The sequence below is a fragment of the Mastigoproctus giganteus genome, chromosome 7, assembly GCF_048544385.1.
Source record: "Mastigoproctus giganteus isolate SK-2022 chromosome 7, ASM4854438v1, whole genome shotgun sequence".
NCBI lineage: Eukaryota > Metazoa > Arthropoda > Arachnida > Uropygi > Thelyphonidae > Mastigoproctus > Mastigoproctus giganteus.
Genome location: NC_143581.1, coordinates 219,456,459 through 219,600,637, shown reverse-complemented (window position 1 = coordinate 219,600,637; position 144,179 = coordinate 219,456,459). Strand labels below are relative to the sequence as shown.

At 37.3% G+C, this 144,179-nt stretch overlaps 1 protein-coding gene across 1 annotated transcript; it reads right to left on the bottom strand.

Moving 5' to 3' along the window:
- Positions 1-39,763: 39,763 nt before the first annotated feature.
- Positions 39,764-133,776, bottom strand: LOC150083697 (suppressor of lurcher protein 1-like). The gene is made up of 15 exons (XM_090377439.1): positions 133,386-133,776; positions 52,887-53,015; positions 51,779-51,848; positions 50,690-50,870; positions 49,505-49,719; positions 48,550-48,766; positions 48,169-48,404; positions 47,976-48,023; positions 44,775-44,976; positions 43,266-43,456; positions 43,076-43,114; positions 42,798-42,966; positions 41,643-41,842; positions 40,631-40,678; positions 39,764-40,121 (listed from the first exon to the last, which is right to left on the bottom strand). Exons 2-15 carry the CDS (start codon positions 52,929-52,931, stop codon positions 40,051-40,053), a joined length of 1,932 nt encoding a protein of 643 aa, XP_090233565.1. The 5' UTR covers positions 52,932-53,015; positions 133,386-133,776; the 3' UTR covers positions 39,764-40,050.
- Positions 133,777-144,179: the final 10,403 nt, after the last annotated feature.

The following is a 144,179-nucleotide window of genomic DNA, read 5'->3' as shown; positions in this document are numbered from 1 at the left end:
AAAATGTAATGTTAAGAAATGATTATTATTAAAGGTAGAGTCAATAATGATCGCATAATCTTAAATGTTTTTTAACCAATTCATCTTTGATAAAAAAAAAAAAAAAAACGCGAAGTAAAAGACATTTAATACTCTTTCAGTTGAAAAACATTTGTTGGTAAGTTGAAAGAATTTGCATAATCTTTAATGATATCTATTGAGGTTTAAATGTACACTGCCCTTCCATTAATATCCGAACACTACATATCTGCAAATAACTTTTATTTACAGGAAAACATATAGCAAGCGCTGAAACCTTTAATCTTTAGGGCAACCCCTATTGTCCTTGGAACCCTCTCCACCAGTTTACTGTAAAGGTTCTCCGATATTTTCAGCCAATCGACTTTCAAAGCAGCAATCGTTTTAGCTCTGTTTTTGTGCATTATCCCCTCACACGCAAACAACAATCCAATTCATTGCAGAGGTTCTTTGTAGGATTGTAGTCAGGGCTTTGGACTCAGTCCTGAGAACCCTAGTGTACCTAGGGTGGTTGTTGTTGTAAATTTTTATGTTCATCAGTAGCTTAGGGCATATTGTTCCGTATTCTGTGGCTACATTTGCTGTTTTATGGACAAAAAACCTGCATTTCCGGGAGAAAATACCACGCTACACTCGTCTGAGACCGACTAGTTCGGCCACGTTGTGAAATTACCCATAAAAATTCCTGGCGTCATTGATAAGATTCGAACTGAGGTCTTTTCCACCGGTGTGGGGAGGACGGTGATTATACCAACTGTTCTACCCACGAAGGCATTTTCGAAATAATATCCAAAGAAATTGGCCAACTACCTGTTCTTTGAAAAGATACCTCAAGTTATTGAGCTCAGGAATTTTACAATCAGTATTTGCAGTTCTCGTTCTTATAGACAGTGATTCCACTAGTTATAAATTCATTTTCCTGAATGAAGAAAACAAAACTTCTAGAAATGAAACCATCCTCAGTATGTGAAACATCTTTTGGTAAAAGTCCAATCTTTGGCAGGCTAACCTTGAACAAACGGAGGACACAAATATAGATTTTTCCCAGATGGAAGGAAGAAACACATTACACTAATGTAAATATTGTATATCTTCCTAAGATCACAGATTTCTTGAGCGAAATTCCAAAGGACAGAACGCAACTCACAGAGGAGGGGGAAGTGAGGAAAAAAGAGTTATATATTTAGTTACCGCTATGGAGAATTTGGAGGAAATTTATTTTCGAAATAAAAACGATGTGCCCAGAATATTTCATCGATTTCTATAACGCTACGCGTAATACAAGGTAGAGGTTGACTTCGAGAGAAAATTGGATTTGAAATTCTCCTCCGAGATCTGCTCAAATAGACCACGCGGAGGATGATTCAATGCATAAATTTACATTGAGAGGAACACAGTTCATGAATCACTACCACGTGTATTGATGTTACAAGTAATTTTTGCGCTTATGGGTCTCAGTAAAGCGCCAAGGCATCTTAGGCTCACGAGGAGTTAGTATTTTATCTTTCAAGAAATTGAATTTCTGGAAAATAAAATATTTTTTAGATATATATTTGATTTTTATTTATTACTGATATCTTTGCCACAGTTAATCAATAGATTGGATTCTTCTTCTTCTTCTTCTTCTCCTTCTTCCAAATTCTTTCATGAGAATGATTTCTAGAATCAAAATATACCTTAGGCTCTGTCATCTATCTCCTTTCTTTCTAATAATAATCCATTCATTTTTGTTTAATTTTTTTCGAAATTTTCTTTTTCTTTCTCTTGAAAAGTATCTAATCTCGTGCTAAGTGACATCTGATAAATGATTTTTGCCTCTTGCGCGCCACATATGTTATTGAGTAATAAATAAAATTCTTGTCAGTCTCACAGCATCCCTTTAAACAATATAAGCATTGCGCATATATTAATCATTAGCTATCTTAGCTAGTGCACAGTTCAGAACTATTTTGGATACCGTATTTCCCGGACTATAGGACGTATCCCGGATTTAGAAGGTTGTTTTAGAGAAAAACTAGTTCATTGTATATGTTATCTGAAACAAAAATTCATCTTCTTTACCGATGTTATGGTCTGAACTTTTCACTTCTTTCAATGCGGGCATTGCTGAAGATGCAGGGTGGATTGGGCAACATTTCCACGAAAAAAGGACGCCTTGTGGTCTGTAAAATACGGTAATTATTTATAATTATTATGCGATGAAGTTGAAGAAGAGGACTTCGTTGCCGAATAGCTCTCTCTAACATATCCCACACATTGTCAATAAGATTGAGATCAGGTAAATTTCTGGGCCAAGGAAGGTGGTTGAATTCCGTGTCGTGTTCTCCGAACCATTCTTGTATGATTCGCTTGTATGATACACAAAATTCAGGTACTCCCTGGATGACATTCGACCTTCCACCAGTATCAACAAACCCAGTCTATACTAGCAAAACATTTCCCATAACATGATACCACCTCTAGATGCTTGAGTGGCCTTAACAAGGTAAGCAGGGTCCATTTCTTCGTGAGGTACTCTCCCCACTCTCTCCTACCATCAGTGTAAAACAAAACTTTCTTTCATTGATCTCCACTGTCCAATCACGACGTTCTTCACACTACTACAAGCGGATTTTTCTATTTATTTCTAAAACAAGTGTCTTCTGAATGGGAGGCGACTGCCAATACCCAATTTCTTCAATTTCCTCTGAGCATGGTACGGGTTGAAATTGGGCAGACCTGGACTTGGTTGAATTCAGGTGTTTTTACTTGCTCAACACTAGATGTCCTATTTTTGTGTACAGTCCTCCTTAGAGTACAACGGCTTCGCTCTTGAAGGATTGTTTTTCTTCTGCACTATGTCCATTGGACGTTTGGAAAAGAGTTTCCTGGTCTGATGAATCAAGGTTCCAGTCCCATCATTGCGATGGATGGTACGTATTCGAAGGTGAGCAGACGAAGAGTCTGCTCACCTTCGAATTTTTTTTTTTGGGAGGGGGGGGGAGAGTGTTTTCATGGACATCAGTGGACTCCTCATCTCCATTGAACATACTTTCACCACCTCGGCATTTTTTTTGGAAAATTTTATATTTTTGTAATAACTATAAAATGAAACTTTTTAAGAATTTTTTTGGGGTGGAAATGTTAACTTACTTTGCAGTTTTTTATGAAGTCCCCCAATATCTTTTAGAAGATATCGGGGGTGTTTTCAAAAGCACTGCTTAATCTGTTTCTCCTTAACTACCCAGTAAGCAAACCTTGTAGAAAAGCTTTAATGGCGATTATAAACTCGATAAAATACAGTGGTGACAGGTTGGGAAATGAAGTCATTCATCATTTTATGTGTCACGAGTGGTGAGATATCCATCATCCTAAGATGGTAGAGATCTAAAAAAAGAAGGAAAAACGAAGACAGATATAAAGCTGAAAAAACGAAGAACAAATTTAAAGATCAGAAAAAACGTCCTAAAAGTGATAAATGGGATTATGACGATCAGATGACAAGAGAGCACTCGCGGGCTTTATTAAGGTGGAATCCCCAAATGGGATTTCGTAAATTTAATTCTGATAGCCTTCGGAGGTGTTGTAAAGAAAAACCCAAGGTTCCAGTGTACATTAGGACATATACACTAAGTTGGTTTCTTGGTTTCTTGTACATTAGGACATATACACTAAGTTGGCTTTGCATGGGTCCCTAATGGGACTACGTTGCTCGCTACCACCACTAGGAAGTAAGCCAGGCAGTCCCATAGTTCCTGTATTGGGGAGTCCACCCAACCCAGGGAAAGAGAAAGAATGCAGGTCTAGAGGCCTGTAAGTGAAGTGAAGTGAAGGGCCGTTTGGCAGTCAGCAGAGGTGCCAAAGTTCTCTCCCCCATTAAGTATTCAGGGGAAATTCTGGAGGATTCTACCCCAAAAGAAGTTTGGAAATAATCCTACCTCTAGTGGATTTTGCATTTAATCCTATCCGAAGAGATTCGCAAATTATCCTACCCCGGACTATTTGCAGTTAATTCTACCCCGCAGGGGGGGAAGCGGGAGACTCTACCCCAAAGGAGTTTCTGTACATTCCACCCTTACAGAAACGCCATGTGTTTCTGTAAGGGGTGGCTCCAAGAACGTTAGTTCAACCTCGCCACGTATTTCTGTGAAAATTGCATCGCTGAAAAATGGCCAGATATGTGATTAGTGTGGGTTGTGTTGTTCAATGGTTCTGACCATTTGGCTACTCAGAAGCATCAATCACCTGGAGAGGTGATTCTGGGTACTCGTCCAAACCACTTCTTTAAATTCCACGGACTTCACCAGTTGGTGAAACACGTGGTATTTAAAAAAGAAAAAAATGTGTGCCAAAGAGCACATTCAACTGAGTAGCACTAATTACCATTCGCATTATTTATAGTATGAGTTATTACATTATGAGTTGCAGAATACAGAGATTTCTGGTGGGCAAACACAGCAGAAGGATGGTCCTGAAGGAAGGAAGGATAGATTTTGTTTGGACTGAAGTAGCTAAAAGCCACTACGCAGAAGAAAGATCCACAGCAGCAGTTTACAGGATAATTTTTAGGATTTTCTCCAGGTGTTCTGTCGCAGTGGCACCAGTGCGACACACAATGTGTCCAGTAAATCTTAGAGGAAGAACGGGCCAGTGACCTTGACACATTATTACTCTCAGACACTCAAAAATGATCGCCACATGTACGAACAACAATCTTACATTAGCTGCTCCAGACTTTGAGCCTTCACCATCGTCACAGACCAATCCATTCCTACACAATGAGATGTTATAAGAGAACCACATAATGGCTTTTCCAAGGGCAGATCATGTATGATTATTCTTTGCTAATTTGAGATTGTTATTAAAAATGGAAGGAGTGACTTTCAAATCATTTATTTAGATTTCAGTAAAGCCTTGATACGGTCCCTCATGGATGACTTGTATGAATTGGACTAATGTTACAAGCGAAGTCCCACAAGGTTCGGTTTTCGGCTCATTCTTCATTAATATTCATAATGATATTGATGCGGGTTTAATATCTTATTTTTGCTGATAATACACATCAACAAACGAGATATACCTGAATTATAGTGGAATTAATACCATCTAATAATGTGTTGAGTCATCTACAATAATCAATAATAGCCGCTATTCGCTTAGGCATTGACTCCACTAAATGTCTGAAGACGTCCATAGGGATCTCCAGCTATGCATTCTGCAAGATTTTCCACAGTGTGGGAATATACACTGCCCTACCATTAATATCCGGACACCCTTCCATGGATGTGAAAACAGGTCCTATGCATGCAACACGTCACAGAACCCGCTATAAATATGCACACTGGGGTTCGAACAGACAATTGCAATAGTGGGCTGCAAGATGACATATTCAACAGAATTACCTCAACAGTTCAACAGAATTGATCACCTCAGCAAATGCTAGACGTTGATTAACATGGTGTAAGGAGCGCGAATCCTGGACTGTAGAGCAGTGGAAAACAGTCCTATGGACAGACGAGTCGAGGTTTTTCACTCTACCAGTCTGGTGGCCGTTCCTGTGTGATGAAAGCCAGGGGAACAGTTCCTTCCTGACTGTATCCTTCCAACAATGGAGTTTAGTGGACGCAGTGTCATGGTATGGGGCTCCTTTCATGGTTTGGTTTGGGCCCATTAGTCATTATCGACAAAATTATGAATACTGTGAAATACTAGGACAACATGGACAATTATGGACTTCCAACATTATGGCAATACTTCGGGGAAGGCCCATACCTGTTTCAGCAAGACAACCCGACCCGAGCAGTACATGCTGTACTGCTCGGGTCGTAACAACGTGGTTTCAGGACATGGGTGTGGAAAAGTCAATTGGCTAGCCCAGAGTACTGATCTGGACCCTATCGAGTATCTAGGAAAATCTCGTTTCTGTCCGGGAAAAAAAAAGCAACATGGCAGGTGCACTTAGTCTCCTGAGAGCTGCCGGTAGACTGCGCCAATGAAACGCTGGTCCATATGCACCAGAGATCCCACTTCTTGCTAGAAAACATTCCCCATATTAAGCAACCACTGCCAACTGCCTGGATAATGGGCACCATGCATAATGGGTTCATAGACTGGTGTTTTTCTTGCCACACACACACACACAGGCGTCCATCGGCGTGGTGCACCGAGTATTTGGAATCATCCGACCAGCACACTCGTTTCTAATACTGCAGTGTCCAGCCAGCGTGTTGTTGACACCACAGCATTCCCCATCGACAATGAACAGCGGTGAGGAGATGGTGTCCCTTGGGATGTCTGCTGTGGAGTCCCATACGTCTGACTGTGCGGACAAAATTTGGGACATTGTTTTTGCATCCCCGATATCGTATTTCGATGTCAGCTGGCAACTTTACTAATATTTAAGGGTTGATTACTCCATTATAGAAAGGAACAGTTAGGCAAAATCTTGTTGCATACAGCCTGGAACTCAATTTAGATTACATGTGGATCCTTTGGAAAGGGTGTAAAGAAGAACACTGAGATTGGTTATGGTGAAATTGGTATTCCTACCAAGAAAGATTTTGGATTAAGAGAAATTCTACACTGCATTTACTAGGATTAATCGATCCACCGTCCTCCTTATACAGGTGGAAAAGGCTAGGATTCCAATGTTTTCAATGAGGCGAGGAACGTTTGGGGATTCTTTTTAACTCTGTGGCTAAGTTTAGTTGGTCTCAGACGAGGTCTTTTGCTGGACAAGATGTCCTTGTTGTTGACAGAAACGAATTGGCTGGCCATAAAAACTCTTTTACTCTGTAGAAATTTTTCTGATTAATTGTAGTTGGAAAAGTTCGATTATTTTTCCAGAAATTCGAAAAATTCGAGGACTGCTCGAGAAATTCGAGGTCTGTTTGAGAAATTTTGAATAATTTGAGGAACTGTTTCGAGTAATTTGAGGATTTTCGAGAAATTCTAATACCTGTTAGATTAACAATTCGAGGATTTTTAGAGAAATTTGAATTGGTGGAGAGAGAGAGAGGAGAAACTTTTCGAATATCTTCTGAGGCGTGTGTAGGTGGCGCTGATAACTTAAACTGTGAGCGAAATAAAATGATAAACTGGCAGATCCATTCGAAGGAACTGTATTCAAATGATTTATGCCACTTCGTCCAGCGTGTCCCACCGTAAATCACAGGGTGAAGGGTTGTCGATTCCGTGGAAGTTCGGCAACAAAAGAACATCGTGAGAAGCAAGCGAGTGAAAGAAGAAATAAACAAAGAAAAGGCGAGCCACGAACTCGTTGCGATGATTGACATCTGGCCAATGAGGACGTTTAGTTCGATAAATGTACAAAAATAAATGGCCGAGCTGTTGGAGGGTGGAGGGTTTGTAATCACCTCCGTGGCCATTAGTGGGGGGAGGGGAAGGACACTTTCGCCAGTGCATCCCGTAACTGCACATTTGGCAGCGTTTAAATGATTAATTATGTCGGCGCGAAAATTTATTACCGTAATATCGTACTGCATTCATCTCTCTATCTGTTTCCTCTTCCGCTTATCTCCTTCTGAACTATTTTTCCATGTACAATCCCATCGTTCTCGTATAATACAAAAACGAATTGTCTCGTTTAATCTCTCTCTCTCTCTCTCTGTCTACCTGGGTATCTGTATATATATCTTTGTCCATCTTTGCTTACAATCTTGCTATCTCTTTCTTTGTTTTTATCACTTTTATCATTCTCTGTCTTCTCTCTCTCTCTCTCTCTCTCTCTCTTTACATACCCCTTTCTCCCTTTCTTTTTCGTTTCTTTCTCTTTATCTTCACCCTCCCCTTTCCCTTTGTTTCTATCTCTCTCTTTATCTCTTTTCCTCTTTCTTTTTACTGCTTCTCTCTTTATTTCTTTCTCTGTATCTCTGTCTGTTTCTCGCTCCTTACCGTTTTCTTTTTCTCTTTATTTTGCTCTTTTCTCTCTCTCTCTGTCTCTCCATACCTCTTTCATTCTTTCTTTCTCTTCCCTTTCTCTTAATTCATTCTCTCTTCCTTTGTCACTTCTTTTCGCTTTATTTAATTCTTTGTCTCTCTCTACTTTTTCTCTCTTTCTTTTTTCTCCTCCCTTTCTCTTTATAGTGTCTTTCTATTTCTTTCCATTTCTCATTCTCCTCTTTTTCTCTTTATTTTAGTCTCACTCTCTCTGTCTGTCTATCCATCTATTTGCGTCTGTATACATATATCTCTCTCTCTTATTTTGTTTTTTGCAACTTTTATCTTTCCATCTCTTTCTCTCTTTACTGCCTCTTTCCCTCTTTCTTTTTCCTCCATATCTCTTTATTTCATTCTCTCTCTCTCTCTCTCTCTCTCTCTCTCTCTCTCTCTCTCTCTCTCTTTCTTTCTCTCTGTCTATCTATTTATTTGCGTTTCTTTGTATATTTATCTTTGTCTACAGTTTTGCTATCGCTCTTTTTGTTTTTTGTCACTTTTATCTTTCTCTCTTTGCTGTATCTCTTTCTCTCTTTTTACTTTCTTTCTCATTATCTCAGCCTTTTTCTATCTTTCCTTCTCCTCCCTTTTCCCTTTATTTCCTTCTCTCTCTATTTACTTTTTCCCCTCTTTTTTCCCCTCTTTTTTCTTTCTTTCTTTCTTTCTTTAAATATAAATATAATATAAATATATTATTATTATTTGATTTAATATGAGTGGTTATAATAATATAACCACTTATATTAATACAAAAATAGAATACACTGATTAAAATTTAAAATAAAATGAAGTTAACAGCGATAAAAATATAAATATTACTGAGTTAAAGGCAAAAAAACAATGCCAAAGATTTCAAAGGTAACTACCTCCTTTGTGGACAGTGCAATGTTTACAGTGATGGTACATCCTTAAATAACACTCCAAGATCACAGCTGGGTACATATTACTGAAGTATCGTGGGGTACTTCAATAATACATCATCATGATCCTTCATGTAACACATCCAACGATGACCCTTCATGTAATGCACCAATAATCCTCATGATCCTTCAGTAACACATCCAAGGATCACAGCCTCGAACACGATGATGAATACGGTCTCCTCGGCCCATCAATGGTGTTGTGTCTGAAGAACAAAATCATAATTCATTATCGCTTTGGAGTTCTTTTAATTATTATTAAGTGGGTCTCCTACTTGAAATACTGACCAGGATGGGTGGGCCTTCAGCTTAAAATTTGAAGCGCCCTCGTGATTTCAATACACCTGTATTCCAGGATGAAAACTGTCTCGTTCACAGAACCAACGCTGTTTCCAACTGTCACGAGGAACGTGAGTGAATGATAGAATATTTAAATTGCCCAGCGAATTCAATAGATTTAAATCCTGCAGCCAGCGTATGGACCTGACATGAACAGAAAGCAAAACACAACAGCATCCACGAAAGCAGAATCTCTACCAACGAGAATTCATCAAGCGATTCGTGGTAAAGGATGGATTATACTTTATTAATGGCAAATTACACAGATGACCAATTTTATGTCCGGTGTCTGTAACTGTTACCAACAAAGAATTGAACTACACGAAAAGACTGATCTTAAATCTCAAATTTCATAGACATATCCCCTTCTATTGTTTTCATCTAACCCGCATCCTAATAAAGAAAGTTGATACACTTATCTTCTGTGTACTGTCTACTCTTTCCTAGCGGAAGTCGAAAAGAATAAGAACTATCGAAGTCACAAAGATCCTCCTCCTCTTCCTCCTCCTAAAATCAATCACCGAAAAGCATTTTAGATATAGCAATAATAGAAGAAAATGGAAAAGCTACCGAATATGGTAGCTATGTTACGTTGATGGAAACATTTATTGATCAAGTGAATAAAAAAAGTATTTATCTGTCTATCTCTATCACATCAACTTTCTCTTTCCTCCTTGCATCTCCCTTAGTCTTTTCGGCAGATCCTCGAGTTGCATTGAAATTCTTAGATTCAATTGTGTGCTTTCGTTTCTTCACAATATCTTTCTTTTAAAGTGAATTGATGCTGTAGTTGTAAGAAAGAAAGAAACGTTAAGAGACGTGCTACTTCAAAGTAGAGAGCAGAAAACAGGAGAAGATCCAAGAAACAAGAGAAAGGAGCCTTTTCTTGACCTTCGCCTATATTGGTGAGTCAACAGAGGATAATCGGATTTTCGAAGAGATGAAAGAAAGCGATCTTACCTTATAAAATCGATGACACCGAAGTGGAGACTTGGATTGATTGGAAACTAATATCGGAGTAATAGCCGACATGGAATTGTATTATACCATCTTCTGTTCTCGATTGAAGAGCTCTCTTGTTAGAAAAGAGGGAACCAGACATTGAAGCAGCCTTAAATATTGATTGATAGAACTAAAGACATCGGCGCTAAAAGCAAATGCGATAATCTTATTTTGATGTATCTTCCATAAATAAATGCTCCTCTAATTGAGCCTTTTTTCTTCTTTCTTGCAGATCCCGCAAAGTATTTTTAAAGACGTACATTGCGTATAAAAGGTTGAAGAGATTTATTAAAAACAATCCCATTATCAAAGCAGAACACGTAGCTTCAAAGTATGCCAGGCATGCTTTGCAGTTCGCCATGGCAGAGTGAATTCTTGAGAAATTCAACAGAGCATTTTTATGCAATTTTCCACTCTGCAAATCTCGAGAGATATAAAGTGTAAAAGTCAATTTTCTTTTAAGTTTTTTTTTGTTTGTTTTTTTTTTTAAACTCCTAGAGTTTATGACAGCTGAAAATCTTAACGTTTCAATTTATAAAATGTGCCTTACAACTATCTTGGGTGTTCATCTATAATTATTCTCTTTCTCGTATGGGAATCAAAGAAAATGTCATTTTAAGTAAATTTTTTTACTCCACTGAGTTGGTATTTACATGCAGCGACTTACACAGCTGCAGATGGATCTCATTTTCTGGCGAATAAATCTCGCTTGAATTATTTATTTTTGGAGAATATTTAAAATAGTTTTCGATTTAAAATTTGAAATTGTTACAATACAATTAAATAAAGAATAAAACCATATAATTTGAAATCATAATTAAATTATGATTATTTTTATGTACATAAATAAAATTCACATTTCAAATTAACGATATTTAGAATATTTTTAGTGTTGAAGAACTTTTTAAAATGCGTGCAGAATTCAAAATTCTTTCTAGGTAATTTTATTGACAAAATTCTGCGTGAGTTTAAAACTATTGTCTGAAAATGTTACTGAAAATGACAAATATATTTTGCGTGGAGTTAAAATCATTGTTGGAACATTTCATTGAAGTTAAAACTATTGTTAGAACATTTTACTGAAATCGACAAATATTTTTCATGAAGTTAAAACTATTGTTAGAACGTTTCACTGAAGTTAAAACTATTGTTACATTTTACTGAAATCGACAAATATTTTGCGTCAAGTTAAACTCATTGTTGGAACATTTCACTGAAGTTAAAACAATAGTTAGAATATTTCACTGAAATTCACAAATATTTTCTATTGTTAGAAAATTTTACTGAAATCTACCAATATCTTGCGTGAAGTTAAAACTATTATTAGAATATTTTACTGAAATTGACAACTATTTTGCATGTAGTTAAAACTATTGTTAGAATATTTTACTGTAATTTATAAATATTTTGCATGAACTTAAAACTAGGGTTGGAACATTTTACTGAAATCGACAAATATTTTGCGTGAAGTTAAAACTATTGTTAGAATTGAGGCCCCCAAATTCTCTTCAGGTCTGAGAGCGATCAGCAGCACGGTCTGATGATGGGTATCGGTAAGATACCCAAAACGTCACACTATTGTATATATTAGTTTAGGCTATGCTTAATAAAAAATATATTAAAAACTCCACGTGGTAAAAGAGTGGTTAATTGTACATATTAAATTCTTATTGTTAGACTGTTTCGCTGAAATTGACAAATATTTTGGTGAAGTTATAACTACAGTATTGTTAGAATATTTTACTGAAATCGACAAAAACTATTGTTAGAATATTTTACTGAAATTGACAAATATGTTGCGTGAAGTTAAAATTGTTGTTGGAATATTTTACTAAAATTGACAAATATATTGGTGAAGTTATATAACTATTGTTGGAATATTTTATTGAAATCGACAAATATTTTGGTCAAGTTAAAACTATTATTAGAATATTTTACTGAAATCGACAAAACTATTGTTAGAATATTTTACTGAAATTGACAAATATTTTGCTTGAACTTAAAACTATTTTTACAATATTTTACTGAAATTGACAAATATATTGGTGAAATTATATAACTATTGTTAGAATATCTTACTGAAATCAACAAATATTTTGGTGAAGTTAAAAACTATTGTTAGAATATGTTACTGAAATCGACAAAACTATTGTTAGAATATTTTACTGAAATTGACAAATATTTTGCTTGAAATTAAAACTATTGTTGGAATATTTTACTGAAATCGACAAATATTTTGGTGAAGTCAAAACTATTGTTAGAATATTTTACTGCAATCGACAAAACTATTGTTAGAATATTTTATTGAAATTGACAAATATTTTGCTTGAAATTAAAACTATTGTTGCAATATTTTACTGAAATTGACAAATATTTTGCATGAAGTTAAAACTATCGTTAGAATATTTTACTAAAATTGAGAAATATTTAGATGAAGTTATATAACTATTGTTAGACTATTTTACTGAAATTAACAATTATTTTGGCGAATTTATAACTATTGTTAGGATATTTAACTGGAAATTACAAACATTTTGCATGAAATTCAAACTGTTTTTAGAATATTTGACTAAAAACGAATAAAAAGACGGTTCCTTTTCAGTTTCAAACTATTTTTAGAATTTTGTATTATCCGGAAGTGACAGATTAAGTTGCTCATTTTTCTACAAAGTCGAATACGGATTTACCAAGGTGCTAATTTTGGTAGGTTTCCTTTTACATACTTGAAGCGTTTTTAAAAGCTCCCATATACTTCTAATCCACAACAAATACCACTCGGGACTCTTCCAAGTTTCATGTCAAGCAACGCTTAAAAGAAGAAAAGAAGCAGAAATTTGTGTTCGAGATATTAATGGCGAGAAAACCACCAGTTGTTCCATTTTCGCCATAGTGGAGGCATGCGCAATAAGACGATTCTTTCATGTGTGGGAAATAGTTACATAATAAAGGCACAATATTTTAAAAGAACCGATTGCCACCGATGTCGACACGTGCATTGCTGTTCACGCACTCCAGTTCCCCCTCTTCAAACGCGCAGGTAGTGAAAGACGTTCCGACCATCCCTTTATCCCGTAGAGATTACGGTGAAAAATTCTCTTTCGAGATCTGAATGCATATTTGATAGGAGAATGGGTTTTCTCGAGACTCTGTGGAATACTTTGGCACCACACTTTCTCTTCTTTAAGTAACATTTAAACTGTCTCCCGCGAAAGACGTTTATTTCGTTGTTTCTTTAAAACCGATAGTAAATTGGAAATCCAGAAAAAATATAAAAAAATAACAGTTCTATTCTTTTTGTTCGCAATTAGAAGTTTAGAAAATTAAACACCGAAAATCGAAAGTAGAATATTTGAAATAAGAACTGAAATTTGAAATTGAAATTACTTTCAGAGGTTGGTTAGTTGGATTTTAGGAACATCGGCGGTTAAGGTCATGTTGCGTCGTGTATATTGTCTGTAAATTGCGTGTGTGTGTTCTGAGGTCGGTTTTCTGTTTGCTGGACAATAAACCCGAGTTTCCGGGAGAAAAAGCCAGAAACGTTGTGAAAAAGGCCCATAAAAATTCCTCACATCAGCAACGGGACTCGAACTCAGGTCTTTCAGGTACCCGTTTTTTGACAACATGGCTACCAAAATGTAAAAATACTCCCTAGCCTCTTTGCCCTACCGCCCGACAAAACTTAGACGGTTCTCTTTTACTTCCAACTTTAAATCTTTATCTTGCCCATTCTGGCATTCGATTGCACTCATGCAACATTCTTAGGTACCTTCCCGCTGCTTTCCATCGCATGGTATGCTGTTACTGATGGAATACCCCACTTCATGAAAGGGGTAGGCGTACCTAATAAATTGTCCACTATTAAGTTTCCAGTAGATTTAGGGTAGAGATAAATTTTCGAGTAGGTCTCGCTATACAAGCTCCACTCATGCTACATGTGATCCTGCTAAGTACAAACTTCATAGAATCCTTAATTAGAGATGTCAGAGATCCCACGGTGAGGTTGTGAGATAAAGTTCGAATTTTGGTGGAATATTTCAATCATTTTTTTAATGCGTCGGTGTATTTTTATTTCTGTGCATCGCGATTGGTCAAAATATGTTTTTAAATCAGCCAGTCGATGGTAATCGCCCATTTTCTGGATTTTGCTTTAGATATTCGCAGCTGGAATTTTACTTCTGAGGACAGATATTTCATCATTCTGGTTGGGGTGCGATTGATAGTAACACAAGCCGGGTGGTTATCAAGCTTACTGGATTATTATCTAATTTGGAATTTCTGCAATTTCTTTTGCCTATAATACAGCAGTGATTCATCTCAGCAGGAATTCCTCACTTCTGTTAACGTTCTATTGGTGTACTCGCCCAATCATGCTGGAAGTCGGATTGGAATTCTAGTAGGGGATATTTATGATGTGTAAATATTCTGTAGCAATCAGACTTTGGTCTACAAATCAAGGGACCATGGAATCCCAGATTATCACCTTTTCATCGTAGGCCTGTAGTGTTGCTGATGACAGATATCAGCCTCTTTTACAACCCAATAGGATTGGAAAAAGAGGCTAGACGACTTGTCCAATCACAATAGCTTATCAGTCCATTTGCACAAGACTGTCGTATGCAATTGGACGCAAGTCCACCTAATAAAGTGGACAATGTGTGTGAGTTCATTTTGGAAGTTGTCATGTGATTCTCTGATATACAATTCCGATATACGTTTTTAATATTTTGGCTGGGTAGTATACATATATACAGAGTTTACCAACATTCTTCTGTTTCCTTTAGCATATAACTTACCATTTTGTACAATTTCGTTAATGGTTTATTTAAATGGAGAGAGAGAATAAACAGACGCATGAATCTACATACTGACAAAGAGAGATGATGGATAGATGGACAATGAAATAGATCGATAAGCTGAGATCTCGACTCGCTGTAGCTTTTCACTTGGAACTTCAGGATACACAATTTAATCTCTTTCCAAAGGTATCCAATTACAACAGCTGAAAGTTAGTATTTGGTCAATGATTTAGCGAAGAATGCAAATTCTTCTCCTTTGTGCCCTCTGTCAAGACACCTTAGATGACACCGAAGGTCCCTCAGTAGTCGTAATGGTAAATTAAATATGTCCAATTATCGATTGCCTTCTCCATGCTGTCTAATGCACATGCCTGTTAGTCACGCAATAAATCATCTGTGTGCAATGACATGTCACTGGAAGGAGAAATTGGATGCACTCCAAGCGTGCTTGGGTTCACTGTCAAGACGTTGGAGTGGATACCATTTGTCATTTCTACCGGGCTTTCAAGATGCATGCATTAGCCCAAATAATGAGACACAGAAAGAAACAGACTCTTCTACCTTTCCACATCGTTCTCTCTTATCAGCGAGGCCATTCGCGAACGTCCAATGCCTAATTCTACAAGCTTTCCCACTTTCGAATGGACCACCAGTACCGCCACCTCGGGACTACAAAGGAAAGAAGTCAATTTCTCGAGCGAATAAAATATATTTATTGATATACACGAATAACAATAGATAACGGATATTATGCGTACACTAACTTGCAAAGTATTAGGAATACGAGTCGAAGATTTGAATAAAAGTATCAGAACTGGACTCGAGTAAATATCTATTGATCAAACGACACGCTACAAAAGCGAAGTTTCTTTCTATGAATCCTTTCTACACACAGGTAGAATGTCTTCTTTCCATCCTTGCCTATCGTTTCCTTATTGTGTGGCTTCTCTACGAACTTCAAGTAGCCCGAATAAAGAACTTCCAATTCTGTAAAGTAGGTCGACACCATTATTTCAGGTTTAGGCACCCATAAGTGTCCCCTCTTCGCAATGCACATACTCCATTTGTTAGCCTTTCCTCTCGTGATAGGATCCAACGGAGACTGTATATGCCTTTCAATGGCTCTTTCCATCAATCTCTATGCAATACGTTTCTTAGGACGTTTGCTAATGCCTCTTTCATTTCTTCCATAAAAAGAGATGTGTCTGTCTCGCTTTCACAAAGGCTCCTCGGATGGAAGTGTCCTACACTACAAGCTGGTCGCTGAGAGGGTCTCAGAAAGTATTCTGTTTGTGCTTCTCCAACACACACACAAAAAGTCATGGTAGCATCGGGGCTCATATCTTTCAATCATTTCAAGGTTACCAAAGTTTACTTTAAAATATTTATTAGGAATTACAAGAATTATCCACCATGTTGGCTTATTGAAATTTTCATTAGCGAAAAGAAAACAGATAATAACTATTTTTTTGGTAATAATTGCGTGATTTTTAATTTTAATATCGATCGGAAACAGATCAATGAAATCAGTTCTTTGTGGTAGTATCCAATCTCTCTTTAAATTTTGACTCTACAAAGCTATATGTACACACCTCTTGATAGTGTCTTCATCTTTCCACAAAATTCGCAGGTAAAACTTTGCAGAGAAACTTCTGTTGTGCAGAAATAACCAGAAGGAATTCTTTTTTCTAGACTAGTGACTCTAGATGAGAACTGGAGTCCCATTTTAGACCATGAAACCAAAGACGTTCAAACATAGAAATAAATGTGAATTCAATTGTACTATTTTGTTTTGTTCTATTTGTTTGTTTTCTTGGCGTGGTCTAGGTCCTCCCATCACCATTAATCAACAGCTCCATGGGAATGTCTAACTTTCTGTTATCGCCGACCAAGTACATCCTTTCACGATTGCAGTGTCTCCTGACAAATGCGGCGTCTATTAACAAGACAACGCGCGCCATGCCAAAAGGCCAGGTTGTTAACTGGTTTCAGGAACATGACAATGAATTCCCCGTCCTCCGATGGCCACCTAACTCATTCTATCTCATCCTAACTGAGCATGGTTGGGATCTACTGGAAAAAGACATTCAATACTACTACAACCATCCACCTGACAGTGTGCGAGCATTACTGGACACATCGTGCAACAAATGGGTAGCACTACCACACGATACCTTTAACACCTTGTGCTTGTTGTTGTAGTAGGGTTTAGGAGCATCAGAGACCAAGGCTCTATTGCTCCATGTGTATTGACTGTAAATTGCGTTTGTTCTGAGATTGATTTTCTGTTTGCTGGACGAAAAACCCGAGTTTCGAGAGAAAATAATCATCCCAGCCTGAGACCGACTAACTAAAACTAAAAAGGCCCAAAAAAATTCCTCTCATCATCGATGGGACTCGAGCTCAGGTCTTTTCCACCAGATGTGGGGAGGACGGCCATTCTATCAATTGTGCTACCCACTCACGAGGGCATAACATTATTTGGAATCCATGCCAAGACGTGTATGGGCTGTATTACGGGCAAAAAGGTGGTTCCTTGTGGAATTAGGGAACAATGATGCTAATTCAAAGACAACTCAATGTACAGAGATATCCGGATATTAAAGGCAGGGCAGCGTAATATTACCTGTATTTTCTTATCAACATTTTGTCACCTTTAGATAAGTTAATTACGTATTAAAATATGTAAGTAGTTTGTTCTATAAATAGAAATTCAATAAAGATATTCATCACTTCATATGGTTCGTGAAGCATATGAAGCATTGACAAGACCACGATGAGGCAAAGGTGTCAGCTCTTTCGTTAATCTATTGTTCCACGCTTGTGTATCCTAATTCAGTTTATTTTATCTTGTCTGACTAATTATTTTAAGTCTTAATTAATAGTTTTTGTTGCCACATGTTACATTGTCTTCCTTGAACTGTTAGTCATCTTTCTATTACTTGCTGGCCAAATAAATAACCTTTATTCAGTTTCGATTGCAGCTACGACAAATTGGAGGAAGAGGACTTAGCTGCTGAATAGCTCTCTCCAACATATCCCACACATTCGCAATAGGATTGAGATCAGGTGAATGTGGGGATCGGGGAAGATGGTAGAAATCCGTGTCGCATTCTCAGAACCATTGTTGTACGATTCTGGCATGATTCACTGTTGCGTTGTCATCCATAAAGTGGTCATCACATTTGACCACTTTATGGATGGAGCTGCTAAACCAGAAGCTCCAGATACTTCCTAAAATGAGGCCTCCAGACCTGTATGCAGTACTTAAGATATGGCCTAACCATGCCTTTTACAAAGGGAGGATCATCTCCTTATCACTGCTAGCAAAATTCCTGTATATCATTGACAAAACCCCATGACCTGCTCTGACAGCCTGTCTGCATTGCCCTGAAAATATCATATCTGAGTGCCCAGCTGACTTTTGGATCATCTACAAACTTGGACATTAAGCCTGACATGCCTTCTTCAATATTTATCGATAAATATAGAAAACAACAATGAGCACAACACCGAGTCCTGGGGAACTCCACTAATAACATTAGTCCATTAAGAGTAATGTCCATTGATTACCATACTCTGTCTTCACCCACTCAACCATCCATAGCAGCAACTTGCCCTTAATGCTACACTGCCCCAATGTGTACAGCAGTCTTCCATGTGCAACAGCATCAAAAGCTTTCCTAAAATCCAAGTACATGATATCAAAATTATGTTTTGCATCCAGTTCCTTTGTGACCACATTAAAGTATCCAATCAAATTTGTCAGACAAGACTTTCCCTTAACAAACCCATGCTGTGTCTGAATTATTGCTGCAGTCTTGTCTAGATGATCCTGCAATGCATCTTTAACCAGAGACTCCATTATTTTACCCGGAACAGAAGTTAAACAAATGGTCTGTAATTACTCGTGTCACCATTTCATCCCCCTTTGTGAATTGGGGATACATCCGCACATATCCAATCCGCAGAGACTTCTCCTGAATCCTAGGATGCTCTCGTAATTATGTTGAAGAGTTTGCTTACTTGCTTCGCTGCCTCACTTAATATAACTGGATAGATCCCATCCACCCTAGGTGCCTTTCTTGTGTTTATCTTCAACAATTTCTCCTTTACTTTCCTCTCAGTGAATGCAGATGCAAAATACTCATTTGGTTTGTCAACTACTTGAGCAGGATCATCGACAGTCGTACCATAAATGGGGGCAAACCTGATTAATCATTTTCCTTCTAGAGTTTACATAAGTAAAGGAGTCTTTGCTGTTTTCTTAGCATCCTTTGCCAAAGATATCTCGTAATCTGCCTTCGCTTTCCCGACCTCCTTTATGTCTTGATCACAGACTAGATTTTATATATCATAGGCTTCTGTGCAGCCCGATAATTTATATGCATCCCATACCCTTTTCTTCTCTGCCAAGAGTTCATCAGTTCATCTGACATCCATTTAGGCCTATGCCTTCAAGACTATTTCTACAGGTCTCCTACTATTAATGTCATTAGTGCCAACGTGTACAACGATATCATCTTTTGTGTCCTTAAAAGAAGTCATCAACTTTTACCCTTGGCAAGCATACCTTGCTCCTATTCCACTTATCCTTTTTGCACAATATATTTCCCATTTCCCTGACAGTAGAGTCACCAACAACAACTGACTCCTGTACGGCCAGCACATTCTGCCTTGGGGTTGTCGCTGTTGCCTGATGATCACGTGAAAGCTCGGGCGTTGATGTGGGCAGCTAGAGCTTGATGGGGTCTCCATTTTAATTCCCTCGAGGTATCCACCCTGTTCTTCAAGCTCTCATAAAGGCCCATAACAATGCTGAATTCCCACCTAATGTCCTCACACTCCTTACATCGAGCACACACAAAGACATTCCGTTTGGCAATATCATATCACATTCCTGAGAGCTCTGCAAACATCAAACAAGCTGTACATTTCAAAAGGCCGTGATTCGGAGGACAATTGCCTTCCCTCAGTTCTCCGCAGAGCCATAGCACCCTGTTAGCTTAGCTTGAGTCCTTTGATTTGCTGCTCTGATCTTAGGCATGATTTTCGCTCAAATTTAATATGATTAAAAAGATTTCACTAAACAAATACATCTAATGCAGTAATAACACTATGCACCGGTTATGCTATGAAGTTTGCCTTATTAGAGAGAGAGAGAGAGAGAGAGAGAGAGAGAGAGAGAGAGAGAGTCTTTTATTGCACCACATTGAGTTACATAAAACATTAAGATGACCTGAAATGGCAATAAACAAATTTAATTAAATAAAAAATGGCGTAACCTAATATTAAAATTAAATAAACAAAATGATACACTTGAAGGTCCCGATTTTTGTCTTCGCAGTTCCTGTGAGAGAACAGTATGAGCAGAGGCAGTTGATGCACATACCCCTGGCTCCTTTCCCGGTGTGCCCGATAAATAACAGAACCATTAAAGTGATGATTGAAAGGCATGCTGGATTCGATGCGATGAAGAGAAGGCTTTTCATTTTGCAGACTCTCTGGACCCTCGTTGACTATTCCTTACTGGAGGGAATCTGGGGTGAATTTCCATTTGACTAGATTATTTCGACGACTCCTTCTGTCTGCACTGAGTGATTGGGGCCATGCAGTGTGTAGATTTTGAATCCCATGTCTATAGCGTCGGTTAAGCACAAAGTTCTTTAGGTCTGCCTCGATGTCCTGGATTCGTCCGAGCCTCTGGTAGTGTAAGAAGCGATTTGATAAATGGAGGAGTGAGTGAAGAGGGCAAATTTGTTGGGGTGGTTCTGAACTGGGTATGTGGAATCCTCCAGCCACAGAGATCCCAGAGTGAAGGAGATGTGATGATACCGGTTAACATCCGTGATCAATTATAGAGAGCAGCCTGCGAATTCCCAGAACCATTTCAGTCGTATGGGCTTGGGGTAATATCCTGTGTTTGTAGGTTGCCCACTTGAGGAGCCAATACTCCGCTGTCCCAGATTAGTTTTGTGTTCGTGGGTGCTGCCGACGCCCAGTTTCTACTGCATAAGGTAGCGGGGGGGATATGATGGTCCTGAGATATTTTGTCGCTGTGACCTTGTCTGAGACGTAATGGAGGCGCTGTTTCGCTCTTCATTTCAGATGCGCTGGCCACCTGCTGAGTTTGCCTATGTGATGGTTAAATCTCCGCTTTGTATCAGAAACAACCCCCAAATCTAAATGGTATGAAACAGGAGGTATGGAAACTCCGTTGATCTTTGGCGAGATAGTTGTGGGCTCTTTCTTCAAGCAGTGAGCATGCGCTCAGACTTTTTTGGGTGGATATTAAGACCAAATTGTTTGAGATAGCCTACTAGTGCGAGAAGTACACTGTTAATTTCCTCTGTGATCATATTGGAGTGTGCATTTGTTTGGATGGAGGTCAATATTTTTAAATCGTCAGCATAAGACAATACACCGATGAGCCAAAACATTATGACCACCTACCTAACATGATGTTGGTCCTCCACGTGCAGCCAAAACAGCTCGTTCTCGGCGAGGCATGGACGCTACAAGATTTCTAAATGTGTCTTGTGGTATCTGGTACCAACACGTAACCAGTAGATCCTTTAACTCCTGTAAGGTCCGTGGTTGAGACGGCCCAGATTGGAGTTGCTGTTCCAACACAAACCACAGATGCTCGATGGGATTGATGTCTGGGAAATTTGGTGGCCAGGTGACCTGGAAGTTTTCCTCATGTTTCGCGAACCAGTCTCGAACAATCCGGGTGGTGTGGAATGGCGCATTATCCTGCTGAAAGACGGCACTGCCAGAGGGGAAGACCGTTGCCATGAAAGGGTGTACCTGGTCGGCAACGATGTTTAGGTAAAAGTGTAAAGTGTGTTTAGGGTCTAACGGCACCAGGGGTTTCCACCATCTCCGTTTAGTCTACATTGTCGTGTGTTGCAGAACACTGTAACGGCCAGAGATTTAAAAGTGTATGGATATTGTTGGATGTAGTGTCGTGTGCCGTTGTTCATCTGGCCGTTGTTCATCTGGAGGTGTGGAGGTGGTGAAGGATCCAGTTAGTCATCTCTTGCATTGTTTCCATTGTAGGATTGGGTGGTATGTAGATGACAACAACTTCAATGGAAATGGATCTCAATTTAAGCAGTGCACAGAACGCTTCGTAATCATCTGATTTGGTGAAGATGCTGTTCTCAAGGGTAAGGATGGCTTCATTTTAGAATAATGACGTTTCCCCTCCTCTCCTTTTATTCATGGATGTGATCATGGCCCCATAGCCACTGAGAGTTGTAGCTGCAATGTAATCTTCAGTGGGTTCAAGCCAGATCTCGGTGAGGCACAGCATATCAAATTCTTTAGATAACAAAATTTTGCCAGTGGTTTCAGATTTATTCCTTAAGCTGCGGACATTCTGGTAAAGTAGTTTGATCAGGGGGTCAAGGGCACTTTCTTAATTGTCCTGGCTCTGGTCGTTTTGTTTTTTCTACACCGGACTGTTGCCCTTGACGTGATTATGGTTGTGATAGGCACCTCAGTTGGGTGGTTTGATTTTGGGACTGTCGTTCATGAGGATCTACAGGAAAGTGATCCGGGTGGCAAGGAAGCAGGTGAACGCATACTAGAGCATCCACTTTGGGGATGAAATGATCGGTACTATGGCTATAGGTGAGTCGATATAAAAGGACGTGTGATGGCTCCAACCGGCCATATGGATGGACTTTTGACGTAGTGATACTGTTCAGAGTCACATTCGAGCTTGAAGGAGGCATAGTTCCAGTGTTTAGCCGGGAGCTGTTCGACTACAACGTCAAGCTGCCACTCATCTCTCAAAGCTGTAGCGATGTCATCAGTTGTGGTCTCCCCCAGACCACAACTGATGACAACTGATGGTTTGGAGAGTCTTGTAACATATAAGCTGCTTTTTGACTTTCCCGTAGTGCTTACTGCTTGGAGCCAAGAGGTGGTGAATGTTTCTATAGAATAGAAGTGGCTTGCTCTTGGTCTGAAAGGGGAAATGTGTCTTGGCTGATTATTTTCCGTAGAATTCATTCCAGTTGTCGAGTGGTTCGCCGCAATCTGGGCCCAGATTATAAGCTGTAACTGTAAGGATGTTCTGTCGATTAGTGTAGTGAGGGCGTTGTCAGAATTCTTAGACTGGGGAACTGCGGGTTGGGCAGGTGGTATCCTCAGTTTGGGATAATCTATGGACGGGTTATGGCCAAGCTGCAATTGTGTGGAATCCTTCTGAGCTGTATGAATAGGCTGCGTGCTAGGAGTTTTTGTTTTTCGAATTTAAATTATATATAATTAATTAAATAATTTATCTACAGTAAAGATAGATCTGGAGAGAGAAAATCTCAACTCAAATGTGTACTGATATACCATCGCGTTTGCTAAGATGCTTACGCCAGTACACTCACTGACCAACATTTTAGAAACCTTGTGCAATTGGCGTCAATAGATAATTAAACGTACAGTATGCAAATGCAAGTTGTCACATGTTATGATCACAAGTTCCTCGATATCAGATAAATACTGTACGCTTTCCTGGTATGCCTTATCGATCCGGTCATAGGAAATTAGATGATTTCTCCATTTTCAGAAAGATGTTATTGTAGGAACACGTCTAGCAGGAGCCAAAATTGAGAAAACAATGGAAATCAGTGGGGTGTTGAAGGGAACTGTCCCAAAAGTATGCAATAAGTGGAAGACGAAGGGAAAATGGAGCTGTAAAAGAAGAAGTGGGACAGAGGGTACTCCCAGAAAGAGACCTTAGGAATATAAAACGAATTGTATGTCACAATAGAAGGTCCAGTGTGCAGAAAATGACCGAAAAATCAAGTTTATGCAATGAACAACCCATTTCCAACCGAACCACACCGATGAGCCAAAACATGATGACCTGAGTCGTTATGCAAATCGAAGCAATTGCAGGTGAACTACAGCGCGTACGCGGGTCGGGACACAGTATTAAAAGACCCCCGATACTGCGCTCAGTTAATCCAAGTATATAGACAGTATACACGGAGCAATATGGCCTTAGTCCCCCGTGTGATCTTCCTAAAGCCCTCCTACAAAAACAACATATTCTAAGAAGTCTTCTGTATTGTAATCGATATATGTGGGAGTTTCTTTTTTTAAAAAAATTAAAAATTAATTTCAAATATGACCACCAGGAGACTAAGCGATTTATTCACTTTAATAAACGAATTAGCTCTTTTGCTCGTTCCAAAAAAAGAATGACTTTGGGACTGGAGAATTCATGGTGATGTGTAACGAAATCCACTTAAGGTCGTTTTAAAAGTTGCCTAAAGTTAGAACACTTTAAATTAAAATTTATTACAAAAATGGCGAGTGTTATTGCAGCCCTCAGAGCTTATCACAGCTTGAAGATATCCCAAGACTTGTTAGTTCAAGAAGAACGGCTTTAAATGTTCTTAAGGTTTAAAGTGGGAAAGGACTTCATAACTACCCTGTATTTTTATCCAATAAGATACAAGCATCACTGACGTCATTGCAATGGATGCAGTAGTTACTCTAGTATGTTGACACTTCCAGTACCGCTAGCACATTTTGAGACGTTTCTCATCGAGTTGAAATTGGTCCTTTTTAAAGAATTGGGGCTTTATCCCTTCGTCATCTTCAAACATTTTGATAATGGACCAGCTATTCTGCCTTTCCCTTGCTCTCAGTTGGTACGATCGTCGTCCTCCCCAAACCGAGTGGAAAACATCTGAGTTCGAGTCCCGTCGATGATGGGAGGAATTTGTATGGGCCTTTTTCACAACGGGTCTTACTTCAGTCGTGGTTGAGTTGAGTCTCAGATGAGGGTAGCATGGTTTTCCCTCCCAGAAACTCGGATTTTTCTTCCAGCAAACAGAAAATCGATCTGAGAATACACGCAATTTTACAACTGAGCAATATGGTTTTAGTCGCTGATGCTCCTAAAACTCTACAACAAAAACAATCTTCCCTTGTAGGAGATGACTTGTCGGATATACCGAATCCTTTTGAACACTAATCAACAAGCTCATAAAACTCCATAGAAGCTTTTCATATTGTCCCAAATATCAACAAAATCATGTTCATTTATCCCAATAAAGAATACAAGGATTTGACGGTGTGTTCAAAGAAAATTTTCTTCGTCATTAAATCCCCTGACAGTTGTCCGAAGTCCTTTTAATAAGCAATTATCGACTTTGCGCAAGGGTCTACCCATAATCCATTATACATTTAATTAACAATAAGAGGCGAATGGTAGAAAACTTGATAACAAAGGTAGCGTGTGCAGTTCACTTTTCAACTGTACAGCTAAAGTGAGAAAATCCTGGATGCAATTGTTCCATTGTGAGGACGAAAATAGAAGGCTTATCGGATGCCTTTTCCAATTACATGACGGAAATGAAGTGATCGCTGCAATTTTCTCTCAAAGTCACTGGCGTTGTTTTTGAAGGTGAACTTATCTCGGTAGACAATGGATTGTTTGCGTACTTTGAAAGTCGAAGTGTGTAAAAGTGATAAGGGCTTGTAGGCAGTAGACAGACAGACAGAGACCTCTTTGTGTTAATTACTAGATCGGTAGATTCTAACCAAGATTGTGTTTTCTTTTCTTTCCTTCCGGTTTTCTTAGATATGGAAACTTTCGTTTTGTTAATTGGATATTAATTCAAGTTCACACAAGCCATTCTCCACAACTGCCTAATATAATTCAGTTCGTGGGTAACGTTAGCCATGTCTCGTTATCTCGAATATCGCGGCAGAGTTACGATCAATAGGGGGAGCTATTGTTACCCTTTTTAATAAAAAGAATCGCTTTTTTAAATGATTAAATTGAATTCTTATGTCCACAGTTATTTGATTTTATTTTCATTTTATCGAGATAAGAAGAATCTCGATAAAAATATCTTAATGTGCATAATTGTGGGCCGTCTCCTCGAGGAAAATTACTCAAAAAAAAGTGTGGGCCAATGACAAATTCAACTGGAATGAATCAATCATTATCTCCTTTCCATTACACAGATAAACCTTGGTTCGTTCCTTGATGCCGATGAACTAGTTCATCCTTCGATGCCATTAAACCCAGACTATTTTAAAGTATGGGTTTAAAGTCTGGGTTTAATGGTTTAATGGTTTAAAGTAGACTCGTCCTTACAAAAATATCCGTATGGGTGTCCCCAGGAAGCTGTACTTTCTGAGTATCTTTTCACTGCTGTTCTAACTCCCTTCCTGATTGCTGTGCCAAATGTCCTCAAAACAGTGATATTACACAACTGGTTCACTATCTCCAGATGCTGTCACTATCAGTCAGCCCTCAAGCGTCCCACTTCATGATGTTTTCCCTGAGAAATAATCCATTTACTATATAACCAATAATTCTCAACACCCAAATAACTGTTATAAACAACCACCAGGATCTTGGAATAATCTTCGATAGTAAACTGCTATTTGGAGACCATCTGCACCCTACCATGTTGCATTTTTTCGGACACATAAAGGGAACTTCCGAGACGATAATGCGCCGTGGCATTGAACCCGCACTGTGCACGATTTTCTCGAGAAACACAGTGAAGACATCACCCGTCTTGATTGGCTTCCAAATTCGCGTGACCTCAATCCAACTGAACACTGTGGGATATTTTATAACGGGAAGTGAAGCGTATGGACACGCAACCGTCATCTGTTCCAACACTGTGGACAGCCTTGCAGGAAGCATGGCTGCAGATCCCTATGACGTCTTCAGACATCTAATGGAGTCGATAGCTAGGCGAATAGCGGCTGTTATCCGTGTGAACGCTGATCCAACTCGGTATTAGTAGGTGATCATAATTCAATGATCACTGAGTGCATATTCTCCATGGCGCGGCCCGCAGAACTGTATGGTGTAGAAATCTGGACCTCAGCTTTACTTCAACTGATATTACATGACGGAAATGAAGCGAGTACTGTCTGTTAAAATGGTTAGTGTTCACATAGGATCTTCAGCCGCTGATCCACACTTCTGATAAGACAAAAGCTCTCTCGTATATAAGCCTTAGTGAGTAGCAGAGTGGATATAACCGTCCTCTCATTCCAGGTAGAAAATACCTAAATTCGAATCCCTTCAATGATGCGAGGAATTTTTATGAGGTATTTTTCACAATAGTTTTCCGCCCACAAGAATTAACAAAGTGTTAACACTTTGTTCATTCCTACCCTGCGTGTCTTTCGGGGACTCTACTATAGGTCCTATGTGACATTTAACTCTTACAATAACGAAGATTTATTTTAACAATTAATAAATCTTGTTAAAAAACATTCAGGTTATATCCTCTTGCGTATTATTCTTCTATTGTCCATCTGGCGATGATTTTTAAAATTTTTCCTTATAGCTTCTTTTGCGCTCTTTGAAACATAAGGATTTCAAATTTGAACGCAATCCATCTCTTCCAGAATCTCACAAATTCAGAGGACACGTGACAAACACGAGGACAAATACATTTGCCAATGCAGTGCAGGGTTAATGTTTATTTCACTGCATAACACGCTGCCTTCTGTTGTGTGTTGCAGAGTGGACAGCTCAAGAGTGCGCGTTGGGTATGGACTTGTAATCCTCGAAGAGTAGTATCTAAATACTTTGCCGCAGTTAGATACTATCGCTCAGACAACTTAAGTCCGACCTCATGTAGTGCATTGGATATCGCGACTATTGTGGGCGCATGCACAGTAAGTATCTGTGTTATTTGGGCCAATATCGAAAAGTTTCGGATTAAGATCTTAGCCAAGATGTGGTTAAAATAAAAAAAGAAACGTTTGTTATTGCTTGAACGAAGAGAATAGCCGATGAAGGTTCTTGCAAACGTTGATCCGTGACTTAATCCAGTGGTTCATAAGGTGTCAGTAAACATGTTCCATTTCTTCTTGATGCGCTGGGGTCCCTGCAGTAGAGAATTCTTTAGGACAAGTTTTCGGCCACTAGAAAACACGCAACAACGCTGTCATATTGCTGCAATCAACTCCCTCCGAAAAAAAAATATCGTAACAGTCCTCATCCACCAGGTCCGAAGGCCGGGATTCGAAGCTATCCGGGTTGGATATAAAGGATTTATTTCCCCGACAGCTGGGGTTTTTCATCCAGGCAACTTGACCAGCGAATACGCGCAATTTATGAGCATGTAGGTTACTTCTTGGGTGGCCCTAATATGACAGGGTTTTTTTTACCTGTAAAGAGGATTGGGGAGGTGGTGGGCGGGATCTCCCAACCTAGAATAGTAAGCATTACGATTAGCCTTTCTTGTCCATTTTCGAAAGCCTTTCTTTAAGTACAATTCATTTGCTAGAACAGTACCGGTGCTCAGCGTTTGTGGTTGCAGTGTAGCGAGAAAGACAGATAGAAAAATTATTTTTACAATTGAGATTCCTGCTAGCAACGTTGGAGAGTTTTCTGCTCAAAATTATCCCTACGGATAGGGGATACGTCGTTATTTTTGCTGGCGCGCATCCAATCTTACATCACAGTTTGAAAAAGAGTAACTGTTTCTTAGAAGTCATCTTTATAGTTTGCTTTCCAGAGATGGACATATCCAATTCCACTGATTGCTTGGTCTCGCTTGCCTCGTTCACTTTTGTCACCAACTGCGTTCGCCTTGTCACAGTTTCTCTTGGATAGCTGTAAACAGAACACAAAAGTGGAGCAGTTTGGGTGAATACCAGCTCCCTGTTATTCGCAGAGACAACAACGCAACTATGACGACAGATAGTAGCGTGTCTCTCTCTCTCAGTGAGTCATTTATATTTGCCCGGTGTAAGTGGCTTCATCCTTTAGAGCTTCCTGAAAATCAAAAGAGAGACAGACGGATGGACATTCAGTGATGACAATGATCATAATGAAGATCAAACCCGAGTGCATTGTTAAGGACTGAGTTACAATTTTGTGCCTTACTCGAAACTGTCTTCATTTCGCGAATTAGAGAAAGAAGAAATTTTCTTGGACGTATTTGATAAGAGATTTCTTATTGAAGAAAAAGATTTTGGTTTAGTTTGTTACTCATCTGAAGAGTTTGAATACCTCTCTAATCTTCAACAAGGACAGAGATGTGAAAAAGTCTTTAACAGGATTCTCTCGAGACATTTTCGTATATAAAAATAAATTTAGATCGCAATTAAAGATCATAACTTGGCTTCGAAAAGAGAATGAAGATGCGGATGTCGTAAAAGAATCCGAACAAGGAGTGTAGGAAGCTCAGAACGAAAACAAGCGACGGAGTTAAAATAAAAGCGCATCGGTGCCCGACGGAAAAACTTCAAACATTAATCGGGCCGACAAAGCGGAAACGTAGATTATTCTGCGCACAAAAGAAAATCATCCGCAGGAAGCATCGCTAAAATGCTAACACACGTCAACAGCAATAGAGAAGTACGCCCAAAACTAATCCCAGAGATTTTGTACGCAAAATAAGAGAAAGAAAAGAATGTAGAAACGAGTCAGCGAATTTCCTGATTTTTGTAAGTTTTCGCGGAGAAATATACATTTGTTTACAAAGCAAAAAACGAGTAAACAACCACGAAAAGAAACGAAATGTATAATAAGACCCAAAAGACTGAAAATTCCATGGAGATAATGAAATATACAATTAGATGTTACCATGGAAATAACGATTATATACAATTAGATATGTTGTCGTGGAGATAACGAAATATATGTCGCCATGGAGATAATGAAATATACAATTAGACATGTCACCATGGAGGTAACGATTATATACAATTAGATATGTTACCATGGAGATAATGGAATATACAATTACATATGTGTTACCATGGCGATAATGAAATATACAATTACGTATGTTACCATGGCGATAACGAAATATACAAATAGATATGTTACCATGGCGATGACGAAATATACAATTAGAGATTTCTAAAGATTTCTATATGTGTTACCATGGCGATAATGAAATGTACAATTATATATGTGTCACCATGGAGATAACGAAATATACAATTAGGTATGTTACCATGGAGATAACGAAATTTACAATTATATATGTGTTACCATGGAGATAACGGTACCTAAATATACAATTAGGTATGTTACCATGGAGATAACGAAATATACAATCATATATGTGTTACCATGGAGACAATGAAACGTACAATTAGGTATGTTACCATGGAGATAATGAAATATACAATTAGAGATTTCTAAAGATTTCTATATATGTGTCACCATGGAGATAACGAAATGTACAATTATATATGTGTCACCATGGAGATAACGAAATATACAATTAGATATGTGTTACCATGGAGATAATGAAATGTACAATTAGGTTAAAGTTATTTGTAAACGTTAAAATCCTTGCGTTACCATGGAGAGCTAAAACATATTACCATGGAGACTTAAAATACGTTACCATGGAGATAACGAAGTATACAATTTGATTAAAGTCGTAAACCTTAAAAATTCTTACGTTGCTATGGAGACTATGGAGGAAATTATCCGTAGTTTATCGCGGATGAACTGCGGATAATTTTGGTGGCTGCGTCGAGAGCACACATTCGTTGTGTTTCTGTCCACGCATCATAAAACGAGAAGCCTCATCACTCAAAATTAAGTTAGAATTAAAGTAAAGGCGCTACAAAAATCAGTCCCACAGCGTTGTGTGGAAAGTTAGCGCGCGAATAGTAGAGATAAGCGTGGACGTGTAAATTACCAGATTTTATCGAACTACGTGGGTTTGTTCGCCTCGAGGAGAGCGGTAATAAGAAAAAAATAAATCCCCCTAAAACAAAGAGAAGTTGGAGATGCTACTTTCTGGAGCTCTGGATGACGAATGGTTAGCGCGAGAACACATTTTCCTATCCGGAAGAATTGTATCGATTTCTGCTCTTTGTCTGCGTAAATGCATTTTTAATGATCTCACTTGGACGTAGACATCTGCTGCTAACGATAAATACAGATTAGACACATCTTTAGAATAGCGAAATCATGCGTTTAAGCTTTTGCGCAAATCAACTTATCTGTTTTTCTTTTTCTTTCTTTCTTTTCACTTATGTCTGTTTTTCTGATGATTTTTTTTTTTAATTTTCTTTTGCGCCTAAAGGAATCAAAGTATTTTGGCAACTCAATCGAAAGATGGAAATCTTGAAAGAACAAAAAGAAATTGGAAGCCTTCGCGTGTCAGTTATTGGAGATCTTAATTATTAGACTGGTAATTATTTAGCGTTCGTGAAATCTTTTTGCTCGGTTGTCCATCGAATTCGAATGAAATCCTGAGAGACAGAGAGAGAGAGAGAGAGAGAGAGAGAGAGAGAGAGAGAGAGAGAGAGAGAGAGAGAGAGAGAGATAATGGCAAAGATAGCGGAGAGCGATATAGAAAGAAGGATAGTGGGAAGAAGAGAACAGAGAGAGAAAGAGGATGAAAGCAGAGATAAGAGAACGTGGGAAAGAAAGATTGAAAAAATTCGGTAAACACAGACAGAAAGAAGTAAAAAAGTAATAAAAAGAAAGATTAAGGAAAACAGAAGTAAAAGAGAGCGAGAACACAGCGATGAAAAGAAAGAGAGAAGTAAGTGATAGAAAGAGAAATATTAAGCAAAACAGAACAACAACAGGGACAGAGGGAGAGAAGCACAAAAAAGCGAGAGAGATATTCAGAGAAAAAATAGAGAGAGAGAGAGAGAGGGAGAGAGAGAGAGAGAGAACAGAAATGACAGAGAGATCGAAAGATCGAAAAAAAATGAATAAAAACACAGTGAGAGAGGAAAAAAAACAAAATTGACAGATTGATAGAGAGAAATATTGAGAAAAAGAGGGAAGAAAACAGAAAAAGAGTGAGAAAAACAGAAGGAAATAATAGAAAAAGAGAGAGAGGAACAGAAATGTCAGCGTGAGAGAAAGAAAGATTGAGAAAAATGGAACAAAAACAGAAAGAGAGATGGAGGGGAGTACTGGTGACAGAATAAAGAGAGAGAGAGAGAGAAAGAAAGACAATAATGGTGGTAAAATTTTTCTGTTTATACTCCGCCACGACAACCAAGTCAGTAGAGTTTACAATAAATCGTCAATACAAATATTTATCGTATTTAATAGTCACTGGTTTGACCTCGGTCCACTCAAGGAACGCGTACCATGCACTGTGGCTCTTGACCACTCGGCTAGATTGGCTAACTTCATCCCTGACGTGGTTTCGAAAAGAAAATCTCTAAGATCTTTTACTCGCAGTTTATCACATAGATAAACCCTATGACAAAAAAGTTGAAGCATCCTCCTCTAGAGAAAAGATCTACCATCACCTTGATTTCTTCTTCCCCGTGGGAGTCGAAACGCAAAACTCCTCAGCAACATCAGAAAACTGTTGCCATGACTTCGCCTGCAGAAAACGTAATATCTATCGAGTGCAGATACGCGTGCCTTCCCACCATGTCTCGTTGTTTGGGTGTTAAATCCTCTTAATAAACCCACATTCTACCCACCCTTGAGTGATAAGGCACTGAAGAAAGTCCCGAGAATTTTAATATTCCTCCTTTCTCTCATACGAAAATATTTTTAAAAGAATTTCTAGCTTTGAACAGCACTCCAGCGAGATTTAATCGAAGTTTCTTTCCTCTTCTACAACAACAAAGCAAGTCAGACGAATGTTAATAACTGCATTCGGTTCGAAATTCCGTTTTACAGTCCATCCTATTAATTATAAACAGCTGAGGAATTTCACCCGATAAATATTTCTGCCCTTTAATTAGGGGATAATAATTCTTCGAAGTTTCTAAATCCTTCCCGTTAAGCGTGGAAGATATACGACCAAAGCCGGAGTTTGGGCATGCGCCTTCTGTTCACTCCACCGAACTGTTGGTACTAATATTCTCCAATAGGAATTTTATGGTTAGACCAGCTCTTGGGGGAATTATAGCGAAACGTTGACAGTTTGAGGAGTGGACAAGGGACTTCCACTTCATCACTGTTAAGCCCCCCTGGATGCCAGAAGATTACTAGCTGCTTCCCGAAACTCATTACCTCACAATTAGAAGAAAGTTTGCCAATACACTCATGAAAACTATTATTGCAATTTCACGATCCAGCTGGTTTTCACAACAACCTTATTTAATAATAATGGCTGTCTTGGAGCTTGGTTCCTTCATCAGTTAATAGCAAATGGGATGTGACTAGAGATCGTAGTGAACTGCACAAATCCAATACAATGTGCACCAACGTACACGTTGTATTGCGTACTCAGTACCCCACTTGGTAAAAAGATCTTTTACAATCATGTATACATTCATATTACATTTTCAACTCAAATCCATCGAATTAACACAGTCAAATTTGGCTGTACTTTTACGAGGAATTCTGTATATTCCATCTGCAGAGTATTTTTATCTGTAATAGTCCATCAGGACCAGTAGATGGCATGTATGATGTCCTGTCTGTTTTAAAACAGCAGAACCGGAGAGGTTCTTTCGTTTCAGGGAAACAAATCGAATTCTCAGAGATTGGTGCAAAGGTGATAAAGGCTGCTCTGCAGATAGAATTAACCAAAGAATTAGGAGGTAATTGTATTGAATTAGGTCATAATAAATTGTCTCCCTTCGTGTATATTTAGATCTATACGTAATACGAGTATCTCCCATCAGGCCCTGCGATAATTGTTAATTACAAAATAAACGTTGGTTGATAATTTCTGATTACAGTTTTCACATTTTGCACTATGTATTGAAACGGAATGGGAACTATTGCCAAGAGTGCTTTACTATTCTCTGGCAAAGAATGGTCTATGGGATTATTTCATAACGTGGCCGAGTTAATCGGTGTCATTGTCGCATGGTATTCTCCTAGAAACTGGAGGGGAGGTTTCTCAGCAAACAATAACTCGAACACAGAATACACGCAACTACAGACACAATGTACTGACACCTCATAGTCTTAGTTACTTTGGCGCTTAACAGACAAGCTTTCCCTAGTGGGCAACACAGTTGTTAGGCTTGCCATCCTCCCGACACCGGATGAAAAAGACCTGAATTAGAATCCCGTCGATGACGAGAGAAATTTTTATGGGTCTTTTTCACAACGTGGCTGAGTTAATCAGTCTCAGGCGAGGGTAGCATGGTTTATTGTCCATCAAACAGAAAATTGATCTAAGAATAAATGCAACTTACAGACAATATACACGGATCAACCTTAGTTACCGATGCTCCTAAAACCCAACAACAACCAACCAACCAGCTTAAACACACTTACGAATCGAACTGTTGCTGCAATGACATCAAGAGGTTAAATGCACACCACGAAAACACTCCCCACACCATTATACGACCGCCACAAGCTTGCATTACTTTTATCATATTCTGATCCTGCTATCAACGTGAAACAGCACCAACCGGAGTTCGTCTAACGAGGCAATGTTTTTCCCAATCATCTACTGTCCAGCATTGGTGTTCCTAAACTCAATGTTGCGTAGCTTTTTGTTTTCTGCTGACAGGAGTTGAACCCGGTTCGGTTGTCGGCTCTGAAAATCAGAGCATCCCTACGTATCCACCCACCTGCTTTATATCGCATGTTACTAACACGTGATGCTACTACTACTGAAGGAACACTCCACTCAGCCTTTGTGGACAGCACAGTTAGAAAATCGCGGTCCTCCTCACGCCGGTTGAAAATGACCTGAGTTCGAGGAATTTTAAGGACCTTTTCCACAACGGGGTTGAATTAGTTAGTCTCAGGCGAGGGCAGCGTGGCTTTTTCTCCCGGAAACTCGGGTTTTTCGTCCAGCAAAGAAAATCGACAAATCCATTTCATGAAAAGGGACACCTATTAAAGTGGCCGCGCAGTATATACATTTTTAATGATTACCAATGCACAATAATTTCCTCTGCCGTAGTGTTAAGTTCGCCCACCTGTTTGAAGTTCAGCGTTCTGTGCTACGTTTCCGGTTGAAACACACGTCTTGCTGTTTTTTTTTAATAAAGCCTTCTGCGAAGTGCAAATCAAAGTTTGTTCCTCTTCTGTATGTCTTCATCCCTGTGATCGTAAGCGAATGACTCGGAAGACAAATGACCGACTTTTGTCGCCAGTAGCTGCACCCCTAAAAGAATCAGATGACAGCCATAAAACATTTCGCCTTTGCACTTATCACACTGCTTCAAATTTTATGGTTCAGAGAATTTCAATAACGGAGCTTGTGAACTACATCTCTTCCGCTGTTTCTATGGTGCAAAAAAAGGAAAGAAGAAAAACCTCTGGAACTTGAAGTGTTTTATTATTTTTTTCTTTTATTTCTGTTTAGTGCGTGGGATAAATTTCTGCTGTCAGCTCCAGTGACGCCATGCAGTCTTTGAACTTCGAATGCCTTCGACACTCCGACTACCAACTATATTGATTGTCTTCTTTTTTTTTTTTTAAATGGTTATAATAAAAAAATCTCAGCTTTTAATAATTATTTTATTTTATTAATTAAAAACAGCTCGCTAAATTGACTTAATCTTATCTTTAGTGATAAGAATAATTTATTAAGAATAATTTTATCGATAAAAATAAAAAAACTTTTTTATTTTTAATAATTTTCGTTATTTTTAAACTTTTAAGTACGAAGCTTTTGCAGAAAACTTCGTATCCAGCTTTGGAAGCTTGCGGATGTGACGTCAGTAAGCATGCGCAATGGCATTTATTAACAATGGGCATTTTATAAGCCATTTATTAAGCTCCATTACATTTATAATGTGGCCTGAATTATAACTTAGAATAATCACGCAGAACTTCTAATATTTAAAAAAGCTTCACTTTTTTTTCCTCTCTTTTATTGATTTTTATTTATTTTTGTAAAAATAATAATAAGAAGCTTTAAAAGGAAAGTTAAAAAAATGATTTTTTGAAACTACGAAAAGCTCATCTTGCTTAGATAAAAATTCATTCTCGAGTAAAAAAGAAACTTCACTCTGTAGTTAACGGACATGCGCACTCACACTTCTTGTTGCTAGGCAACGATTGCTCCATACATTAACCTTACATCCGTGTTGTTACAGCTTCCCAATAGCTTGTAACCATCACGCATTTCTAAGGCCACTTAATCAAATCGAACCCGGGATAGTTAACAGCGTTGCTTTATATTTTTAAAGCTCTTTCTACTTGAGTTGTATTACACATTTCAAGATGATAAATGGAAGAAGAAAAGTTAAACAACGCTTGAAGTTCTTGGAGTTCTTTTATGTTGGCAATTTTTTGTGGGCTGATTTTTTTGTGTATGTGTGTACTTACGTCTAGTTTTTTTTTTTTTTTTTTTTATTGTAAAATATCTCTTTGTTATTCTTTCAGCAACGAACACCCGAACAAAGCTGGTCTGTCATCTGTTCTTGTCAGGTCACCGATGGCAGTAAGATTTCTCAAAAGAGCTCTCTTTCATGGCCCTCAACAAGTTACAAGTCCTCTATGGGATTTCTTTCTTCGCTACTTGCGTATAAGACCTTCTGGAGAAAGCGAGCTGCACTTGAAGGGTAATTAATTAACTTGATCTATTCTGGGGGAACTTTCCCCCACTTTAAGGGGCTTAAAAAACAACCACAGTAGCAACTGCTACACTAAGCAATTATTTGGATTAGATATCGCTTTTAACAACAAAAAGTACATATCGGAACACACAATAAAGAAGTTGAGTTTTATTTTTTTTGTGCAGAGTGTATATTTTGTAGTTATTTAAAAGAGGATAACGTAATAAACACCTTTCTATGTATCAATAAATTTTTTGTTGTTTTTTTTTTCTTCAATTTCTTTTAGCTTTTAAGATTAACGTTCTTTGTAGTCAATTGACATTTAATCCTTTTGGTTTTTGGTTCGACCTTCTTTGGAAGGTGACTTTGCAGTTAGGTCTAATACATCACCCTTACTCCCCCAAAGTTGAATTTTCAGCTCCACAGTTTTGAAAACTCAATGTCCAAAATGATATTGTGTTTTTCCTTCCATTTCTTTTAATCCATTTTTTGGTCGACCTTCTTTGGAAGGTGACTTTGCAGTTAGGTCTAATACATCACCCTTTCTTCCCCAAAGTTGAATTTTCAGCTCCACAGTTTCGAAAACTCAATTTCCAAATTAATATAAAATGAGCCTTGTATTTGTTTTCCTTCTTTCAGAATTTCACATTCCCTAGCTCAAACTTATAAAAATTATATTTTAGTCCCTGAGTTCTACTCTCCCTCTCTATCTATCTTGTTCAATCTTTACAGACTTGCAATATTTATTTCTGTTAGTTACTGGAAACAATAGCTTATTTCAGTTTCATTTGGGCAGCCTACTTCTGAGATATCTTACTTGTCCCAAAGGACGAGTAGATCAAGGACAGGAAACAAATATTTGAACAGTCTTTATTCGTACAAGGGCCTAATAAAATGAAACTTCACAAAGGTAGTCGATAAGTTGTTGAAATTTTTTTCTTTCTTTCGGTTTTTATCTTGGAAAAGGACGAAGTGTCACGTGGCTGGATATCGATAGCATAAAATACAGCGTATCGAACCAAAAAAAACTCTAAACGACGCAAAGAATCTTTTGGCGCAAAACTTTACCCTCAGGACTATTTCTTCTGTAAGAGAGAAAAACTTTGTTTTGACAGTATTGACTACTGCAGAAACACGACATAGGAAACCATGGCAACAGATGAGATCTGCACGCTTCTCAAAGATTGCTAAGATCGTTCAACAATGACAAACTTCCTCGAAGGACAGACAGACAGACCGACCGACACGAAAATAAAAAAAAAAATCGCTTGATAAATGCGTGAACTGTAAAGTATCGGATATATTGATTTCGGATAGAAATGGCTGTTGTGTACATCAGAAACATAATTAATTAAAGTGCACATAATCGTTTTTTACAACCGCTCGACACAAACACAAAAGATTTATGACTTTCAAAGAACATTAACAACCCCAGGAGGGATTTTTCTGCGAGTATTTCTGGCAAATGGGTGAAATTTATTCGTAGTTCGAGGAACAGCCGTTAGAGGGTACTAATGATCAACAGATTTACATTATATCCGTGAAAGATGCTGAAAACCAAAGTGATATTTCATTATAACAGATAGATGGCGTTAGTGGGCAACAGCCCTTCAAACAGTTAAAATTTTCGATAGATGGCGTTGGTGAGGATAAATTCTAACTGTAATGACTAATGTCGTCTGCTAATTAAAGCATCATAAGGATGACGCCCTCTTAGTACGTCTGCTGTATTTTTACAACCGTTCAACTTCGTTTTTTTTTTTTTAAATGCTTTTAAAAAGGCCATTTCCGGGCCACTTAAGAATTTGGCATCCAACCAGACATTCCTTCTCGATCAATGTCTCAAAAACAGAAAGATGTTTTTTTTTTCCTGTCATGTGATTAAAAGTGTTGCAGAGTTAAATACAAAACGACCAGACTTTGGCTATTTACTAAAAAAAAAAAAAAAGTTTCTAGGCGCATGCGTATTCAAAGTAAGTTTAATGAAACAGACGATTGTAGAGTTGAAATATACAAAATCGATTAACATGCGCAATACCGACGTCTTTATTTACTTTCTGCGCATTATAGTCGTTAAGTACGCATTTACTCGAACTATTCAAATCTGGGGTGTCTGTTTACTTCAAAGAAGGTAGAACTCAACCCGGAAATTCTGACATCTTGAACCAAAGTTGCTTGAGACTAATAATCGAAGTCCAAAGAAAAGAAAAATGCGTGTTCATTGAGCGTGCGAAATTTCCTTCATCCGAGATGACATTATAGATTCCGAGCGTTATTTTAATGGACATCCCTCATTATTTTCTTGTCAGGGTATTTAATAGGGGTAGACAGACGGCACGTGACAATGCGCGCTATGTAACCTGAATTGCAATCGATAATTTTTAATTAAGCTTCGTCTTAGTGCGTTGTAGCAATGACAAGATGCTTGATATCGTCTTGCTCACTGAAACAGAGTCAGGGAGACGGGGGGAGGGGGAGAATTAGCAATGCAATAAAGTTTAAAAATGTTCGAAACCATCCCTTTAGTGAGTCGTAGGGGTTAAGTGTCATATCCTAATAAACTCAGCAAATAGACAGAAAAGCGGAAGTGTAAAGAATTAAGATAAATCTTCATTACTTTTTTTTTAACGCGGATTATTAACTGCGCGCACTCATAGTCAGGGTTTATAGATATCCACATTTCTACACAAGTGATTTGTTAATTTTAAATGTTGATGTTAATGAGAAATTGGTAAAAACTACACGAGGGTGGGCCAAATGCCATAGCCTTAAGAAAACAAAAGTATCGAAAAAAATTACTTTTAAAATTTGTCTGGCCAGTTTTTTTAGGTGATTCCTCATTAATTTTGGTTTATTAAAAGGCGCCTTGCCAAAAGGTAATTTTGACTAACAGCAAAAAGTAAAATATTGATCAAAACGAAATATCCACCATGTGTCCTGATCTTGCCCCATTCAACTTTCTTTTTAATTATGTGTTTCCAGAAATGAAAAACTCTTCAAAAGGATCTCGTTTTAAATTATTTGAAGACATTGAGCTGAAAAGCACCTCAACGTATCCACCATGTTCCAGACGTCATTAAATACATAAATTGGGGCAGTTTTTATACCTACCATGTACACTACCTTGCCAAAAGTGTCAGTTCGCATGTTTCGTGGCCTTTTATACCTAATATAGTTACATAACCCACGAGAGGGTACATATTTGGCAGTGTTGTGCATGTGAGCTGTAGTAAAGTGGAGGGGGGTGTTGTGTGGAAGAAAGCAGAAGCCAAAAATCAACAAGGTCCTTTCTCAAAACCACTTTATATACGGTCTGTCGGAGAGAACATTTTACTTAATAAAATACAAACAATGGAACTAAAATTTGCTTCCAGTGCCTCTCTTCTTGCACTAGTATGGTCTTGTTCATCTAATAGCTCTACCCCCTTCGTTTAGGACGGATGATATAATGTTTTTTTTCTTTTCTTTAACAGAGAAGTGAACGCAAGTAAAAAAGCTGTCCACATTCATAGTCTGTTCATAAATCTTTCATCTCCACATTTCTGCACACGTCACTTGTTAATGGGAGACATTTTTGAGCAGTAAAATTTAAAGAACTACAACATGAGCTATAAGCTTCCTTGTAACAATATGAATGACGTCATCACAGCGATTAGCACCAGAGTCCACATGCCATAACCTGCAAAAAACAAAATTAAAAATTACTCTTAAAAATGTCAAATATCTGAATTGATATTAACATCTACGTATAAATAATAGCATGACGTAACAATGTACTCTTCTATGACGTCATAATACAACTGGCAGACGACAAACGAAATGTGACGTCATATTGATATCCATTGTAAGACAATTGTTAAATCATAGTACAGTTACGTCATACTTGCGTCATCCTATTTTTTAAATATTTTAAGGAATTTTTAATAAATTTAATATTTTAGTTATTTAATATTTTATTAATTACTTAAATTTTTTATGTAAAACTTTATGAAATAATTGCTAAAATAATTTCATTTAATCTATATAACTGAGGAATTTCATGTATAAATAGTATAAAAATTTAAATTAAATAATTGTGAAAGAAGTCTTAAAAAGCTTTATAAAAATTAAATTTATTTTATTAAATACCTAAAATTAAAATATTTAATAAAAATTCCGTAATACTGATTTTTAAGAACGTATACTTACAGACCAATAACACTGCATGATTTCGAACCCTTTTAACAGATACAGTTTCTATAAGGGGGGGAAAGAAAAAAACATTCATTACTAAAAATATGGCGAAATGCATATTTGTATTTAAAATGAATTAATTCTAAATAATTTCATCATAATAAATATACGAAGCATTCTTTCAGTAACATGTTTGAACTTGTTCAGAGTTCGTTGTATCTACAGCGGGGTTGGGTCCAGACATCACCCATAGAGGGCTTCATGAGAGGGTGGGGCTTTCTACAATCTCTTGCCCTCTGCACTCAAAAGAATTCGATTTTTCTTCTAGATAGCCAACCGAAGAATACTCGTAAATACAGAAACATTATGCCGACGCCTCATAGCCTTAGTTGCTTTGGCGATTAACACACAATTTATATTCAGTTTCACGAATTTTTTGAACAACTTCTTTGTGGTGGACACATATATCCGAATTATAGGATGTTCCCACAAGTATAACCAGAGGCAGAGTTCCCACATTATAACCAGAAATGCCTCTGGTTATACTTGTGGGAACATCATATAATTCGGATATATCTGCCTCTAGTTATACTTGTATATCTGCTGTTTCAGTATAATAGCAGTGGCATTAGAAGAGCAGCGTAGTATTTATTAGTGCGGTGTGTAATATGGAATTTATTTCGGATCATATATTTTCGAATCGAAATCATATTTTCAATGCCAAGAGGTGTTAATAAATATCCAAAACAGACTTAAGTAAGACTAAAGCCGAACAAACATTTATGAATATATTCTTCAACGCACATTACTCACATGAACCTATTTCACCTGTCAAAAATTCAAATTATTCTCTTTCGTTTAATATTTTTAAAGATATTTCTTGAAAATAATCATGAACAGAATATCCTTACTAGTATACATTTTCGAGAAACTTTCTTTCGATTCGCGCGCACGCACACACACACACACAGAAATTGCATTCTTGTCTGGTTGTTCAAGCTACACGAGGGAAAATATATTGACTTACCTAAATAATTTCTGAACTCGAAGAATGCTTCGAATCCTGTCCCATCAAATCTATCGTTTGATTTGAAAGTGATCCTGAAGTAGTTGCGATCCGACTCCACCATGTGAGGCTTCTTCAACCCGCAGTGTCGGGGGAACTTCTTATCGGTTGTTTCAAAATTGGAAAACTCAACATAATCACTGGCAGTGTCACTTGTGCATCTGCAAGAAATGAGAAGATTACTTCGTCAGGGGCACATGCGTCCTATTACATGTACATGTATGGGCGTGTGTGTTTCTGTGTGGCTCTTTACTTTTATCAAACAACCCCCCACTGCTGCAAACTTCCTTTTTTCTCTACGAAGTTCAAAGTTCCCCTGATTTTAATTTGATTTCGTCAACTCCAAATAGAATTACATTGAAAAGCGATTTTGTTAACACCTGCAACTCCTGCCAGTTGATTGTGTGACTACTCTTACAAGCGCTTGATTTTACTTTACTTATTCAGACAAGCGTGCTGTGTCACGCACTAGTTATTTGTTCAGCTAACAATGCGCCCTCTATTTTTTTGTTTGTTGTTAATTTTCAGACTGAGCGAATCCTTTGAGCAATTGAAAGAGAACATGCATTTGCACGGCGTGTTTTACGTTGTACCATCAACTGCGAATGCATTTGACAACGAAAAAGACAAAAGATTCACCCATCAAAAGGATCAGAGTTAAAAAGAATAAAAATCGGAGTACTCGGATTAAAATCTTACCAACGGAGATGAACCAGTGCATAGAACTGATATAAATTAACGAACTGGGGCATTTATTAAAGTATAAAATTATAGAAATAATTATTTTAATGATTATAAACTTAGAATTAAATTAATTAATACTGATTTATTACAAAAGAAATATTATAATAATTTATAACCCACTCCAGATTGCCAATTTTTTTTAATATTAAAATACTGGCATCCCGGTACTTTTGATAGCATAGAGTATAAAATTGCTTATTTTGGTGATTACATTAAAGTTAGCTTTAATATAGAATATCCAAAGTTCTGTCTGTCTATCCGCCTTTTCGTCACGCTCTTTATTCCCTTTTGCTTTCTATCTTTTGGGTTCGCAACAAATTCAAGTTTTATTAAAATCTAATTGCAAACTGCAAGGGGATGGTTAATACTTACGGTATTACTCCTTCGACGTCGAAGTGCGTAAATGTTAAATAAACCCGTTCGGTACTTCGCCCGTAGAAGAAGTAGTGGCATTCTGTATCACGTGGATAGTAACCCGGCCAGTTGGGTGAAGTTATTGTTCCATTTTGTTCCCTGCTGCTGTTGAAGATAAATCCACATACTGCAAAAAATACGAATGTTGAGTCACAATTCCACCATCCTCATCGCCAATAATAGTTGTATAATTTGCAATTTTAAAATTTATAATTAAATTTTTAACTAATTTTTACCTGATCGGTGATCTGGCCTTCCAACCTCTACACCAAAATCTACAAAAAAGGAAGTCTTCTTTATAAATACACTATTATACAAAAAGTACACGATTAAAATAATCACATCTTTTGGTTGATTAATAGTTATAATTTATTATTAATTAATTTCCTGTTTACTATATGGTGTGACCAACTGGCCATGGCTTACTTGTTAAAAATTTGAATAGGGCCCTAAATCCTTTAGCACCAGCTGAAGAGGTTAAACTAGAAAACTCTACAGATATATGTGGTCCATTGGACATCAATTGGACTGGAAGCTTGTTGAAACAAAACACATCAAGTTTTTCCTTTCTTCCTTTATTCGTAATATATACAGAAATGGAGTCTACGGTGTCGCAACTAAAAAACAAAGAAGAGGGAACAGTTATAGCTTAAAATTAATAACCAATCAAAATTATTTAATTAAATCCTAGAGATATGCTTCCCCTCTTTTTAGTATACTTGATTCAACCCTACTCCTCCCTTACTTGTCCAAAAGGATCTCACTCCATATCTAAAGACGTCATGTAATCTGTTGTCATAGTTACTTCATTGACCATCATTGTTCGATAAATAGTTCCTTTCTTTGTTAAGATGGTTTTATAAAGATCATCTCCTTAACCAAAGTCTTAACAGGAATTCTGCAAGTACACTCATGAGCCAAAACATTATAACCATTAATAGAGTGCCATCGACTCCATGAGGGACCATGTGATGTCCATCAAAACAACCCTCAAACCATGAAACCAACCCGCTGGCCTTTTGTTGTCCTGGATAGCATGTGCTATATTTACGAGCCCCAGAATTTGGATCTTTTCAAGAACCTCAACGTCTTTACTTTAGGTGTGGCTTCATACCTGGACAAGATTTTCTCTTGACAAAGCCGAACCAAATTGTTACCTTAAGGAAACCATTCCTGTATAGAAACTCCAATGTTGCACTACTAATAACTGTCTCTATGATTTTTCCAACCGCTGAAATTGGGCTGACCGGTCTGTAGTGACCAACTTCGTTCTTGGAGCTTCCTATATGGATTAGAGACATGTTGGTACTTCTCCAGTCCATAGGAATGGCTTCTTAATCCAAGACAACCTCTATGATTAGCCTTAATGGTCTGATGAATTCTCTCTCCTTTTCCTTTAAAAGAAATGAGTATATGGAACGTACCCTATTGTCCTTACTCGCCTGCTGACACCCATTCAGTTCCATGTATATCAGTTGGGTCATCAGCGACTTTCCTGAATCCATTTACTCACACTTTTACGTTGACTTCGTTAGAAATGAATTTGTTGGGTTGTGACAAACTGAATTGTGGACTGGACCCTCACCTCCTTGCAGTACACCTTTGTTTAAGGGTTGAGTTTCGATAGTGGAGTTGAGTTTCGATCTCTCTTTTGTGCAGAATCTTTAGCTCATTGAGCGTAGAGAAATGAGTCAAATTGCCTTCCAGAATTCTACACTCCCAGTGAAAACCAGGCTGAACTGGAACATTGAGTAAACTTGCGAACCTCCACAAACTGACTGAGCGCACATCCAGAACCATAACACGAATCCAAAAATTATAAACACATAAAAAAGTTAACAAATCTTTTTGAAATATTTTAAATAATCATTATATACAAATAAATAATTTTAACAATTTAAAATTTAACTGCGTTTGTATTGGAACAATATTTACTCTCTTGTGGAATCATCCTGTTGGTGTAAATGAAATTCGGTGAAAATCAGTTGAATTCTTTCTTTTCCTCTCCCCATCAGCTGATAAACGCAGTGGCTTCCAGGAGCATAAGGATCAGGATAATTTGGACTAGTGAACGCTCCACTTTTAGAAGTATCGCTGGTGATTATTTCCTTGCAGTTATCACTCGCTGGTTCGGTTACTAAAAAATTTAAAAAAGGATAAAAAAAAATTAAAATATATACAGATAAATAATTAAAATTTTTAAATAAAAATAAATAATATTTAAACATTTAATTTACCTTAAAATTATCTTAATTTAATTAATTTTACAAATCTAATTTATTTAATTTTAATCTTTGGATTTATTTTAATTTTTAAAAAAAATTTATTTGATTTTTTTTAAATCTGTAATTTAATTTTTTAAGGTTTTATTAATTAAGCTTTTTATATCGTTTTTGTTCAGTCATTTAAAATCATTTAAAAAATTTAATTTATTAAATTCTTTTAGTAAATTTATTAAAAGAATTATTAAAAATTAACTTAATTTATTGTTTTAATAAAATTAATTTAATATAATTCTATTTTAATTATTGAATATTATAAAACAGATAGTAGCCCTCTTTCTACAGAAAATATAAATAAATAAATGATAATACAGGAAAGGATGCTTTCCAGTATGGCAACATTTCTGATCTACATCAAATGCAATTCGATGATATATAATGAGATAATGTTTGCCATGAGCTTCAACCATGCACACAGACTCCAGTAAGACATTAGGAACAATACGCATTTAGGTCAAAAAGAAACCAAACTTTTGCTAGTCCAAATCGTTAACCGGTTTTGCTTAACGTATTTGAAACTCCCCACCGATAAACAACATAAGGCTATTTGGAGATCATTCCATTTCAAAGCTCTGTGTACTCATCACTTTATACCTTGGTCGATTAAGTTCAGTTCCTTCGTAATTAAGTTTTTTCCGATGGCGTATCCTGGTCTCCATGTTTGATTAAGATTTTTTCCTCTTCAGACGTCTTACTAAGCATCCAGTATCTTTATCGTGTTTCTGTTCTTTCGTCAGAGAGTTTCTGCTCTCCTTCGCTTCTTTTTTTTTTGGCCATCGTTTTCTCCATTGGGCTTTCAGTTTCAAATTATCATTTGAATGGCTTCGGAGTTGTCATTTTTCAATCAGAACTTATAGATTTCTTGCAAAGATTCCAGTAACCATCCCAGAAAGGTTAAAATTTACGAGACCCTGAGAGTTTTGTATTTTTGAATTCCTTTTAAATTCCTTAATCTTTAATATTAATTAAATAAAGAGAATCCTCGATGTTTGGGTTTACAACGATAAACTTTTGCACGATTCAGGAACCAATCCCAGATATTAAGCAAATATAGTAATTTGTATAATGCGCATCTTAATTAGATTATTTACACTGATAACAAAAATCTGGACATTGACTCCAAAATGGTGCAAAAGATCAAGGACCTCATAGCTTATAACCGATTTGGATGTTCTTTACAAGATTAGGCAGGAAAATAGGATTTTTAGCTTGAGCATGGATTTTTCTCCCGGAAACTCGGATTTTTCGACCAGCAAACAGAAAATCGAAGAAACGAATTTCTTCTACAACAGAAAGATATTCTGTTGTAGAAGAAATCCGTTTCTGTAGAAGAAAGATAGTAGAGGTTACTCGAATTAATGATATGAACGAACCCAACCAGTTCCAACAGAACATAATCAATGAAGTACAAAGTTTGGGAAACAAGAAAAATTTTGGCGACGTTCGAAGGGAAGAGTACAGAAATTTAGAAAAAAGAAAACCATATATTTTTTATCCATTTATTTTGCATAAAAGGATTCGCACCCATCCTTCTCTTGGGTAAGTTGGAAAGTAAGACTCGGACTCCAATTCAGACTCGTACGCAATCTTAAGGGAAGCTTATCCGCCCATCCCTAACCCATCCACCATACTAGTAGCTTCTACTAACTTCATTTAATAAAAACTACAGCATGGGTTGCAAACCGAACTTCAGAAGATACGCATTACCCAACCAAAATAGTCTTTATTTTGTCTGTGGAACAAATGGATCTCCCGAAATGAGTAGAACGTGATCTATTAGGAAGCCTCAGGAAAGAGTACAGTATTTATGTGATGCCATGACTTATCATACCACGTGACAACTTAGATTTGCATACCACACGTTTAGTTATCTGTTGATGCCAAATTGCTTATGGGCTTTAAGTTTTTGGCCATTGAGTGTATTTTTCTTTGTATTTAAAAAAATCTGTAGAAAGAGTAGCTATTTTTAGACTGTGGCCGAATTAATCGTTAGAGATTGCATTATTACTCCAATTAGTCGCTGGAGACTCGTGTTTTTCATCCAGTAAAATACTGGACTAAAAATACTCGATTAAAAGAGAATACAAAGGTAATACATCATGGAGCTTTGCTGTATATTTTGTTTAAATGTCTAAGATTAATTATTCTCACAATTATTTTATATATTTTTTATTTCCAAAACATCCATCGCTTAAGTTCATTCGATAAAAATTTACTTAGACCAGATATTGAACTTTCTTTTTTCTTCCTGACACTTGCAAACAAAATTACTTTCTTACTTCTCCTCCTCCTCCTCTCTCGCGATCAAACTTCCTTTCTGTTTCCAGCATACACCAAAAACCATTTTTCACTCAGCAACCTTTGCACACCAGTGGCCATATGTAGTTTGTACGATTTTTCGGTTTTCTTGGTGTTTTTTTCCTCTGTCCTTTCTTCTGCATGTCATTCTGGGATTTAAACACTGCCTTCGTCCATCGATCCGAGTCTTCTGTTTAAAGAATTCCTCTTCCCTCTCACACACATACACCAGAAAGGAATCCAATCTTTTTCGGTGTGATTCACCACCCAGCGCAATCTGTTCTGTGTCAAACAGCGGAGAAAATGTCAAAGGTATGTCAGCTGCTCTCGAGAAATTTAGGGGATGTCTGGTCTGGTGTCACTCACTTGGGTAACGCTAAATAGATAATAGTTTTGGAAACTCCAACTTGAGATTCTTCTCTTCTCTTCTTTTTCACTAAGTTTCAATTAACTCCACCAATTATAATTTTAGATTATTAGAATCATGGAATAGCTTAAATTAATTAAATTAGATTTAAGATTCTGATGCTTGAAAATATGTTTCTTTAAAACTTACCTGGTTCGAATGTGACAGGATGTGGATTGGGGATCTTTTTCTCTGGTTCTAAAGATAAATAATTGACAATCATTATCCCAGATACCTCATCATTTTGGTTTAGGGTGGATATCGATTAAAATGAAATTTCAATGGTAAGCTTTAAATTTTTAAAATACATTGAGTTGCGAATACGAATGAACTCGCTACTCACCTGTAGAAAATATTTTAATTCCAGAATTTTTATTTTTGTCCTGAATTTCTTCAAAGAAGAAATTTGCTTTAAAACCTTGAGCAGGAATTCTAGAAGAAGTTGAAAGTTCAATATATACATCGGGTCCCGATGACAGGATCTCAGCATAGGGATTACTGCTACAGATTTGTCCAACTATTGGGCTCTTTTCGTCCTTACCATCATGCACCAGTATGACCTCTGGACTGTTACGACAACTGTCATATGAAAGTCCAAAAAAGATCTCATTATTAATGAATCCACGTTCCTCTCCAGATTTCAAGAAATTGATTCTGGAAGTTTCAGGAAAACAAAGCGGTATAGACAAAGAAAACAGAGAAATGCCATTGTAGTTGCACTTACCTCATGTCATTGGGTGGGAATCGTACATGTTCAAAGACAATTTTTACCCTTTCATTGTATTTGCCCATGAAGTGATAAGCGCACTTGATATTTGGTGGGTATGTACTAGGGTACCGAGGAGAGTAGAATTTGCCATGGCTCTTACTGGAATGCCCGCTAATGAACTGATAATCGCAATAGGAACCATGTAAAACTTCACCATCTATCCTGTACAGTTCTACAAAAAACATAAACGACTTTTTAAGAGATTATACAGTCCTAATTGATTATCATCTTATTAAGTGTATGTTAATAGATTACAAAATTAATTTGACTATTTTATGTTTATTTTTTGAATTGATTACATTGAGATTAAGATTTTTTTAGCATGTGAAGGTATTGCTGAAATTGTACATAGCAGTGATTCTTTTAAAAGTACTCTAGTTGTAGTTTCATCAATATGTTCAATAGTAAATAATGTTTAATCTTAATTCACTTATTCTAATAATACCATATATGTCTTTGATTTTAGGTTTATTTTAATTAAATTTAAATTTCATTCAAACGTATATATTTTAAATTTTCAATAATTTTATTATTAACTTTAAATTACAATAATTAATTCTAAATTAATAATTATAATTTTAATGTAAGTGTAATTTAAATTATGATTATAAAAATAATTTCTTAAAATTAATTTTAATTTATGATTTAAATTGTACATTTTAACGTTTTATTAAAATTAATAAATTTTATCAAAATTTAATTCATTTCTTTTTGTTTGATTAATATTTTATATAAATTATTCATTCATTATGTGTTAAACTTTTATTATCTGCAATTTTTTCTAATTTATTATTTGAATTTTTCATGTAATATTAATAAAAAGTTTAATTAATTAAATTCATAATTTTCAGTTAACATATTATCTGATTATTAACATATTATCTGAAAATGGATACAACTATTACCTTACCTTTATTCAAAAACCGATATGTTCCTCTGAATCCAGTGTTGTTCCCTCTTTGTACATCCGAATGGAACTCAAACACCAAAGAATATCCTGAGGAATAATGGACTTGATCAATATCTGAGACCTTACCACAGAAAATTTTACTCCATGGAGTGTGCTCATTAACCTCACTTGAAGGAAGATGGAGGAAAATTTTGACAAAATCACCCTCAGCACACCTGAAAATTTTTCAGTTATTTTTAAAAATATAATTCATTTTAATATAATTTACTTAATTTTATTAATAATGATATTGTAATGCAAAAATCTTATATTATAAACTCTTTTTGATAATTAAATTCTATTTATTTAAGTTCATTTCATTTTAATTATATTATTCTTTATTCTTTTAAATTTTGCTTTTTAATTTTAGTGCTTTTAATTTCCTTTATCTCATTTTGGAATTATTATAATGATCAGTTAATTTAGAGATTCGCTCGATGACTTCACCATCATAATATTCTGCCTTATTTAAAGTTTATTTAGACATACACATACTAAAGTTTACTGAAACATTTTGAAATTTAATTTAAAATATTTAAATTCTAAAATTAATAATATTTAAAATTTATTTTAATGTAAAATATTTAAATTTTAAAATTAATAATATTTAAAATTTATTTTAATATAAAATATTTACATTTCTAAATTAATAATGTTTAAAAGTATTTTAATTTAAAATATTTAAAATGTAAAATTAATAATGTTTAAAATTTTATTTTAATATAAAATATTTAAATTGCGAAATTAAAATGTTTAACATTTATTTTAATTTAAAATATTTAAATTTTAAAATCAATAATATTTAAAATATTTGAATTTTACAATTACTAATATTTAAAATGTATTTTAATTTAAAATATTTAAAATTGTTTTCAATTATGAATATGTTGATCGTTATACGTATATTAAACACCACCTACTCATATGTTCATAACTAAATTAATAAAATTTTAGTTCAATTTATAATTTTGGTGAATGAAAAAGCAATAAAAATCAACTTAAATTTCTGTCAAAATGTAACGTCATTATATAATTAAACAATACCTTTGATGCAGTATTTTCAAACAAATTCTAAGTTTAATAAATACCAGTATTGATGATAATTTCAACTGGATGGTTACACAAATTCATTTAAATAGCACTCACTCGATTTGGCCTTTTTGAATATCAAATTCATCAAATGTAACTTCCACAATTTCTCCAGGGCTTGCAGTGAAGATATAGAGAAGGCAGTTGATGTTTTCTTCATAGGGAACAGGCCAATTAGGTGAAGTGAACACTCCATAGTCTTTACCAAATGTACTATCAAAGAACACACATTCACAGCCTGGAAGATATTTCAGCTCAAATTAGAAACCAGTTCAAATATATCCTTTTCCAAAGCTATTGAAAGCATATTTTTATTATTAAATTCAGTTTTTTTATATATTCTATTCCATTTTATACTAAAATTTGACACTAAAAATAATTTTAGTAATTTAAATAATTTAAATAATTTTATACTAAAATTATTTTACATTTCATGCATATTTAGTATATTTTAACTTGTTCTATTGATATATAAATTGATTTAAATGCTAAACATATGAAAAAATTTAACCAAGGAGACTGTAATTTTAAAATTTAAAATATACGTTTAAAAATATGTAATATACATAATACTTATTTTTAAACATATACATATTTACATATACTTAAATATTTATTTAAATCTATACTGAAATATATACTTAAATATTTATATAAATCTTTTTATAAATTTATATAAAAATTTAATATTTTATATATTTATATAAAATATTAAATATATTAATATATACTTAAACCATTAAATATATTTAATGGTTGTAAATTTTTAAAATTTATTTGAAAATTTTTATTACAGTTAAATGTCATTTTTATTAAAGTTAAATTATTTTATTTTAATTTAATTAATTTTAATTAAATTTCAATATTCTTAATTTGCATTATTAAAAACTTAAGGGGGGAAAATTGTTTAAATTAACAAATAATTGGAAAAAAAAGGAAAAAAATTGATAAATATGAATTATTTTAAAATTTTTTTCATAAATCACGCTAACCATAAAAAGTAAGGGGACATTGCATCCAAATAATACAATAAGATGCATTTCTAAACGAATAGAAAGTTTTTCGAACAGGAAATTTTGCTTATCGGTTTATCTAATTTTAAAGGTAAGGAAGTAAAAGATTAAAACACAGTTTACAAGAAATTACCTGCATTGACAGCTTTTACAGACATGATTAGTGAGAGCTGAAGGCACATAATATAAACTGCTACTGTCGTCTGAAAAAAAAGCAGTTATTGTAAGACATTGGTTTTAAATTCTTTAAGTCATAAAAGTAAACATCTAAAATTACATCAATATTCGGAACCATTAAGTAAATCGAGAAAAATTTCACAATTCTGTCGAGAGAAAGGAGTTATACTAGAGATCGAACTCAACTGGCAATAAACATTCTTTCCATCATTGAATGTTGCTCACCCAGATGGAATTTTTATTGTTTCTTAGTCTGAAGGCCAACAAAATCACCATCGCGACAGATATCCATGGCTAATTTCATGAGGGATGAGGTGGGATTTGGACATGATAATTCCCTCGAGATCACGCAGATTAAAACTAAATTTCCAGGCTACGACTTACCTGTGGTACTTAGTAACTACACGCGAATACCATCGCTCCTCTGGATAATTGTTCAAAGGGAGTTCGTGTGAAAACAACATAAACCTCAGGAGCAGGCACAAAAGGAATTGGTATGACCTCGACAGAATCAGCTTATACCTTCCCATTCAGTTCTATAAACACAACTCATCCTGTTACCAAGTTGCTGCATCAGTACCTTACACGCCTCTGCCTGCATCCTTAAAGCTTAACACGCTGACTATGTCGGCTGAGAATTTCCTTCACCATCCTGATGTGCTTCTACTCACTGAAACCTGGCTTCGTGAGGTGATCTATAACAGTCGAATTAACAATATACTCGTGCATCCTGGAATATTTACTAAAATTAAGGGAATCCAAAAATCATCCTTGTACACCTTCCTTCTGCAGTTAACTGTGAATCTCATAACAAGGTGGAAGCAGTTATCTCGATGTTCTATCACAATAAAAATTCAGTGTCAGAGAGAAATAGTCGTCAGGTGTACATAACATCATGGAACGTGTGCCACAAAGTACTCATTTGCTTAGTAAGCCATACACACACACACATACACTTCACCATCTTAAACACCCCACTGCTCAAACCCCTGTAACAATCATTAATACCACTCAAAAGAAATAATCGGAAAAACCCAATTTTCTGAAATGAGAACACTCCTTACCTTCCGCATAAACTCATATTCTTGAGCCAGTCTTGCTATCCACATAGCTCATCAGCCAAAGAGTGATGATATCAGCAGAGGTTGAGCCGAAATCTTATCGCTCATCATTACCACAGTGTGTTTTTCACCCTGAAAAGAAATATTGGACATCAGGAAAGTTGACAGACGTCATTGGTCAGAACTGAAAACACATGCAAAGATACAGAAGGCAAATTAGTTTAGACAGAACTAAGTCTACGCAATACCATATCGAATCTGGATTCGATTTGGAAATTTAGCTTTGTTTCAATTGTCGATTTCTTTGTTTCATAGGCTTTGTGGTGGCATGAACTCAACCAGGTGTCAAAAGTTTGTTATAGCAACGTTTATCATTGATTCAATTACTGCCCACAGTTATTGCAAATTGGATTGGAGAAGCTCTACTCCGAAGAAATTCTCCACCTCATCCCGCAAGTGCACAATTGGATTGAAATCTGTCGACTGGAGAGACTACTGAGTAAAACGAATTCACTTTTTTGTTTCTGGAACATGTTCTGTACAATTTTGACACCTGCAACGTGGTGCATTATTCTTTGGCAGAACCCATTCGCAGATGGACACTACAGTCAAGAAAGGATGCACCTGATCAGAAACAGTTTCTACATAACTTGGGGAAATAAAACGTTGCCTCCCTAGTATCAAAGGGACAATGTGCACCATGAAAAGCTTCCCCACCATCCATAACCAGCCTACATTGTTGACATCTGACAAGGTGCGTCCATGGATTCATGTTGCTTTCGTTGTATTCTGGTGCTATCGGTGAAACTGCAAAAACTGGGGGATTTGGGGTATTCATCAACCCAAGCAAGGTTTTTCAATCCTTCACTGTCCAGTGCTGGTGTTCCTGAATGCACTGTGATGGAAGGAGTGGCGAGGATAACCAAAGATGCAATTCAGAACGGATACTATATGGTTATTGGACCAATCTCGATGCACCTGTGACACATCCATACGTGTATGCCCAGTAGAGTTGATATTTATGCCGGTACGTCTGGCTCATGATTAACTTTATGAAGTCTGGGCCACGCGTCTTCTATATACATGTTCAGATTTGGAGCCCCCATTTTGCGAAGGATATGGAGAAAATTCTCTTTTGAGATACTGCAATCTATTTGCGTTTATTAATACTTCTGCTAATAATGAAACGACTGACAATAGGATATACGCAAATATGCTGCCATACTGACGTCTCGTAACCTTGGCTGCCTTGGCGAAAATTCTAAACAACCCAACCCAACACTGAGCTGAGATTTCCTACTTACAAACACCTAAAATGAAGTCACTGTCTTAAGGAGATAAACAGTACGGACACATCCAACAAGAATGAAAATGCGAGATAAAATTACTCTGTCTTAAGGAGATAAACAGTACGGACACATCCAACAAGAATGAAAATGCGAGATAAAATTACTCTGTCTCCATGGCAACTCCTAAGCCAGTGATGCTAACAGAGAAAAAGTAAGAATTGGATAAATTTTTAAATTTAAGAAAAAGACATTGGAAGAGATACGTTGGTGTTGGGAAATTACTTGTTTTTACTGCAAAAGAGTGGGATGTGTTTAATACAAAGTGTTACTTTGGAAGGGATACCCAGGCCTTACTCAAGGATAAAGTTGCTGATCCTCAGAGACTGGTACTGAAGAGTATTCTTAATGAGAGTGTTCTACAGTAAATGCGTCGAACGTTAGCAGCAATAACGATCATTTTACATAAGATAAAACTTTTTTTTACCCCAGAAGAAATCTTCAGGAAGCTTAAAGTGGTGATCTAAGACAGTTCCCCAAACAACTAATGGAAAGCTAAAAGAAAAATTCTTTATTCAATCCTGCAACACTGAAAGGGAAAATTGAACATTCTTCAAGTTGTTATCTCAATATTAACTCGCTAAATTGAAGATTTTGATGATCACATTTTATTAGATACGTGTGTGTGTGTATATATGTTCAAATTGAGTACATGAAGTATGTTGTTGTTGTAATACACTGGTGTGCGAAATTTAAGGACCAGTCAGGTTTTCATGTAGCTTCTCATAGGAGTGGCCTGGATGTGGGAAAAGCATACCAAAGGAACCTCGTGAGGTACAGAAATGATGAAGGAAACAACAACAGAAACAAAACGATACAGAAGGACTTTATCCAAAAATGGCAACATAGCACTGGCTGCCATGATACAGATGCATCACTGCCAAAGATGGAACAAAGGGAAGAGGTGGTCCTCAATAGGAGATATGGCCACCTCTAATGTCAGGGCAGGTTTTTCACTGTCTGTCCATACTTAGAACAATATTGTTGATAAGTTCTTGGGGTAACATCGTCCATTCCTCTGTCAGTGCCATCTTCAGCTGGTGAACATTTTCTGGTAGGTGTGGACGTGCCGTTAGGCGTCTTCTCAGAGCGTCCCATATGTGTTCGATGGGATTTAGATCTGCGGAAACGGGCAGGCCAATCCATACGAACAATGTCCTCACTTTCCAAAAGCATATCAACAGCTGCAGTGCGATGGGGTGTGGTGTTATCATCCATAAACACGAACTCTGGGCCAATGGCACCTGGAAACAGATGCACATGGGGAAAGATTACCTCAGTACAGTAGCGTGCACCGGTTACAGTACCGCCTTCCAGTATCTGGAGTTGTGTACGTCCATCCAAGATAACGCCTCCCCAGACGAGAACACCTCGACCGCCATATCGATCCCTTTCAGCGATGTATTCGGAGTGTTTCTGGAAGAAAAATCCTGAGTTTCCGGGAGAAAAAACTATGCTGCCCTCGCCTTAGACCGACTAACTTGGCCACGTTGTGAAAACGGCCCATAAAAATTCCTCACATCATCGATGGAACTCGAAATGAGGTCTTTTCTACCCGGTGTGGGGAGGACAGCGATTCTACCAACTATGCTACCCACGAGGGCAAAAGTATGTAAAACAAGTGCTTTAATGAATTTGTTTCTACATATTCGCACACTACCATTCTTCAGAAAGAGAGTCCATTGATTTATCTAATAAAAGTAAATTAGCATACAGCAGGAGAAGTGAAATGTCCCAGAAGCGATACATATCGTTGAAAGTTTAGATACATACATACTGAAATGCGATACATACTGAAAGTTTTCATTCCACCATGACCAACAAGCTCAATAGGAGATAACTGAGAGGACCTAATAGACCAGCGAATCATGTGGACATTGAGGACAAACCGCTTGACAACTTTAACGATATGAGACGGAGGTGAGCCTTACATTTGACATTTATTACTTAAAGCTGTCCCAGCCAACCAATGGCAACCCCGCTGTCAGTTACACATAATTTAGCAGTACTGTTATATACTCCCTCTCTTGTTTGTCCAATTACAGGGAGGGAAGAAACCTGCCATGGCCAAAAAAATATTGATATGAACAAATTGAAAAATAATCAAATTACATAAAAAATAAAATATACATATAATTAAATTTCAGACAAAGTCCAAACTTCGTTGGAAAGATCTGCATCTGTTCACAGCCTGTTGGAAAGCCAGCAGCGCCAGGAGCTGCCGAGAGCAGAAATTCCAGCACAAGGAGCTGAAGTTGCAGTTGATACAGCAGACTCAAGCCTCCACGATTTCACAGAACTTTAGGTAATTGAGCACAAGGAGCTGGAGTTTCAGTGGATATAGCAGACTCAAGCCTCCACGATTTCACAGAATTCTAGGTAATTCGGCATACACCATCGGCATTACAAATCCCAGGCTTCCAGATGCAGAAGAGTCTTCCGCCTAAGAAATATTGCAGTTGCAAAGGCTTGGAAAGCCAAGAAGTTCTCCTGTTTATCAACTAGAATTGTCTCGCAGCCTTCTGCCATAAGATTGAGATTACTAACTCAAGATACCAATTCAATTCGTAGATCGTTGTACTCCTCACAGTTGTACATAATATGTTCCCATGATTCTCTTTCGCCACAATAGCAACTAGATCTTTCATTAATTCCTAAATCATGCAACTTTGCATTAATCGAACCATAACCAGTCAATAAGAACGTAGATTGTAAGTTTGGAGCAAACCATTTGAATTTTATCGAGGCTGCATTTCTTAAATCTGGGAAAACATTTTGTGTAATCTGCCCTTTATCACAAACACTCCAACGCTCTTGCCAGACTTTTACCAAAGCATTCCAGATTCTTGTCCTTTCCTTCCTGGGATCTGCCAAAATGTCCACCTGTATATTCAGAAAAGAACAGGGAATGCCACGGTGGCTGAAGTAAACCAATGCACAATACAATAAATGCAGATCAATAGGAAAATTTCCAGTCCAAATCTGCAAAGCTGGGGTCGACACAGTTCTGCATGCCATGCACATCCTAAGGAGCATTACTCTTTGAATGGAACTGAGCTTTCTAGTAAATACTTTTCCACTTACACGTTCAAACCAAATTGGTGCACCATGGGGATAAATGCACATTCATATAGCAAGTTGAGCGCCTTACCTTTTGTTCCCCAGCCAACTCTAGTGATTCGTGTAATCATCCCAATAAATTTCCTCACCTCTTCTGATAGATAAGTAACATGTGAGTTGAAAGTCAAAGATCCGTCAAACATAATGTCTAGATATTTTAATTGCCTTGCCGATTTTAGGCTCGACCCATTCATTCTAACAACCGGGGGTCTTCTACTCAAATTGATCCTTAAAGACCATTGTCCCTGTTTTGGTTCCTGATACAGTCAGTTTATGTAACCTACACCAGTTATTAAGTTCAAACAAAGCCTGATGTGACCTGGTTTCTAGTTGCATCCGTGTATTTCCTTCAATAAGCAACACAAGATCATCGGCATCGTGAAGTGGACTTCTGCGATTGATTACCTTTGATGTTTCTCTGGATGCAACTGAAATTGAATGATAACTGTAGGAACGTTACCAAGGCTAAGTTTATACAAGAAAAAAAACAAAAACAGTAGGGGAAGACGTAATGGTAAGAAAATATCATCTCTATGTTTGGCAACAAAGAACCACTATTACCCAGTGAACAGAAGCGTTGCAGAATATTGCCCAAGTTCTCCTTCCAGGATTCCAATACAACTGTTATGTAAAGTCATGGTCCTTTCATCAGCGTTTTTGGCCCGATTTCTTCCCCTCTATTTATTTTTCCGCCTTCCTTCCCACCGTGCCGTTAATCTACATATTTTATGAAACTACTCTCCACCCCTAGTCGACGCGACCCTTTCATTTTCTCCCCTAACTACACATTGAGTTGTTCGAAGTTGCGTTCAAAGTAACTTTCCTGTTTCCAAGATGTGAGAGCATTGATTTTTTCCCCTTCGACTCACTCTACAGCATTTCTCAATTATTCACCCCAACCCCCCGTGACCAAGACACGTCTAAAGAATAAAACCAGAGGATTGTGAAAGGGAAGAAGCAAAGATGCAGTTTTAAAATCCAGTTGTTTTTTTTTTACTCCCTTACATAAGAAAAGTGGGTCACTGAATTTTAACCTGTTCTTGGAGACTCACTCCTTCTGTCTTTACAAAGATTTTTTATGTATCTTTAATGTTTCTTTTATATACACCAGACTACTCGGCAATAGTTTTATGAAGCAAAGCTCTCTGACTACAAATGGGGTATTCATATTCACACCGGCTGCGTGTATAATTCCAAGGTCTAGACGTTAGGAGGTGTAAGTTATTAACTGGGTGTTGGTGGAATACATTTTACAGCTTTTTTACTGCTTAACGCTTCAGTGGAAGAAAGATGAGTAGTCAGACAGCTTTGGAGAAACTTGGTGACTTAAACACCAAGAAACTGTACAGGACAATTAAGATTCTTTTGAAAACAGACTTTGAGAGGGGGATTTGTCTCTCCTGGACTGGGAAAGTACAGGCAATTTTCGCAGTCCTTTGGCGAGAAGTTTAGAGAGAAAGAGAGGGACTTATAGAATCGATTTGATGCTTGTAATCCTCGATTTTTTCTCCAGATATTAACAACTCCATTATTGGCATCTTCATCAATATATTTTAGCTCTTCACGTAAACCTTTGTTTTCCTTGGGCATAGGACCTTAAAATCGATATTAGTTTCAGTCTGGGTGTAATAAAGAAAGCTGTTTGGTTGTCAGTACATGCCGATAAAGAAATTTTTCGTTTTGTTTAGAGTTGTTGGATGTTTTACCACAGGAAAAGCGATTTTATTTTATTATCTTGTATGATTATTGTTTGGATGGAAAAAAGTTGATGGCTTTTTGATACTACCGTATCAATTAATGCAACGTGGAAGAGAGAGAGACAACAGAGGTCTTGAATCTCACCATTCTGAAAGAGTTGTGTCGATAGGTTGGGTTTTGTAGCCATTTTTGTGAAGCAAATAATTTAAATATTGTGGAATATAAAATAAACAGTTGTATAACTGAAGAAAAATGAAAAATGCAAATGTCAGAAAAATATTTGGGTATGTAAGAAATAAATAACTGGATAAGAAATGCATGTAAGAAATGGAACGAACATATAGACGGAGAACAGATGAAGCATTAAGGGTTGAAGCAGAGAAAGAGAGAGAGAGAGAGAGACCGCGGGTACTAGCACAAAAGATCAATTGAAATTCCTGGAATTCCAATTGATCTTACACGGACGGTATTTCAATAAATCTTGTTAGAGAATGCAACAAAGAAAATATATTCAAAGAAGAAGAATCAGACACTCAAAAACTGCAATATTTATGTCAAAGGTCAGATAAATGAAAAAATATTCTTAAGTGGATAAAATTCCTTCCATTTTTATTCCATTTAAACCAGAGTTGGAATGAAGAAACGAAGCCCACCTACAGGATCCAATAGTCTAAGGGCCCTAACTCCTGTTTGGATTGTTATCCGTAATATTTATTGAAATCGGGATCCAATCTGCAATGCTTTTAACAATGTTAATCTGCTTAATCTTAATCCTTTAAGCATTGAAAATAAAGATGGCTTTATTTAATTATCTTTACAGAGATTGCAGTTATATGTGCAATTGGCTTAGGAGCATTCTATGGTTATACTGGAATGTCCCTGGAACCATCCACGTACAACTTTTTGACCATCGAGTGTACGTTATCTGTAATTACTATAAACGTTGCGCTATTTTAAGATGGGAATATAAATGGGTTTAAGGCGTATGGGCCCTCGTGGGTAGTACAGTTGGTAGAATCGAAGTCCTACCCGGGCGGGACTGCCTAAGGTTCCTAGGTACATGTAGGTACCCTACCTTTTACAAACCTTTCGCGGCACTAAGTTAAAAATAAAATACAATAACAATAATACATCAAATTAAAATAATAAAATAAATTAAAACAACACGGGACAGTTTTCTTGAATTCAAGTTTCCCTGAAATTCTTGCCGAGCCGGAGCGATCTCATATCGGTTGATGGTTGTGGAACGCACGTGCAGATCCAGGATACGCCTTCTGTACTTTTTTGTCATCGACGATTTTGCACAGGTCGGCGTCCAAGGACTGAGCTAGATGGAGCTTCTGATAAGGGAGGAACCGATCTTTAAAATGTAACCTCGACGGAAGAGCAAGAAGCTTGGGAGTGGAGCGGAGTGCTGGTTGAAGGATTCTTCAGTACACGGTGTCCCAAATGTTGGGCGCCGAGATTCTTCCAGCGATCATTTTGATGGTGAAGATCAGTCTTCTTTCGTTCATTAAGGCTGCGAATCTGGTTAAATTCAGTGCTTTGGCCATCGGTGTTGTGTGAAGTTGTGGTGGGAGATGAGACTTCCAGGTAGCCCACTTCGGGAGCTATTCTGCGGCGTTCAATGGCTTGATTGTTGTGTCTGCGGCCGAGCCCCACTCTACACCATACAGTACACCTCCAAAGATCATCGTCCTGATATACGTTCTTGTCAGATCTGTGTTATGAATATGTAGTACGTGCTTCTTGGAAACCCAACATTTCTTGTTGAATTTAGCACAGAGTTCTTCTAAGTGATGACGGAATCTTAATTTTCGATCAAAGGTCACACCCAGGTCTTTCTATTTTTCGACGCAGGGGATCAAGACTCCGTCTATCGCCGGCTGAATTATGGTTGGTGTGGGTTTAAGTGAGAAGACCATGATGGCGGATTTTGCAGGGTTAACTTTCAGGTCAAATCTCATGAGGTACTGCTGTATTTCTGATGAAGTCTTGTTGATGGTTACTGTAGCGTCTATTGCTTCATCGGCCGATTTTATTTTTGTTAAGAGCTTCAAGTCATCCGCATATGATAACATATCTGGTCTGTTGTGTACTAGCGGGTTAATTATGGCTGTGAAAAGAATTCCAGACAGGCCCCCCCCCCCTTGTGACACGCCTGCTTGTATTTGCCTAGTATACGTCTGCTTTCCTATGGACATATGTACAAATTATTTCAAAACTATTTCTCTGGCCGCTCAATAATTGTCAAGTCAAAATTCCTCCAAGTCTCTAGGAAGGTTTTTCGACGATGCCCCCAAGGTTCAGTCCTGGGGCCCCTTATCTGGAACATTGTGTTTCAAGACTGGCTGGGCCACTCTCTCCAGAATTGCAAAATTTTTGCTTTCGCCGAGGACCTGACAATTGTGGTCTCAGGAAGTTCTCGTGCAGTGTTGGAGGTGAATGCAAACCAGATTTTAACTGACCTTTCCACCTGGTCATTGGCTAACAAACTTAAAATTAATCCAGCGAAAACAAAAATGATGCTTTTTAAATCCAAATTAGATCTCAGGCGGCCTCCCCAAGTCAAAGCTTTTGGCAAGCGGCTTCCTATAGTCACTGAGGCAAAACTCCTTGGGGTCATTATTGACCATAAGCTTTCCTTCTATCCTCATCTGATTCACATAAGTACCAAAACAAAAAAGTTCACAGGGTCAATTATTCGAATTTCCAGAGGGGAGTGGAGTCTCTCTCTCTAGGAAATCATTCTTTCTCTATTATAATGCTGGTTTCCTGCCCATAGTCACCTATGCAGCAGGAGCTTGGTTTCATCGGGCCACCAATTCCAAAACGAGGTTAGAACTAAATTCCATTCAGCGGAGCATGCTCCTCTCTATTCTCAGAGTCTGTAGAACAGTTTCCACAGCTGCAGTGCAAGTTATTGCGGGGTCCCTCCCATTGGATCTATTTGTCATCTATCGTGGCATCTGCTTTCGACACAAAAAACAAATACCTTCAGAATTACTTGGTATCCAGCTAAATTTAAATGAAGATCCTAAAAAAAGAAATCCAGATGCTTTAATGAGCTAGTTAGCATCTGGCAGACCAGATGGGACACCACCGCACTTGGAGCGACGACAAGAAAATTCCTGCCTGATGTGACCTTCTTACTCTCTAAATCGGTTAAAACCTGGTGCTCTCTAACTATGGAAACTTCCTTTCTGGTAACTGGACACATATCTGGCCCATTTGTAGTGATACTGTTCTTCACAGAGACACGAGGCGGAGTTGAACAGACGTTCTAGGTGCCGCCCATTACATATACATTTCCTATGGACATTTTGATGGTTCTATTCTGAAGAAGAGATGTCAGAAACTTCAATACTTGGCCTGTGATATGATAGTAATTTTGAAGGAGCTTAAGCAAGGCAAGGATGTTGACACTATCGAACGCTGCTTGTAGATCCAGGTATGTGATAGCAATTTCTTCTTTCTCCTCAAACGATCCAAGGATGGCATTGGTGGTCATATGCAGATTGCTAATTGTTGATCTGTCCTGCAAATTCATTAATTTGATGTGGCCTGTGAAGGAGGATGTGTGTGGTAAGCGTTTTCTGTACTGTTTTCTCAAGCAGCTTCAGTAAACACGAGGAGCGAGAGATGGGTCTAAAGTGCTTGGCTTCAGTTGACTGGGAGACCTTTGGGAGTGGCCTGGCGGAATACACATTCCACATTGGAGGGAAAAATCCTCCTTTTAATATGTTATTAAAAATTGTTAAGAGGGGATCAATTAGATATGGACTCAAACATTTTATGATAAACTGTGGAACTTCGTTAATCCCTGCAGTACCAGTTGCAGGCAATTGATTGATTGCATATATAAGGTGGTGTCTTGTGATTAAGATGGTTGCAAGTGCATCTCTGGGAGAGGAATATCACTGGACTCATGGTTACCTCGCTGAAATCGTGCATCCAGACATCAGGATCGAGCTGTGAGGAGAGATCACAATGTTTCTGTGGATATGATGAGGCACCCTTACATAGTGTGACTTCATATCAAAGAAAATGATGAACTTCGCTTGAATTTTAATTTTCTCATCCCTGTTGGTTTAATTCTTGGAGAACTTAGTCTCCAGACCTTCTCATTTCAGTCGTTGGTCATGAGCTATAGCACCAGCTTCGCATGGACGTTCATCTCAAGATTGATGGCATAGTCGCATAGTATGACCTTTCGAGGGTTATGGGGGTCACTGAGCTTTTAAGCTTGGGAAATGGAAAAGAAAGGCACGGTGAGCTAATTTCAGTGAATATGTGGATCCCAAGAAATTCTTCAATACAAAATACCGAGTATTATGGGTCATTCTTGTGATGCAGGCGTCAATTCTTCGAAGCCTAATTTTTTCTTCCACCCGGTGTGGGGAGGACGGTGGCTATACCAACTGTGGTACCCACGAGGGCGAAAACTGTAAACTAATTTAAATTATAGGTACATCACAATTGCAAGTAGTCCAAAATCTTGGCTGTCTAATATAATTGATAGCCTGGACATTAACCCGTTCGCTTTCTCCAGAAACCGGTTCTGTACTGGAGAATAAATGCTGCAAATTTAATTTTCAATAACGCGAGCGTCATTAAAAAAGCACAAATTGCGTGATGGTCCCTCCCACTTCCAAAGAAATCCGGGTAGCGATGGCATGTGAGGAAAAAAAGCCCGAACACGCTAATTTAAGCCGCAACTTCCCTCAGGAATCCGCCTTATGAGTGGTTAAAAAATTAAAGATAATTCGTGTCCAAGAAAAAAAAGCGAAATCCTAAAATGCTTTTATGAAAAATACGTTTGAAAATCGCCACTTAAACAAATTGGAGCAGCCAGTGAGTGGTGTGGCTACAACGAGGGGTGTCACAAAAACATGCAAGATTAATGCGCGATACGTTGCAATATTTCACCATTCTTCTATTTTATCTTCCTAAGAAGTGCACCGTTGCGATATATTCATACAATTGTTCGAGTGAAAAATTCGGCTTTATTTATCTGACAACGAAATAAAGCCAGAAGGGAAAGAAAGAAGGCCTAAATTGAATACAAAACAGAGCAATCCATCGTGGTGGTTGGAACGTATTTCCTTAGTAAAATTGCAGCCATTACTTATTTGGAACGACAGTCTTGAATGTAAACATTCTTCGTCATCTGCGTATCAATGTACTGTTAGCATCCTCTCTCGAGAATCATAAATTTAATCCATTTTAATAAGGTGTCTCTTCCATTCATATTCGCTACCTTTCTTTTATAAAGAAATTGCGAAACGTAGAAGTTGAACCTGAATTTCGACAAAAAAAACGACTTTCCAATCTCCATTTCTCTCATACTGCCCGAAGGAATATTTACAAACAAATATTTTATCTGAAAATGAAAATATGAGGATCATAACATAAATCCTTTTTCTCTCGCGATGGTTGGACAGTTGAGTAATCTAAAATGTCGGCTTCAAGATGGCATCAATTTTTGCTGAAAAGCAACTCAAAGAGTGAACAGGAGATATTCAAATTCATAAAAATATTAAAAGAAAATCAGCCGGTGGTTTTGCTTTCAAATAACAGTTCGTGTCTTATTAGCATATCTCGTGAGATGGCGTGTGTAGAGTAGGAATGAAGTAGCCGGCGCATGCGCCTTACAATCAGACTACGTCTGTGTCTTCTGCACGCAGTTGAATAGAAGCGCCATCTCCAATTAAGTAATTATTCATAATTTTCTACCGCTTTCTCAAAATCAATCAATGGAACTCCATAATTTAAATATGCACTGAGTTGGCTTAGAATTAGCAACACCCATCTAATATCTCATGGGGCCACCTTTTGCCCATAATACACCCCGTACACGTCTTGGCATCGACCCCAAAAGGTGTTGCGGAGTGTCTTGTAGTTGGGCTACCCATGCGTTGCACGATATGACCACTAATACATCCTGTCAAGTAGATGGTAGTAGTATCCATTGTCCTTTTAGTATGTCTCAAACATGCTCAATTGTGTAGATGTTCTTTGAAGAGATCCCGGGATATAATGATGTCAGCTTGTTCTTAATAACTGTCCCATGTTCCTTAAAGTCCAAAGGTAGGGAGTCCTTAATGATCGAAGGCATTGACTTTTTGGCCAGGATGGAATGAATTCGACTAATAGTCCACTGCAACCAAGCGCTGTACAGGTGCATTAATTTATGACCTCCCAGAGGTCACACAGCTGATCACCTCTTCCCAATGACGGTTGTTTCCCCAAGGTTAATTGTCTAAAAATAGCCCTATTATTCTGCAATCTTCTTGAGTCAGTAACCTTAGAAAAACGAGTAATGTGGCAAAGGAAGTGAGGGCAGTGGTAGTATACAAGGCTTTTACTCCTAACTTGGATATTTATTTATACAAATCTTCTCTTGATTATGCAACCCAAACATGGCTGTGATGTGAATGGAAAGAAAGTGTTCGGCTATTTATAAGTGCTAGAACCATTCGCCAGCTACAATTGTCTAGCTTCTAGCATTATCTAGAATCATAATATAGATTACACATTCTCATCCTACCACTTTTTAATTCCCTTTTTTTTCTTTGCCCCCTTTATTACCCTTACATCATTTCATGCTCATTAACTTTATGTATAATCTAAACCAACTTAATAACTTAATTGTGCATTATAAAAGGAAAACACTACCAAAGACCTTTGAAAGACACTATGAAACAAATTTCTCACAGAGTTTAGCTCATGAGTCCATCAGTTCGGGGTTCAATGAAAACTGGAACCTAATTACGTTCCGAAATGGCCGCTACTTTCCATTCCTTTGCACTCTGGGCTTCCTCCATGGCAGACAGGCTTCTCAGATCCGCTTCCAATCTTTCTGGCTGTTTATCTCTTTTGGGGCTTTGGACAGGACACTCCATCCACGTAATTCTCGACTCAAGTACCTGCATACCTAGCTCATTCTCGACGGGACCGGACCCAGACGCACTTGTAGCTTCTTGTAGCTTTTTTTTCTTTTCTCTCATATCTTCATTTTACTTCCACGATTTCCAGACTCATTCTCCAAACTCCAACTTCAACTTCCACCCACATCCCACTACTCTCACTCAAAAAGTCCCAAGTTTGTAACTGATCCCACAGGACTTTCAACTAATCCAATACATTACTTAAATTTTCCACACTTTCCTATTTGCTGAAAAATAGGAACAGTAGACAGTCTGGATGGATGGTTTCAAGAGGTTTACACCACAATTTCGCTCTATCATGGGTGTATATAGGTGTCAATCGAGACCCGCCAGACCACAGTCTTTTTCCTCTGTTCCACGGTTCAGTGATTGCGTTGGCAGCTGCATCATTCCAGTTTAATCTTCCGAATCGATTTTTTTAGAAAAAAGTGGTTTTCTTATAGGCAGACAATCACCAAATCCAAGTTGGAAATGTTTCTTTCTTTCTTTCTTTCTTTCTTTGCCTAAATTCCTTCTTCTTATTTAGAGCTTCATTCTCCTACCATACTCAACTCATTGTATACTTTTGCGATGGTTGTTTTCAACTCGACACGCCAGGGATTTCCTTTGTGTTTTCAATTGTGGTCCTTGCGAAATATACTCCAAGAATAACACCTATACGAAAATTGTAAGAATCATCTGTTCTGTCCATGACCAGATCGACTAAGAAGTCCCAGGAAAAGGTTCAATATTTAACTGATACCAAGGAGTTTGCTATATTACCACGTGACATCTTACATTTAATTATCTGTTGACCAATTGCAAAAGATTTCTAATTTTTCCCAGTGAGTATTTGTAGTTTTATTTGCAACGGCATCTTTCTCTCTATCCATTTTGTTTATGGAAATCACCATCTACAAAAATTCAAATCCAATGAAAACAAGATTTTTTTTCCGGGTTACCAATCTTCCCATCCACTTTCTGAGAGAGCAATATTCATTTCAAAATCCTTTCTTTCGATTAGCATAAAAATTTCTGTCTCTCTCGATCAAATAATAGAAAACAAAGATTTCTTTTTGGAATCAACAGCCAGCTTCAATGAATTATTTCATGCGCTCATTCTTTCATATTAAAAATGAAAACGAAACAGTTCTCCATCGACAGAGACAAATAGCCTGTTTAATAATCATGGGATGGGATGATATTTCTGAAGGATTATAAGCAAAAAAAGCTGCCCATGTATCAAATAAAGGATGTAAACAAACATTCCCCCCTTCCCCGAATGTAAATCTAATAATAAGATTGGAGAACGAATCCATCTATACGAATACAATAAAACAGCTGCTTTCTCAACCTATTTCGACCAGAATTGTTAAAGTAATTATCTTTGGAATTTTTTATGACAGTTTATTTCCCTTGTTGGTTTGAACACTGATTGAAAGAAAATGCAAATTTTTCTTTATTATAATAGGTTACATATCTTGTAATGTAACCTTAGGAGAATTTGCATGATATATAACCGTATTTGGACTTTTTTCTGGTAATGACTTCTCTAGGATTAAGAATCTTATGGAAAATGAGGTTTAAAGGACAAGCAATGTGTTCTGGCAAAAGTATAGTACGATATCGAAGATTGTTAATACTATACTATCCTGATTTATAATCGAGTCACCTTAGACACGCAAGGGCATATTTTTTAATAAGTAAAGATAAATTTTACCATTCATACCTGTAGTGGCATTGACATGTCCTAATCGTCTCGTCTGTTTGTGTGCTGCGACAACGTCGAGCTGTGTTCCAAGCTGACGATTCTTTGCAGGGCTCACCTGCCAGGTTCTGTCACATTCAGAGATTTTGAGGATTGTTTTGTGAAGGTTTCCGATTACATCACCAATCATCGACAAAGAGATCTTCAGCCGGATTGCTTAGGTGGAATCCTGTTACCATTCTGTGCTGGGAGTCTATTAACTCCATTGATCCTTGCATCTTGCATTTATAGTCTTACTATTGTCTCCTCGAAGGCTTACAAGCGTACTTATCTGATCAAGGGACGGATGCATTGACATGTCCTAATCGTCTCGTCTGTTTGTGTGCTGCGACAACGTCGAGCTGTGTTCCAAGCTGACGATTCTTTGCAGGGCTCACCTGCCAGGTTCTGTCACATTCAGAGATTTTGAGGATTGTTTTGTGAAGGTTTCCGATTACATCACCAATCATCGACAAAGAGATCTTCAGCCGGATTGCTTAGGTGGAATCCTGTTACCATTCTGTGCTGGGAGTCTATTAACTCCATTGATCCTTGCATCTTGCATTTATAGTCTTACTATTGTCTCCTCGAAGGCTTACAAGCGTACTTATCTGATCAAGGGACGGATGCAATGACTTGCAATCTCCAGGTCATACACGTGTTCTTGTTTGAAAAGTATGGAAAAGGAAAGAAAGCCTTTCTTTCTTTTTTTTTTCATATTTTTCAGGACAAAAGTAAATGGAAAAGGCTGAGTGACATTTACAGTAGATCTTTGGCATATGTTTAGAGTCAACCAGACTGATGATAAACATCAAAAACATCTTTCACTTCGTATTAAAAAGTGATTATTGGAAGCATTATTTATTCTCATAGGATCAAAAGACTTTCTCTAAGAAACCTCACTCCATCTCCCCTTTCTTAATACACGTATTAAGAAACGTATCTTGAGGCTATGTTTATTATTTATTTGTATAACCTTTGATGTTTACTCGTGGAAAGCAGCGCCTTCACTACGCGCCTGATGATTTTAAAAATTGCTCATTTTATTTCCTTACGTGGACGGCTTCTGTCGATTCCTTCATCTTAAAAAAAACCCAAGAAGCGTTTCTTTTCGAAAATATCTCTTTTATTATTTTTTTTTTTCAGATAGTTGTAAGCGTGCCTTTCGTCGTACGTACTCTTAACATTATTACGCTGTTGTAGATACAAAACTCGAGGGACAGATGGTGGATAAACATACACTATATTGCCAAAAGTAACGGAACATTCGCATCTTTAAAAGTATCAATAAAAAGTACGAAATGTACTTTTATAAAATTTCTTAGAGTAATTTTGATAACGGGAAAACGCTATATTGTTTCTCCCCCCTACCTCTTCTTTCGACACAAAGTCAGTAACTGATTGTGGCGTGTTGACCTAACGCGAAGGAGACGTTCTACCCAACCTCAATATGCTCAGGGGGTTAAGATCGGTTTTATGTGCAGGCCAATCCATGTCTTCAAATCAAGTCATTATTAGGCAGATTCAGGTTAAACGGGCCTGACAGCGGTGAACCATGCTCGATATAAGGGTGTCTATAAGATTCTTTAAGCAACAAATCCCATTTTTCCACTTGCGCAGACCTTAGCTCACCAAGTGACAGAGGAGTTTATATTCGACGTGCAATGAGATAATTGAATTTAAATGTGTGATCATGATGGCCACGGTAGTCGTTGGATAGCTTCAGTTTCAAGATATTTCTCCACCACTTGAGCTCTATGTCTCTATGTGCAGTGGCGTTTTCGTGCACGAAAAGCAAATCTGGACCATCCGCACCTCTAAAAAGTCGCACATAGGGTTCGAGGATCTGTTCTCGGTACCCCTATCAAAAACATGAAGAGGGACGCTGCCGTTGATCATTATTCCGTCCCACAGTACAACACAGCTTCCATCGTAAAAGGTAAAATGGTAAACTGCAGCCATCATCAGCGATGAAGCCTCCTCAACGATTCGCGTTGAGGAAATGGACCATAATCTGCCATGCTAGTCCAGTGCAGTTTGGCAGATCGACCGTATTTAGTAGTCACGGGGTTAAACCCCGGTGTACTCAAAGAGCGTGTGCAACCGCGCTCGAGCTCCTGACCACCCTGCTACGGAGGCCGCCGTAAGTGTCCCTTTTTCTAATGGGATTGCACGCATTGGAGGGATTGCACGCATTCCTCTTTGTCCCCAGATGAAATAACGTCTAGAATCTGTAGGCTAAAATGAAGCTCATCAAAGAACAGAACTGTACCCCATTGTTTAGGACTCCAAGTCACATGTTCATGGCACCAGTTTCGACGAGCTCAGACACCATGTTGGGAGACACTCAAACACCATGACCAGACACTCAAAGAGCACTACTAATTTTTCACCATGTGACTTTCATTTCAAAATACTCTAGAGGACGTCAATACTTTTTAGACCACTGGTACTCAAAACTTACCGTCTGAACCACAATAAACCCAGTCTTTTTGCACACTGCGTGGATGGACTATCATCATAGCCACTGCGCTAGCCGTAAGGGACTGATAATAAGACGATGAAAGGGAATTTCCATTCTGGCATAAAGGCATGACTCAGTGAGGTTTCCGGGAAAGAGCTTGCTATTGTCAACCCTTCTGTCTAGAGGCATGCTCTGCTGGACTGATCGATTTGTCTTTCTTGAAAATTTTGTTTAGCTTCGCATCTGCTTCTAGTACATATCCATCTCATCAACACTGAAAAGAAACTGTAGACAGCGCTCGAAAAATTTAGATGTGAAGGTTGTAACATTGATGTATTTGATCAGACAAACCCTAAGGCACTCTGAAGACTCCTGCAATTCCAGACTCTTCTGGTCCCAACGATACGCCTTGATTCTACGTAAATCAAAGGTTTACAGGGAAAGACATCCTTTGCCTAACGGGGATGGAAGATTCAACAGAATCCCTAAACATTTCAAATGCAACAGACTATGAAGTGTCTTTCACATCAACGAAGAATCTCAGGGGAGGTGTTGCTGCAATGGTATAAAAGGCAGATAACGTTTCTTTTGTTAAGCAGTCTTCCAACGAAACAGAAACATTTGAAGCGATCTGCACGTCCTTGACAGTTAATAAACAATTATTTGATGTGGTCACTATTTGTATTCTTTCTGCAACGGATGCAACCACCATTATAGAAGCCACTAATTGGTTCAGTGACCAAATGCGTCTGATTGCGACCAGTATCATATGAGCAGAATTTAACGTATCACCAAATTTTCATCATCTTGAAAATTTCTTACACAATCACGCTCAACAGCTGGCCTCAATATTACTAATGACCGTCTGACCAGAGAGCTGAACCAACTCGATCTGGTGTTCACATCTATACCAAGCATACGCTTGTATGCCCAGAGACATTCCTTCCTTCTGATCATCTTCCTATTGTATTTATCCTTCCCCATCACCCCATCACTATTTAATCTGCCTCTCAATCCTGAATCTAAAGTGGTCATTGCACCAGCGCATTTCAATATTCAAAAAGGGATTTTCACTGCCTCGACTCTTCCATGGGGTGCCTTCAATGACTGTAGCCTTGACCTTTCCAGTGATCTGCTTTCTCGATGGTCGAATTTAGATGCTAGGACTTGTGCGTCCAAGAAAATAAACGCCACCACAAGAACAAATGCTTAGGAGACTCCACATTTATCTAATTTATTCAAGCTAATCAGCACCTTCACTCACTATGAAAGGCCTCTGATAATCCACAGGATGGATCTGTTTACTCCAAAGCAAAAGCGGTCTTCAATAGAGAAAAAGCAAGAGCCATTGAACCTACCAGAACGCTGCACAAAGGAAAACCACAAGAGAATTTCCATCCAACTTAACCCTACAGCCTGGCTTGAGCATAACACTAGATTCGACGAAAGTAATAATTCTTATAATTCTCATTTGGAGAATGATAAGGACATACTGTTCCCTCTGATAAACATTCATATCTCAAGAGAATAACTCATAAATGTCATCAACTCTGTACCAATGACAGCAACTTCTAAGGTGCCCCAGTTTCCTCTAAATTATCTGAACCCTTTGATTATAGATGGCCTTCTTAACATATATAATGTCATTCTAAAATAAAACTACTTTCCTGCTCAGTAGAGTGTATACCGAGTCACTCCAGTTCCAAAAGTCAATGCACCAAACCATTTTAGGCCAATTTCTCAAGTCTTGGCACTACTCAAATTCATGGAGAAAGTTTTACTCCCTATCTTAACCATCAAATTGCTATCACAAAGCTCTCCTCAGGTACGTTACGTACTGAAACGACGATCAACTGTAACGAACCTTCTTTTTCTAACGAACTCAGTGCTCAATATGTTCCAAGAAAATTCCGAGCTCGCACTTATCTGTCTGGATGTTCAAGTAACTTTTAACACAGTCAATATCTCTAGCCTCCTCCACCTCTGTGAGAAATACTATCTTATTAAAGACAAAGGTACATCTTTTCTTAAGATGTCTTCTACCCAATAGAATCCTTAACCTTAAAGTCGGTAAGTCCACATTCCCTCGCAGAGCAACTACCGGAGTCCCAAAAGATAGCATAATTTCTGGCTTACCCTTCGCAGCCATCCTCATCCTCATCCTCATCCCATTCATCTCCAACAGATCGGATATCCTATGCTATGCAGATAACAAAATTTCAACAGAAGTCCACTAAAACCACAAACAAATCACAGAAGGAATCAATTTAAAGTCCTGCATCTCTCTCAATATTTGTTAAACTTTGATATGCAAATAAATCCTTCAAAATCTGCAGGATGATCTCACTGAAACCAAACCAACCACATCTTCCAGTGATGCTAAATGATTATTTAATCCCGAAGTTCTATCACCACGCAGATCTGGAAATTATGTTTGAACCACAACTGCTGTCCTCTAGAGACATCTTGAAGCCCTTCATATCAAAATGAGTACATCGAGATGGATAGCAAAGCAGCATTTACTTTATGTTCGAGATATTTGCTATTGAAGGATCCCGCATCAGTCCACCAGAGCCTTTCCCTCTCCGCAGCAACTGTGACAGGCTTCACCTAGCTGGCCACTTCATTCCCACCAGCATGCTTCAGATTGTCCAGAACCTGGCTGCAGATCTCCATCGATTTATATGAACAAAAAGTAGAGAAAGGATATCACTGCAAGCATAACATTGCAGGACAGAAGGTTTGCGCCACTGTGGTGATATCACCAAAGTCCAGTTGGAAAGTGTCATCTGCTGACACACTTTTATAAATTTCCTATAATTTTATCTCGCTTTATTCTTTAATAATCTAATTCATCTCTGTAATTTTTATAATATTTTGACAAAGTACACCTAAATTACGCCTAGAGACTCATGATTTCGATGTGAGTCCTCTAGCCTTAATTCAGATTTCGATGTAAAACCCCTGGCATCTTGAAAAAAGCTCTCCGGAGGTGCAGACAGACAAGCGCAGCAATTATTTATACTAGATATGCACTGCCCAATCAAAATCAAATCTCGAATAATATCGACAGAGGGAATTGTCCTGCTGGAACACACCTGTGCCATCCAGGAAGACAATCACCATGAAGTGGTGTACCTAATCAGTCACATGGATAGGTAATTTGTAGATTCACAGTGCGGTCTATAGGTATGAGGGCTCCAATAGACTCCCAGGAAAACATCCCCATGCCAAAACAGCGCCATCTGCTGCTGTTGGACCAGGACATCGAAGTGAGCCTTCATCCACACAACATGGTAGGAAACGTGATTCGTCGAGAAAAGCAACTTTTTCCTATTCGTCGATGCTCCAATGATGCTGCTCAGGTGCAAACTTTAAGCACGGGTACTTTGACCTGGTCCCTACTCCAGAGATCCATATGGAGGAGGGTTCATTGGATCGTGGTGTTGGTAATACCGCTGGTTGTTCCCTGGTTAAAGTAGGAGACTCCACATACAATGGTCATAATATTTTGACTGGACAGTGTATTTGCTCGTACCTAGAGATGCAGGTGTTGAGAAAAGTAGGGGTTTTATTCAATTACTCTTCCGTTCATGCTCAAAGAGATAAGGGAAATCTTTTATAATCATACGTCAGTTATAACGAGTTGGTAATTTGATTTTTCCTGCAAGATGAAAAGGAGAAATCGCGTAGATCCATGATAAGAAACCATTAAGGGGCTTAACGCTGCTTATCACACAGTTATGCACCCAACTGCGTGCAAAATAGAAGCGAGAACTCCTTCCAAACTCCTCTTTCCAATTGAAATGCAACCGAGAAAAAAATTATACGAGTACAAAAAATAAAATGGTTTTTATAAAAATCTCTGTACGCTCAAAGAAGTCATCTCTAAGCGTCTGCTTTACATTTAAAATTCAATCCCGGCATCCTCTGGGCGAGATAATAATCTGAGAATAGCTGCTTGTAGCAGGATTCCCAACAACTCTATTGCCGGTCAAACCTCTTCCTCATAAATATGAAGTAGTCACCAAGCGATAATATACTGTGGGCAGAATTTTTATTTTTCTGTTTTTCCTCTCGCCAGTTTCGCTGTGACTAGTGGCATGTGACAGGCTATTAAGGAAGGAGGTCAACAAAGAAAGGCCCCCGCCACGTTCTCAATAAAGCATATATTTCTGAACCCCATTTTCACATCTACTGCGTAATTTGACCGCTATGGCTCAGATTTCTGCATCCCAGATAATGGTCTTCGCATCTCCCTCGTATATCTTCGCAGCTGCGTTCTACTTTAAGACTCTTTCGCGCGCGCACAGATTCTAACAAATGAGATTCACGGGCCAAAGATCCGACACCAAAGTTTTATAGATGCAAGGGAGAATGAACGCAAGGATGCTTCTTCCTCATCAAAAGATAATACAAAGAGAACCAGACACCTGCTTGACTCTTTGCCTCACTGTTCATTATCTATTACTCTGGCGCATTAATATGCAATTTTTAATCCAAAAATTGATCAGTGCATCTTAAGGATGAAATCTTTATCGAGATGATCAATGCACATCTCCAATTCTTAGTTAATAATGTTGGAAAATATTCTTATCAACGAAAAATTCTTCAGAAAAATAAGAACTGTAATTTTAATAGAATCTAAACGTTATACGTTTCGTGGATTTTTTCTTTAACCCTCCTTCAGTGACTGTGAATATAAAATCAAGATGATTTACGATTTAGTAAATACTGTATAAGTTCATTAATCGCTGATCACACTCACTGGCCAAAAAATTAGAAACCTTTTGCATTTCGTGTCTAGTTAAAGGTTGGCAGTGTAGATGTGAACAGTCATGTAGCCCAAAAAAGTCATGTAGCCCATAAAAACCTCTGATCCCTGAAAAAAGTGGAAACCAAACCGAGCGACGTCCTTGTAAAACATTATAGAAGCTCCAAATGTCCAGAGGAGTGTCCGTAATATGCTTCCACTCTTCTTAATAAGATGCGCGACATGGATTGAGTAGAAGAATTGCTACTAGATAAGCCTACATCACACCAAAGACCTGTGGACGTTTGTCATCATCATCATCATTAGCCATTTTAAATCCACTGCAGGATGAAGGCCTCTCCAGTAACTTTCCAATTCCTTCTGTTTTGTGCAATGGCCATCCATTTACTACCCATGAACTCTTGAATTTCATCTATCCATCTCCCTTGTTGTGTTCCAGGTTTTCTTTTAGCTCCTCTTGGGTACCATTCTGTTATTTTCTTAGACCATCTGTCGTCATACCTTCGAGTTATGTGTCCTGCCCAAGTCCATTTTAATTTCAATTTGTATCTGTGCCTAACCCACTGTGATTGGATCACAGAACAGTGGACAACGAGCTGCATTTACACCACTTCAGATCAAATGGTCGAGTGTGAATGTGAAGAAACCGATGAAGCTTTAACCACCCTATTGTATTGTTTTCTTAATGAAGTTCGGAGAAGACAGAATCAGACTTTTGTGCTACATCTGTTGTTTTGGATTCAGACCGTTAGTTGTAGTGCCAAAATCATCAATCATCGAAGGTTGACATCTTGGACAATTATGTAACTACCACACTCTGGCAAGTCTATGGAAATGCACTTTCAATGTTCTAACACGATAATGCCCCAAATGTAATGAATACGAAGTTGAGTTCAATCATTCCTTTCTCCGACCCAGAGTTCAAACCTTAATCAGATCGAACAACTTTGGGAAGAAATTCAACGGTGGTCTGGGTGGAGTCAGAACTCCTCTCTTCTGCAGCTGAACTGGTGATTGCACTGAAGGAAAATAGACGCAGATTTCTGCTGCATGTTACAAGAAAATTGTCCGAAATGTTTCACAACGGATTGATGCTGTGATTGACGACCAAAGGTATGCCTACCCCTTATTAATTTGCTTATTGGAACTCCTTTTCTCCAAAATGCGGTGTCCGAATACCTTTGATCGAGGAATGCATGTCTGACAGGCGAGTTGGAGGGAACCCCCAGAGCCGCATTAATCCAGCAGCAATTATTTGTTTTCTGGAATTTTCCCCACATGACATCCAATTGATAGATCGTTCCGTGTGTGTTCAACTTCAGCTACCATACTTCAAATTAATTACAGAAACAGCCCACCTCTGCCTATCCGCCCATTTGATTTCTATGGCTTGGTAAGAACACTACAATGCTTCTGATGGATCGGTTCACTTTACAGAAAAGACAAGTGTACCTAATAAAGCGACCACTCGATGTATGTACTTTACATCTATTTCTCTTTAATTCTGCAACTCTCATCTGTAAGTTGGTATTTATTTGCTCTTGCTGGGTCTGTTCAACCTTCAAGACCAACAACGATATTTGCCTATCAAAATCTTCGCGTTTACCAGTACCTCTTCAATAACAAGTGTTCAAAGGACACCGCGTCTTCTTTGATGTTTCTCATAACAACTTTTATTTACCCACAACGAATAGCTTTTCTTAATTCTGTGACACAATTATTGGTACATTGTCCAACAGTAGAATTCCTTCCTCAATACAACTTTATGTTTCAAAATTTCTCCACAGATGTCTTTTACAAAAACCGGTCAACTTCTGTAAACTCCCAAGATGTTTTGAATTGGAGTTGAATTTATTTTTAGGGATGGCACATCCAGACGACAGAGAAATTTCCTTACCAAATGTCGCTGTTTGTATTGTTAATGAACCTTATCTTATGAAGGAACGAAGAAAAGAATCAACGCACATGGTGCATACAAGCAATGTCACTCTTCGAGATTATAAACCTCGAAGGAAGACAACTGTTATTATAGCGAGTACAAAATAAAAACTTCAAAGCGAGCAACCCGCACAAAGAGGGACTTAAAAAAAACCCACCGACAATTAAGTTTCTACAATCAAGTAAGTGCATGCTTGCTCAGTGCAATATTTTTCTTGATTTCTGCGCTATTATGTGGAATGATTAAATATTTAGTGGATTCCAAGCAGCAAACTCAAATTAAAAATGGAAGCGAAGAATATTTTCATCCAAACTGTTGGAAGAATGTTACTTTTAATGTAGAAAAGGTCTGCTGCAGTGGTCAACAGACCTTATCTACACTCACTGGCGAAAAAAATAAAAACATGTATTCATTATCTAGTACAGCCACCACCTTTTTCCCGAATTAGAACAAGTATGCGTCGAGGCATGGATTCTTTTAGTTGTGTGAAGGAGTCTATCTCCATATTTGCCTATTCTTCTATCAGGACATCTACCATCTGCTGTATTGTGGTCGGCAGAGAGCTGCTCTTTCCAGCATATCCCAGACATTCTATTGGATTCGGATCTTCAGAATTAGGCAGCAGGGTAGACGTTGGAAATCTTGAGAATGTTCCTCGAACCATTCATATGAAGGTGGATAGTTGCGTTGTCATCCTGAAAGAATTGATCGCAAATCTTATTCCTGGAAAGAGAAATATCATCTATACGTCACTAGTTGATGGAACAACCTTATTTTTACCATCACTGCTTCTCTCAAAGTTGGGTCTAATAAAGCATTTGGTTAAGCTATGGACAGAAATGGATGAGGCTTTCAAAATTAAAACTAAAGTTTCCACTCATTAGTGATGCCACAATCAATGAAGGTTTATTCGTCGGATCAGAGAGTTTTGAGACTGTTCAATCCTTTGGAGTAACTGGAAGCTTAGAAATTCTTCGAGGATTTTGGGAACGTTAAAATATTCGAGAATTTATTACAAACTATCAAAATCTCGGATACAATATGTCTTTTAAAAATACATTGATGGACACGATGAATATTTTCATTGAATACTGTTACCATGGAGAAAAGTTACCAAGAAAGATGGAAGCCTATTGTGGCACACTATTTCTGGACATTGATAAGAGATCCTCCTGACCATTAAAATAAAAATAAAACGAAAATAATGATAATTTTTCAGTTCCTTCTACACGACTCAAAAGAAAATGGAGAATCAGACATTCCGATACGCAAGCGCCTCCTGTCTAATTTATCTGCATTGTCTGATATTTTGATAAGGAAGTGTATAATTATATAATCATAAACGATCTCACCAAAAATTTCTGGAAGGAGTTTTGTTTGTTTTCAATTCAAAAAAGCGCCATCTAGGAGAAAAGAAGTGACAATTACAATAACAGAGGCAGACGAACATGAGAAACCTAAAATCACCTGCGCACAGCTTATAGAATTAATACCACGTGGGTTACAGAATAAAATCAACTCTTTGTCGTCTGCTCTCACTAATCTTTTGGTAAGGTAGGGTAAATTATAAACTGCTTTGCCAAAAATTCTAGTGCATTTAGCGGGGTTTTTTTTCACAAAGCGCCACCTGGGAGATGAAAATAAATAAATATTGAGTCAGAAAAGCAACTATTGAGTCAGAAAAGTAACTTTAACTGAAATTCAATTTCTGTATCTATTATTTTTTTTTTTATTTATTTTTTTTATTTATTTCAGGAATCGACGATCGAAATTGGATTCTTCGTCTGCTTGGAAACGTTCTGTGATACATTAACTCTCGTTTTTCTATTCACTCTTTTTTTTTTTTTTCACTGTCCTATTTACAATTAAATTGAAATTTGTGCTGTACACAGTAGTGCTGAAGAATTCTTTGGTTGTGGAGATACTCGAATTGAAAGAATTTTCTGCCTGGGTATTTATCCGGAAAACTCTTTGTCAAGGGTCGACCTCCTGTGTTCCCCACAAAGCATACCTCTACAGATGACAAACACTTCTGAAATTTATCGATTCGTGACATAACAATCCAGAATTTATTTATTACCTGAGTCCATAAGGTCGACCACAAAGACACCACATTGTGGATGAAATGCAGGAACACCAGATGTGGGTGTTGTGAATAGCTGTTTCTGTAGCTACACGCAGCGCGTTCCCTCTCTTACACACACCCAAAGTTACTTTTGACTACTTAATGAGACTGTAAACTGCCAAAAGAAAAATAATGCTCTACAGAATTTAACAAATTCGCTAACATCCTTCCTGCTGTGAAGGACTTTTGTGTTTCTACCACAATGACAAACTCTGTCACCTTGTCGGACAACAATGTCTTCACTAAACTATGACAAAGTGCTTTGAAACAGCACCCCCTCCCCCTCTCACTTGATGTCATTCATTCAAAATAACTTACAGACTTTGCATTCATTGTACTTTTGTTGTTTTCAAAACCCTTCTCTCTCTCTGTAATGCTTAGAAAAATTAATTTTTGTAGTTGATGACAGTCTTGTGGTGGAAAATGAATTGAAATACAGTTTGAATATAACTTAAAGGTTCTGGATTTAAGAGATTAGAAACAGCACAGTTGGAATCAAAATGTAGAACGGTAGGCTTAGCTAAGCCTAATTAGACCGAATGACAAATGACCATTCTCTATAGAAATTAGGAAAATGCTTTGGCCAAGGTTATTGGATTTTCAGAAGGGAGCAGGGAGGGAGGAATGCAGTGCTTTTGTCTCTTGGACATCACTTAATGCAAAAGTTGTGTTTTATATTAAGTAACTCTTACTATTAACCTCTTTGCTAATACCTGTCCGATAGATATTTTCAGTAATGGATAGAATAGAACAGAAAATGTTACTTTGAAACATTAACTGATATGGTACGTAGTAATTACAGATGAAAATTTTATATCCTTATTTGCTGAAAACATTGATGATACCACCACCTGGTGGAAGATGAAGAAACTAGATTTATAAAAAGTAAAATCATTTTTCTTCATAAATGATTCCAGTGAATCTAATGAGGTAGTGACACCTGGTGTAATAGCCTCGAACTACTCAGAATAAAATCATCTAACACAGTTGATGTACTTTTTTACTGTGACTTTCAACGTATTTCTTGAAAATAAAATTCTGCATCTGATAAATGATCTAGGGTCAGAGTTAAGATCCTTTCCATCATTTGTTAGTTTTACTGATTCAATGTAGGTCTAAAGTACATGTTTCTTAAACTTTCCTTAGGTTATTATAGACACAGCTGGCTGGCGCCTGATGCTGCCATCTATAAATTCTCACCTACGTGAGGACATCGTACTGAAATGGGTGCTTGTAGGTGGCAGTAGAAAGACGGGGATGCCCTCATGCAGAAAGAGTAGCGAAGACATATACCCACCGTAATTATTGGTGGTGGAGTAAAGTACTGCAGCTAACGGCACATTGGTCTCCGTCTGGTGATGTCTTCCGGAAATAAAACGACCCACTGAAACCCATTAAACGTGGTAGATATTGCTGTTTTCCAGTTGCACACGAATTTTCTAGTGAGGAAACAGAGCGAAAAGAATATAAATGTGATACAAGCTTCTAGTAGAATTTGTACCTAGAATCATCAGAGATAAATTACTGGAAATTTGTTGCCATCCCTCACTTGGTGTCGCTAGTTGAAATGGGTAACCATAAATCAAATACGTTACACCTCCAACTAAGCAGAGAAGCTAATAGATGTCAACCACGCTTCTTTTTTATTTATTTTTTAATTATTTTGTGATGTCAACCACGCTTCTTTATTTATTTATTTTTTAATTATTTTGTGATGTCAACCACGCTTCTTTTTTTATTTATTTTGTTGTTTTATCTCTGGTTATTCATGAATTTTAAGTTATTGATAATAAATATTTATTTTCTAATTTATTTATAATATATCCAGCTTCAAAATTTAGACGTCAACATAAATCAAAATAAAGTTCAACTCTGTTTTAAAAATGTCCTTAATTTTAAAAGAAATGGCTTCATTTTCAAAACGTAAACTAATTATCTCAATAAATATTTTAAAAATTAAATATTTATTTCAATATCAGTGTAGGATTTCGGTTCAACAACTCATGAATGACGTAAGTGTAACCTAGCAACAAGAAATTGCACAGCGCGTGCTTTGTTGACGTCAGACTATAAATATCTTTATCTGTTGTTTTTAAATAAATAAATAAATACACTTTTATCTAAGCTGGATACGAAGCTTAAACTGCCAATGCCTCCTGGCTAAAATTAAAGAAATAAATTAGAAATTAATAAGAAAAAAGGATTTAAAAATTAATAAAGCATTTATAACGAATGTATTTAGTCATAATTATTACAATTAATGCTTTAATAGACTTTCCGATTTGTTTTTATCGATGAATCTTCGTAATAACGAACTGGTGGACAAATTATTCTGAAGAAGAATCCGTCCTGTGTAAAAATGCAATGATGTGGAGCTACAGATCCTGTTGTAATTCAACCATGGTTTAAGTTGTTGCCTAATCTTTGCATATACGTTGACGGTGCTTTTAAAATGTTCTTCAGCTAAAAAATGCAGACAAATTTGCATAAGAAACCACTGCTTTGAATTAAACGAAAGTCTAGCGTTCAGTGTTTGCATAAAAGATAAAAAAAAAAACGTAGGAATGAAACACTCCTGCATGAATTTGAAATCTAAACTTTAATATATTCCGTCGTGTACCTCTTTTCTTTGTACCCCTAAAACTTCGGCAAGAATTCGTTCAACTTTTTCTTTTCTTTTTTCTTTGCCCCACTGACGACATCTACCGGTGACGCATTGTCGGACTACGGGTGACAGATACAAGGCTTGCGTGCACCATTTCATCGCAGGAATATCGGAACACCTTACGTATTGATTACTCGTCGGAAGTGTGGAAGGTCTTTATCAAAGACGAACACATCTACCTCCCAGATGTCGACGGAAACAGGAACTCTGATAAGCCTTGCAGCTGTGATAACTGTGCCCATAACGGAAGGCAATAAGAGATGTTCGACTCTTTATACCCAAACCACAGTCCTAGAATGGATCCCTAAGAAAACGGGGGGAAAGAGGGTGGAGAGGCCAAGTCGACATCTATTGAAATGCTCGTATTTCTCTCCTCCTGTGATTCACTTACTCTTGGCAATTGGTAAACCGCATAATGATTTAATTGTCACCGCTTACTGGCTTAAAATGCCACAAGGCAAAGCTGCCACATATATTTTCCTTTCTTGTCTTCTTGTAAAGAAACAGAGAAAATGGGAAACAAATTGGTAAATACCTGACAAAGTGCTTTGATATTTTTTTCTGATAGTTGGGAAGCATTGTTTTTTGCAAATAGTGCTGTGATTATTCATGATTAGATTTAATATGGTAATGAGCGTTCTATGTGTATTTTTATGGAGATGCTTTTCGGAATTTCTCCATAAATTTTTGGAGTATTTCTATTTGGGTAAATTAAAGGAAATTTTTATGAGTGAGATCAGTTGAATTTTGAAATTTATCGTAATTGAGCAGCGCTCTGATATACATCAATAGAATCCTGATTTAAATCATTTTTATCACGAATTTCATTTTATTATTTAAAATGTAGATGAATTCATTTCTTCTTTTTTAGAGTTCAGACAGTTTAGTTCATTGATTATAATTGCAGAAGAATTAAATATAGCCAAAGAAGCAGTCAGACTCATTTTAACAGAACACTTAAACATAAGCAAAGCTTTTACCAAAGCGGTTTCATGAGCTTCGAATAAAAATGAAGACATTGGTGGATTTTTCATGCAGATTTTAAGATGACAGCATCTTTTACGGAAAATTATAATTTCTGATGAAACGTAAGTGGGTTAGTGTGTCCCAAAAACAAGAAACTTAGGAATCTTAATTAGAAAATTGTTCAATCTTCGAACGAGAAAATAGTACGCAGATCAAAATCAAAAGTGTAAACAACATTGGTCCTTTGGAGAAGAAAACGGCATTGATTATTCAGACTTCATCCACGAGTCCAACGATTAAATGCGGTTTTTTTTTTTTTTTTTGTAAAACCGAATGGATTTCCCAGTATCCACAATCTGCCAGCTCACGATACACCATCAATTATTTGGTAAAAAATTGTCTGCATTTTTTTTCTCTTTCCTAAGCTCAAAAACCTAACTAATTAAAGAGAATGCAACGGATGTTAATTAAAAGGAATGGTAACAACTCTACATGTAATAGAACTAGGGGAAGGACAGTAAATGCTGAAGATAAAAGTAAACTGCTTGAAATATTAGAGTATGTCTTGTACGACTTGAGTAAAGAAAACACTTCGTTAAAAGCATGCCGACTGATTACATTTGATATTTCCTCCTCTTCCGACTCATACTTGGACATTATGATAGTTCTAATGTAAAATGGACGAAGTCCAAACTTCGGGCGACAAAGGGTCGCAGAACTGTGATAAATTATATTTATTCCGGTTGTGTCTTGTCTGCAATGGCGACAATTTGCCGCCAGGGGAACGCAGGGCGCACAACAACCTTAGAGGCCTGTAAAAATGTGAACATTTACCCTTTCACATTCGCTGCCTATAGCATAAGGTAGTGACAACTGAAGGATTTATCTGGCATCCTTAAATATTTCGGCGGCGATGTGTTTATCTATAGCCACACTTGCTCTCTGGATATTTAGCCGCTCGATAAAACTGTATCCAACCCCTTACCAGTTTGAACGTTTGGTATTTACTTCCTGGAATGCATGAGTGGTTTCCTCATCATATGGGCGATGGATTTAATAGCCTAAATCCGGTTTTCTTTGCCAAACATTTTCCTAATACCAGTTCGTTGTTTTCAAAGGATTGTTTTGTCAATTCAATATGCGCATATTGAACTGTAAACAAGATATATTTATCCACGATTCTTCTTTTAAATTTTGGTTGAGAGATGTCACTTCTTTTTGCTCATGCGTATTGAAAAGTTGGCTGGAATGGCATGGCAAACAAACAAATGCTAGCATTATCTTATTTGCCCTTAATATACTCCGACAGATATATTTTTAAACGTTTTAGATGTTGTCTTACTTAAATTTCACAATTTAAGAACGACAACCGATATATTTTTTTAATTTCCTAGATCACCACCATCCCAAAGGTCCTCGTTGGCAGTCGCGAATCCCAAGTTCAGGGAATTGTTCTAAAATTATTAAAACGCCACAAGATGTAAGTAACTGATTAACGACCTCTTGGCTCAATGTCAGCCTTTTAATTACCTTCAAGGACTTTTCTCCAGGTGAAGGTGATTAATGTTAAAACGCCTAATTTAACAGGTGATCACATATATTATTGAGTCAACACCGTTTTATAAATAATTAATATCTTCCCTGACAGCTATTAACTGCTCAGTGAACATTCACTATTAGATTAAAATATTCATCCTTTTTTCAGAATTTTTAAACCCACTTTTAACGATCATTGAATAAATTGCTAAAAAAAATATTTATTTTTAGTTTTGTTATACGAAAATAAACGCATTTTTCTTATTTTCTGTAGAAGTAGCTTTTTTTTTTTTTTGACATTATAAATGGGCTTTCCTAGCGCCATCTAGTGGCAAGATACTGATTACTGAAGACTGAACAAAATGGAGAATAGAAAATTTATGAAGTAAAACGTATACAAAAAAAAATTAAAACAATCTAAATGAAATAAATAAATAAATTTTAAATAATCAGTTTATTAGTCGTTTAATTATATTTTAATAACTGTGGAACAAGTCAAATATTGCATTTATACCGTGTGCATTATTGAAATATTAAACTTGAAATTGAAAGTGAAGCAAAGAAAAAAAACCGAACATCTTCATAATGTTTCTTTTTGTATTTAACGTGATGAAAATTAATTGCCAGTCAATTCAAAATTGTAGAAGTCAATTTATGCACATCCTCGTAGACAAAAAGTAAACTTATTGGGAATATACACTATGTTATCAAAAGTATTGGAGCACAGTAGGATATGACATGCAAATATCGATTATGCTAATGATGTCTGAGCTTCTATGGGATGAACGCGTTTGGGATATTGACCATGCAGGCGACTTATTATTATTATTATTATTATTATTATTATTATTATTATTATTATATGATGCAAGGAAGCCTGAAGCTTATTCTGCACCAGCCAAGTAGAAGGGAATCACCAAGAAAGAGAAGGATGATTATATTCAGCTCAGGACCCTGGGTGTGCCAAGCCCATACTCAGCAGATGTAAGCCCCTGGGACAAGATGTATTAAACTTTACAACGTGTGCAATAGTGGAATTTCCATCGGTTTGGCAAAGATTGCACTTGATGATCAACTTCAGACATCGAGCCCCTCGTGCCTTTCATTTTCAATCACAATTGCTTCACACACATTTCCAGGAAGTTTAAGACTCAACAAGGCCAGCCATCCTTTCCGTTGAAGCACTTCTTAGAAGACCTTAAGATCATGTCCGTATACCATTACCGGTGAACTGGTCTGGGTATCGTTTGGGTCACATGGAGGATTACTATATAGAGCCCGAACCTCAATGTATCTAATAAAATAGCCAAGTTGATGTTTTGTAGGGATATCTGATGAGATTCTCGTACTACCTTTCTAAATATCTTATAAGATACTTGGAAGGGTAGTATGAGACCTTGTAACTCCACAAAATAAAAGCTATTTAAATTGATAAGCACTAAAAGAGGAATACATTCAACTCGTTTTAACGTATTAGCTAAACACATTCCTCATACAACTTTTGATCGATCTAGCAACAAAGTCAGGTGAGAAATTTTAAGTATGACAATTGACCTGCTTTTGATAACTTCATGCGTAAACACTGGAATAATTAAGCGATCATAAACACAAAGTTGTTTATGATCGCTCGCAGAGCAGCACTGTAATATTACAGCTGATTAACTCTATTATTGAACACCAAAAATAATATTTGCGATTAGACCTTCCCAGATAAATAAGTGACTCAGTCCGGTATTTAATGAATGGTCGTGAGCAATACAAATTTTGCTAATGGCAAGCAGAGACAAGCTCACTGATTTAGAGAGGGGATGTTATTATCGATTTTAGCAACGCACAGGAAAGCCACGGTAGCTCACGCCACGTGATTACAAGATACTTGGAAGGGTAGTACGAGAATCCCATCAGATATCCCTACAAAACATCAACCAGGAGTTTAAGGCTCCAACAGGAGTCCTTTCCACAAACACACTATGTACGAAGCCTTACAGCCTCGGTTTTCATGGGAGAGCGGCGGCACATAAGCCAAACATCACCATCGGCAATCAGTGGTCTCGCTTTGCAGTGCAACGAACGCCATAAATAATGACATTGGTCCAGAGCAATGGAAATCGGTTCTATGAAGTGACGAATCTTTCTATACCCTATTCCATTCTAATTGGTCGGGGTAGGTGTGGAGAATTCCTGGGTCAAATACTATTTTGGTGAAGAGTGTAGTGAGAGAGAGGGCGAGAAAGAAATCAGTTAATTATCTTTAATTATTTCCTGAAGACGATTTTCTTAAAAACATAATAAATATGTTTGCTGCGATGAACATTAGTAGCTTATCAATTATTTCTTAAGTCTTAACGAAGATTACGGCACGCGTTATAATTATTTAAAGCCGATGTCAAGGCGTTTTAGCAGGCACCGCCACCTAGTGGGAAAATAGACACTGATTAAGCTTCTGCTATTTAATTTAAAAGAAATATTTCTTTCACCTTCATATGTTTGTTTGTTTTTTCAGTTCAGTCCTATTAAAATTGGATTATTGTCTACTCCAAGGCCTCGTTCATTAAGTAGCATAAAATAAGGCTAAGAAAAATAAGAATTATACTTCCCTTCGCACATTAATCTTCAAAAGAAACTCAGAATTAGAGCACGTTAAAAATTGGTTCTGCTTAACCACTTTAATAATAAGTAATTAATAATATGTAATTAGCATTTTCTGTCCATATTTTTATTCTAAAACATCTGCGCCTTTTTCGTGCGTTGTACTGCTAATCTTAATGTCGTATATTTTTCTGGTTTGCAGTACACAATGGTAAAAAAAACCGGCGTCGCCCAGAATTAATTGGTTTAGAAATTGTCTTTGGGCATCCTTTCTTGGAGTTTTTCGCATATCTAATATTGTTTACCTTCACACCAGTTACATCTCTACCGGTCTTGTGCTCATCTTAATGATATTCAAGATATTAAACTCTGGAAATGCAGATGACGCGCCAGTTTTTCTCTTTTTTTTCCCTTCTAGGGTTCTTTCAACAGAATCTCTTGCTGCTTGAACACACAAAACATTAACAAGGCAAATTAAACTTTTAAAATCTTCCTAGGATACCAAATGAATTCATTGCTGTTCTAAACATAAAAAAAGAGTACAAAGACAGCTGGGTAAATAATTCAGATATAAAAAAAAATGGTGTTATTAACCTGGGAGAAAATAAAGAGTGATTTAAGGAGCAGAATTTTTAAATACATTGTATTTCAATGATTTTCTAAACTTTCTCTTGAAAACACGAAGAAATAAAAAAAAAAGCATAGTTCTATATTTAATATTTAAAAAAAAAGTATGATTTTAAAGATAAACAAGCTGTGTGTTTATTAAGTAACCGAAACAATGTATTTTAGTGTAAAAATTCTCATAAAAAATCGCATAAATAAGATCTATTGTGAAATCGCAGATGACAAATATATGGATGCGAAGGCACCAGTTTCATTATATCTCCGCCGGGGGCGTTACCCACAAAGAGAAAATAAATATTTATTTTAAGAAAAACTTGTAGTATACTGCTTGAAAAAAAATAACAATACATTTTGTATTTACAAAACTGAATTCGAAGCCTTCGATATTAATTACAAATTCATAAACTTCAACTTAAATAGCTTTAAAGGAAATACTATGCCACAATATAATACGAATCCAAAGAGTGGTTCTTAGGCGTTATACTGGAACAGAACGCATCTCTCAATGTACCCATCTCCTAACAGTCAATTTGGAAGGTTTCTAGGTCAAGTAGCGAATAAAATTTTGTTGCCATTACTCTGTTAGCTCGTGACTAGAGACAGACCTGGTAGTGGTACATGAAGAGAACTGCCAAGGCCATGGTTTGTAAAAAAAGTTAAGTGTTTACAACCATTTAACATGTTTATCGAATCATACTCCATCTCGTTCTAAACTTTTATTGGAAAAGTCATATTAACGTAAAATATATCTGCCATAAATATTTCAAAATGTCTAATTCATTTTACAGATAAAAGTGAGTTAAATTCTAATCTTAGTAAGGTCCATTTAGATCTATATTCTTGTACCCGAGATTAATTTTTATGACTAAATCTAAACTGTCAGTGAGTTAAAACTCCTCATATCAACTTTCCTAATTATTCATTTGATAACGACTTACGTTTTAAAGAGTTCATTTGTTCATGTTTGCTGTGATGTTCCTTGTCAGAGACTTCCTAATCGTTTACCTCCTTTTAAATCACAATCAACCTGAATTTCTTTCCTTAAATTTAGAAACTCTCTCTTTCTCTCCAGTATCACTTCCCGAGCAATGTCATTTTACTAAGTGACGCTAACGTTGATGTGCAACTGTCTTTTTTTCTCCAAATGCCAGTATCCAGCTGGTCGAGATGGTCAATCATTCTATATCACTAATGATTTAAATCGAATTGTTCCCTTAGCTACAAGTATACTAGTTGTTGTTGTAATAGGGGTTTAGGATCATCAGGGACTAAGGCCATATTGCTCCGTGTATATTGTCTGTAAATTGCGTGTGTTCTGAAGTCGATTTTCTGTTTGCTGGACGAAAAACCCGAGTTTCCGGGAGAAAAATCCATGCTGCCCTTGCCTGAAACCGACTAACTCAGCCAGGTTGTGAAAAAGGCCCATGAATATTCCTCACGTCATCGACGGGTACTCGAACTCGGGTCTTTTCCACCCGATGTGGGGAGGACGACGATCCTACCAGCTGTGCTACCGACGAGGGTAGGATACTAGTATCAGTGTATGCAGCTTATGTTAGCCTTCACAGATTCCACAGTGAATAAAATTACTATCCTCTGCAGAACTTCTCAAAAACTTCCCAGGTTCGAATCCCATCTATGACGTGAGTTATTTTATGGGCTTTTTTTTGCAACGTCGTCGGTCATAGGCATGGTTTTTTCTCCCGAAAACTCGGAGTTTCTCATACAGCAGCCTGGTAAATATAGCAGAGAAAACACGCAATTTATAGACAATATAATGACACCTTATGGCCTCAGTTGCTGTGGAGCTTAGCACACGCGCTCGCGCACACACTCAAACATACTCACATAGTTGATGTTAGCTCCCCTGGTGATTTCTTTTTACATTGGGCTGCTTTTGCATAGCCATTCATGGCCTCTTATCGACTGGTATTACGATCGCCAAGAAAGATATCATTCTGACTTCTTAATGATCACAATAATTGCAAACTCGTTATATCCAAACTCGATTTTTAAATATAAAAACATGAATCTTTTGCAAATAGCAATCGAACTTGCCAAGACCATCGGCTGCAAATTCCATCCTTCCTCAAATTCCACCACTTTTACGTCCTAATGGTTGTGCATCCACATCAAACGATAAAGCTGACCTATTTTCATGGGAAATCTTGAATAACCCTAATGGGAAAAAGTGTCCATGTTTAAACAAAAGGATTATTCAAAGTTTTGGCACAGTGGTTAAAAATTACAGTCCTCCCACACCTGGTGGGAAAGATCCAAGTTCAAATCCCGTCAATAACCCGCTAAATTTTTATGGGCTTTCTTCACAACCTGGTTGGGTTAGTCAATCTCAGGCAAGGATTGCATAGTGTTTTCTCTGTGGTTTTTCATCCTGCAAACATAAAAACCCATGCAGTTATAGACAGAGCTGGTTTGGCACTTGCAACATTAAAATTAATTATCAAATTATTTAAAACATAACAGTTGTTACGCTATAATAACTGTTATATTTAAATTTCTAATTAATTTGTATCAAGGAACGCATCTGTCATTATAACATGGTAATGTATGGAAAATAGTAATTCTTTTAACAACATTTCGCATGTCTTATTTTTGAAGATTTTAACCTTGTCATTAAGCAAGGTATGCCTGTAATTGCTCTTCTGTTCTCACAATCAGGGAGTGGAATTATGGGTATTAATCCTTTACAAATCGAATACGCGCCTTACCATTCCCCAGTTGTAGTGCAGAAAATGAAATATTTTTTATTCATTATCTGAGGCCCCAAACAATGAATAAAAAATGAAAAATTTTTTTATTCATTTTTCGGGCCGCAAGCGTAACCTGGATATCGAAATATTTATCACCATAAAAAGCAAGTTCATTTACTAACATTAAATAAAAAAGTCTAAAAATATTTATTGCTTTTTAAAATTTTTACATATTTCAGATGTTAGATACTAAAGGGAAGAATTATTATTATTGTTGTTTTATTTATTTATTTAATCAATATTTAAAGATCTGTTTTGTCCACGATTGGTGATAACAGCTAAAAAATGCAGTGTGGTAGGTTATAGCGCTGGAAATCCAAGACCTAAAATACGACTGTTCATCTCAACTGAACTGTAAGAAAACGCACGGGGCCTTAGGGCGAAATTACCCACAAGGGGAGAATTAAGAGCCATAAAAATAACGTCCTCATCGCAGTCGCTGTGGAGGGTTGGAAACCGGAGGATATCAAATACTGAACGGTCAGAAGGTTGGCGAAGATGGCAACCAATGATGTCTTCGAAGATCATAAATCTTAATAATATCAAAGGAACAAACAAGAATCATATCACTACCACAAATATAAGGAAAAGAGAAGCGAAAGTTGTTCCGAAAGAACCCAGAAAAAGGAAAAGGGGAAGTGTAATCTTGGGATTGGTCAGACTGGCGTGTTGGATTTTTTTTTTACAAGCTTTTAAGGAAAGCATTATCCAAAATACCAAAGAATTTTTTTTCCACCACAGCGACAAATCTTAGTATCTTTCCACTAAAATTTATTCATCTACTGTACTCTGTTCTCCATACTTAAAGAAAGTATTTCAAGCGTGATCTTGGAATGCTTTCTTGAAATAGGACTTGGAACTCTTACTATGCTCTATTCAAGATGTGCTCGGTATGACTTCACCACCTGATTTAGCTGTGCTGCCTAGAGATGGGCATAATCTTATAATTTCCATAATCGAATGATTAATAACCCAGTTATTTCAATAATCGAAAAGAAGGCAATAAAAAGATTCTTTAACACGATGGAATATCCTCTGGACTTCAACTTTGTGGAAGACATTTTATATTACAACTGCAGGGACTTTCTAGGAACTAAACAACAGGAGGAGGCACTGCAAATTATGGTGTGGCCACCCCAATCACCTGACTTAAACCCAATAGTGTTTTCATGAGATCATCTGGACCATGAAATCCGTGAAGTCTTCCCATCTTCACAAAATTTATGCGGAACTTTGCAGTTCACTTGGAATAATGTAACTCAAGACAATATTATAAAATTAATTACCAGAATGTCACGTCTGTGTGAGGCAGTGATAGAATCTCGTGAAGGATATTTTTATGAAAAATCAGTATAGTTGTTAATATTAATCATTTGAATATTTTTTGCTGGAAATGTTTCAGTGCTTAATAAAAAAATCTTAAAATACTTTTAAGCGGGAGTGTACATCCCAATTTCAAACTGAATTGAGTGGCTGAGTCTAAAGTTGCTCCATACCCACGGTAAGTATACACTGTTGTCATATACCTCTCTGAAATTGCAAATTGAATCCGACTTTATGTTCTCCAAACCCAAAAGAAGTGCATGATACACATTAACTTAATTGGCAAAAGAACTATTTTATTTTTCGAATAAAATTTATGCGGTTATCTAACTGTTCAACTTTGTTAGAAGCTGCACCACTCACCTAACATCTTAGCAACATGGAAAACAGCCTGGAAAATAAATAAATCCCCAAAGCATCGCACAATAAGTGTTATTGAACAAACACGAGCATCAGAGCACTCGTTTTCAGTATTACCAAGATCCCACCATCACTGGCCATAAAAGATAATATTGCCGACCCTGGAACAACTTTTGTGACTATTGGGTCCTTCGAAAATTATGTGGCTTGGTTCTAAAAGGGCCAATGTCAGTTTTTATGCGTCGGTCATTTTAGCATAAGAAAGACATCAAAATAACAGTTCAATCACACTGCAAACAGTATGCACAAAAACTGGCTTGACTCTTTTAAAACTAAGCCACAAGGAAGCTCCAGGCTTCTGTTTCACAAACATAAATATATTAAATAATAATAAATAAAATAAAATAAATTATCTGACTCTCTCCTAACGCAGTTATCTATCCGGCTGACCTTTAAATTTTTTCAGAACGAGAATGAAAATTTCACCCTCATTCATTTTACTTTCACCTCTGATATAGACCTCAGTTAGTCCTCGTGGACCAGTTGGTAGGATCGCAGTCTTCCCCACACTGGGTGGAAAAGGTCATCGAGTCCCATCGATGACTTGATGAATTTTCATGGGCCTTTTTCACAAGATCACTGAGTAAATCGGTCTCAGGCAAGGGTACCATTGTTTTTTCTCCCAAAAACTCAGGTTTCTCGTCCCGGCAAATAGATAAATCGACCACAGAACACACGCAATTTAGACAGTATAAACGGAACAAAATGGCCTTAGCTGCTGATGCTCCTAAAATTCTACAACTGCTTGGCACTGATCACTCTCTCGAAGTTGATATCATCTGCAAATTTTGCTATTATATCCTGTATCATTTCGTAGATGCCATTTAGCTCTAAGATTAATTAAGAATTAATCTTGGAAGCTACTAAGCTTTTCATACTAACTAAGAAATATACTTCAAGATATAGGCCTAAATGGATTTCAGATGAACTAATAAAACTCGTGGCAGATAATAAAAGCGCACGGGACGCATATTAACTTTCTGGCGACTCAGAAGCTTATGGTAGATATAAACTATTCTGTAATCAAGTCACAAAAGAGGTCAAGCAAGCGAAGGCAGATTACGAGAAATCTTTGGCAAAGGATGCAAAGAAAAATAGCAAAGACTCCTTTACATATTTAAACTCAAGAAGGAAGGGGATGAATCCGATTGGTCCACTTGATATTGATGGTTTGACCGTTGGTGATCCTGCTCAGGTAGCTGACAAACTGGATGAGTATTTTGCATCTACATTTACAAGTGAGAAATTCTTTTGGGAGATGGAGGACAGAAGCTTATTAAACTGTAACAGGGAGCTTAATCATTTGGTAATAACTGAGAAAGTGGAGGAGAAATTGTTGAAGTTAAACATCAGAAAGGTGCCTGGGGTGGATAGGATCTGTCCAATTATATTAAGGGAGCAGCGAGAGAAGTAAGCAAACCCTTAACACAATTATGAGAGCATTCTTGGATTCAGGGGAGGTCCTAGCGGACTTGAGATATCGATGTATTCCCATTCACAAGGTGAGGTTGCCTGTGGTCACAAAGGAACTGGATTCAAAAAATAATTTTGATGTCATACACTGTACTTGGATTTCAGAAAAGCTTTTGATACTGTTGCACATAAAAGACTGTTGTGCAAATTGGGGCAGTGTGGCATTAAGCGCAAGTTGCTGCTATGGATAAAGTGTACAGTGTATTCGTGTCTAGCGGCACCAGGGGTTCCCCCATCTCGCTAAATACTGCTGTGGATAAAAGAATGGTTGAGTGGAAGAAGACAGAGAGTGGCAATCAATGGGCACTACATTTTGAGGGCTAATGTTATTCCTGAAGTCCCGCAAGGTTCGGTGTTAGGCTCATTGTTGTTTTCTATATTTTTCAATGATATTGATAAAGGCATGTCAGACTTAATGTCCAAGTTTGCAGATGATAAAAAGGTTGGCACGGTTGTTAATGACAGAAATGACAGTATGATACGACAACAGGATCTGGAAAACTTAGGTAGATGGGCTGAAAAGTGGCAATTGTAGTATAACATTGACAAATGCAAAGAACTGCGTGTGGGTAGCAGTAGTCCCAGAGTAACATACCAACTATGTGGTACTACACTCAGAATAGTAGAAAATGACAAAGATCTGAGGGTAATTGTGCAATCAGATATGGAGTTTTCTGAGCAATGCAGACGGGCTTCCAGGACAGCTCATGGGGTAAATGATGTACAGGAAATTTGCTAGCAAGGATAAGGAGGTGATTATCCCAATGTATATGGCAATGGACAGATCACATCTTGGGTACTGCATACAGTTCTGGAGGCCTCATTTTAGGAAAGATGTAGAGTTGCTAGAACGAGTACAGAGAAGGGCAATAGGAGTGGAGAGGAGAACAAAGGGGTGCTCTTTCGAAGGAAAGCTTAAGTTCTGCAAATTGCAGCGTGGGAAGACTAGGTTGAGCTAGTCTTTCCACGAATGGGTGGGTTGAGCACGCTGAATTCTGATGGGATTCTTCCACTTGTTCAGACCACACACGAATTAAAATTGAGAAAGGACGGTTGCAAAATAGATGTGCGGAAGTTGGCCTTCCAGTGAGTGGTTGATTGCTGGAACAAACTGCCATCTGTTGTAAAAGTTGATAGGTTAAATAAATTATAGAAAGAACTAGAGAAACCGTTGGAGGGAATGAATAAATGAAATGGAAATGTTTTTTTCTGGTTGATGCTGCATACGTTTTCTTCCTTGCATCATATGCCACTACTAATGCCAAAAAACCCGAGTTTCCAGGAGAAAAAATCATGCTATCCTCGTCTGAGACTAACTAACTCAGCCACGTTGTGAAAAAGGCTCATAAAAATTCCTCTCATCATCGACGGGAATCGAACTGAGGTGTTTTCCACCAGGTATAGGAAGGAGGGCGATTCTGCAAACTGTGCTAACCACAAGGGCAAATTTACTAATTAAGCGCAGAGTAATTTTCCACTTTGAATATATGATACTCGCACTTCATTAATTTAGAGCACAAAGCACACGTAACTCCCTTTGCTTTCAAATAACAATGGCTATGCTCATATGATAACACAACTGTGTACAGGTCGCCATAGTAACGCATAAGTTTACTACCATCCCGGTCTGTAAAGGGACATATCATTCTCGCATATTTTGAGGAATATATACAAAATATATACAGTATAAAGGTATATAATAGTGTGGTTTTAAAATATGTATAACTATCCCTTTGGTCTCTAAATGATGATTGGCACACTGAGAGAGGTCCGGGCGTGCATATCCTGCAGTATATATAAGGACTCTAGCCACCACAAGCGGTTTCTACAAGTATTGTGATGGGATATCCACCAGCGTGTGAAGCAAGTTTATAGGAAGCGATTTCTAGAAGAAAACATCTGTGCTCAAGTGGTGTGAAACATAGATACCCCCAGCTTATTATTACGATACTTTTACGCAGAGAACTGAAGAAAAACTAACAGTATTCCTTCTGGTCAACTGCTTACCAACTTAAAATCAAAAACAACATTTTTCTTTTTTTTTTAAATCCGATGATTCGAATAACCGAAATAGTCGATTAATAGAGACTGGAAAAGAACTCCTTTTCTCCTTCTTTCAAAGAATTCTATTATAGTTTTCGATTAATCGAATTCAGATAATCGAATACACAGACAAAGCAAATCTTTGAGAGTTTTCTGTAGTATTAATAAGTTGTCTATGGTACATTATCTGTATTATGGCGATAATCGTTATTAATGTCCAAATGCATAAACAGAAATGTAATAATTTATTTTCTTGGTCATCTTGTATTCAGCTGGTCCTAGCTTTGCTTATTGGTGAGAACACGCTTTAAGCAAAGGATTGCAAGAGATATCCAGTTGTCGCGTTTCTTGATGAATATTAGATGAATCCAAGAGAGATGGAGGTCCAACGTGTCGCCATAATTCTAAGATAGCGCAGTTCATGTGAGCTGGACGTAAATTATTAGCGAACACAGAATGTCTGCCTCGTCACAGGCCTTCACCAATACGTCCACACATGGACTCGCATATTCTGTTGGTCATAATTAAGAAAACAATAGAGTTTTGTGTGAAAGTTGCGCGCGCAGATTATGAAGAGATCTCGCAGTGATGCAAACAGACTGTTATGAATAACAAACTGCTCTCACTTCTGGCTGTTTGTTATTTATAATTCTAGTGGTATCTTCCGTCCACAAACTTGTTTGCATATAAATTAGTCCCGAGATTCTCGGGATAAAACAGTATTGATTTTTGTCCACGAACTTCGTTTCATTTTAAACCTCCAATTAGCCAGAATAATACCCTCAGGGTTATTCAAAGATACAAAGACCATCGCAAGCAACATGTCGTTTCTATGCAGACATATAAAACCTTCAGAATTGCCTTTTAAAAGCAAAAATAAAAAAAGATTTTGGCTTTTTCAGGAAATTTCATAATGTCTCGTTTTCATTTAGTCCAGGACTATCGAAATCAATTGAATAAAGCTATATTTAAAACTGAACCATCCAAGAAAAGTTTTTGTTTATACTCGGGAACAGCCTCGAAGAAGTAGTGTCAGTTAATTCTTTGTGGTGGCAAACATAAAACAGCGCGCAGTTAAAGAAACGTATGCTTGGTGAGGCTAAAAATACGGTTCCATTAATTTGCTCATCTTGAACACATTTAGATGACTTTGAAATTGAACTCAATAGTTTTCTTTTTTGGCTCCGTTATACAAATTGCAAAAAAAAAGTTTCAATTGACCCCTGTCTCTCCTACTTTGCTGATACTCATTCCAAAAGAATTTTCAAAAAGAAAGTTTACTTTTATAGTTGGATTCGACCTATATTTGGGACTACGACCACCACCACCATTCTCCACGTGAGATTATTTCTACCACAATGTACGTATAAATCTTCCAGATACCACAATCTGTTATTAATTTTTTCCCAATTATCTATCAATATCAACACCTTGTCTTCCCAATAGTCATTCAAATAGATGATAAAGTCCCTTTCGATTTATTGATGGAGTGTCAATACGAAGTGAAGAGTTACGTTTGTTATAAATTGAGATGGCGCAGGTTTGGCACAATATAAAAGACGTATCGGGAAATGACATGTCTTGAAAAATCGAAAATGCACAACCTCAAAGTTTGTGGGTGCGTCTTCTTCAGGCAAACAAATGATCTCGAATCTTTTTTACCATTTCGGAAAGCGAAATATTTGAGAAACTGTCATTCGACATCCCAAACACTTGAATGTCAAATTTTTCTCGTCACATATGTCTCTCTCTTTTCTGCGCAAAACACCCCCGGAAAAATCGATTTTTTATAGTCCGGGATGAACAGCATCACCTGAAGGCTCGATCTGTGGAGTTTTGTAGCAAACGTGACATTGGCAGCACGTGGGCACAGAATAAATTTCATTTGCGCCATCTATCAATGATACCAAATGCAATAGATGGCTTCTATAGATAGGACTGCACACCGACACAGAGTTGTCTGCTTCCCCCCTTGAATTTTTAATTCAAATCTAATGTCCGATGCGATGTACCTTCACTTATTCATTGAAAATCTACGAAAAGCCAACTTCTCTTCAGCTATAGAAAAACATCCTTCGAAGTTGAAGCGCAAAATAAAAAGTACGGTTAAGATGCGGATGGAGTCTTGGAGTTTTGAAAGGTTGCAGGATATCCTGTTAAAAATTCAAGCGGTACAAGAGACAGAAAGGAACTGGAGTAGAATGGCGATGTTCTTTTGTCTGCACGCGCCACTCTTAAGAATTTAAAAAAATGGGTTTATGGAATCTGTGATAACCGTAAGATGCATGATTTAGATAAGATACTTCGTTTTTATGCTCGCAATTTTTCTTCAGAATTCTCTCTAGAAAAGTCATTTTTGGTGTGATTATTTCTATTTTTCAAAATATTCCAGCGTTAAAAAAATTTATTCGATAAACATTAAAATTCTACACTCATTTCGTTTTAATAAAAATTGAGAGATAATAAATTAAACAAAATGGTGGTGGTGTAGTGAAGAATAAATGAAAATACCCGAAATAGGAGAAAATAAGAATTAACCACCGATGCCCCATCTTTTCAAGGGGAAGCTAAGAAATACTACTTTCGCCCTTCGCTCAATCCATCAGGCGATGGGCGAACGTAGTATTTCAATAACATCTCAACTGAGAAGACTGGGTTGGGCGGCTGTAGCCCCAACACTACGTAACTTTATGTTTTATGTTTGACACTTGGAGAGTTCCAAATGTCAAACACAAAATAAGGCTGAAAACTATAAACTAAACTAAAATGGCTTTCTTAGAGATGTTGTCCCTCTGGAATGGGTCCCCCAGAGGATCCTGGCCAGGATCCTTTTTTGAGACGTATTGTCTCTAAAGGACAGAGTCTCTTTTGAGACAGTACACGCCTTACATGGACTGGCCCACTTTCCCGTGGTGTGGACGAGTACCCATATTCATCTGTCCAGGTGATTGATGCTTCTGGGTAGCCAAGCGTCCAGAACATAACAACAGAACACACACATAATATACACAAACCTACACCAATCACATTTCTGGCCCTTGTATAGTGCTACTATTCTTCACAGAGATACGATGCGGAGTTGGACTGATGTCCTAGGATGCGCCCTTTACATGTCCACATGTCCTTTCTTAGAGGTGTCAGAAGTAAAATACGAAAAATACCAGAAATGTAGCTGAAAATGTTTAAAATACCAAAATTAAACTCCAGATATGTCTTTCCCGAGTTCAAATTGCCAACTCCCCTGCTTTAAAGGTTAAAAAGTAACCTACAGCCATTATCAACCCACTGGAGGATGGAAGCCTCCTCAACAGATCGTCCTGAAGGAAATGGACCATAATCTGGCACACTGGTCCAGTGCAGGTTGGTAGATCGACCATATTTAGCAGTCAGGGGATTGAACCCCAGTCTACTCAAAGAGCGTGTGCTGCTTATTTGATTAATTTTTATTTTATTTTTGTGTCTTTTAATTTTTATTTATTTTTATATTTAGTCTGTTTATTTTTATTTTGATTATTTTATTTATTTTTAATAACGTTTATTACTGATTATTTTTTAAGTTTTTATTTAATTTTATTAGTTATTTTTAATAAATAAAATAATCAAATTTATTGAAAATAAATAGTTTTTTTTATTTTAAATAAATAAAAAAATATTAAATTATTTTTATTTATTTTCATTTTTATATTTCACTAATTAATCATTAATAATCATTTATCTATTTATATTGATTAATCATTTATATTTATTATTTATCAGTTTTTATTCGTCAGATTTTGTTTATTGGTTAAACATTGCCCAAAAGGATAATAAAATACCGAATAAATTATGCTAAATAGGTATTTTCGTTTGAAATGCCAATTTAAATGGACCAATCAGGCGCACTTCCTATGACGAAACTCACATCGTTACGTCACATCCGTTACTCCTTATTCTCTGAGTGTGACTTCATAAAGAATAATTGCGAAGATAATTGAAGCGAATTGTAAATATTCTCTTCGAACGCTATTCCGCTACGGATATTTGCGATTCCGTTAGCGTGTTAACGGAGAAATTAGATCGTAAAACGGCGCGTTCGTTTCTACAATTTATTTATTTATTTATTTGTTTATTTATTTGTTTGGAATAATTGCATTTTGACAACGATATGAGCAGGCACAACACTGATCTTCGTGAATGATGGATTCTTCGGCATCCTGCTCCATCACGCGCAATCTAATTACGCATTAATTAATAATTTCACAATTTCTCCATTTCCTCCCTCCCTCCTTCCCTCCCATTTGTATAAATTACAGTTGCGAGCAAAATAAACAGCGTTCTCTGATTAAATTACGGCCACGAGAATATCGGTTGCGAGCGAATTTAATTTACAAAATGAAGTCGACACAAAACGACGTTCCTCCCTGAATAGCGTTGAGGCTTCAACTATGGAAAGAGAGTAAGAGAGAAAGAGGATTAGAGAAAGAGAGAAATGTATGCATGGACAGAAATAGAGAGAGAGAAAGATATACGTAGACAGTAAAAGAGATACAGACAGACAAAATGTGAAAAAAAAATAATCTAAAATGACACAGGAAGCTAGAGAGAACAAAATTGAGAGAGATAAGAGGGGACGAGAAGAAGAAAATGAGAAAGAGAAGAAGAAAAACAGACAGAGAGAGAGATAAATAAAAGTGGGTGAAAAGGGGAGAAAAAGCCTGTATGCGAGAGAAAAAATAAATTGATGGAGTACCTGAAAGAGAGAATCACAAAGGGAAAGACCAGATGAGAGAGAGAGAGAGAGAGAGAGAGAGAGGTAGAAAGAGAAAGAGAAGAGATAAAATTAAGGGAGATAGAAGCAGAAAATTAAAGTGAGAAAAATCGAGACTAGAGAGAGAGAGAATAAGAAAATGAGGAAGGGAAAAAGAGAGTGAGAAAATTAGGAAGAGAAAAAAAAGAGAGAATCACAAAGAAAAAGAGACAGAGAGAGACAGACTGAAAAGACAGAGAGAGAGAGAAAGAGAAGAGATAAAATTAAGGGAGACAGAAGCAGAAAATTAAAATGAGAAAATCGAGACGAGAGAGAGGGAGAATGAGATGAGAAAATGAGGAGGAGAAAAAAGGAAGAGAGAGAGAAAGAGAGAGAGAGAGAGAGAGAGAGAGAGAGAGAGAGAGAGAGAGAGACAGACAGACTGAAAGAGAGAGGGAGAATGAGAAAATGAGGAGGAGAAAAAAGGAAGAGAGAGAGAGAGAGAGAGAGACTGAAAGAGAGAGGGAGAATGAGAAAATGAGGAAGATAAAAAGGAAGAGAGAGATAGGCTGAGAGAGAGAATGAGAATATGAGGAAGAGAAAAGGAGAGAGAGATAGAGAGAGAGAGAGAATCACAAAGAGAAAGAGAGATTGAGGGAGAGAAAGAGAGAGAGACAAGTTAAAATTAAGGGAGATAGAAGCAGAAATTAAAGTGAGAAAATCGAGATGAGAGAGAGAGAAAGGATGAGGAAGGAAAGAGAGAGAGAGAATCACAAAGAGAAAGAGCAAGAGAGAGAGAGAGAGAGAGAGACAGACAGACAGAAAAAGTGAGGAGAGACTGAGAGAAAAAGAATGAAGAAGGGAAAAGAGGGAGAGAATCACAAAGAGAGAGGAGAGACAGAGAAAGAGAGAGAATGGGGAAGGAGAGAGAGAGAGAGAGAGAAAGAGAGATGATAAAATTAAGGGAGATAGAAGCAGAAAAGTAAACTGGGAAAATTGGAGAGAGAAAGAAAACGGGAGAAGGAAAGAATGAGAAATTGAAAGAGAGAGAATCAGAAATGGGGAAAGAGAGAGAGAACGAAAGAGACAAGAAATAAAACAGAGAGAGAGAGGAAAAGAGAAATATCGAAAACTACAGAAAATGGCAATTTGTGGGTGTATTAAATTACTCAGAAGAAAATACGTACAACCCTGTCAAAAGTATTAGATACTAATGATTTGCTGAAGGTCATCGCGGTGACCAATATTGTTCAGAATCGCTTCAGTTATGAGCCACTCATTGCATGCATTTGAAAATTCCGCGAGAGTACAGTGGAAACCACCAATCACTCATTTCGAGAGAGAGATCTGGGTTCGAATTCCGTCAGAGACTGGAAGAATTGTTAAATGTTTCCTCAATCGGGGCTGTACTTGCTTCAACTGGGGACATTTGTAACAAGTGAGGAAGGGAGAGAGAGAGAGAGAGAGAGAGAGGTGGGGCGACAACTTATAGAACGGATTTGGGTCACAGCTTTATAGCGCCATCTGCCCACATCGGGACCTTTTTACAAATATTAAATCTATCACCCTCGAATAAAAGGCAACTTATACATCCCTCATTATTCAGTAAACACCTCTAACTTTTGCCAACACAGTGTATATCACCAAAAGATTGTTTATTTCGAGAAAGGTCAAAGCTTATGACAGTTAAAAATGCTTATCCCTGATATACGGGCGCCATTACTCTGGGGTAATTCCCCAAAATGGATATATTTTGGAAAAAAAAATCGTACAGATAGAGAGAAAGACTTACGCTCTTCCATTTGAACTAAATAGAACGAAAAGAGTAAAAAATTCATTCCTCTCGATGTTCGCTCAACTACAATACAATTGTTATTTATAAAATCCGGCTTCTTACTGAAGTATTTCTTAAAGAAGTGCATTTGCCGGTGGAAAACTATAAATGCAAAGAGAGAGAGAGAGAGAAATTATTTATTTACATCTTTGGCGATAGAAATGATTTATTCGGTCTAGGATTATTAAGAAAAATTCCGCCAGAAAGTGTTTCTCACCAGGTAGCGCCTTTGTAGAGGAGAAAAGCAGCAGATATGAAAAATCATTTGGCAGAATGCTCCCGTTTGAAATATGATCTTAATTGAACATCAAGGAGAAGGCACAACTTGAGTATTAATGCCTCAGCCGTAATCTTAACACTTAAATGATGTTATTCTAATTAGACATCCTTAATTGGTTCCTCGAAGGGCAATCATTTTGCCACGGTGGAGTCAGTTTGCAACTCTTAATGAACCCAAGAAGCAAAACTCGAAGTTGATGGGGTAATGTTGTGTGTCTAACGCCGGGACTAGTTTGCCGCTAATGTAAGTGGAAATATCGAAACAAACTTATGCAAATGAGCTCGATTTTCTCCCGAATCGAGCAGACGCCGGATTCGTATTAGTTCGAGTTATGAGAAATGCTTGCTCGAAGGCTTCTTCGATTCTTAATAGCCAACAGAGAGGTGTTAATATTAATGGTAATCCTTTTTTCTGTTTGTAAAAAGCAAATCTCAAAGTAGGCCAAGCTGAGCAAAACATTTTTATGACTCTGACCTTCTTCGGTATATGGTACCAAAGAGGTCAGAGTCCCCCTCCCCCGTGTCTGTTCCAAAATCAGAAAACGAGTTCCCTATTTTAAAACAGCAGCAGAGAGGGGATAAACATTCTCCCTTTTGCTGCTGTTTTCAAATCGGAAACTCATTTTCTGATTTTAGAACAGCGAGGGGATCACTAAGCTAAGTAAAAAGCAACCGGTGGGAGGGGCTAGGCCTGTCAATCACTACTACTCTCAACGAACGATCAGCAGACCTTTATTTTTTAATTTACACTTTCAATGTTTGCTGTTCAAAGAGCGTTTCCACTACTTTTTGAACAGCCCTTTAAAAATACATAAACTTTGTCTTTTGGACTGAAACATTTCAAATTTTGCATTTTAACAACGTACTTGATCTTGTCAAACGTTTTCTTTATTTTTTTAATGATTGGTAGTGTACTCGCGATAAAAAAAAAAATCGCACAAGATAAATGCCTCTGTCACAATAAGAAAAATTCCAGTTTTCTTCAATTTCCGTGTTTTCACAAGCAGCCTCCATTTTGGGCATTTCTGCTAACACGAGCTCTTGTAAACAAAAATCGATCGGACTGATGTCAACCCTTACAACGCCCGTCCCTTCTTTTCATCTTTAATTAATATCTGAATAAATAAACATTAGAGACACCGACAATGCTGACACGAGTAAAATGTTTGAAGTATATCTTAAAGGGATTAGTTGCTAATGGCTAAGCCCTAAATGCGATTATATTCGCGCAGGATGGCAAATAAGTCAGTTATGATGGAAGAGAACGCGTCTACAATTCATTACTCGCAGATAGTCTGCAATTTAATCCGCTTAGATAAATTTTATATAAATACTAATGTCTGTTGTGGTCCGTTGCCGGGGGCCCCCTCGTAAGAGAGTAACCTGTATGCTCAGTCAGTTTTTGGACTTTAGTACAGAACCGGTTCCCCCCTCTCGATAATCCTGTATACATTTGAATCGCAGAGAAGACCTCACCTGTTTGGAGTCTGTTCAAAGTTTCAAATGCGTTTCTACAACGATAAGGAGATTACCATTCTTTGTTTAGAACTCAATGAAGGCGGTTGGTCTTTGAAATCAAATCACAACACCGCCGAAAGGAGGCCAAAAAAAACGCGTCGAATAATTCCTCCATAAACCTGGTGCATCTGTGGGTTTTCTAATCCTCACGACGAACTCTGGTGATGACTTCTGCAACAGTTTTCGAGTAATTCTCGTGCGCTTTTCATCCCTAGCAAACGCGAAGACTTTTTTATGACTCTTTAAAGTATGGGAGTTGGGATATAAATTAGTGGAAGTTATTTCTCCGATAGATGTCACTACTTGGTGACAATATCGGGTCGTCTCAATCTTCACCTGTGAAAGCATTGTTTTGAAAAGAATCCTTTTTTCTTTGATGGTGGCCGAGATTCTTCTCATCTCAGGAGGATGCAGTTGTAGATTCCGGGAGTGTGTCCTGAAGGCGGGGAGGGAAATCTGACAGCGTTCTAATTGCTCTCTTGATGTACCTCCAAATTCACTGATTCGATTAACGCGCGTAGTAAAAATGTGTGTGTCTGTGTGTGTATACAAGAAGTGTAAGCAGCGCTCCATCGTATTGACTGCTTCAGAGCAGAGACAAGTGCACGAATACAATGGACTACTTTTCTTTTAACTTTTTCAATCAACTCACGATTTTGTTTTCTGTGTTCGGATCAAATCAGGCTTTCGGGTTTTGAATCAAATTAGGATTTCTTGTTTACGAATCTGATCAGGATTTGTTATGTTTCTAATCAGATTAGCAATTTTTTATGTTTCCAATCAGATCAGGATTTTTGCTTTCGGTTTTGAATAAAATTAAGATTTCGGTTTTTTTTTTTTTTTTTTTTTTTATGTGAACCCCAAACACGAGAGGGATTAGAAGCTACAGTACTTAGTACCGTGCTTGAATGAATTTTATAAGGGTTGAAATCAACTAAGTCGTCTTTGTCCCACTGGAGAATTACCTGAAGATCGGCATTTAAGGAATTGGCAGCAGATTTTCGAGAAGTTGAAGCTGATTGATCAGGACAAGGTTTCTCAAAATGGAAAGTTGAATGCAATGCGCTATCATCGGCAAAACTATGGATAGGATTTCCAGTCAATGGAAGAAGGTCATTGATATACAAGACGAAAAGAGTCGGGGAAAGAATTGAACCTTGGGGGACACCGGCATTAGTGGAGAAGTTAGAAGACAGAGAGCCATCTACCATCACCCTCAGTGAGCGATCAGAGAGAAAACTGGATAACCAATTACTAAAAACAGTTGGCAAACCATAAGATGGAAGCTTGTTTAGAAGACCTTTATGCCAAACACGATCAAAAACCTTGGAGATGTCAAGAGCAACTGATTGTGTTTCACCGAACTTTTCCATTAAATTAGTCCATAAATGGGTAACATAAGCCAGAATATCTCCAGTGGATCGACTCTGACGGAATCCATACTGGCGATCGTTGATCAGACGGAAGGTTTCTAGGTAGTTTAAGAGTTGGCGGTTAATTGATTTCTCCATTACTTTAGAAAGAGTAGAAGTAATTGCAATGGGACGATAATTGAATGGGAAGGATTTGTCACCCTTTTTAGGAACTGGCTGGATATGAGCAAATTTCCAAGCAGAAGGAAAACACCTTTGGAATAACAAAGTGAAAAAAGGCGGCAAAGAATAGAAGAAAGTTCAGGAGCACAGGTTTTGAGAACAAATGGAGAAATATCATCGGGACCTGGAGCTTTCTTAGCATCAACATTCGTCCAAATCCTTCTAACATCCTTTTGACGGAAGACCACAGGAGGCATTGAATGGCGCGTGTTGGGAATAGTGGGAGGTGTTTTACCAAGTTCATTAATACATGAGTTGGAAGAAAAATGGGATGCTAGAAAGTCAGCTTTATCCTTGGCTGAAGTGACAACAGAACCATCTGGTTTGGACAGAGGTGGAAGCACAGATGGGCAAAAGATGCGGCCAATAGCTTTGGCAAGAGACCAGAATGCTCGGCTACCATTAGGGAAAGAAGCAAGTTTTCTAAAAGAAGAAAAGAAATCTCGGAGGTCATCCCATTTTGCGTTCTTTTAATGCCAAACAACACAAAGTTGGGCATTCCATGAATTAAAGGTCCAATTGGAGAAGAGACAATCACCAAGTTGTGATCTCAAGTGACTAAAGGACCTCCCACTTCAACCCTGTACTTAGAATGGTTGTTTGTGAGAAAACGATCAAGCGTGTTGGCTTCATGGTTAGGATTGTCCGGTATTCTTGTAGGTAAATGAACAATCTGTGCAAGGTCATTAGTAATTGCAAAAGCCTCAGCATCTCGACCAGCTGGGTCGGTGTGACTAGAAAACGGAAGCCAGCTGGAGTTGTGAATATTAAAATCACCAAGGAAAGTTACCTCACTGTTAGGAAAGTTGGACTGGAGAGAGTCAAGTTGCAAAGAAAGGAAGTCAAAGAGCTCTTAGTGGAGTTGCGAGAACGGTAGAGACAACAGGTCAATTTGACACAATGAGGTAGGGAGATTTTAAGCCAGAGAAGATCGAAGAAAGGAGATTCCAAACTGCCAAGTCTCTGACAGGAAATATCAGAACGGACATATGCACAAGTACCACCTTTGAGGCGAAAGGAATCATACTGAGAATAATTTGGGCAACTGAGATGAGTAGTATTTGAATCAACCGATAACTGAGATTCTGTCAGAAAAAGTACATGGGGTTTGGCAGACTGCAAGTGGAAATGGACATCGTTGAGATTGGAATTGAGACCACGTATATTTGTGAAATGAATGAGGAAGTGCTTGGGAGGTTTAGATCTTTTCGCAGATAAGCTTGCTCTATTAGTTTGAAAATTCATGGTGTATTCAATAGTAAGAAAACGTGGTTGGACATGCTGTATGAAGTATTGAAATTTTTGGATATGGCGTACACATGGTAAGAATATACCCAGATCCTTGACATAACGTGGCCTCGACAATGCTCCCCACATACACACTACTCACACTCCCTCCAGTCATTATCTGGCAGAGTAGAGGTAGCAAGATTATACACTAGCTGATCCGGAAGCTTCCTAGAGAGTTACCAATAGGTTCAGTCCGGTGTACTAACTAGCGGCCGGCCTGCGAACACCGTTTTAGAGCTGTACCCTCGAAATGTAAGGAATATTGGATCTCGCCACGACATTCATCATAACCTCAAAAATCATCAATCATACTGCATGATGGAAGAGATAGGGAATGGTTGACCAGAACTTAGCTCTGGAGACTAAACATGGGTTCCACCACTTCAAGCCTCCAATAAGCAAAGTGGTGGTATTTCACCAGTTGATGAGAGTCATCTACCACCTAGTACTGTCTGGTAACATTGAGGGGGCAGCATTCCTCCATGTGGTGTGGGCACCACACCTCGACCCCTGCTTACGTTGGTTCACACCGGGGTGGTCACCCACCATGTACTTGTGCATTGAGGTTATACCCAGGATTACTAACAGTCCCACCATCGTGAAGGTGCAAGCAGAGGATTTGGCTGTCACAGACCGTCCGGACTTCGCCGAAATTCGGTCCACTTGACTTGAGTGTCACCCGAATATCAGTTCCATCAGCGTTTTAGACTCCGAGGTAGCAAGTACGCCTTGTCTGGTATATCTGAGGGAATGTCTGTGACAACCTCAAGGACTAGTTTAGAATCAGATCAGGATTTTTTATGTTTCTAATCAGAATCAGACAAGGATTTGTTATGTTTCTAATCAGACCAGGATTGGATTTTTGCTATCGGTTTTTGAATCAAATTAGGATTTATTGTTTCGACTGAAATCAAGATTTTTTATGTTTCTAATCAGATCAAGATTTGTTACATTTAGAATGAGACAAGGATTCGTTGTTTATAATCAGACCAGGTTTTGTTATATTTAGAATCAGATCAGAATTTGTTACGTTTCTAATCAGATAGGGATTTGTTATATTTAGAATGAGACAAGGATTTTTACGTTTTGAATCACATCAGGATTTTTGCTTTCGAATCTGATCAGGATTTGTTTGTTTCTAATGAGATCAGGGTTTGATGTTTTTAGAATGAGATCAAGGTTTTGCTATATGTATTTGGATCAAATTAAGATTTGTTTTTTTTCGAATCAGATTAGGATCCGTTATGGTTAGGATCAGACCATGATTTGTTTCTAATCAGATCAGAATTTTTGGTGCACCATTTAAAATAAAATCAGGATTTCCATTTCTTGTTTGTTCATTTTTTCCGTCAAATCAGGATTTTTTCTCCTTATATTTCGATTCCGATCAGAATGTTTTTCGTGTATCGTTTTGAACTAATCAATATTTTCGTTCTATCTGCTAGGAATCAGGATTTTAGAGTGCTGTTTCCCAAATCAGAATATGACCGTTGGTTTCCAATTAAGGATTTTATTGATGACTTTCAGGATTTGCCTATCGGTATCGAGTCGATTTAGGATTTGATTTGATCATCAACAAATCACCATTGATTTACGACGACCCTCATAAAATAAATCAATCGGTGATTTCCAGTGGACCGAATTAATTGTTTCCTTTCTCCAAATTAAACATCCCTCTCTCCTCCTTATGCAAAAGAAAATGAGGGTGAGATGGACCGATATTGAGAGGAAACGATCAGTCCTGCTTAAAGAGGTTTAATTCAGACTTAAACAAAGATAATTGAAGCACTAAAATACGCAACAAAGTTTTAAAAGGCATTAATTAGAAGGAAGAGCTGTCATTATTTATCGTGCATGCTCAACATCTCGAGAGGTGAGCAATTAATTTCTCAAGCAGCCACGAGTTGTTAAGCGAAATTAAGGAGCTCGTCACACACGCACACACACACACACACACACAAACGACCAATTCCTTTGTTTTGCTTAAATAAGATCAAGCGGCGCATGCTACATTAGCGATAAATTAAGAGCAGAAGCGAATCATGGAATCATTATTTCAAACTCTGAAATTGGTGTCAATATCGGCGGGATGGCTCTGTCAAACGGATGATAAACGCCTCGTGGAGTCACTAATGGATGCCTTTGAAGCTAACAATGAGCATGCTGCAATAGCGCCGTTCTCCCCCCACCCCCACAGTCTGGAATTCTATTGCTATAAAACCAACGGTTGACTGACTCATTGAACAATGACTGAACAACGTTGTCATTTCAATAATCGCTGTATTGAAATGAAATTACCATCGTTTCATTAGTCCTCTCGAACGCATTTTAATAACCAACGGACATTTTAAGTCATCTGAACCACCATTGTGAAAGCCGATCCTCTTTTTACTCGCAATGACTTCTTCAACTGACTGAGCAACGTGCACGTGGCTATTTTAGAAGTCATTGCGAATATCGGACAGTAATAACAGTCACGTGAACATTGTCTAGTCATTTTAAGAGGTCATTATAAAGCTGGTGACTGTTAAAAGTGTTCAGTCATTTTCGTAATCATTTTGGACACTGTTCAGCCATTTCAATTATCGCAGGAATCATTGTAAACATTGTTCAGTCATTTCATTGGTCACTTTGAACATTGTTCAGTCATTTCATTGGTCACTTTGAACATTGTTCAGTCATTCGCTATTTATTGTGAATGTTTCGAGTCATCTGATTACTCTCGCCAACGTCCTCTAGTCATTTCAAGTATTTACAGCGAACATTGTTCAATTAGCAGAGCTAGCAGTCAATGTGAATGTTGTCAGTGTTTAATGGTCATTTCATTGTGAACATTGCTAAGTCAAGTCACTTTAATCCTTGCTTGTCATTTTTAATGTTACTGAATTTTAAATGTTGTCACTGTTAAGTCCTCATAATTTTAATTGTTGTCACTGTTGAGTCATAATTTTAAATGTTGTCACTGTTAAGTCCTCATAATTTTAATTGTCACTGTTGAATCCTCAATTTTAATTGTTGTCACTGTTAAGTCCTCATAATTTTAATTGTTGTCACTGTTAAGTCTTCATAATTTTAAATGTTGTCACTGTTAAGTCTTCATAATTTTAATTGTTGTCACTGTTAAGTCCTCATAATTTTAATTGCCATTGTTAAGCCGCTTTAATATCACACAATTTAAATTGCTTTAATGTTAAGTAATTTCAATTGTAATTGTTCGGTCCTTTTTAATGTTAATTAATTTTAATTGCTGTCACTGCTGACTCACCTCATCGTTAAGTCGTTTCAATGTAGATAATTTTAATTGTAGGAATGGTAAAAGTTATTTTTAATGCTAATGAATTTAAATTGTTGCCAAAAGTCCTTTTAATTTCAATTGTCTTTGTTAAGTTGTTTTAATGTTACGTAATTTGTTGTTATTGTCACATCGTTTTTAATGTTAAGTCATTTTAATTTTAATTCTTAAGCGCTTTTAGCGTTAAGTAATTTTAATTGTTAAGCGTTTCAATGTTAAGGCATTTTAATTTTAATCGTTAAGTGTTTTTAATGTTAAGTAATTTTAATTGTTGTCGCTAAGTCCTTTCAAATGTCATTGTTAAGTCGTGCTAATGTCAGGTAATTTTTAATGCTTCAATGTTACATAATTTCAATTGTCTTTGTTAAGTGGTTTTAATGGTAAATAATTTCAGTTGTCATTATTATATAGTTTTAATGTTAAGTAATTTTAATTCCTCTCTCTTTTAATTAGAGCCCACTCTTTTAATTAAAAGCCCTCTCTTAATTGCAATTGTTAAGCATTTTTATTGTTCAGGAAATTTAATTGTAAATGTTAAGTCGTTTTAATGTTAATGAATTTTAATTGTTCTTACTGTTAAGTCCTCTTCATTTTAATTGTCATTGTTAAGTCGTTTTAATGTTAGGTAATTTCAAATGCCATTGTCAAGTGGCTTTCCTGTTAAGAAATTTTAATTGTAATTGTTAAGTCCTTTTAATGTTAAGTGATTTCAATTGTCATTGTTAAGTCTTTAAAACATTAAGGGATTTTGTCATTGTTAAGTCATTCCATTGAATTAAAATGACTTAACAATTGTGACCATTAACACTATTCAGTAATTTTAATAGGAATCGTGAACTTTTGTCCACCAGGTACTTCAACCGTTAACTGAACAGTTCTTTGAAGTGGAATCTTGCAATTTTTAACAGTAAATCAGCAACCGATTTCGACACGTTAAGTATTCTTTGGTTAAAAAGATATCTTGCAAATCACTGGGAGCGATATTTCTAAACAGGATAAAAGACTATTGTTAGACGACCTTATTCAAGAACTATTAATAATGGTTAAGAGACCACGAGAATTGCCTTGTCATCTTCAATGATAATGATCACGCGACTATTGTCCGGAATCCATTGTTACGTCATGCCTTCGCAATCGGATAGTTCGTCTTTTGGCTTTGTATCCACGTATTAAATGCAAATTCGAGATGGAAAGGTACGGGGGACAAGCGCTGCTCGTAGTCAGCGGGAGGGTTGGTTCTTCCTGATGAAGATAATAATTACAAAAAGAAAAACTCTGACATTCATTGAGAAGCGATAAAATCCATATGAGGCGCTCAATTGTGCGAAGACAACTCGCGACCAGATGCCTTTATGCATCCCGAATGGAAACATGTAGGAGATGAAGGAGAATCGTCTTCTTAATTAAGAAGAGAGTCTCGCGTTTGATTCACTGCCTCCCGAGGTAAGATGGAGAGAGAGAGAGAAAAAAAAAATGAATGCAAGAACGGAAATAATTAATTACGGGCCTGCCTCTGCCATTGAATTTCTTGCGCAACTTCGATCAGAGGAAAGAAAAGTGGTTTCGCCTTTCTTGTGCAATGCGATCCGAAGAGAAAGTTTAATTAATATTCCAGTTATTGATTGGCTCGCGATGTTCCCTATGAAATTTAATATCGGGTTCAAACAGACAAATTGTAAGACACAACCCGCTACACGCATTACCATACTTTCCTCCCATGTCGGACTACCACTCCTACAAGACGAACCTCTCATTCGTACAACCTCCAAGATATTTAACGGACAGCGGAAATTATTGTCCTCGTGCAAAATCGGATTCAGACATCACTTTCGGATGAATCATAATTACAGAATCGCTTTTGCCTGCCTCTCTGTCTGTGCTCCTCTCATTTATCTTTTATACGAGTCAACCTTTGGTCGCTAAAGGCTGTATCCTCTCAAAAGGACCATTTCTTGAGTCCTCCAGAAGTCTATCCGAAGGAACCATTCTATGTGGGTGGCACCAATTTGTTTAAATTTAATTTATTTTGCACTTGGTGCTCCTGTGGCGAGGTAACCTTAGGCGGTCCTTGCAGACGTAAGTAGATCTCCACACCCTACCTGCGATGTTGTGGTCAATTGACTCTCTTGTCACTTCCGTTTCAACTTGGCCGGCTTTCTTATTCGCTCTCTTGCTCCCCTTTTCGAAGGATCATCCAAACGGTGTCGTTTTGACATTTTAAGGAACACCAATGTGAAGAAACTGACAGCTTAAAATCGATCCTCTTTTAGAATCGATTTTAAATAATATTTCTCCGTCTCGCTTTCTCTCTCTCTCTCTGACATTTTTGTAAGGACATTCTTTGCAAACTGGTTCACTGCATTATGTTCAATTTGTGATCATAATGCAGAGTTCGATCATGGATGAGAACACTGCATTATGTTCACAAGATGAGATCCATCCATCCTTTTAAGTAGGAAGGACTGTGCAGTTGCTTCTCCTTAGAGTTTATCAGAGTTTATCTCCTTAGTTTATGAGACGATCAATTAATTTCATTTCATTACATTAATAGAGATCAGTCATTAATCAACCTAACTGCCTTCTTCTGAATGGAATCTAGAAGCTTTAAAGAGGTTTTGTCCCCAGATGTGGGAACAATATTCCATGGTAGAGTGGATTTGCAATTTGTGCAGAGTGAGCAGCTGTTTGGAAGAAAAGTAACGCCGAGGGCGAAAGAGAAAACCAAGTTTTTTAGATGCAGAGGAAGCAATATTTGTAATGTGCTTGTGCCAAGAGAGATTAGAAGTCAGGATTATTCCTGACTAGAGGTGTGTCATCTTGTCTTAAGAAATTTGTGGTGGATATTGGAGAAGTTGAAGAAATTTGTAGAGGATCATATTTCTCAAACTGCAAGGAAGAATGTAGCTCGCTGTCCTCACCAAAACCAAGAATATCATTGATATAGAAGACGAAAAGAGTAGGAGAAATTAGAAGACAGAGGGCCATCTACCATCATCTGCAATGAACAGCCAGAGAGAAAAGTAGTTACCCAATTACAAAAAACAGCAGGCAATCTATAAGATGGAAGCTTGTTTAGAAGACCTTCATGCCAAACATGATCGAAAGCCTTTGAAATGTCAAAAAGCAACTTCTTCAGTTTCACCAAACTTTTCCAGTGAATATGTCGATAGATGGATAACATAAACCAGAATATCACCATTGGATCAAAACAGGCGGAATCCATACTGGCGATGATTGGTCAGATGGGAGATTTCAAGATAGGAGTCGGTGGTTAAAGAATTTCTCCATTACTTTAGAAAGAGTAGAAGTGCAATGGGACGATAATTAGATGGCAGGAATTTATCACCCGGTGTTAAAGAACTGGCTGGGTGTGAGCAAATTTCCAGGCAGAAGGAAAAACACCAGTGGAATAAGAAAGTGCAAAGAGGTTCAAAAGCTTAGGAACACAGATTTTGGGAACAAGATGAGACATACCATCAGGATCTTGAGCTTTCTTAGCATCAATATTCGTCAAAATCCTTCTGACATCCTTTTGATAGAAGACCACAGGAGGCATTGAGTAGAGTGCATTCGGATGGGTGGGAGGTGGCTTATCAAGATCATTAATACAAGATTTAGAAGAAAAGTACGATGCTAGCAGATCGGCTTTATCTTTAGCTGAGGTGGTCATAAAACCATCGGGTTTTAACAGAAGGAGGGGCAGAGAGGGGCTTGGTGATAGTCTCAAAAATGAGACCATCACCAAGTTTTGATGTAAGGTGCCCAGAGGACCATTAGTCTCGCCATGTATTTAGAAGGGGTTTTTTAGAGAAAAAGGTCAAGACTGTTGGCTGTGTTGTTAGGATTTTCTGGTAATAAATGAACAATCTGTGCAGAGTCATTAGTAATTGCAAAAGCCACAGCATGTCGACCAGCTGAGTCCGTGTGACTAGGCAACAGAAATCAAGTGGAGTTGTGAACAAGGAAAATTACCGCACATAGTTGGACTGGAGAAAGTAGTGTTTCAAGGAAAGGAAGTCAAAGAGTTCCAAGTGATTAGTGGAATTGGGAGATCGAAAGAGGCAACAGATGAATTTGACAGAATAGGGTACAGAGATTTTAAGTTAGAAAAGATCAAAAAGAGGAGATTCAATGTTAATAAATCTCTGAGAGGGAATATCAGAGCGGACATATGCACAAGTACCACCTTTGAGGCGAAAAGGATCATACAGCGAATAATTTGGGCAACTGAGATAAGCAGTAGTTGAATCAACCGATAACTGAGATTCTGTCAGAAAAAGTACATGGGGTTTGGCAGACTGCAAGTGGAAATGGACATCGTTGAGATTAAAACTGAGACCACGTCTATTTGTGAAATGGAGGAAGTGGTTGGGAGGTTTAGATCTTTTCGCAAATAAGTTGGTTCTGTTAGTTTGACTGTTCATTATGCATTCGGTAGATAAATTAAAAGTAGACGGGATATTGGTATTAATAGTGGTAAATGATTCAAGAAATGCTAGCATGTACTGTATGAGCAAAATATACGCCATATCTAAGAATGAAATTCTTAGATATGGTGTATATTTTGCAATACAGTGCAACTACGTCATTCTTTACCCAATTCTTACTCGTATAATGAAGAACTATTTGGAAACAAATCAAAAGTTCTGCAATTCTTAAACTCCACAATGAGAAGTACGCTGCTATGCATTACATTATCCTTATGGCCGTTTTAGGGGATAATTGTTCCTTCATCTGTCGTTAACTGGACACTCTCAGCATAAGAGCTTACCCAGTTATGGTAAGTTTCCATACTATGAGAAATCTCAAAAGGTTTAGACGTGTAATTCTGTATATGAAGTGCTGGTCTTCACAAGGAATGCTGTTCATTAGAGGTGCAAGAATGAGGCACCTCTTGATTTGCTTCAAAACATGAGATGTAAAGTTGAAGTTAGAAAATATTTCCGCCCTAAAGGTATAGATTGATGTCCCCCTCTGTTAGTGATGCAAAGGGGCATGGACATTGCTCAGAAACTAGATTCCAGCGAATTATCATTGCTAAGTTTGAATTAAAACAACTCCAATCCTCAGAGCTCTCTCTCTCTCTCTCTCTCTCTCTCTCTCTCTCTCTCTCTCTCTCTCTCTCTCTCTCTCTCTCTCTCTCTTACAATCATATTTCGTATTACATTCATTCCATTTCTCCTGTAAGGCAACTCATCAGTGTACAGAATGAATATTATTTTGGTTAATTCGGCTGAATCTTACCTTTGCAAAATATGTTTAAGAATTTCATAACATCCAACTGCTCCTATTTCGCCTAAGGGTCTGTCGAAAAATTGAACGTTGCGCTGTGTACCTAACGAACCCCTTCCTCCTCCTGACTTCTCATTTCCACCTACAACTTCCAAGAATAAATGATACAGACTTAGCCGGGCTGAACCTATACCGTAATTAAGCAAAATAATTATTGAGCAGTGGAGAATGGACGGGTTTCCAAGTCTCCTTATATCTCTAGGGGATCTCTTCCCCCACCGCCTTTCTCTCTCTCTCTCTCTCTCTACCTCCAAACGTGAATGAAATATTTCCAAGCTGATAGCTAAAATCAAAGGTCTCAGATTTCATTTAATATGCATAGTTAGGGGCCAGAAACTTGCATAATAAAATATGCATTTGATCTAGGCGGAAGATGTAAGATTTCTACTTCAAAGGAAAATCTGGCAAAGATGAAGCGAAAAAGAAAATTGTTTATCGGTAAATTAGTCTATACTAATTTAGTTTCTTAAGATGATTCCATAAAATTATGAAAAATTTGTTCCACATCACTCATATATGAGCTTTAAAAATTATTATCTGTATTAGATTCGCCACGTTTTAAAAGTTAATTAATGAGATGCATGGACGAACACTATGGTGATTTAGAATTATTGAAGTTGATTATTAAAGAGTTATAGCTGTGGATTCATCCACCACTCCACTGGGGATTCTTATGGAAAAGCAGTCTGGTCGTGTGCTATAAATATTGCTACAGAAACAAAATATTCAAATGCAAACTGCTATCTTCCAAACTCTTTTAAACCCTGACTGTGAGTGCGCTCAGTTAGCCAGTTGACTTTGTACTTAAGTATCTTGCTGTAAAGTAAATAAATAAAATTTAATCAATTTTTCAGTTATATACCATTATATCATCGGCGTAATAGACTGAGAGTAACTTGTAGATTTATAATTTTTTATTGTCCATTTACAGTTTATGTTGCTCTTCATTTTCAAAATTTTGCACAATTGAACTTTAGCCCCAACTTTAATGAAAATCCATTAAAACTCTTTAAAGATATTTCACAAGTTTTCTCTATTCAGTTACGTAACTTTGCCTTTTCCTTATAACAGAGAATTTGTTAAGCGAGGTATGACAGCTGGCTTACGATTTTCGATCGTCTGCCTTCACGGAACGTGTTTTCGAAATTTTGTACTTTGCGTGCGCAGTCTGACTTTTCCCACGGATATGGTGCGTTGGCAAATCACTTACAACATAGAATAGTTCCTTTTTTGATTTTTTTTTTATTGTTTTACAGATGTGTAATCACCAGACGTACATTAAGAATGGATGCAACGCGTTATCTGCCTCTAAGAAAGCACGCCATTCCCCTGGAAAATATTGCTTTAAATCGCATATTCACTAAGAAAATTATAATCGGTTTTATTCGCCTTGTTAACAACGAGTAAAATTTGAAAGAAATAAATTATGATTTTTCTACCAAACGATTTTACTATTGTTGTTGATTACAATCGCAACGCGCTCACGAGAGTTCAACAATCGAAAAATCTGCGCGTGAATCACGCTTAACAATAGTTCTGAAATGTACAACGAGTGCAGAAAATTTTAACTGCTTTGTTGTGATCGCGCGCTCAACAATCAAAAAAAAAAATTTTATCGTCTGAAATGAAACTTTTATTTATTTTTTAATGCATGAAAGAAGCAGATTTGCTTCTTTTTTTTTTTTTTCTTTTTTTTCAAGACCGTTACAATTTCTTTGTGCAGTTTGCATTCATTTTTTTATGAATAACAGTCATTTTCTGAGAAAGAAGTGATGGGAATAAATTTTATTTCATTCATTAATTGAAATTTATTTTTATATAACACGCAAAAAAAAAAAGATAAAATCTGTACGAGTTATTAAACTGCTTATATAATTAATAAATATAAAATTTTACTTTGTTTATTAAAAGACTTAAAATTAAAAATGATTTTACTTGGGCTTTCCAGTCGTGGGGTGGAGAGAATGCTGAACAACATCGAAAGCGCCTTCCGAATGGCATTACAACAAAATATTGTTGTAAGCTGGGAGAACAGACATTACCATGGTAACATATTTCGTCTTTTCGAGCCCAATTTATCCAAATATTCTCAATGATTGTTCGACACTTTTTTACGCGTGTATTTAAAGATGTTCTAGCAAAGTAATCAAACGTATTCGCTTCCTTCCATTAAGGTTACGAGATCATTTTCGTTCTCTGGAGGAGTATAAAATACAAAGGATCGATAGGCAACTTTAGGGGTTCAATCGATTGCTACGTTTCACAAAGATCGTCCATCATAGGAGCACTTGGGTTTCGGAGCGCATGACACAGCAAGCCAAACAAGTCCATTTGGTCACATGATCGACTTTTTTATTTGTCACGAACTGAGGGGTTAGGGGAAGGGAGGGGGGAATCGGAAAACAAAGCAAAAGTTTCCCATTTTTTTCTTATAAGCAACTTCGTGTTTCAATTTATAGATAGACTGAGAAATGCAATCAGACTCATCAGATCTAGCAAATTTATATATCAAATCATACTGATCAAATTTATAATTACCTATAAAACAAATAATTAAATTTATGAAATCATAAAAAAATTATTTAATTTCATAATTAAATTTATCAAATCATATTGATTAAATCTATAGTCGTCTCTTTATCTATAAAACATGTTAATCAAGGATATGAGTGTTTATCAATCAAATCAGATGTATGAATCTGTATTTTCTTAACAATATATTTTTTCTACCAAATTATATTTTTAAATTTTCTCTTTATCTATAAAATCATTCTGATCAAATTTATATTTTACCTAAGAAATAAAATAATTAAATGTATATATATATTTATTAATCCTACATTTGTCTATCAAATCATATTGTTTAAATTTTTAGGAATATTTATGGGTCAAATCAAACGTATCAATCTATATTTTCACCTAACAATCATTTTCTTATAAATCTATATTTTTATCAAATCTAACTTGACCCATGCTGGAGTTCCATGTAAATGTTCTATTCGAGGCCTATTGCTGCTAGGTTCTTATAGAGGCTCTTTGGCCCCATGCCGGTGGTTGACACGATAATCGGGATGGCCATAACTCGTTCCATATGCCACATACCTTTGACTTCGTGTCTTAGGTTTCAGTACTTCTTGATCTTCTTCTCGTATGTTTTCTGGGCACCGCTATGTCCAAATGTGTCATCTGTTACTCCGGGATCCTTGGCCATGCATTTCTTGTAGTTTGCTTGATCTTGGGTGGCGAGCATGTATCCTTCGGTCTCGAGAAAGACTTCCCTTTCATGAGCCATGCGTTGGAAGCTATGTAGCCTTGATGGAGGTCATTGTACAGTCTGCCATAGTCTGCTTGGTAGCACAGTGGTATTGTCACCGTCCTTCCCCACAACGGGTGGAAAAGGCCCGTGTTCGAATCCCGTTGATGATGCGAGGAGCTTTTCTGGGCTTTTCCACTCCGTGGCTGAGTCAGTCGGTCTCAGGCGTAGTTAGCAATGCTTTTTCCCCGAAAAAACTGAAAGTTTTCTTCAGCAAAGCAGGCAAATCGACCAGAGAACAAATGCAATTTATGGACACAATACACATGGGTAGTTGAAAATGACTTTCCAGGTAACCCTAATATAATTATTAGTTAGTTAATTAGTTAGTGTCTGTCATGGAGTGCCTTCTTTGCCCATTTTCTCTCTTTGTTTCTTCTGTTTGTGTAAGCGGAGTCTCCTTGTTTGGGTCGAGCGTTGTCTGTCTTTCTTATGGCATGGTAGACTGGTACTGTGTTTTCTGGAAGTAATCCCACAGGTTCTTAATCGCCTTCTTCTCTTGTTCAGTGAGGTCAGTCAATCCCTCTGTCCTTCTTTACGTGCTATTGTCAATCTCTCAATGACCGACGTCGATGTTGGTGGCTCTTGGTTATGATTATCCTGGCCGATCTCATAATCTGCTCCAGCTCAGTGTTGGTCCAGTCTGTCATTCTGAAGGAGTAATTTAGCACCGGTACGCAGGTGTTTATGGCTGTGACCATATTCCCACCATTCAGTTTTGATTTTAGCAGGCTTCGCAATCTCTGACCGTGTTTCTCAGTCAGGCGACTTTGATCTCCTTGTGTGAGCCTACACCATCTCCACTAGTGAGCTTTCATCAAACCCTGATCGTAGTTTCGACTAGTCCTTGATGCAAATCATGGAACTATTGCTCCGTGCATACTGTCTGTAAATTGCGTGTGTTCTGAGGGCGATTTTCAGTTTACTGGACGAAAACCCGGATTTTCAGAAAGAAAAACCATGCTATTCTCCTCTGAGACCGACTAACTCAGCCACGTTGTGAAAAAGACCCATAAAAATTCCACACAACATCAACGGGACTCGAACTCAGGTCTTTTCCATTCGGTGTGGGGATGACAGCGATCCTACCAGCTATGCTACCAACGAGGATTTGCTCAACTGTTTCCGCCTTTTCGAACGAACCCCCTCTGCCTAAGGCCTGAACTTTATCCTATGTCACACCCGAAGCAGTATTCAGTATTTCTACTTCTCACCTTCATCCAGCTATGGAGTTGGACCTGTTTATCTCTGGCTTTTGCGTCCAGTGGTGAGTGGTAGTTATTGGCAGCGACACCAGATAGCGCCACTCTCTGCGTGACCATCGCTTCGACCTTTGGAGGGTAGTCCTATGAAGCGACTTTCTCGTTTTTTTTCCTTTTTCCCCAGCAGGATTCCAGCTCGGTTCATGATATTGCCGGTCCAGCGTCATAGCCACTGAGCTAATCGCTCCCCCTGCCGAGTGGTCATCCACAAGGATGCATAAGTACACATGCCTTAAGTCACCGGGGTTCAAACCGTTATGGCAAGAAATAGTTCCAAGGCAGTTGTGGCAAGAAATGGTTAATATTAATCGCCGTGATGTTAATATTATCGTAGGCTGATCTCACATCAAGGAAAATGATATCGAGTTGGACTTTGCAGCTGATGGCATTCTGGATTCTTATGAGGGAAGCAGGGATCCAGTAGATTGGGAAGAATGGTTTTCGAATCCTTCAATAGAGAACAACCGACAGAAATGGGTCCGAAATCTTTGTGATCCTTAGGTTGTCACTTTTCCTGGACAGGGGAGACAAAGTATGTGTGTCATCCTGCAGGTACAATGCCTGTCTTAATAAAGTTGTTAAAAGCCTTCACTAGGGGCTCGATAATGTTAAAGCGGAAACTTGCACGATGAACAATGAGAAGCTGTCTGGTCCAGCCATAGCTTTATTAGGGAGATTTTTTTAATCACATTGACGAGGTCTTGTTTGCTTAATGCGATATTGCCCAACAAGGTTGGGCGCAGAGATTCCCTTCGGCATGGGTGTGAAGGGTTGTTGCGAGGGAAGTTTGAAGGCAGAATTTACCCATTCCGTAAACATCGCCTCGTCCATGGTAGTATTTCCGGGATGGTGTACCGCAGTTCTCTTAGAAGTCATTAACTGCCCTGAGACCCATAGATGGTATTCTTTCCTTTTTGCTCTCAGTAAGAGAGTGCGGGCTCTCATATATCAAGAGGTTCTCCTGAAGTTCTGTCTTCCGCCAACGTCTCTAGGCTCGTTGCTTCCGTTGAAATGACTCTTTTGCATCGCCATGAAACCATGGGTTATTTTTTAGGGTATTAACAACCCACTTCAAGGTGACTTAATTAACCATCTTCTTCAACATCTAGCATGTTGCACGGACTCTTCCAGTCTACTGTTCGAAATCTGAAGAAAAATGAAATGCAGTTTCAGGAATTTTAAGAAGTAGCTTTGTGGCCCGAATCAAATTTAAATGTGTGGCGCTCATCAGTTTTCGGATCTTCAAGATTGTGAAACGGAATGGCAAGATCCTGTTTACTTCTAGCTGAACCCAAATATTTCTCATATAAGCCAAAGCTCCTCAATGTTCCCCGAAGTTCATCCTTGGCCTTGTCATACCGAGGGCGAGGCATGTTAAAATCACTCGTCATCAGCGTTGGTAGGAGTGGGTTTAATTTAGCCACAAACCAATAAGGAATTAATCTCTTGTTTCATCTGAAGAATTGGAGGTAGGTATACATGACGTATATCTATAAAGAGCCACCTGAGTAGGAGAACACAGCAGATAATGCTTCAAAGTGGTTGGTAGAACTATTGCGAGCCTTCTAGAACCTTCTAGTGTCAGAAGCCAATATTCTCAGTTAAGACATTAAGCTACTTATCATACTTTTCCCTGTAGTAAAATGAAATGGAACTCATCAAGCAGGGGGACAGCTTGAAGTGCGGTTAGCTCGTTGGTGATGCTTCTCACAACCTGCGTAAAGCTTCAGGGGGGCACGTTAAAGTCCCTTTCATCCCAGATATGGGTAATTACTGTTTTCCAATCCTGTTTCCAGTACTGCATAACTTATTTTGAAATGAGATGCTTCTGTCTTCAAAGATTCTGACCAAAATACCGTATGGCCACGACGATATCATGTGCAGCACGCGATGCGACATAGGGGTCGGACTGATTATTACAAATGAAGTATGTCTTTGTCTCGTTTTCAAGGGCAGCACTCGACAGTTATTTCATGCTTGAGTTCGAGTCCCGTGGATAACGTGAGGAACTTTTATGGCTCTTTCTCACAACGTGGCTGAGTAAGTGCGTCTCAGGCGAAGGTAGCATGGTTTTTTCTCCCGGAAACTTGGATTTTTCGACCAACACACATTTACAGACCTCGCTGATGCTCCTAAAATCCCCTCTGCTACTACCAGTGAGTTGAAGAATGGACTAAAATACCTCTGCCATTAAAAAAAAAAAAAAAAAAAACAATTCGAACAGTGAGATATTTAATAAAACTGAGTGAACACATTATTAAATATTTTATCAATAATAGTTATTTGAAACATACAGGTGTCCAGTTACTTTTGACAATACAGTGTATATCTTGTTATCATTTATCTGGCAAATTATATTTGCCAGTTCTTATACAATGAGGCTATCCTAGTTGCGATAAAATGCCTGAGATGGTGCACTTTATAAACGCCAACAGAAATCAATTCTTTCACATTATGGGAATAAATATGCGAAGCTTCGTCAGATATTTACAAATTTGTGTACCATCAAATTATCTCTTTCGATGGACAAATCAACAGAAAGGTAAACACCGGCAACCTTATTTGTACCGATGTTACCTTTCAGAAGTAAACAACGTACCAGTAAGATCAAATTGGTTGAGTAAGGAACTCGGCCATGCGCAGTGGGTACCCTTTGATCTCAGCTACTTCAATAAAATTCGGTGTTTATGGCTGACTGCGAGCATATATTTTTAATGTGTTCTACAGTTGCGCGGTAGCTGCTCATGGTAAGCTTTGTAGTCTTCCAGAGTCAACAATTAGGGAATGCTCATCGTAGTTGGATGACTAAGATGAGCATTCTCCTGTTCAGATTTCATCGATGAGAGAAGATAAAAAGCAGAAGAACAGCACTGCCCATCATTGAAATTTCCCCCAACATAGAAAGAACAGACGGACGGATTTACCTGAAAATTTTCAGGAGTGACCGTGACATATATGGACGTAAACGATTAGAGTATCAAGATGAACTAGTAAAACGTGACAAAGCGATGAGAAAATAACCATCTAAGAGTGTGCAATGCCATTTATTTTTGAGGTCAAAGCAATCTGAATGACAATCAGTGGGTACACCGAATGGCCACTTTATTAGGCGAACCTGTCTTTTTCATTAAATGGAGTGCGCCTTCAGCAATACCAAAACTTATTCGTACCATGTGATAGAAAGTAGATAGATACGTAAGGTTGCTTTTTATTAGTATTATAATGCTAAAAGATTCGAGGACTTTTTCTATATCTGCCAATAAATAAAAAACAAAGGGAAAAAAAAGGACTCTCTCTGTCGCTCATACTTTATCCATCCCTGTTATTATTCAAAACAGCCATCATTCAAAATAGTTTCTTATGGACCACGCTGTATAATTCAAATAAATGTAAATACATCCTTACAATCCTGGATGAAAGACCAGGTTCTACTCAAATAAGGATGAAAAGCAAAAATATTTCGATACAAAGAGTACTGCATCAAAGTTATCACTGGATTTACGATACCATCAAAGATTTTTAGTCTTCGGCCACCAAGAACGAAGCGAGGGAATTTTGTAATCAGTAACCAGATGGGGTGTTCTCGTTCACTGACGTCTAAGGTTCAAGTAATCGCTGTAACGTCAAGCGTATTTCTGCCAACAAATTTTGAAATTAGCGATGATAAGTTGCTGACAAGATTTAAACTGGAGCTAGGGGTGGAGGAAAGCAAGCGAGACTTCCTCCTTGCGTTTCGCAGTGTACGTTAATCAGTTTTCATTTCTTTGAAGGGAATAACATTTCCCGAGGATGAAATTAAATCCAGCGAAGCAAATTCAGATACTCCAGCAGTAACCTTTTACACGCAAACAGGGTTGGAACTCATTAGAAAACAGATGTTTGGATAACTGATCTTCTCTGGCGCTAGTAAATAAATAACCGAATTTTTACTTCGATATCCGCTTTAAGCGTTTAGAATAATTTCAAAAGTCGACAAGAGGACTTTGGATGAAAGGCAAAGTTTCGCAGATGCATACAAGAAAATTCCTTTTCAGCTCAGTTTTTAAATTTCAACTCCAAAAGTTTGAGCGATGTTTTATTTTACGATGCAACACTAGGTAACAGATTTTCACAAAGGGTGTTATTTATTTGCATATTTTGGTTTTTGGTGACTGGAAAATCTGATTCCAAATACGACCTCCGTTTTTGCATCTATGGTTAGCTCAGAAATGGAAGAAAAGTAAATACGAGTCATCCCATCTTTATTGACACCTCTTCTCTACTGATGCAAGTCTTGGTGGAATCTCTCCGCATTCTCAAAGGTTTCGTCTGAACATATTCAAGCGAGAGTGCAAGAATAGGAGCTTGATTTGAGTTCTGCATCCCATTTTTCGAAAATTTTAATCAGTTTGTCAACTAGTTCTATGTAATCTCCACGCTTAATGTTACCAAGAAAGCCATTCTCTATAAGGCGAAATAAATGAGAAACATTTCACTCACCATCACTCAGTTCACCTTCCAATTCTTGAAAAGACAATTTTGGAAACATAGATTGCATATGCTTGAATCTATTCATGGGGATCCAACGTTTTAACGAATTGTTTGACTAGTCTCAGCTTGGAGTGTTGCAAGAACCAAGGGACTATTTGCTATATTTTCGCTGAAACTTACTTTTGGCAGACCTCTCTCTTCTGTAATACTGATCTACCGCTCTACTGTCTCAAAGGCATCGAACGCAAGAGAACCTAGTGAAACTAACTTGCAAACCAAGACCGAATCCCAACTTAAAGTCCCTACAAACATCCGATTTATATTGGGCGTACTTCAACTCCTCTACCAAGTGCTTCCCATTTCCGTTGTCTTCTTTAATATATATAAAATGTGCAACAGAAATCAATAGGTCCATATTCCCATTATGGAGCAACACAGCCTTCAGAATTTTACTTGAACTGTCTATGAACACGCGCCACTCATCTGGAGTGTGATTATTACCGTTTTCTTAAAAAAAAACCCAATCAAATCAAAACAATATCACACTGATGGCATGTCATAAGTGGCATGTCTTTTTTATGTATGTGGAATTCTTTCAGTAGATTCCATTCTTTGAAACAAGATGACTGGAGCAGTGCATTGGATTATGTTTCATCCAATTACCTCGCTAAATGTGGCGCTTTACTCGAACGAGCTTCTAAGGTATAATCCCAGTTATCTTTTCCTCTAGATTCTTCATGCAGTTCTGAAGGCTCTTCTGTGGAAGATAGATTGGAAATTGGCAGGTCTTCATTGCACAGGAGCGGTAAAGGATGGTACGTTGGAACATACTACAACTTTTCGATCAGAAGACGTGATGGTTTATGGGCTTTCTCCAGGTCCTCTCCAAATTAAGGAACTCTGCACACTCAATGGAAAAGCGTCACCGGGGAAGGCTGAATTCAAATACGCCGACGGATTCTTTTCAAACATTGACCACGGACTCTCCAAACATCAGTTACTTAAGATACAAATGGACTAAAGTATTTATTTTCATTTGTTACATCATTAATTACAATAAAACTCTCCTCTAACATAAATCTCACTTCTTTTCCCCTAAAATGGTGGTTGACGCAAACTTTTCCACTTCAAATATCTTCTCGTCTTATAAATTGACAAGAGACAATTTTTGTAGAGCGACAGCTAGTGGCAGGTTCTACAAATTACGTTTTAATTTTTAGCATTTTTTTCGAACCAGCCAGTAGATGACGCTGTAGCTATTTTTCCTCGTTTGTTTACTGAAAATAGAAGACTAACACCAAAAGTAAACACATCAGCGAGTCATCCTATTTTATATTTATTTACAGAACGCTTTATTTTTTATCCGTTATGGTTTATCGAAGGCACCCGCCACTAAGTAATTTGTTTCTGTAAACAGGTTTATGTCAACAATAAACATTCTCTAAAAATTCTACAAAATATCGGCGCTGATTTTTAATCCCTTCGGGCTCAAATAAGGCTTAAATAGGAGTTTATTCGAGTAGATCAACAGATATAAAATACATTAAAGAAATACAGCGTATAGTCAAAAGTATTCGAACACTTTTTGGGATTTGTGAAAAACGAACCACCATCTACGTCTAAGAAATGGTTATAAAAGCAACCGGGTTCCCTAGAGGTAAAGGAGATCAATGAAATGCAGCAGATGGGTAGCGGTGTTGAGTTTAGCGACTTCCAACAGAAACTTAAGAGGATAAAACCGTGTAATCCTGTTTTTTTTAATCTCTGAAAAACGTATAAAAACCGACAATAGAAAGCCGACCTCAACAAAAACGATTAAGCAACTCCAGAGAATCTTACAGAGTCCACAAAAGAACACTCAACGAAATTCGGAGGCCCATTTTCGCCTGCCGATGATCTCCCTAATTAGAATGTCCAAATATGTGAGCCGCTTCATTAATTTCGAACATCTTACTGCCTTGACAATTCTCAGACTGTGCTTGCGCCTAATAAACCGGTTGCATGTATTTAATTTTGAAATGGAAATCATGTTTACACAGACTAACGTCATGGAGACGAAACAATGGGGTGAACTGGAACACACATTGCACGGAACTTCTCCGAGCGGGCTGTCAATGACTCCGTACACAAACACGGCGCAAATTAGCCGGAAACGAGACATTGGCGACTAAATCCTACTGAATCCAATAGCTCATGTTGGATAAACGAAGTTTTAAGAGGAAGCGAGGCATTCTCTGTGTTTTCATTCAAATCACATACATCCTCACAGCTTCTCTCTCTTGGAAAAATCGAAATTCATTGCCCAAGGGAGATTTTGGCTTGTGAGAGAAACTTTATTAACACTGAATACCGTTGAAGTTCATGGTTCAATATCATTTCAAGTCCCTTTTTAATAATACTTTAGCACTTCGGAGATTTAAAGTAAGAATTCATCATCAGATATTTATCTCTATCATATACATTTTTGTTTATCCAGATTTCCAGTAATTTTACGTGGCCTTAGTTGCCGATGCTCCTAAACCCCAACAACAACAACCAGTAATTTTATATCCAAAATAAATCGTAACAGAAAGATTAAAGCCTTTACAGAAAGCCTAAGTACGAACTACCGCACTCAAATCCACTGCATTATGATGGCATAAATGGTTTCAGAATGGAAGAGACACAAATCATGACCCAGGACGGCCGACAACATCAGTAACTGATGTGACTGTTGCTTGATCATCTGCTATCATCCTTGAAGACGTACAGGAAAGTTTAAAAGGTTGTTTATTAGTTATGATAGTTTGCGAAGCATTTTGAAAGAAAATTTAGGAATGGTACGTGTTTGATCACGTTCAGTCCTTCAGCTTCTTACTCGTGAACGAAGGATGGTTAGAACTGGCATCGGTTTGCCTCGAAAATACGAATTGATGTGAACGATTCAATGAACAGAATAACCATTGGAGAGTCATGGATTCATCATTGCGATCCTGAACCAAAAAAAAAACAAAGTTAACAGTTGGCGCATAGCACATTTCCAACTCCAAAGAAGGAACGACCCTTGATGTCTGCTGGCAAGTGGTTACGAAAAGCATTCACACTCATACAGTTGAAAAACGTTGGACTGTATCTGAAATACGTTACAGTGAAGTTCTAAAGATATTAAATCAGAAAGTGGGCCAGAAAATATTTGATTTGAAAGGTTCCAGATGGCTACTGAATCACGGTAATGCAAGAGCGCACAGATTCAATTGACGAGAAACATTACAGGCGTTAAAGCATCAAAAGAATACCGCATATCCACTATAGTTGTGTTTTTTCCCCTGATTTGTTTTCTATTTCCTGAGCTGAACTCTGAACAAAAAAGGTCGCCATTTTCCATTGCACACTGAACTAATGAACATCATTCTGAGTGTTTGAAATAATATTAGAAGCTCATTAACTCAACGTTTTATATTTTTAATTTAATCTGTCTCTCTTTTTGGTCACCTTTTGTACATTACTAAATTCGTCTCCACATTTTAGAAATTTTGGTTTTGCTTTCTTAAAAGCTTACTTATAAATGGGTTACTTTCTTGAGTTTTCTACGCTCCACAAAGGAACCTTTGTTTACAACAAAAGCAATTTTAGACTTTCATATAACCAAGGTTGTGTTTTCTCTATGATCCAAACATGTTTCGATGCCTCACCTTGACCAATTTGCTTAGTTCGTTAGTAAAATGGGCCAGTGCCCTCCTGATCAGGTCCTCCAATAACTGTTCCAATTAATAAACTATAAATTAATGACTTATTTGCCGAAGTCTTAATAACGAGATTTACACCAGGAGTGTCTGTCGCAACTGATTCTGTAATGTTCGTCTAGAAAATATCAATCACTAAATCGAAACTCTGTTCTGTTCTTGGACAATTGCATTGTAGTTTTGAACGAATCCATTGGAATCTGAGTAAAAATGAACCATTGCAGGTGACGTTGGTTCCTTACGACAGAAAGGTATTCGTGGGATAACACAACCTTCTGACGGTATGAATAACCCAGTCCGTATTAACAGAACGTACCCCATACCGTGATATACCTATAGTCCTTGAGTTGTGGACACCAGAGAGTCAGGATGCGTGGCTTTATGAGGTTCACCCTCTCACTTTCACCCTCTCATTAGTGCATAAAAGTGAAAATCGAAACTTGTCAGACCAATTGATCTTTTTCCTTGATTCCACAGTCCAGTGTTGGTGATGGCAGCACCACATCAGTGGAATCTTCCGATTTTTTGCAGAAAGAAGTGGTTTTCCTATTGGCACCCAAAGACTACCAAATCCCAGTGTGTTCCACCAAGAACACATTGTATCTGAATAGTTCGAGGAATATTTCTAAGATTTTCAACATCTATTGTGGCCGCCTAAATTCTGCAGATCTGAATCGAATTGAGAATGTCTGTGAGATGTTGGAAAAGGCCAGTTCGGCTTCGCAGTTATAACCAACCACGATAGTGAATAACGTTTTATAATTGTTTGGTCGGTGAGTGTAAAAAAAGTTGATTATTAAATGAACTATCATTTTCAAGTGCGCACGAGATAATTTGCACATTTCCTAAAAGCCCTAGTGGGTACAGCACAGTTGGTAGAATTGCCATCCTCCCCACACGGTGGAAAAAGGCCTCAGTTGGAGTCCCGTCGATGATATGAGGAATTTTTATAGGCCTTTTTCTCAGCGTGGCTGAGTTAGTCGGTCTAAGGCGATGGTAGCATGGTTTTTTCTCCCGGAAACTAGAGTTTTTCGTTCAGCAAACAAATAATGGACCACAGAACACACGGAGCAATATAGCCTTAGTCACCAATGCTCCTAAAATCCTACTACAACAAATAATAATTTCCCAAAAGTAATGTACACAAAGTTGCTGTGTGTACTTATTCATTGGGAGCAACTGGGATGACGTTATCCCTTGGGTCCAATGGTACCTTATTATTACTCTTCAATTTTTAGACCAAAATAAATAAAAAATAGACAATACGTGGACATACACGTAGTCTTATCCCAGCACAAGGCTAAGCTGTTTTATAAACTTTATTAATAGATGACACGATGTCAGCAACACACCGCGACTACATTAATCAAGTTTCTTCAAATAATCTGATAATGAACTATGTGTTTTCTTTTATGTAGATGTTTTTCTTTTAGTTTCAAAAGATTGCGCATTTTTTGTTTCTTACCGCAGCCGACCCTCATTGATATAGTGCCCATTTTTCTAAACTTGATTACTTAATAAGAAATTATAGAATGATGGCACTCTACTCTTCAGGTAATTAACCTTTGGGAATAACCCTCATTATAAAGAGAAATTACTCCCCTTTTTTTAGAAGACATTAGTTTGAGGTGTTTATCTATCACTAGCAGAAAACAAACTGAACAGGATTCTCCGATCTGGACTTAAGATTATAATATCGTTGAGATGATAGCAAAAGGAAATGTACTTATGGATTTTCAATATTCTTTTAGATGCTACACGTAAATATTCAGATATCTTTGTTTTTTATTTAGCTGTTGGATAGGTGCCCTTCTTTGTTTCTTGTCTCTTGTAATTCCAGCGAGAGATATTGAAGAATTCAATTGGTGCAGTTGAGGTGTTCGTGTTATTCTGGGGAAGATGTGTTTTTGTATTGGAAAGACGTCCACTCTTACGTGCTCAAGTATTATGTCTGGCTAACCGACAAGTGCACAGAAAATGAAATTTTTGAAGGACTCAATTTCCTATCCACTCTTCAATGTGTACAAACGCGAAAAATTAAGATATCAGGTTGCTCGTGGAGAACATTGCTGTTACGGTCCCGGGTGACGCTAAATCCTAAATCTCTTCTACGTATCAGAGGGTCTTTGAAGTGATCCCTTTCTGGGATTACGAAAGAAATGCCTCGAATGAACAGAAGATTATCCTCTCCATCAGACCTATATCGATAGTACCCAACAGGAAACAACAACATCTATTTTCTTCTCTCAATTTTTAAATACAGATTATCTCAAAATTAAGGAGAAACACAGCGAATGTATAAAAGTGGTAACGTTACAATATTAATACATCCCTGGACAGCATTAGCATTCGAAATAAGAATTATTTAGAAGAATTTTAATCTGTCTTCTTAATGGTCATTATGGAAACTAGAAGTGCGCCTGGTTGCATTTCAAAATCGACCCAAGTAAATTGGCAGCCTTTGCAAAGATGAAGGCACGTATTGGAGAACAAAAATTAGCATTGTATCTTTCGATTTGGAAGTGAATCATCGATTGAAATAGTCGCAGGGTAGAATTAAAGTACTTCATGGAAGCTAAATTATCTGCAACATCGTTAACCTAAAACTCCTTGAACTTTAGAACACCGAGTTCTGTTGCCTTGGTAATCTGAGATCGTTAACCAGTACCAAGGTCTGTTCATAAGCAATAACATACTTCTGCTACGGGTATAAGGACCACTGTCCACTTTAGCAACGAGTTACTTTTGTACTGCAATACTTGAATTAGCATTTCCTTATTTCGATAGAAAAGTGGTAGTTATTATATGTAGTTCAATGCCGAGGAAACTCGTTTAAACTGAGGGAAGTGTTCCATATGATGGATCTTACGAGGATGTATTTCCAACAAGTTATCCACTTATTCATAATTTAACAATTATGCCAGAAATTTCCAAGTATATCTTCACATTAAGCAGAATTTACTCTTCTGCGTCATATTAGAATGGATCCCGAGGTGAACATTGACTACTGACCGACCTAAAAGCGAAAGTTTGGTAATTAATTCTCCAGAATTGAACTCACTCGCATAAACAGGACAAATAATTACTTTAGCAGTGGAAATGGTAATAATTATCTCCGAGTCCATCTATTAAATCAACGTCCCAAGAGTCAGAGAGAACGATATGAGGCATTTGTTTCCAATCTTAATTTCCCTCTGTGATGTCCGTGAGATAATTAAGCCCAATAATACAAAAGTAATCAGGTCTCCAGAAAAATCAGACGTCACCAGAAGATAATGAACCTAACGTTACAAGCTGAAATATAATTAACTAGTTCTTTTAAAATTCTGAGTTCATCTCTAGTAAAGCACACATCCTTAAATCAACAACCACTGCGGGAGTGATCAAGGAAGCTGGTCTTTGGTCTAGGTCAGGAGTTAAAGAGAGCTAGGGGTAAGGGAGATGTTCGAGGAAGTTGATCTTTGGTCTTCGGTGAGGAATTAAAGAGGACTAGGGGTAAGGAAGATTTTAAATTGAACTTAAATGCTAATTCATTTAATTAAATATATAAAGTATACAGTGTTGTTGAGAGGCGTTGATGCAACAGTTAATAAATATGTGACAATGGCTGGATGAAAAACTGGAACTATCATTGCAAATTGCCTGCAAAGTTTCCTACTATTTTTTACGCACTTGACTTTTCAGAAATTAAAAATATTCGCCCTTCTTCTCTCCACAGTACCACTACTTCTTTGTAATGCATAAAACATTAACCCGATATCGTGACATAGCTGTATGGAAGATAAAGTTGAGGTCTCCGACACGCACATAATTACTGGATGTAAAACTTAAGAGAATTTTATAACAACAACAAAAAAAACATGCTAAAGAAGGGAGTCATGCAAGGATGTTTATGCAGAGGGTAACTCGCTTTTCTAATGTATTATGTACAAGAAAGTATTATCATTTATCGTGCTCATAACCATATTAAAAACACAATGAGGTTTGTCTCGGTGGAACTTGTTTTCCATATAGCTAAAAACAATAAAAAGAGATGTACTTGGAATCTTTGAAGGTGACAGCATTTGAGTTTCTTTTTTTTTGATAATTTTCCATTGATTCATAATTGATAAAGTTTCCTCAGTTGGTTAATAACTCCGTTTTCCCTTGGACTAAACTGCCCGATGCATATCCATCGATCACATCTTGGAGAAATTAAAAGGGTTGAATTATCCCACTCATCAACAAACCAAAATGAAAATTAATATTTTATTAATAATACATCTCTGTGACCAGAAGCCATCTGTTTGTTATTCCCAGTTGAAGTTTGGACAGCTTGAGGGTTATTAGAAACTCAAAAAGGTCTTTGCATTCAACCTCATTAAAATGCTTAATGAATTTTCTGGTACTTACAGATTATCTTCTGTGTTCTTGAATGTGTGTGTCTGTGCATTCTCCTCATTTCTATTATAAATGAATTACTTCAACGATAGGAATAAAGATTTAACTTTTCTTCTGGGTGAATCAAATAAATATGCATCATTTTTATCCTCAGAAGAATCAATTAAATACTCCTTTCCAATGAGATAATTAGGTTTTTATTCTATACTTTAATGGTCCCTAGTATCGTTCCTCCTTTACTGGTTGGAACACAGAAATCTTTTAGATTTCCCAATGGTATTTACAAAGTTAAAATCTCTCAGAGAAAGGGAATCCGATTTCTTGTTTACTCTGAGATAACAGTTTTTTTTTTGTCTCTCTCTCTCGCTCTCTTCGGACAAAGAGCAAAGGAACCAAAGTTGAAAACAAAAGATTCTAAGTCGGCATGTCATTACAAATTAGTTTTTCTTGTCCGATGGAACTTGAAGACTTATTCTATCAAATAAATCAGAAAATTAGATAAGACATACTCCAAAAATTATAAATATGTGCAATGAGCTATTTTTAATTCACTTCTATATTAGAAATTCAATTGTTAACTATCCGATTTCTTATTTTAAAATAGCCTACGTTTTAAAATGAGGTGATCAAAGAGTAATTTCATAGATTATTGTATGCCTTTTGCTCCTTGGAACAAAATTTTCAACAATTTGAAATCTAGCCCATGGAAGACTCAAAGGTACGATGGCAAAAAGGTTTAATTTTCAATAACTTTAAGTGGATAGTTTATCTATTACTCCATCCATATTAGGAAATTGTAGTCCGGGACTCAGAATCGAGGTTTTTACTCCCTAAAATAGTCTTAATACTAAAAAAAAGCTAAAACCAATAGTAATAAATTCCTTCTAAATGGAATTCCAAAATCATTGGGAGTCAATAGTTAGAAATTTAATTCGAAAAACGCAGTTTTCAGGACCATATGGGTTAGCACTTACCTGAATAACATCGAGCTAACATTCCCACATATTTTACACATCTTGCCGAAGACCCTGGGGGTGGTAAATAATTCCAGTCATTGCAAACTACTCACCACAATGTATACAAGATAAATACTAAAAGCATACAGGTGTTAACAATTTTAACTTAAGTACTCCCAGCAGCGAAACGATACGATAGGTACAAGTCGGATGTTGGGAACTTTCTCTGTACCACTGATGCTGTATCCAGCCACAAAGTTGGAAACTCACTCGTCAAGATAACATTACAAAGACTTAAGAAACACGTAAAAAAGAAAACTTAAAAAAGAACTTCTTTTGAAATCAAAGGAATTGACAATGTCGGAGATCTTGTCTCTCAGGTAGGATACGAGCGAGGGCTCAGTGTGGCCCTCACATCCCGTGGATAAAGGAGAAGTGCATGCGCTGTTTGTGCAAGCGATTGGCGCCTTGGTCGGAGAATGCTTGCCTCTCTGGCGCGCATGTAGGCACCGGAAGAGCGAAACATGCACGCAGCGGGGATGTCGCTGCCTCCGTTGGATCAAAGCTACCCCATGGTGTAGTGTCGACAGAATTGGGCTCGCCCTTTAATCGACGCTGTATAAGTTTAGGCACCGCCTTGCTGTGTGTGTGTTTTTTTAACTCCCCCAACATACTGGAAGCTTGTTTAAGATGGAAGGGGAAGATACCAGACCCGCATAGCTGTTTAATCTTTATGGATTACGTTACAAGTAGCGAGCTCACGTGCCTAGGATAATAAATAGCTTTATAATAACGGGGACGCGTGGAATCGTCAACTAGCTGCAAGCCACTCCTCCACCCTCCCCGAAGTCGATACAGTTTTTTTTTCCTGCTTTTGTTTCCAAGCTCCCAACGATGCCTTTATCACACGACTCGCACACACAGGATTTGTTAAAGATGTGACAAGTTGGGATGGATTTTGTGTTAACGGTATTTTAATTGGCGTTGTGGTTGCACGATATGTGTCTCTAAAGTCACGCTGGAAAGAAATATTACGATGCCAACTACCCCCCCGTAATGGCTTAAAATGGTCCTGATACGAATCATTTTTAATCCGTCTTGTTGAGAACTGTCACCGATCACCACCAGACAAATTTCAGTGGAATCCATCTGCTTCTATAGATTCTGTGGTGAACTGATTTCCTCCGGACATTCGGAATCCGATGCATCAGAGTATGCCAATTGTAAAGGTGGTCTAAGTCATTGTGGAAAATGAACGCCCATTGCATTGGTTACCCTCCATTAACGAGAGTGAAGGGCCATTATCTCTGACTACCTTAGTTTCTGTCTATCCTCTGATAAATTGATTAACTTGGAGCAGCTTGACTTCGTTCCATTCTGCTGTTGACCTTCCCTCTATCAGTTCACCGGGCAAAGTGCTGCTTCGATTTTCAATGTAGAATTTCAAATAAATACATCGAGTCTTTGTCATCGATCATTTTAGTCGAATCCCACATTTACGTAAATTCTAATAAATGACATTAAACGTACGTATCAATTAAAATTATGTTGTTAAAAATATGATGTTCAATTATGAATTGGATGATTAAACTAGATTCTATTATCTCTTATAAAGTTATTAATTATCTACGAATAGTTGTACATATACGTATAGACTCATTGGGTCTAATTTGGTGTCTGTATTGATTTGTATTTTGACTGTATTTCGGTTTAGTAGGTGAATATGTGAAATACGTGTATTGGATTAATTTAACAGAAGGAATCTATAATTGATCTCAGAAGGAGTCGTTATTTAATTTTTCATTTACATGCAAAATGGAATCAGATCAAGAGATAAAGCACAGATTATTACCTGATAATAATCTAGATGGTCAAATCAGATTATCTCGGAATAAAATGGATAAAGGATAATCAAGATGGTCATATGCCAGGCTTTCCCGATTAAATCCACTTGGATTAGATTAGTGGATAAATTACAGATTGGCTGGATATTATTATTTATGTTTATCTTTATTATCTAGTTTAGCATTGTTCATTTCTTTATCTAATTTATTATCATTATTTATCTAGTTTAATCTATAGCTAATCTGTTAATAGGATTATAATAATCATCTATTATCCATTTTAATCTGCCATTATTGTTTATTATTATTATCTGGATAATAATAATAAATAATATTCACAGATTAAAACGGATAATGGATTATCTGGATTAAAGTGGATAATGGATTAACTGGATTAAAGTGGATACTGGATTATATGGATAATAATAAGTAATAATTACAGATTAAAATGGATAATGGATGATAATTATAATCCTATTAACAGATAAGTTATAGATTAAATTAGATAAAGAATGGTCACATGGCAAGCTAAAGGGACACCTTCAGATTATCCTGAATTAAATGGGATAATAATCAAGATGATCGGATTAATAAACATATTTAATATTAGTCCGATAATTTCAGAATTATATAGGCAATAATTGCAATTTAATTTTGAATAGGTAATAATCATAATTTATTTTCAGAATTATCATATGATAATCAAACTTGGAAAAGATTAGTTATATAAATTATTTTATATAACTAATTATATTTATATAAATTAAATTTCTAGATAAAAGATTTATCTAGAGAATCGTATTAATGAACGATAATACGACAGGATATATCATATTAATACAAACTTTTTCCGGATAATCACATTGATGGATAAATTATACACTAATCCAGATAAAGGATGTCTTATAGGCTAGATAAAGGATCATCTAGACCATAATCCATATGGTCTAGATGATTAAATAAATAAAATTAAAAGATTAAAATGGATAAAGGATGGTAGATTGTTATATGTCCACCATTTTCCGATTAAATCCACTTGGATTATATTAGTGGATAAATTATACATTGGGCTGGATTACTGGATAATAAGAATAAATATTAAATTACAGATTAAAATAGATTATCATTATAAACACTTCTATAGATTAATTACAGATTAATCATGCCATATTAATGGATATTAGCAGATTAGCCTGAATTTAACATGGATAATCAAGGTGAACAGCTTAATAAACAAATATCTAATTAGTCAGATTATTAGGAGCTAATCAAACTTGGATAAGATTTGAGGATAAATTACAGTTTCAGGAGGAATTAAACCATTCATCGTTTGGACAACTGAAGATAATAATGAAGATATTATGGAGTACATTGCATTTAATTAGAAAGAGATCTCGGGTTTGATTAATTGATAGAATTCAGATTAGACCGGATTAGTAAATTTATTAGACTGGATTAAACTGGATTAAAGAGAAAAATAGTAGGTTATACTGATGGATAAATTGCATGTTAGATTTAACTGATTCGATTGGACTTCAGAATTAAGTAGCCTTTGTTTATGAAAGATCACACTGAATAATTATATTAGTCGAAATTAGATAAATTGGTAAGTGGAGAGGAGCTTATTATGTGAGACACATCAGAGATGCAAATAGAAAACTTCGATGATGGTGGTAGACAGACACGTAGATAACAGCATAATTAAACAAGGTAGTACGTAGGCCAAGGAGATGCGTAGCCCCGAATAAATTGCATAAAATTAGGATGGAAGAGGAGAATACATTAATTAACTGATAAATGATGAATTTCAATTTTGCTTGATTAAAGAGGTCTACTCAGATGCTGTTAAGTAAACACCTTTTATCTGATGCAATTAGAGCAAATACAAAATAAGAGAGTAGATTCAATTACACTAAAGTATAGAGTTCTTAAAGATCAATGGACAGATCTGATCACCAGCCGCAGTATGCTTGAGATAAAATCTCGAATTTCTTGGGAAAGGTATGAAAGCGGGATGGATCTCTTTTATCAACGCATTCAGTATATTCTTAGGTTTTGGATTCACTTCCTTCGAGACTTCAACAAGGAAAACTAGTTTCAAAGGACGAAAACTCCGGAGGCAGCTTAATTTACGCGATTTAAAATATTAGTTCCAAAATTGCTTACAAGGTAGCGTGCCAACACAAGTCCATAGTCGAATATTCACATCCATTAAAGGCACTTTTTCGCAATCCAAAGCTCAGAGCTGAATGAACACACGCCTTCCACCTGTTGTTAATATACAAATGGATTATAGATGCTAACGTCACAAACAACGGGAGTCCATTCGCGCAATATATTATAATACTTTTCAAAACCTGAAAATTCCTTCGAAATAGTTTCTTTAATGATATACTATAAAGGTATCGAGGTAAGTCAGATTATGGAAGATGTGTAGGGATAAAAAACATTTAATTTGTTTCCTGTATTTGAACTGATATCTTACCATCATGTCAAATAGATAAGCTGCCATAGGGCTCATATGAATTTGCACAAGACCTTAAATTTCTGTTTTTCACCGACACTCATTAGAAAGGGCAAAAAATAATTTTGAACATTCCTTATACCAGGCACGCACTACAGTATTAAATAATAAATTTGCATAATTGAATTGTTCGACTTTGTATCACCAAATACAGGACGATTACCGTTGAGAAAAATGAGCAAACAATTTCTATACAACCGCTACTCATCCATTTTTCGGAAGGTTTACGCTTTTTTTTTATATAGACACGGTATATCAACGCCTCGTGGCCTTAGTTGCCTTGTTGTAAAAACAAAATAACGACAAGGTCGCCGTTTACCCTTATCGCATACACAAATTTCTTTACCGAATTTCTTATAACTTTGTGGGAACACGACAGAGATTTTATACGCATAGATATTCTCAAAGAGCAACTTCAACATTGCATTACCTCATTTTTCTAATGTTTCATAGCTTATTCCGTTATATTCCTTCCATTGCCATCTTGGATAGTCATCCTACAGCTGATGTCACCAACTCGAACTATGCAGTTATGAAATGTATTGGATTAAATCCCACCTCATTATGATCGACCTTCCTGTACTGCAAATATCAGCCTACAACCCTGACGTCTCACTCTGCGACTACCGCATCTTTATTTCCTTAAAGAAGACACTGAAAGGTCGGCGCTTTCATTCGGAAGATAAAAAGAGACCATCGTACACCAGTTCTACCAGCATCCAGTCGAACTCCACACAAAGAATATTTCACATCTGATGACATCAATCAAACGCCAAGGATCCTTACTTTAACCAGATACATCTCTGAACTGATTGCGCCAAAAGTGTTTAAAACAAAATTGCACAGCCCCAAGGACTTCCTCATAAAATTAATAATTGCGTGCCTACTGTAGCCAATCATTACTCTCCCGCTCGATGATATCACCATAACTAGCGTCCCTATGTTTTTTAATGAACCAATTATTAACAAAAATTCCCATTCGTCGTATATTATAAGTCCCAGAAACTCATTTATCAACCACGTATTTATAAGCATCCTATTAATTAAAGCATGCATTAGATTATTTTTAACATTTTCAGTGCTGAGTAAAGACCCTTCATCAGTGATATCATGAATAAATGAAATATATACACTTACAGATCTTTATTTATTTTAGATCATTTATAACGTTTCAAGCACTGAGTAGAGACCCTTCATCAGTAGTATCGTGATTAAATGAAATATATATATATATATATATGCAAAACTTATGGATAATAGACCTTTATTTATTTTAAATTATTTATAACGTTCCGAGACTGAATATACAGACCCTTCATCAGTGGGCTGAAAAAAATCAAATATATGCGGAACTTCCAGCAAGTAGGCCTTTTTTAGTTTGTTTTCGATTGTTGCTTTTTTTTTTTTTACTCTCAAAGTTATAGATTTTTCCGCCTTCTTAGAAAATGACGAAAAGTGTGCAGAGAGATAGAACGCCAAGAGAAAATTCCGGCTGCGCAATAACCCCCCGCTATTACGGAAGGACGTGACGGAGAACCGAAGTGATTTTTCAGTCTCGGTACGGATTACTTTCCGAAATATATTAAGCGTTCAAGCAACCATTACGTGAGAGACAGATTTAATGTTTTCCTGTATTCGCACTTTCTTAAGCTTTCCAAATTAAAGAAGCGCGGTTCATTTCGATGACGTCACTGATTAGACGGTTTTCAGTCATGTGCGCATTCATCCGGGTCATGCAGCTCTAAAACCGGAAGTTGAAACTTTTATTTCTTTCGTGTATAATTAAATTGAATTTACTGTCGAATTAGAAATAAATGATTAGAAAATTCCTTTGCTGTGTAATTTTACTGAAAGTATTAACAGGTGTTGCTGCTGCCCTCTATTGATAGAAATTTGTACTTCTTTCTCATCTAATAAGTTTCATTCACTTAATATTATTAGACTTCTTTGAGATAACTGTTCTTAACATTGTGTTTCAAAACCAACATTAAAAACCGGATCCGACCCATCAGACTGTAGTCTCCTTTATGTTCTCCTTCGTACTGATAATTGTTATCACTATAGGAGTAGATCTTAAGAAAGTTTGCTCTAATCGCATTAGGCTTACGCTGTATTTCTTAACGGTTCATTGCAAGATTGTGGAAACTAGAACAGATGTCCATCTCTTTCTCTCTATCTATCTATCTCTCTCTCTCTCTGCACGTGCTTTTGAAGTGTGACCATCTAGTGATGGTGCGTTTGATGTAGTAGGGTGACACAGATATAAGGAGACCTCCCCTTTTCCGATATATTGAGAAAGTCTAAATATGAACTAGTTTAAGGAGAATTTTCCCAATGACAATCCCAATCACTTTAATAACAATTTCAAAACTGACAAATCTCATCCATCCAATGCAATACATAAGAGACTGTTCCATTAATATCGGACACCCCCCCCTCCTTGATATTTGGTAAAATCCAACCCAAGCACCACGTGTCAGGCACGTCCTGATTTCAGGTACCTGACATTTTAATGGTACTGAAAATCCCTAGGTTGACAATTGATGATGTGATAGGCTAATAGCAGCGGACTGGTGCTGAAACCTCCAAATGTAACGGACGGTGATAGGAGAGCACTTCAAAGAATCATCTGCTCGGAAGCAGGTCAACGTTGTCGCAGCACACTCAGGCTATCAGTGTATATATTAGAACGCACATGGCCTTTTTCTTGCAACTTTTTGTCCTTATGAGTCGCACAGTTGTTATAGCCACAGTCTTCCCACACCGAGTGGAAAAGGGCAGTTCGAATCCCATCAGTGAAGTGAGGAATTTTAATGAGGTTGATTTTTTCCTCTCCCGGAAACTTGGATTTTTTTTGTCCAGCTAGCCGACTGAAGAATTCACGCAATTCTACGCACAACATACTGACGCTTCATAGCCTTAGTTGCCTTGCTGCTTAACACCGACCGTATATTACTAACACCTTGTTGACCAGTGTTATCTTTAAGTTCATAGGCTGTTGTGTGGCTCAGCGGAAATGACGTCACTGTATTTTAAATCTAAAAATTCCTCGATAATTTTTTGTTTATATTTTCTTGCAGATCTCAACAACGTCGATATCACGTGAACAAAATAACAACAAAAATGCTTTTGCACACAACTGTTTTTTTTCTCTCTTCATTAGAAAATCCATTATTTCTTTTTTTTTTTAAGAAAATGTTCCTCTAAACGTGAATTATTCTAAACCAATTTATATGCAAACTTGACAGCACAATTTTTATTCCTGAGTGTGTAGATTGTTTTAAACAAAGTGGGTGTAATATTAAGTTGATTGTTCTAATAAAAAACAAAATTACAAGTACGTGTTGCCTAATATGGCGTAGAAAAAAATTTACCTCAATTTAAAAAGGTTTCACACAATTACCACAAGGGTGCGCTGTGTTCCACTTTGCTTACTACTGTTCCCGATAGAAGTAGCTGTGACGTAACTATGACGTAGAAGAAAATTACTATGAATCTTATAACTGCCACAAGGGTGCGCTGCAATCACTTTGTTTATTGCAGTACCTGATACAAGTAGCTGTGGCATAAATATTACGTATTATCATGATTTAAAAAGAAAAGTCATTGTTATTTAATATCCTACAGTTGCCACAAGAGTGCGCTGTGTTCTACTTTGCTTACTACAGTTGCCGATATAAGTAGCTGTGACGTAACTATGACGTCAAACGTTTACCACGATTTAAAACAGAAAAGATATTGCTCTGTTTAATAGCTCATAATTGCCTCAAGGGTGCTCTGTTTTCCACTTTGCTAACTATAGTTGCTGATACAGGAGCTGTGGCGTTACTATGACGTGTAAATTTTATACGTCACAGTTACGTCACAGATATTTTAATTAAGTGCAATGCAACGCCCCCTTGTGGCAATTATGAGATATTAAACACAACACTGTCATTTCGTTTAAAATCGTGGCAATCTTCTTCTACGTCATAGTTACGTCACAGTTACTTGCATCAGGAACAGTAGAAAGCAAAGTGGAATGCAGCGCACTCTTGTGGGTATTATGGGACATTAAACAGAACAATATCTTTTCATTTTAAATCGTGAAAAATATTCATCATAGTTACGTCACAGCTATTTTAATGCAGTGCGACCTTGTGGCAATTATGAGGTATTAAATACAGCAATGTCTTTTCGTTTAAAATCTGTAATTTATTTCTACGTCACAGTTACTTGTCATTGTACGTAATAATTACGTCACGGCCACAAGAGTGCGCTGTATGCCACTTTGCTTTCTACATTTGCTGTAGGCGTAAATATTAGAGAAAATTACAACAATTTAAAGCGAAAAGACATTGTTCTGTTTAATGTCTCACAATTGCCACAAGAGTGCGCTGTGTTCCACTTTTGCTGATTGTTTATAAACTGCAACGAACTCGATTTAAAAGTACCTGCGTTCCTAATAGCTTATCAGAAACAACGAACCAATAGGATTTACCATAAACAGCTAAACCTCACTTCAAACAGTCGAATTTTTGTATTTTGTTCTTCTTACAAGAATCAGCAGACGTTATTTGCCGATTTTTCTACCGATGCCAAACGACCTACCGTTTTCTCTTTAAAATATTTCGAAATAATAAAGAACTGGAGGATTATATCTGTTTTCCAATCTCGCAGTTGGAGTAATTAATCATGTAATGTGTTTCTATCGGTTTTCGATAGGAGGCGCGGAACGTCCTGTGGTATGTACAGTCCCCTTTGTAATAAGGTCGAGATAAGGGACGCAATTAATTATTCTCACACCTACTTCACGTAGATCTGCACAAAACATCCATTGTGCAAACCCCACTGTTGGTGATCGCATCACTTTGACAACGGACCATAAATTGTAGATAACTTTCCGACATTACAAAATGGCGTTGTGAAATATTTCTTCCTTCCTAACAACAAACCTCTTCTAAATGGATGCCAAACAACTCAACAAACTATCAAAAACAACCGCCGCATTTTGGCGATAGATGGCGCTCGATGTCGTTTTAAAATTTGGGGATGGATTGAAATTTTATGTATATAAAATGCTAAAATTTTATCACATTTTGGTTTTTCCTGTTGATGAAGGTCGTCGCAGAGATGACCGAAACGTCCAATGCGTGTAGACGGTTTCTATTGTTAAATGTAAATTCTTGACACACGCGAAGTAATGTTTATGAACAAAGTGTGGCGGGTGCATCCAGACGACGTCTGCAGCTGATGCTTGCGTTTCTCACGGAACTCTCTGCAAATAATGTCGTTCATAAAGAGTAAGAACAGTAAAAAGAACTAGTTGCGATCCAATTATTCTTCGGAAAATTGCGGCCATCGTTCATGTCTGAATGCTACGTGAGTGAAAGTAGTCGTGTAGACGGTGTGCCTTTTCGAAGATCAAGGTCCAGCGTGAGTTCGGCACATCTTCTTCCCCTTAAAATGTCCATCTTGTCATCCTTTTGACGATTATTGGCTTTTCAGTAAGCAGGGGCAAACTTAGAGAGCCAATGCACTCAGCCACTTCTTAAGATCGTTGTTGTACAGAGGAAGAATTATTGAAATTGAGCAGTCGTTACTGTGATCTGGAGATGCTGACATTGAGAGACAGATGGACACAGTAACACAGATGCAGTAAGGAAGACAGAGAGAGAGAGAGTGAGTGAGGAGAGAGAGAGAGAGAGAAAAAATGAGAAAGACAGAGAAAAAGAGATGGAAAGGGAGAAAGACAGAGTGAGAGAAATAGGGAGAAATAGAGAGAGAAAGAAAAAGAGAGAATGGGAGAGAAAGAAAAAGTGAGAGAGAAAGGCAGAGGGAGAGAAAGAGAAAGATATAGAGATAGAGAAAAAAAGAGACAGAAATCTAAAAACAGAGAGAGAGAGCGAGAATGAAAAAGAAAGAGAGAAAGCATGGGAAAGAGAGAAATATACAATGAAAGAAATATAGAGAAAAAGAAAAAGAAGAACGAGGAGATAGAAAAAGTGAGCAAAATCAAAACTAGCAAAAGTGAGAGAGAAAAAGGCAGAGGGAGATTGAGAGAGAGAGACAGAGACAATGAAAGATATAGAGATAGAGAAAAAAATACAGAAATAGAAAGACAGCGAGAGGGAGTGCAGAGAGAATGAAAGAAAGAGAAATAATGAGAGAGAGAGAGAGAGAGAGAGAGAGAGAGAGAAGGAAATGCAAAGATAAGGGAGAGAAAGAAACATAAAGAGAACGAGAGCGAAAGAGAGAGAGAGAGAGAGAAGGAAATGCAAAGATAAGGGAGAGAAAGAAACATAAAGAGAACGAGAGCGAAAGAGAGAGAGAGAGAGATGTGGAGGAAAAAATAAAGATATAAAGAGACAATGAAAGAGAGAAAATAGAGAGAGGAAAAAAAGAAAGAAAATATAAAGAGGGAGAGAGAATTTAAAAAGAGAAAAGAGAGAGAGAGAGAATGAA

Bases quoted from the DNA above. Each gene is read 5' to 3' on its own strand.
- LOC150083697 (XM_090377439.1), bottom strand. From the start codon at position 52,931: ATGTGGATAGCAAGACTGGCTCAAGAATATGAGTTTATGCGGAAG. The intron at 48,024-48,168 runs GTGAGTAGCGAG...ATTTATCTTTAG, and splicing joins AATTAAAATATTTTCTACAG to AACCAGAGAAAAAGATCCCC. The intron at 44,977-47,975 runs GTAAGTTTTAAA...TAAATTTTTTAG, and splicing joins TCCTGTCACATTCGAACCAG to TAACCGAACCAGCGAGTGAT.